The 144,179-nt window shown below is 41.0% G+C and overlaps 1 protein-coding gene across 1 annotated transcript; it reads right to left on the reverse strand.

Annotated features, from left to right (window-relative positions):
* Positions 1 to 2,006: 2,006 nt before the first annotated feature.
* Positions 2,007 to 104,880, reverse strand: DCX (doublecortin). The gene is made up of 6 exons (XM_059910456.1): positions 104,497 to 104,880; positions 95,673 to 96,013; positions 23,657 to 23,759; positions 21,528 to 21,665; positions 3,527 to 3,621; positions 2,007 to 2,072 (listed from the first exon to the last, which is right to left on the reverse strand). Exons 1-6 carry the CDS (start codon positions 104,858 to 104,860, stop codon positions 2,007 to 2,009), a joined length of 1,107 nt encoding a protein of 368 aa, XP_059766439.1. The 5' UTR covers positions 104,861 to 104,880.
* Between the last annotated feature and the right edge of the window lie 39,299 nt (positions 104,881 to 144,179).

Genomic DNA, 144,179 nt, shown 5'->3' on the forward strand with positions numbered 1-144,179 from the left:
ATGTCTCCAAATTTAAAGCCATGAGGGCAATCACTAATCTGGAAAAAAAAAATTTTAAATAAATGAAAAAGCGTCCCTGTGTTTCTAGGCATTTTGAACATCTTTAATATGGTACCTTCTCTGAATTGTTGAATCATACTGGGGTTGTCTTTAACCTCGGCATCTCCTTTTTCTCATCTGTAAAATGGAAATGCTAACCTGCCCTATCTCTTTCACAGGGTTATCACTAGGGTAAATGAGAAAATGGCTATGCAGAAAGATAAAGCAGTATGAAAATGCAAAATGTTGTTCTCATTAACTATACCAGGATTTACTTCGTGTCCATATTGCAGCACTTGAGTATGCGGACTTTGGCTAACCTCATCGCAGCTGCATTAAAAAGGATTCTCCATGAGTTGCTTAAGAGGAGAAGCCAAGAGGCTGATTACAGCTTAGGGCCCTGCCACAACTGTCAAAAGTTACCAAAGGGATGCTGGGACTTCAAGTTTGTTTCCAATTGTGCAGGAGGAAAGTCATGGCCTCAGCCACCTGCTTCCTGTCTCCATCATGACTCACACCTTTCAGGTCCACTTGGATGGAAGTTCAGGTGAGATCTGCTTAGGCCCACTGCCCAAGGACCTCGATGGTGCTAAGGCTCAAGTAACTTTGTGAAAGGAGGAGCAAGAAGCTGAGCCTGAGCCCCAGGGGGACTGAGGCAAGGTCACAACACACTTTTTAGCTTATTCAGAAAACCCAGCTCATCCTCCATCATTGGTGGTATAAGCATGAGGCTACTGCCTCCTGATAGGATGCACTGAGCGAGATGCAACATCACTTCTATGACATTTCTTGTCCCAAATGCACAATCTGTTCACCACAAGGAAACATCAGACAAACCTAAATCGAAGGACGTTTTACCAAATAACTAGCCTGTGCTCTTCATTTCTACAATATACTGTCTTGAAGATTTTTTAGAAGACTCAAGAACTTTTCTAGATCAAAGAAGACTAAAGAGACACGACCACTGAAGGCAATGTGTGATCCTAGATTGGATCCTGGACCAGAAAAAAAGAACGCTCTTGGGGCAATTGATAAAATTTGAATATGGACGGCAGAGTATATAACAGTATTGAATCAGTGCAAACTTCCTGATTTTATAATTGTACTATGGTTATGAAAGAAAATGTCCTTATTCTTAGGAAATACATACTGAAGTATTTAGAGGTAAAAGGGCATGATGTCTTAAACAATTTCAAATGGTTAAAAAATTTAGTGAAGTGTGTGTGTGTGTGTGTGTGTGTGTGGAGACAGAGAGAACACAAAAAATAAAGTAAAAGGGAAAAAAATAAACTGGTGAATCTTTATAAAGAGTATACAGAAGTTCTTTGTATTAATCTTACAACTCTGTAAGTTTGAAATATCAAAGTAAAAAGTAAAAAATTAGTGAAAATTATACCAAAATCCAAATGTTTTTTAAAGTTTGCTCTAGAAAATTATATAATTTATTATTTAATGTTTGTTTGCTTAACTGCCATTAAAAAAGGGTAATTTGAAAAATAAAATGATACACTGAAAACTCAATAATACAAAGAAAATAGGCTCGGACAAGGCTGCCACCTGTAGCTTGTTCTGGTCCTTCAATGGTGAAATTCATTTTTAGAATTGAGTCCAAAACAAAAACAAAACAAAACAAACAACCACACACACACACACACACAAAGCCTGCAAACCCAACCAGATGAAACGGTTCAACAATGCACTCACCTCAATGGGTTTATGGATGGTGGGGCCTCAGCCTAAATGAACTGAACATGTCAATTACAAAGCGGAAGGACTCAAGTGTGCAGACCAAATAAATGCCCAGGCTGCCCTCTGCCCTTCGGAGAAGGTACCGGTGGAAGGTGCTGGGGTAGGCCACACTTCCCAGAAGGAAAGTGTGGGCAGAAATGCATAGAGCAAAGACACAGTAAGAAACAGTGGAGCATCCCCAGGAGGTTCTGTGTGGACAGTAGAACAACTGAAGTAGGCTACTCCTCGTCTTGGAATGTCCACACTGACAAGCTTTGCTGCTCAGAAGAATCACTGAAAGCTGACTGCAAAAGCAATTTTCATCCATCTCACAATCTCTGGGTACCGTTGGTTACACAGACAGTTCAGCAGATCTTCCTTTGGGGAAACCAAATAGCTCAACAGAACAATTCGAAGGTTCTGGTCAGGGTCAGTACCAGAAGCTAAAGAAGTCAATAAAGGAATGGAATGGGCATTAGGAATGATGGAGCAGGTAATGGTCAAGTTAACCAGGAAATTAAAAATCCTGATGTAGAGAAAAGGAAATGAAAATAGGTGTCAGGCAGCGGTGTGCTGTTAAATGTGTAACAACCGACTTCCTGTGGGAGAAAACAACAACCTTGATTTGTAGTGTTTGCTGAATTCTAGGGTGCAAATATTCCCATCATGGCTGAGCTCTAGGTACCAACACGATGTCACCGAACACAGAGTTGGGAAGCGATGTACACAATCAGCTCTCAGGAGCTAGTGCGAACTGGCTGCAGGAAACCACTGGTAGCAACCTGGGTGCCAGTCTTACGTCTGCTGCTACCTAGCTATGTCACCCCAGTAAGTAACTTCGTTCTGGGTCTCAGTTTTCTCATCTGGAAAACATCAATCTCACAAGATTATTGAGAGAATCAAATGAAACGAATTTATCTCCATCTCAGATCTCTTGTAGCTCTTACCCTCTATGGTTCTGTGATGGAGTTGGCCACATTGGTGGCTTTTTGCCTTTCTCCATCTCTCGCCAAGTCTTGTGAGCTGGGAGAAGACAAGAGAATCCTAGAGGAAGCTGCTCTAGGGTGTGGTAATCAGAGCAGAAACCACGTTCACATGGCCTCAGAGATGAGGCTGAAGGCAGTGGCCACTCCAGATTTTTGATACAGAAGAGACTTCTGGGTGGGAATCAGTTTGGAGAGCGGGGGTAGAGAATTGCTACACGTCTATTATTTTAATGGTATATTTATTGGGGATGACTTAGAGGTGTAAAGGGTGCCCAGGGCCAATGCAATGTATATATGCCCTCTCTTCCTACACTGTACCAGAATCTGCCTGGTAATGAAGAATATACAGTGAAACTAGGGCCTGTTCATACTGTGATGTCCTGCGAATCTAAAGGGAGTAACTTAGGGCTAACTTTCTTTATGTCATTTGTTGGAGCCTGGGGCCATAAGTTGCCCTCAATGCCCTCTTTGCTGTGCCCCTGAGCCGTCATTTGGTGACACTATTAGCTCAGAATGGTTATTTGGGCCCTTCATACCTCTTCCTTTTGGTTAAATATAACCAGAATTAAATAAACTGGGGGTCAGAAGAATAAATAAAAGTGACTGGAAGCTTAGCCCCTGCTGGGATACCCAGCGCTTCAAGCTAATGGACCAAACGAAGGGAAATTCTGGCCTGGATGTGCTGCTGAGGCGGATGGAAGAGAAAACCCTCACCAGCCATTCCAAAAAGTCCAAGTGCAAAGGGGTTTAGTAAGGTATAAGAGACATAATACCTTGTGCTTCCGGAGGCTGCCAGGACTGGTGGGCGTAGAGATGGGAGACTGCTTAGACTTGGGGGTAGAGAGCTGGCTGCTGGAGGTTCCGTTTGCTAGCCCAAGGCAAGAGAAAAGGAAGGGATAAAAATCAACAGCATACAAAGGAACACGTTATCCTTCCCCTCCGAAGACACTGAGAACATTCAAACGAGCTATACAGACAACCAAGTGATGTGACGAGTGGAACAAAGGTGAAAAGAAATACATTCCTCAGAAAGGCAAGAACTGAAATGCTCAGTTAATTAGATCCCCATACGGTGCAAGGCGGTAATCCACCCACCCATTCCCCCGTGCGCTTCCAATTACAGGGGTCTGGTTCTTTTCAAACCTTTTTCATATTCATTCCCAAGTCTGACCCTAGCAACATCTCCGGGAGGTAGTCTGGGAACATATTACTTTGTTTCAATTTTATAAGTGAGACAAAATTGAGGCACAAAGAGATTATGCTGCCTTACCTTAAAGGGGAAGAAATATGGGTGATTTGGACCAGGGCACATCCCCTTTGGTGACAGATGATGTGGCAGCTGCAGGACAGCCCCCCGTTGTCTATCTCTCCCCCCTCTCTCTTTTCCTGCTCATCTTTCCTCCCACTCTCTCTTCCTTACCTCATTCTGGGTGCAAAGAACAGAAGGAAAAAAAAAGAGAGAGGGAGCTAATTAGGAAGAAGAATGAAAAAGAAAGTGGAGGAGAAACAGAGTGTGAAACATAAAGAGAGGTGCCTACAGCAAAATGGGCAGAGGAGAGAATCGAGAAAGAGGGAGAGAAGGAGATCAGGAATGGAGAAGACGAGACGGGAGACAAGAGATTCTTGGGGAAGAGAAGAAGGGGGAAGTTTGAAATCGGGAGAAAGGCTTAGAGACAGAAAAAGGATGACGGTAGCCAGAGTCAGGGTGCACCCGCATTTGTCTCTAGTCAGTAAAATGCTGAAAATGAGATGGTTTAGTATTTAACATCTCCATATTCCACTGTGTTTGCAAAATTGTCTTATATTCCCTTGCTGACTAGATTTTTTAAAGATCCAATCATGTAAAGAAATGTGGTGCACTGAAACAGAACAATTAAACAGCTTTCAAAGGGGATTCATGTTCAGACATCTCATCTAAAGTTAATCTCTTTTAAAATCTAAGGACCTACATTGTTCATCAGATATTCTGAAACGTGCTTTAAAAATAAGGGCAAATATCCCAAGGGTGTTGGTGGAGTGGGGGAAGGAGAAGAGAAAGAAGGAGGAAGGGAAGACAGGAGGGGGCGGGGAAGGAAATTGAAAAAGTTAAGCAGGAAGATGGCCTGAGAGTGTTGTTATTAGTCCCACAGGTAAAGCTTAAACTGGTGTATCATGAGTATTTCCTGAGGATATACTTCCTCTGCACCACTTATGGTAATGTCTCCCTAGGTTCTGGAACCTGCATGTCAACTGTAGAGATGAAAGAGACATCAGTGTGGTGGTTGATGAGTTTGTCCAAGTGCAAGTGAGCTGAAAAATGGGCACTTAGGAATCCACCGTCTGGCCTTGCCTGTGTATTCACTCATCTCTAACCCACTCACTGAGACGCCTTTCTCCCTGTCAGGGCTTCCTGGAAGTCATTCATTCAGTTGGCCAGTAGCTACAGAGTACTTTCTCTAAGCGAAGCCAAGTATTAGACATTGAGGTTTCAGAGATGAGTAAGTCACTTCCAGTGGGGTGGCAGGTAAGAATACAGTGGGAATAAGTGCTACGACAGAGCCATACGAGGGGTATTATTGGAGCCCAGTGGAGAGGCTTTGAAATCAGGGGACTAGGAGGCAACACCTGAAAAAAGTCTTGAAAGGTGACTCTGGAATAGACAAATCCATAGAGACAGAAAGTAGATCAATGGTTGCCAGGGGCTGGCCAGCAGGGGGCAAGGAGGAATTAAGCAGGGCAGGATGGAGAGGTCTGCTAATAGGTACAGAGTTTCTTTGAGGGAATAAAGATGCTCTGGCATTAAATAGTGGTGATTGTTGCACAACTCTATGGCTAAACTAAAATCCAGCGAATTGTACATTTTAAATGAGTGAATTGTTTGTTATGTCAATTACATCTCAATAAAGCCATTGAGACGATGAATTGGAGCTAGTTAGGCAGAGAGGGTAGAAAGGGTATTCCAGACTTCAGAATTACACCAGTAGGGGCAAAGACATGGCGGTGTGAAAGAATACAGTATGTTTACAGAAGTGCAAATAGCTCCAAATGGCTCAAGCATAGGATGCCAGCAGTGAATTCTGAGAGATGAGACTGGAGTTGAGGATAAACACCAGACCCCGGGGGCCTTTTGTGAAGTCTGGGTTTGATGTGTGAAAGAAATCTGGGAGTGATACCATCAAATTTGCATTTAAAAACTATGACTCCAGATGCAGTGGGAAGACTGGGGTGAGGTGGGGTGGGTGTGGGATGGTTAAAGGTAGAAGCAAAGAGATTGGTTAGAAGACAATGCATTAGTCCAGGTGAGAGGTGGTGATGGCTTAAATTAAAGCACTCGGGAGGGAGAGAAGGGATCGGGAGAAGATGGAGGCCTAGAGGCCAGGCAAGCTTGGAGCGAGCGTGATGTGCACGTACCATGCAAGCCACTCAAGGAGAAACATGACCTGTGCCAAACAGCACACAGACTGGGGGAGCTAGGCTTTGCCAGGGCACTAGGCTTTCTGGTGAAGAAAAGAGGCACTTTGGAAAAGGCAAGAGTCTGTGAAGCCACAGTGAGGCAAAGGAGTCATTTACTCTGCAGGAAAAGGAAGGAGTTACTGGACCACCTATAGTGCCTGGGGGTCTCCAAACAGGACCTGGCCCCTAGTATTCAAGATGGAGAGCAATCTTGGTGATCAGTGTGAGCTGACATAATGAACGTCTTCCAAAAGACCCCTGACCCCAGCCAGGAAGTCTAACAGATGTAGGCATCCCCAGGTAAGTTCTGGCATCTTGTTCCACATGGTCACTGTATCTTTCGGCAACAACAGATTCTAGTTTCCCAGCATTTGTCAGCCATGCTACAAAAGGATGGCTACTATACTTCCAGTGTGAAAACTGTCTTTTTCACCTACCCTCTTATCTAGCTTCTTATCTGAGAATGAGCCCACTGGTCTTGGCAAAATGTGGAAAATTATTAACCAAAGCTTATCTGTATGGGAGTCAGTCTCCACTTATTGGTCATAGATCTGCACATACAGGTTTCTTTTGCAATTTCTAGTTCTTTTCTCAACATCCTCTGTAACTCTCTCATCTGCAAACTTTACGGGTAATACATAAATACATATTCCATGTATACCTCTCTCTCTATTCTCTGTATGTCTGTATATGTTTATATATGTTCCACTGCCACTCCCCCAATCAATCAATCCCCAGATCAATCTTAAGCTGCTTATAAGTAAAGGATTTAATTTTGTCATCAACATTCAATAAGCATTTGGAAAATCAGTTTTTAACCATTTAACTACAATTAATTTAATTGTTGAAAAAAACGCAGACACTTTCCCAGACTTCCCTGATGGAGTCAAACGCAAAGATGGACATAGAGAAATGAGAAAATATAGACACGTACAGGCAAATGTCAATTCCTTACAAGCTGAAGGAGCAGACTACATAAAAATATATTCTCATACGCATTTCTTCTAGGGGTTCTGTGGGAAAAAAAATCTGGGAGGGTGCCATTTCATTTGAATTCTGAAGCCAATTCGTATAAATGTCACGTAAAAGAAGTAGCAGGGAAAGATGAAAATAGGGTCTGACGAACTGTGCATAGTCTTGGATTGGCAAATCCACATGGAAAGCTGTCACAGTTCATTTTGAGAGTGACTGGAAATAACACCGGTTTGGTAGCCCTCATTTTCCTTTATTCTGCTTTACTAAACATCTTTAGCTCCTGTCTCCGATGTTCCAGTTCTCAGCTGCAATTTGAGAATGTATGGGGGGAGTGTTTGCCCTCTTTTACTTGTCTCTCTCATTTCCCTCCTCAGAACCACAGCACTGCCTCACTGTCGTCACCTTTTATTTATTCAAAGTCCAAATCCTTTTATTTCTTTCTTCTCATCGTGCAGTTCATTTTTTCCCCTCTACAGCAAGGTACATCAGGAACTTTTCAATCTCCTAGGCTGTCTTTTATCAATAAAAACCAGGATAATAATGCTTATTGTGCGTCTGTGATAAGCCAGGCACTCTTTTCTCTCTTTCCATTCTCTCTCTCTCTCTCTCTCTCTCTCTCTCTCTCTCTCTCTCACACACACACACACACACACACACACACACACACACACACACACAGAGCCTCATCTAGTCGTATTCTAATTTCTGTTGGGGAAATAGAGGCTCGCTCCAGTTAGGGGTAGCAAAGTCAGGATTTGAACACAGGTCTCTCTGATTCCAAAGCCTATGTGTGTTTTGGTTTGTTTTCAGTTTTTGCTACATTGCTCTTCCTTTTTTATGTGATTTGCTTCTGGGACTCCTACTTATGACAACTTTCTGATGGCGGGTAGGAAGGAAGGAGAAGAGTTGTGGCAGAGAAAAAAAAGAAAGAAATAGGAGCAGGTAGAAGCAGACACCAGAGCTTATGCTCGTCTTCTAGACTTTTATCCTACTTGATCTAGTTTAGATTAGAAAGTGATTAGCAAGAGCTATCTTCCATTCACCCTACCAACTGGGTTTCATAGAAAATGTCATGAAACAATAGCAGACAGAGCAGCCAGACAGACGTGTAACTACCCTCATGCCACATGCCTCTGGGAAGATGGTACCTGTGCCCTGTCACTCCCCTCAGGTATGCAGCACGATTGCCAAGCTTGGCCTGGCACAGTCTTGGCTAACTAGCTTCTCTGAATGATTATACCTGCCCATTCCCCAGCGCTTGTTTTTAAATCCTTGGCTCCATCAGAATGGAACAGGACAAGCCCAAACAAGAGATGGCGGGTAAGGTAACTAGGCTGAATTAACTAGATTTGCAGGGATTTAAATGTGTAGGGGAATACGGGTTCCTAGGAGTGAGGAACAAGGTGGACGGAGTCAGTTCCCAAAGAACAAGGAGAAAGTTCAGTTCCTTGCATGGGCGGCCAAGGACAGAGTATGGTCACCAGCCTGACAAGTTGATGCTGAGCTCTTAAGACTATGGATTCCCTTGTCTGGAGGCTGGACTGATCCCTGGAAATCAGGATGCAACTGTGTGTAAGGTGGATGTAAGTAGCCCCAGGTACAGTGATTAAAGAATTGTCTGGGCAATGAGTTAGATAAGTCATTATACTTTCTGGGTTCAAGTTTGCATGGCACAGGAAGAAAAGGGCCAGTTTGACATATGTTTTCACCCAACCTTTGACTGGAGAGCAAACTGATTTAATACTCATTCACTTAGCTCTGGTTTTTCCCTCCCATTCTAATCCCAACACTTAAGCTCAACTCAAAATCAAGTCTACTGGTTTTGGTTTGATGTCTATTTTGAAATACTGCTCACTGAAAATAAATAACTCAGTCTACAAAAAAAAAAGCCATGACAATAATTTCAGAGCCACCTTAATAATTGCAGATGTATTTCTACAATTGTTTTCAAAGCATTTTGCAATATATGAATTCACATGATTCTCCTGATAACCCCAAGAGATGGTAGCCAGGAATTAATGGTCTCCTTTTAATCACAAGGATATAGAGGCTCAGCGAGTGTAGGACTTCCTTAAAGGGTATAAACTGCTTCTTCTCAATGGATGGTGGACTTGAGGATTTGCTCACAGATTCATTTCAAAATTCCCTCAAAGTTAGCATATCACATACCACCATGACCTTTTAGTGACTGGTTCCCTGTCTTGTCTTTTCTAATTCCCTAATGCCTTGCAGAGGGAGATCTCAATATACGATTCAGCCACTTCCTCATTTTTTTCTCATATTGAGATGCTCTAAGTGTTCCTTCATTCCAGTCCAAAGACACCCTGGTTTCTCCCTACTTATACAGGGAGGTTTTCTGGAAGGCCATCCAAGTAGAACCAAAGTGGTTTCAACTTACTTCAGAACAAGGCCAAGAGACAGGGCCTGTGGTTTTCACACATTCATTCCAAAGAGCCCTTGGGCGGGGTGTATGGATTGGTTTGGCTAATTGTTTCTGCTCAGTGGAAATCCTTTGTCCCTCTCCCCAGAACCATCCAGTAGGGAAGCAAGAACAAAGGGGCCCAAAAACAATTCTTCACTGATTTGATCATAGGGCCAGTTCTCAGACCAAATTCAATCATAAGTTGTGAGATACCGTAAGTTCAGAAGTTGGAATTTGAACTTTAAATCTATTCCCTTCAGAGTCTTGAACAGCATGCAGTGGTGAATCTTTTAAATAAAGGAGAGAAGAGATTTCCCTGTTGCAAAACAAATATGTGATGCTGGAGAGGGTGTGGAGAAAAGGGAACCCTCCTACACTGTTGGTGGGAATGTAAATTGATACAGCCACTATGGAGAACAGCATGGAGGTTCCTTAAAAAACTAAAAATATCACTGATGAACATAGATGCAAAAATCCTCAACAAAATACTAGCAAACAGAATTCAACAGCACATTAAAAGCATCATACACCATGATCAAGTGAGGTTTATCCCAGAAATGCAAGGATTCTGCAATATATGCAAATCAATCAATGTGATACCCCATATTAACAAACTGAAGGAGAAAAACCAGATGATCATCTCAGTAGATGCAGAAAAGCTTTCGACAAAATTCAACACCCATTTATGATAAAAACCCTCCAGAAAGTGGGCATAGAGGGAACTTACCTCAACATAATAAAAGCCATATATGACAAACCCACAGCCAACATCATCCTCAATGGTGAAAAACTGAAACCATTTCCACTAAGATCAGGAAGAAGACAAGGTTGCCCACTCTTACCACTATTATTCAACATAGTTTTGGAAGTTTTAGCCACAGCAAGTAGAGACGAAAAAGAAATAAAAGGAATCCAAATCAGAAAAGAAGACGTAAAACTGGCACTGTTTGTAGATGACATGATACTATACACAGAGAATCCTAAAGATGCTACCAGAAAACTACTAGAGCTAATCAATGAATTTGGTAAAGTAGCAGAACACAAAATTAATGCACAGAAATCTCTTGCATTCTTATACACTAATGATGAAAAGTCTGAAAGACAAATTAAGGAAACACTCCCATTTGCCATGGCAACAAAAAGAATAAAATACCTAGGAATAAACCTACCTAGGGAGACAAAAGACCTGTATGCAGAAAACTATAAGACACTGATGAAAGAAATTAAAGATGATACAAACAGATTCAGAGATATACCATGTTCTTGGATTAGAAGAATCAACATTGTGAAAATGACTATACTACCCAAAGCAATCTACAGATTCAGTGCAATCCCTATCAAACTACCAATGGCATTTTTCACAGAACTAGAACAAAAAATTTCACAATTTGTATGGAAACACAAGAGACCCCAAAGAGCCAAAGCAATCTTGAGAAAGAAAAACAGAGCTGGAGGAATCAGGCTCCCTGACTTCAGACTACTACAAAGCTACAGTAATCAAGACAGCATGGTACTGGCACAAAAACAGAAATATAGATCAATGGAACAGGACAGAAAGCCCAGAGATAAACCCACGCACATATGGTCACCTTATCTTTGATAAAGGAGGAAAGAATATACAATGGAGAAAAGACAGCCTCTTCAATAAGTGGTGCTGGAAAACTGGGCAGCTACATGTAAAAGAATGAAATTAGAACACTTCCTAACACCATACACAAAAATAAACTCAAAATGGATTAAAGACCTAAATGTAAGGCCAGACACTATAAAACTCTTAGAGGAAAACATAGGCACAACACTCTATGACATAAATCACAGCAAGATCCTTTTTGACCCACCTCCTAGAGAAATGGAAATAAAAACAAAAATAAACACATGGGACCTAATGAAACTTAAAAAGCTTTTGCACAGCAAAGGAAACCATGAACAAGACGAAAAGACAACCTTCAAAATGGGAGAAAATATTTGCAAACAAAGCCACTGACAAAGGTTTAATCTCCAAAATATAAAAGCAGCTCATGCAGCTCAATATCAAGAAAACAAACAACCCAATCCAAAAATGGGCAGAAGACCTAAATAGACATTTCTCCAAAAAAGATATACAGATTGCCAACAAACACGTGAAAGGATGCTCAACATCACTAATTAGAGAAACGCAAATCAAAACTACAATGAGGTATCACCTCATACCAGTCAGAATGGCCATCATCCAAAAATCTACAAACAATAAATGCTGGAGAGGGTGTGGAGAAAAGGGAACCCTCTTGCACTGTTGGTGGGAATGTAAATTGATACAGCCACTATGGAGAACAGTATGGAGGTTCCTTTAAAAACTAGAAATAGAACTACCATACGACCCAGCAATCCCACTACTGGGCCTATACCCTGAGAAAACCATAATTCAATTCACAGTGTTCACTGCAGCTCTATTTACAATAGCCAGGACATGGCAGCAACCTAAGTGTCCATCAACAGATGAATGGATAAAGAAGATGTGGCACATATATACAATGGAATATTACTCAGCCATAAAAAGTAACAAAATTGAGTTATTTGTAGTGAGCTGGATGGACCTAGAGTCTGTCATACAGAGTGAAGTAAGTCAGAAAGAGAAAAACAAATACCGTATGCTAACACATATATATGGAATCTAAAGAAAAAAAAATGGTTCTGAAGAACCTAGGGGCAGGGCTTCCCTGGTGGCGCAGTGGTTGAGAATCCGCCTGCCAATGCAGGGGACACGGGTTCGAGCCCTGGTCCAGGAAGATCCCACATGCCGCAGAGCAACTAATCCCGTGAGCCACAACTACTGAGCCTGCGCTCTGGAGCCATTGAGGCACAACTGCTGAGGCCCGCGTGCCTGGAGCCCATGCTCTGCAGCGGGAGAAGCCACCGCAGTGGGAGGCCCGCGCACCGCGGCGAGGAGTGACCCCTGCTCGCTGCAACTAGAGAGAAGCCCACATGCAGCAACGAAGACCCAACGCAGCCAAAAATAGAAATAAATCAATCAATAAATTTATTTAAAAAAAAAGAACCTAGGGGCAGGACAGGAATACAGATGCAGACGTAGAGAATGGACTTGAGGATATGGGGAGGGGGGAGGGTAAGCTGGGACGAAGTGAGAGCGTGGCATGGACATATATACACTACCAAACGTAAAATAGATAGCTAGTGGGAAGCAGCCGCATGGCACAGGGAGATCAGCTCGGTGCTTTGTGACCACCTAGGGGGGTGGGATAGGGAGGGTGGAGGGAAATGCAAGAGGGAGGGGATATGGGGATATATGTATATGCATAGCTGATTCCCTTTGTTATACAGCAGCAACTAACACACCATTGTAAAGCAATTATACTCCAATAAAGATGTTAAAAAAAACAAAACAAACAAACAAAAGAACAAATATGTGTACTCAGTTGTATAATATTTTGGCACAGGTCAGTTTCCCTCAAGAAGAGGGCGTCTGTAAGACGGCTGCTGGATGTGCCAAGATTATTTTCTCAGGCTTGACAATGCTGACAACGTTTATTTGCAGTCGAAGGGGGTTCTGCTGGGGACATGTTTCTGGTGGAGCACGCCTGTTGCCAACGCTCACTCCCAATTTTATGGGGCAGGAACTAGAAGAAACTACACTGCTCTTATTTGTGGAAAGAACATATGCTTTGGAATCAGTCAGGGTTTTAAACCCTGGCTTAGCCATTTCCTAGATGTGTGACCTTGGGTGTAACCTACCCTCTGTGAGTCTGTTTCCTCAACTGTAACATTTGAATAAAAAGAGTGCATATGTCAATCGTTGTTGCTCTGAGGAGTACATGAGAGACTACATATAAAATACTTAGCCAGGTGCCTTAGCAGATAGGGAGGGCTCAGTAATGACATCTTCTATTGCTATTACTACTGCCATTATTAGAAATGGAAGGAATTGAAGCACCAAGTTAGGAAATCCCCTTCCACAGGGGGTGATTTATCAACCTATGCCAGCTGAACACTAATTCTTTAGCTAGCAGGTCAGGCATTAGAGGACTGAAGTTTTCCCGAGCGAAGCCCATAATTCTGGTTTTTGCATGTTATTGCTGTGCTCCCCAGAACAGTCTTCAGCTGTCGGCTCTTCTCTCTTTTTACTCGCTCAGCCTTACCATGGGGGCGGGGGTGATCAGTGAACTCAATGTGGAAGCACTGAAGGTATTGGAGCAGGAAAGTTACACAATGGCCATGTTTTAGGATGAGAAATGTAGTGGCACCACAGCAGATGTGTAAGTGGACGGAGATTTGAAGCGGAGATACTATGTAGGCGTGTGCTGAGTAATCCAGGCATCAGGTGATGAGGGAAAGGAAGGGACTTCTGTGTGGGAAAGGTGAGGATGTTTCAAAGGTTCAACAGGAACAGAATATGGTGGGCATGAAGGATTAAAGAGTGGGAAGAGTCAAAGATAACGCCAAGGTGTTGGGCCTGGGGAATAGAAGAGAATTGATTCTGCTGTCAGGGAGTTGGGGAGAGGAAATGTTTTTGACTTTTAGACACTTTGCATTTGGCACATATAAGCAGAATTGTCTGGTAAGCATTCATGGCACTGACATGCAGAAGGAAGGTTGGGGCTGGAGATGTAGATTTAATGGTCGCCTCTCTGTACCCCAATATGCTATATTCATCACCACCTCTGCTCTTTTGTCCATGCTTTCTCTGCTGCCAGAAATATCCATTTCCTTATCAATTGAAATCTAATTCTCCTTCAAGCCCCAGTTCTTCCAGGAAGCCTTCCCTTAGCACCCTAGCCCCCAATGAACTCTCTTTCCCACAAACTCCAGTACTTCCAATAGCACTTACTGCCTGTATCTCTCATGCACTTGGCATTTAAACAAACCATTATCATTAAGTCTTATTTAGCATCTCACTGCAATGGTTACATTGTGGACTGTGGAGCCAGATTGCCTGGATTCAAATCCCAGCTCTACCACTTACTAGCTGTGTGATCTTGGACAGGTCACATCGTTCATATGCCCTAGTTTCTTCATTTGCAAATGGGGATAATAGCACCTACCTCGTAAAGTTGTTGTAAGGATTAAACTAGTTAATACACGTAAAGTGATTAGAATGGTTGCTTGGCACATATGAACTATGTAAGTATTTGTAAATAAAAATTTTTGTTAAATTTATATGCATACTGGTTCCCCAAATACATCATAAGCTTCTTAGTGACAGGTAATTCATCTTATCATTTCTTTTCCTCATAGCACCTAGCATTACTAGTTACTCCACCAAAAATTTGCGGAATCAGTTGTATTTAAACACAAGTCCCGGGACTTCCCTGGTGGCGCAGTGGTTGAGAATCCGCCTGCCAATGCAGGGGACATGGGTTCGAGCCCTGGTCTGGGAAGATCCCACATGCCGCGGAGCAACTAAGCCCGTGCGCCACAACTACTGAACCTGCGCTATAGAGCCTGCGAGCCACAACTACTGAGCCCGCGTGCCACAACTACTGAAGCCCGTGTGCCCTAGAGAAGCCACCACAATGAGAAGCCCGCGCTCTACAACGAAGAGTAGCCCCTGCTCGCCACAACTAGAGAAAAGCCCATGCGCAGCAATGAAGACCCAACGCAGCCAAAAAACACACAAGTCCCCGGCTGCAGCAGGTTGCTAGGACTGCTACTGCAGGGAGATGGCTTAGCACGGCCGCATCCCATGCTGTGTGGAGTGCTTGGGGACAGGGACAGGGACGGGGGGTGGCATTTGACTGCTTGCTCCAACCATTTACTAAACGGCTCTCCAATGGCAATGGAAAAGTTGCCTTATATATAGGACAGTTCTTCCACTTAAACTAGACGTAAGCTGTGGTTTTAGAAAGAATCAGAATGGGGGAGGAGGCAAGGGAAGTTTTTCTCTTCCCATAGCTTCGCCAAGGGCACCACTTCCCCTTGGACTGACAGTAGGGGAGCTGATGGAGTGTCTAGGACTGGGCACTGGAAACAAAGGCGCTTAATTACTCATGGCTTGCTCTATGCTGCACAAAGAGAACGACACAGATACCACCCCCCTCTCCCAGACTCTCCACATCCCTTGCCTGGAGGTGGGGGAAGGTGGAAGGAAGCAGAGAAGCAAGGACCATGCAACAGAGATCGTTTCTTCACCACTCTGGAGCTTCTACACCCTGATTTAAGGGCAATGCAAGGACCGCCTACCTGGGAGTCAGGAGAGCTGGGCTCTCGTTCTTGAGTACTAAATAGATATCGGGAAGACTGAAAGATTTACTGAACCTCTTTAGATCTTAGTTCTCCAATCTAAAAAAAACTGGATAATTTTCCTTTCCCAATTTAAGCCATGGTGCTATTATGAGTGACAACTGAGATGATAGGTTTGGAAATATTTTGCAAAGTGTAGAGCATTTACTTCATGTAAAAGATCATTATCTGGAACTTCTCTCAGTTGCAGAAGAAGGGTATTATGCTGTCTACTAGTCACATATGGCTAGTGAGCATTTGAAGCGTGGCTAGTCAGAATTGAGGTGTGCTGTAAGTGTAAAATACAATCCCATTTCAACAAATGTAAAATATCTCAACAATTTCTTACATTGGTTACATGATGAAATGATAAGATTTCAGATATATTCAGTAAAATAAAATACATTATCAAAACTAATTTCACCTGTTTCTTTGAGCTTAACTGTGGCTGCTAGAAGCTTTAAAATTACATACAAGGCTTGCATTTGTGGCTTGCACTCTATTTTTATTAGACCGAGCTGGTACATCCGGACAGTCACATTCAGGAAGGTCAGAATATCCAGGTCCCTCCATCTTAGGCAACCCAAAGCAGCGTCTTTGGTTCAGAAGAGGACTCCCGGATACTATTCTCTCATGGGCACCCTCACCTGGCTGTTTTGTGGCCCTTGACCTCCCCTTTCAAAAGCTGTGTATTTTGGTAGAGAAGACATTCATTCTTGGGAGTTTGGGAACAGGGAAGATTTGACTTTCAGGAATAGGTGCACATAGGTTGGGGGAAGGAGGGTGGAGAACATCGGGTTGCTACAACAATGACATATTATAGCAAACTAATTATCACATTACAATCCTCTCAGGTGGGAACTAGCTTCCTTGGAGGCTCCTTTAAAAAAAAAAAAAGGGCTTCCCTGGTGGCGCAGTGGTTGAGAGTCTGCCTGCCGATGCGGGGGGCACGGGTTCGAGCCCTGGTCTGGGAGGATCCCACATGCCGCGGAGCAACTGGGCCCGTGAGCCACAACTGCTGAGCCTGAGCGTCTGGAGCCTCTGCTCCGCAACAAGAGAGGCCGCGATAGTGACAGGCCCGCGCACCGCGATGAAGAGTGGCCCCCACTCGCCGCAACTGGAGAAAGCCCTCACACAGAAACGAAGACCCAACACAGCCAAAAATAAACATAATAAATAAATAATAAATAAAAATTTAAAAAAAAATAAAATAAAAAAAAATTAAAAAAAAAAGAAAGAAAAGGAAAAGATTCCTTCCCAGCAACTAGCTGACTTTGTCCTTTTAATTCAATTCAATTCAATTGGGGGGGTAGCTGCATAAAGAGAAAAATTAACACATTAATGGCTAAAATGGAAATAGAGAGAGACACAGAAATGTCTTCCTTTAGTTCTGAAGCCAGGCTTACCCTTGCCCATCAAATGGCAAGTCGTAGGTTAATCAAAAGGGAGCACTGCACAAACTTCCTTCAAACATTCCATAGGAGTCTTCTGGGCTCAGGTTTCATCTGTTTACCACACAATCCCTTGCCCTACTTTAAAGACAAACTTGGCTAATGGGACTTGGATTCTCAGAGTCCGTCAGCTCTGCCCAGTGAGAATAAGAGCTCCTTATAGCAATATCGTATAGACAATCAAATCCTTCCTTAACTCAAGTTTAGGGCTTAGCAACAGACATTCCCTTTGGGGGCAAACTCAATACTGGCAGGAGTAGGGACTGAACTTGAAGGGAATAAAGTAGAAGGACTTTGATTTATTCATGGGCAGAATGGGAAAGAGACAACTTAAGGACTAAGGAACAAACAATCAAATTATGACGCAAATTACAGACCAAATAGCATCAATTTCCTAAACCTCAAGTCAAACTGAACCCAGATATTAACTGAACCATGAACTGGACCAAATATATATATTTATATATATACATATATTATATATATATATAATATATATATATTTGAAAAGCTAGCAAACTTGTTCAAACCAGAATCAAACCTATATATTTTCTAATGAACTAGAACATCAAAACATTCCTTTAACTGAACCTGAACTGAGCCAATGTTTCATTTGGTTTGAATCCCGGCTAAAGAGGAACATTTTTGGCTTTCGTTTGCCATCAAAGGAAGGTAGTTAAAATTCCCTGGAAATGGCCTATCTTCCACAACCTTTAGTCATTCAGGTTGAATGAAGAAATGTGGATCCATCCACAAGTCTCAGACCTAAGACAGACTGACACAGAATGGAAACAGGGTGGTACTACCATGTACTACAAAAGAACAGAGAATTTCAGCCCCACACAATGCCATTATTCTTTGGTTAAATGTATATTAATCTGTATATGTCCCTTGCTAACAGCTCAGAAAACCTTGATACTTTATGAAACAATTCTTTCTTTATGTTTGTAAGGAGAAATTTATGCTAATGCAAAACTATGCATTGTCTATAGCTCACCCTTCTTGTTACCTGATTCTGATTCTGTGGAAGCTATTTTACAACCCTGGAAATCACTGATAACAATGGAAAATGACTTTTGTCTAGACATGCAAATTCTGTCTTATCCAAAATGGAAACCAAGTCTTAGACGAGGTAAGAAACTTGTCCCAAGTCACAAAGCTGGGAAGTGGTATACTTGGGTTTTCCTAGAGAGATGTCTCTCCCTCCTCTTCCATATCCTATCCCCCTACACCTCCCAGCTTGAGATGGTCCTGAGTGAGGAGGGGGTGGAAAAGGGAAAATGGGTATGTCAAATCTAAACCTTACCTAAAGTCCTGTTTGCCTGAGATCAGCTTTGCCCTTGTGCAATGTTCACTGAGTGGATGTCCTAGACTTGGCCCTAAACTCCCATGGCATGGGCAAGGTTGTGTTATGTGAATCCTTTTACCCTTTGGGGCAGAAATCATGTGGAGGCTCTAAATACATCATCTAAGATAAGCTCAGATGTTCTGGAAATTGCCATGAAGGTTGGCTAGACTAGAGTTTGACTTCATTTATGTTCATGAACTATCTGAAATGAAGATTTAAATTCTCTCTACTGAGGATACCACTTTAGATTTTTTACTGGTAGGAAACTGGGGCTGCTTGTAAGTCTGATATCTGCCAAGTAAGGTCCCATTTTCCTGCCTCAAATTGGTTACTTTGTTTATCTTGTGTGTGTGAATACATCCTCATTCCTTCTTTTAGCAAGGGAGTTCTGAAGGAATAAGAGTAGATCTTGCCTGCCTAAGCCTAGGTTGGGATCTATTATAACTCCTTTCAATTTGACACATATTCATTGAGTCCTAATGCATTCCTTCTCTGTCTCCAACATCTTAGAATCAGTGAAGTGCATACATTTTAGAAGGGAAATTCTGCATGTAGTATGCTGGAGATCAATTATTTGACACATGTTTAAACTGTGTTTAATTACAGGTGGTTGGGTTCATGTGTGCTGGGTAATCCAATTGGATACAGCCTGCAAAGAGAATCGATTTACTTCAAACTGCTGCCACTCCAGCATTTCTAACTAATGGGTTATGTGATGGTTTAAAAATAGGTCCCCTCCCCTTGAATGTGGGCTGGCCTTAGTGACTGCTTCTAATGAATAGACTAAAACAGAAGTGACAGTGTGTAGCTTTGGAGAGTAGATCATAAAAGGCACCACATCTTCTTCCTTATTCACCCTCTTGAATTGCCGTCTGGGGGGAAGATCCTGCCAATGGCCATCTTGGAAGTGGATCCTACAGTCCCAGTTGAGCCTTCAGATGACTGCAGCCCCTACTAATACCTTGACCTCAACTACATGAGAGATCCTGAGCTGGACACAACCACCTAGCTAAGCCACCCCAGAATTCCTGACCCACAGAAACTGTGAGATAAAAAAGGTTTGTTGTTTTAAGCTACTATGTTTCAGAGTAATTTGTTTTATAGCAAGAGATAAGTAATACAGGTTAGAAATCCCAGAAATAGCCAGTGATACTTCTGAAAAAATGATCAGCTAAGTGGTTATTGCCAGACTTTAGGAACCTTGATCAACTGTTTAAAGTCCATTTTTTTGGCAAGGCCCTGCTTAGAACCTGTACAAACAATTTCATTCTCAATCCAAGTGTTAAAATCTAGGTCTTTGTAGTTCGAGCAATATGAATTTGCTTAGATAGATTCATGTGCTGCTCTGTACGTTTAATCAAAATATCACCAAACACATGCATTTTTTATTCCTTCCGCAAATATTACCTACATGCTTATTAGATCTCTAGTACCATGCTGGGTGAAATAGGTGCTCTTATGCATCTATTCATTCACAAGCATTATCTGAGCATCTACTAGGACCCAGGTACTGTGCTCAGCACTGAGGATACAGAAATGAACATGACACCTTGCCCTTGAGGGAACCAGCATTTAGTTGAGGAAGTAAATACATACAAGTAAATACATACTTTACAACACAGTTGTGGTGAATATTACCCCAGAGATATGAATAACGTGCTATGATGTTGCAGAGAATGGAACAACTATTTCTATTTGAGGTGTTGAAGGATGAATAGGAGTTTTCAAGCAAAGAAGAGTGGCAGGTTTGAGGGATGGCATTCCAGGTGCGGGAGAACAGGGTATGCAAAGACATGGAAGTATGAAAAGCCTGAGCTGCCTCTTCACAGTTGAGTTCCTTCTGCTTGAGAATAAAGAGATGGCCGGTGATAGGCATGGTAGTGTGAGGCCAGCAGGACTGGCTTTTTTTCCAGGCCACGGGCATTTCAAAGCCAATAGGCTGCTCAAGCTGCCTCAAATTGAAGAAGCGATAAAGAGTGCTTTTGCTCTCTGCCCCAAGGCTCTCAGGCTAGAAGAATTCTCATGGTGAACCCTGAGCTTTGGGAGGACAAATGTGTAAATCTTCTGGAGCATATCATTTCTTTACCATGAAGGACTCAAATTGTCTGTGCATGAGTCTACTAAGCTTCTAAACTTGGCCTTCTGTGCCCTTTTGCCTTTTAGATCAGTGCCACTCAAGCTATGGGTGCAAGACCTCGTACCAGAACGTAAACCAGCACACTGCTGCCTTTATCAGTGAAATCATGCTATGAAGTAAATGGTTTGCTCAGTGGCATGACTTACATTTGCCACAAGCTCCTAATCTCATCACACACTGATAAATAGTTCATGGGTCAGCAGTGATCCCTAGACCACATTTTTTAGATTGTTGACTATCCACTAAATAAAATCCTATATGACAAATGTCTTTATTTCCTTTCAGAGCCTGGCCTATATGTCCCTTTTCTCCTGTGAGAATGATGCAGTTTATTTTGTTTCTCTTTTGGTTTTGACTTCTAAAAAATTCAAAGTCAAGTTTGAAGCTCAAGGGCATCCACCATGTTGACACTTTGAGGGAGGCGGCTTATTTTTTTACCTTTTGTTTTTGATTCAGATTTTCTATCTCAAATTTATGTTTGACTTGATTATTTCATTGACTATGCATTGGCTGGATGATGTTGAGAAAGATGGCAATGAACACAACCATGACAAATAGCATGACAGCAGGCACGGCAAGTGGGCCAGATTTCTGGTCTGCATCCATTTGAGTAGAATCGGTGTCGTAGCTGTGTCTCCATGACCCCAAACAAGTTGAACTGGTTAGTCTCTGAATTGATAGAATTGGTCTCATGGAGACACAAATGGTGTTCATGAGGAACTCATTCCTCTGCATGCAGAGGGTACTGGCCTCTGTAAATGAAGTCAGCGTGCACAGTTAGGAGAAGAGCACTCACCGTCTTGGTCGTTACCTGAGTCAGCTGGAGACTTGCTCCGGCGCATGGGGCCAGGGCTCTTGGCTGAACTCTTCTGAGGTGTTGGGGATGCCTTCGGGCCAGCTGTGGCTGATGGGTTTCCCTTCATGACTCGGCATTCTGGTGGAAAAGGACACAGCCAGCTTAGGAGAGCCGGGGAGAACCAAGACTCAGCATCTTACCAACCTCTGGAAACTGCAGTAAGCACCACATACCAAAGCACCTTCGGACTCAGGACTACAAGGTGGTTCTCATTGTTTGAAGGAACGATGGCTCTGGAGAGGGAGGCATGGGAGAAACTTTCAAAAGTCACCTGGGCTAAGCCAGGTGTTTAAATTCCTGAATCATGGAAACAAGGGAAGGAGTAGAAAAGCAGTTCGGGCAGGTCATTCAATAGTCAAGTCAATCATTTTTGGATAACCCAGTCATGTCTCAGAATAGCACCTGTTGACATAATTAATTAATTTCCTTGGAGAAGAGATTGACAGCTCAGAGGTTGCAGCCACGCAGATGAAACATTCATGAGTAAGTTAAAGGGGGGGGGGGAGGGAGCTATTCTTTATTATTCATCGCATGCCATGTATTGTAATAGGCGTATTAAGGATGTCATGCCATCTTATAAAGAAGCACTACTACCACCACCACCATCTTGCATTTATAGAGTTCTTTTCGATTTTCAATGCATGTTATCATAATCTGCTATGCTGGTTTAATGAATAAATGGACCAGCAGTGACTATGCCACTCAGAACTTACAGAAAGCCCCTGGGTGTGTAGGAGAGTCTGCCAAATGTTCCTGCAACTTCCCCAACCCCAATCTGACACGTTCAGAGCACCTTTTCTATGCAGGTCACTCAGCATCCCTACAATGGTAATTTGGGGGCACTGATTGTACTAATATATTAGGAGGATTATTATACTCATTTTGTGGATGAGAATACAAAGAGCTTCAGCCTCTTGCTTAGGGTCACAAAGGAAGAAAACAGCAGAATAAAGATGATCAGTCAGGTCTCCTGAGTCCCAGTCTAGAGTTCTTTCCACGATACTTTCCCCAACCTCATGTGATCATGCTCAAAGTGGAACCAAACAGCTAGGCACAGGGTTGTCTCTTCATTGGACACCTCCTTGTCACCTTCTACTTACAGATACATTGAAAATATCAGTCACTCAGAAAGATTAGATCTTTTCCGGTAAATTAAGTTTTTCAGGAAACTGAGGTAAGCAGAAAGCTCATTTTTGTTTGTTTTACTTCTTGTTTTGATGGATAAACTTTAGTGATCACTGTCCAGAGCTGAAGATGTAGAAGATACAACAAACTGGACACAGCCTGAGATTTGTTTCGCTATTTTATGGTCATTTGCCTCTTCTCAAAGTGAACACAGCAGAAATGCCACCTCTTTCAGGGTCCTTGTCACTTGAGTTGTTTGCAGACTCTATATTAGTACAACTTGATTTGTTTTTTCCCCACACTTTATTCGTCGTTATTGGGAAATATGTTTTGACTGTGTCTTTCCATTGGGATCATACCCTAGTCCTGTGGCTGTGTGAGCTAATTCACCGTGAACTTACACGTGGAGCTTGGACTCAAGCAAAGGGAGATGGGCAGATGCTCACCTCCTTCCTGAACTTAACAATCTTCTGGAATCTTGAGCCACAAATCAGGGGGAATGGGGCAACAAGCCAGAAGGTGGGAAGAGGGAAAATGTTTGACACTAACAACACAATGGAAAATATTTCTAAAATGGAGCCATCAACATGGGCCAAAGAGCTGGAGGATGTTGACCAGAAAAAAAAAAAAACATATGCATACAATATTCAAGTTCTGAATCCAAATGTTCCTTCCCGTGGTCTGATTGAGCCTGTCAGCCCATGTGACATAATATATGGTTCAAGAAATATGGCCACTATTGGGGCAGGTAGTGAGTCTTATTGAGTCTGGAGGCCAAACATCTGAGATATGCAATCAACTTTCACTCAGAGACTCATGTATCCAACTATACAAGAGAAAGGGACCATGCATGGATGTTTTCCAGGCCATATAAGCCCATGGAAATCCTAAGGGATAGAAGGAGCGAGAACAATGGAACAATAAAATTCAGTGGTTGTCCTTACCATTTTCATCCAGAGAAAAGTCATCCTGAGCATAACGAAATTTTTCAGGACCGCAGGCAATAAACACATCGTCATCACCAAAGAAATCATGGAGACAGGTTACCTACAGAGAAAGTGGAAACATTGAATTGATATTTGATGGTCTTGTGACAATGAACTTCATGCCATGTTTGCACGGGAAAAAAGTTTCACATCTGGGCCATCATTTTAGCCCTCAGGGATCTCCTCTTTCTCAAAATACCAGGCTCAGAGTCTGCACCACAGCCCCTCGTGAGTAAAGATATACTGAGTGCCATTTTCTTTCCATGTTGCATGTGTGGTATCTTGTTTCCATTTCACCAAGAGTAACTTCAAGTCCATGTCCAAATGGAATGTTCCCCTCTGAATAAAAGTCAGCAAGTAGATGACCCTACAAATGTCACCTTTCCTCAGATCCTCAAAGACAAGAGTGCTGTTAGCCCAAGTCTGGGGGCAGGGGTGTAGGCCAAGGAAGATGAGAAAGACCTTCTGTAACCTGAGATGGACAGATTCTGGCTGACCGAGATGTGGAAGTCCCTCTCTCTATCTTCATGAGTTTTGAAAGAAGGACACCGGTTTTTAACCGCTTTGGACCCACAAAAATTGGACTTTTTGCTAAAAGTGAACTGAGCACCTGGTAGCAGCCCAGAATACCATTCCTCTCTGAAAAAAAAAGGAGGGGAAAACCGTCCTAACCACTTAAAATTTAATCAAGAGCAATGGGTCCCTGTAGGCTTGAGGGTCTGCTGGAAAAGTCGTGTTCCCAGGACCCTTCCCGCCCTCTAGCGCCCTATGCATTGCGGCTTCTCCACAACAGAGAGACAGTCCTCCCCAACTCCTTTTCTGCACAAAGAAATGAGGGTCCCTGGGAAAGTATGCTGCTCCCTGCAGTCTCCCCACTTCTCAGCTTTCCTAATTACATTTGATAATTAGTCCAGCACACCAGGGAAAGCCCAGGAGAAACCATAGAGTCAAAACATTCTTATCCCAATCCTTAGCTTGAAAGTGTTCAAAGCTTCTAATTGTTCTAAGCTACCCATTCAAGCTGCTAGTAATGACTTTCCAAAGGCACCGTGCTCACAAACTAACAACTGCTTGCTGGGTGCAGAGATCAATATGTTACATTTGAAAAATGTTTGTATTAATAACATCATCACCCACCCAGGGTCTATTCAATCCCTGTTCCCCCAGCCAAGATGATTGCAAGCCTTACACAAAGCAAGAAATGCTTAAACATTATCCACATTGTCTCAGCTTCCCAATCACCCAAAGGATGCCAAGGGAAGAGAGGGAGACTTGGAGGGCTGCTGGGTTCACCCCTATTAAGCCTCTTCCCAGCCCTGGGTCCTGACCTCATCAAATAGGCCACCATCCTTCTTCAGCCCACTCGTCCTCACCCATTCATTCCACAATCATGTAATAACAAAGAGAGCTACCACTAATTGAATGCTTACTCTGAACAGGCACTCTGCTAAGTACTTCCAAATCTGTCATCCCATTTTACTCTCACAACAATTCCTAGAAGTTGGCATTATTATCATCACTATTTTACAGATGAGAAAACTGAGGTCCAGAGACAATAAGTAAATTACTCAGGTGGAAAGCGATGAAGCCAAATAAGCGCAGATCGATGTGACGCCAAAGCCTGTGCTTTTAGCCACTCAGTAGTACAAAGCACTTACATATGGCTCAGGCACTGGGGAGACAAAGATGAGTAAGACTCAGGCCATGACTTCATGGAGCTCATAATCTGATGGAATGAGATACACTGAAACAGAACATTTCAATATCATGTCATGAGTGCTAGGAGTATCTGCAGTTGCCTTGGGAGCTATTTAGTACCACCTCCAAGTGACCCAGTCACTAACTGGCATGTTAGTTCAGTAAGCAGCCTGCATATTGCCCTGGTAGTGGATCCAACGATAGAGGCTACATACATGGCTTTGAACCCTTCTGCAGATGCCCACTGACATCTTGGACCAATACAATTTGGAGCCCCTAACTATGATACGTTGTGTGCCTCTGAGTTGTTTATCCCTTGCCACCTCTTGACCCTGAAGATCTCTGCCATGCTCTGTGTTTGAGGTTGCCCCTGACTCTGACTGGCTTCATTTAGTTTTGGTCATGAGTGAGGGAAGCCCCTCCCTTGGGCATCCCTCCACTAGTGGTCTCTAGCATTTAGCACTGTTTCAAAACCCGCCTGTATTTTCATGAATATTCACCTAGTCCTTCCCATTAAATCACAGCTCTCCTGAATGTAAAGACCAAGTTTATCGCTCCCTATATATCTTCCCGTGGTTCCTGGTAGAGCACTTAATCGCATAGTGAGAATTTAGCCAGGGCTGTTTTTGCCTCAACTGAATGTAAAGAAAATAAGAAGGAGGCTTTGTAAGGCTATACAAAGGCAGAAAAGTAGAAACAAAAAGGAAGAAATCAATAGTGGCAGACAATAGGACCTAGCATTCAAAGGTTTTGAAAGGTAACACAAATATATAAATTTAGGAACAAGAAAGGAGCAATGACTGTGAATTCAGAAGTTATTATTTGCATAACTATGACAATTAGTTTGAAAACAGATGAAATGGATCATTTTTTAAAGGAAAACATACATAAAGAAATTAGCTCAAAAAGAAATAGAAAACCTCAACCAACTACTGGTCATAAAAGGAATTTAGTAAATACTTCAAACAGCAACTCTTCCCCCAGAGGTACCAGACCATTCATTTTGGAGGTATTTGTGGAAATCACTTCCCAAGAAGAAAAACCGAAACCTCAAAAGCAGCCATCGCAGTGACATGCCATGCTATCCTATTGTAGGACAACAAAGCCTTCACAGACTGCTCTGGGGGTTGCTGTTACAGTGACCCACCCTCCTCCAACTCCAAGCCTCTCTGCCCCCGCCCAGGCTTTGGGAAAAGCCTTTGGATAACCCCTTCTCTGGGGAGCTTCTAAGAAAGGCAAAGCCCCTATGCTTCTGACAAATTCACAGTGGTGTGGCTGGCTTCAAACACATTCATTTTGCAATCCAGCTGTTCAGCATCAGGTTTCTTGTGTGATCCCACCCCACATTTTACTGGTTCCCAAATGTAGACAAATTCATATTGTGCATGTGGATACCCAGCTTTCCCAAATGCCTTGGATACTGAGACACAGCAGCCCTCCCCTGCTTTGTTACAGAGCTGGGAAAATAGAAAGCCCTCCATCTTAAATATGAGGAACCCAAAACACAGAATGCCAAAGTGGCTGAAGGATACACAGATGGATCATGGCACAGTTGAGACTAGCACTCAGGTGTCCTGATTCAATTCGGGACAAAACAACTCAATTGCCTGAGAGAACGTGCCTTCCTAATCCCTGATTTCAAAGGCTTGTACACAGCTTAGGCAGGAGAGTCACCTTTTGTCCTCATCAATGCCTGATACGCATTAGAACATTTTATTGGACTCAAAAAAGATAACATCTTTATGGATCACATTTTAAATCTATGGATGAGAAAACTCCTATTCATTACCGTAACTGGTAACTGAGTATGCAGTAGAGAAGGAGGACAAGGAAGAGGGGAAGGAGGAGGAAAGGAAGAAAGAGGAAGAAGGAAAAGAAAGAGACGAATGGAGGGTAAGACATACTTTCCAAATGAAACTCACACTCACATCTGCTTTTTAAAATTCCATTCAGTTAACATGATACAAAATCCACCTTAGGTTACGTTGCAAATATATAATTTTGCAAACCATTTTTTTGTGGTAAAATTTCTGTCATGAGGTGGCAACAAAAGTGATAAAAATAATAATCATTATGATACCACTTACAGCATCCTCAGAGATCAAGGGTCTTGCTGACATCAGCTTTTGTTTGAAACACACTTGGGTATTTAAGTCAGAGGAGAGAACACAAAAGCGTGACACCCGTCTTTGTAATTAATCAACTGCCAGCACAAAATCAATAAAGTCAATCAACTCACGTGAACACTGAACCATTTACTCAATGTTCTTCCTTTAAAAAAAAAAAACAGCATGAGTTGGGGGAAGGGAAGCTAGCTTGGTTATGCATTAGCGCGAACAATAGATTATATGGACCATCCAGTGGCTTAAATGCCGAAGTACAAATGGGGAAACAGAGACAACAGATCACTGTGTGTGGCAGTCCATTAGCTGCAAATGGCAAATTCACTCTGTGATTTGATTTAAGCTTGATTAGATTCTCCATCCACATATTACAGATGCTGGCAGTGAGTTCTCATACGTGTCTGCTGCTGGTAGATTCTACATTTCACTATCTAACTGTTCAGAAAGAAATGTAAGTAAGGTCTTGCTCGTATATCTATGAGACTCACCTCCAACGTGCAAAATATTTTCATTGAAAGTTCAATTCCACTAATATTCACTCATAAAACACTTGCTATGGCAAAGGAACTATGTGAGAGATACAGAAATGTACAGAAAAAGGCCCCTGTCTTCCGAGTTGACAGCATAAGAAGGAGTCAGAACCTCACAAATAATTGGAATACAAGGCATACTGTTTTTAGCACCATTACAGAGGCACAAAAAGCAAGAGGAGCACAGGTGACAAAGAGAAGAATTCTAATCATGAGAAGTGGGGAAGGCTGCACAGTGAAGATGACACAAAGTCTGACTCTTGAAGGGCATGTGGGATATAGGTTGATGGAGACAGGAGTAAAAGGGATTCCAGGTAACTGCATAAATAAAGGAAAAGAAGCAGGAACTTGCTTTTTCTTAATAGCCCTGGAAGAAGAACTGCATCTTATTGACTATAGTCACAGAGATTCTAACTCTCTATAGCACAACTGCCCGGACCCATCTGCCAGCCTTCTGCACAGACAAAACATACAGTTGTCTACTGGTGGAATTCAGGGTGAAGGAAAGGGCAGAGAGTGTCTATGGGGAGAGGAGTGGCCCCAGGGGCGCAGAAGAGGGAACTCTGTGGCAAGGAAGACAAACCACACTGATTTCCCCGTCTTGCCAACAGTGTGCCCTGCCCATAGTGTGGCTGGCAAGCTTTGCAAAATGAGTTAATGAAAGATTCAGTAAACATTACGGATGAGGCTTTTTCTAAAAGTTACTGCCACTCTCATTCTGGAACATTTCCTGCCTGCCTGCCCTGGATGGGCTCCAGTCACAGGCTGGCGCAGGGTTGGCGTGGTGAGCGGAGACAATGTTTATCTCTAGACTCCTATATTCAACTACCTGCTTGGCAGCTCCGTTTGGTTATCTGACAGGCATCCCAGATTTAATATGCCCCAAACCGAATTCTTACCGCTCCCTCTCCAAATCCCACTTCCCTCCAGCTTTCCTCATCTCAGTCACTGGTACCACAATTCCGCCAGCTGCCCAAACCAGAAATCTGGGAGTCATTTTTTCACTAGAAGTCACATTTTATCTTGCCCATTGTCACCAGAGGCAGAATAAAATCCACTTTCTGTCTTGGCTGTATATTACCCAATCTCTTGTGCCACATATGCTACCTAGCTCCAGTCACACTGGCCTTCTTCCTGCTTCTCAAACACATCAAGATCTTTCGTGCTTCACAGCCTCACTCTTGCAGCTCCCTCTACATAGAAAGTACTCTTCCCAGAGTCACAGGCCTAGAGCTGCGTCTTCCCCATCAAATCTTCACCACATACTGGGGGACGTCCCTGGTGGTCCAGTGGTTAGAACTCCGTGCCTCCACTGCTGGGGACCCAGGTTCAATTCCTGGTCAGGAAACTAAGATCCCGTAAGCTGCACGGCGTGGCCAAAAACAAAAACCCCAAAACAACAACAGCAACAAAAATAAAATAAAGTACCACATACCGTATTTAAGTCTGAGCAACCCTCAATTTACATGCCATTGTTGCTTAGAATTTCAGATCTTTTCTTTAACCCCACAAATTAGTCATTATTATTTTAATTATTTTATATAGTTAATATTATTTAAGTTTATCTACACATATATTTACCAGTCTATTTGATCACCATTTCTCGTTACACCATTTCTCTGGGGTCATTTGAAAATTAGGAACATGTTTGACCTTCCCACTCTATCTTCCATATCTCTGTCTCACTTTCATATTTTCCATCTTCTTATCTCTTAGGGCTACATTCTGGAAAATATCTTCAAATCTGCCACTTTGCTCTTTCTTTCTTCAGATGTATTTAATTTGCTGTTTAACCCACTCAAAGAGCTTCGAATTTCAATGATAATAATTTTGACTTTTAGAAATTCTATTTCATTGTTTTACTCAAATTTGCCTGGTCATAGCTGATAGTCTCTTTTTCTTATCCCATTTTGGTTACATGTTTTGTTTATTTAAATAATCCATATTAAGTTATTTTAGGTCCTTATCTGATCGTTGTAATATCTTATGTCCTTGAGAATCCAAATCTGTTGTTCCTGCTAACTCTCCCTCATGGTGACTGGTTTCCTTTTGTGTTTGATAATTTTTAAAATTATGAGCTCATATTTGATTAAATTAAATCTTTGGGAATCCTCAGGGGTCTAGGTTGGGGATGCTTTTCTCTGAAAAAGACATGAATTTGTTTCTGCCAGGTGCCAGGGTTCACTAACAATATGGGGGCAGCACCTTTTTTCAGCTATGGTTTCCCTTGTGACATGAGTAGTATGAATCTGAATTCCAGACCTGTGTCAGAGCAAGCTTTGGGCTGCAAATTCTCAAGAGGATACTTGGCTAGCACCAGCCACAGCAGCAGTAACAGTAGTACTCTTGTTTATTTTGTTTCCTACCTGGAGTCATGACAGAGACAAACAAGTTTACAGGTAGGTTTTTGGTATATCCCCTTTTAAGGGTCCTGGCTTAATGCGGAGGTTGCAGCTTCAGGTCCCTCACTTTTCAAGGACCTTGTGTCAACTGAAAAAAAAAAAAACCCCAAAACCCTGCACAACATAAAAAGCTTGAGTCAAGTTTATTCAGTATCTTACTGAGGACTATAGCCCAGGAGACAGCCTCTCACACAGCTCTGAGAAATTGTTTTCAAGAGGTAAGGGGTGGGGGGGTTAGTATATATGTGATTTTGGTGAAGGAGGTACGTGCAACTAAGCACACATCTCGGTAGAAGGTTGCTGATAGTCACGAGGAACAGATACCTTAGTTAATGGTTTTAGTGCTTTTCTAAGTATAGAAAGATGCAAGAATCCAGTTTCATAAAAAAAAACTTCTCCTGAAAATATCTATCTGAAGGCCTGTTCTGCCAGTTTTCCCAGAGCACTGAGTACCTCATTCTTGATCTCCATCATGAACTCCTTTCAGGGTGGGTTGAAGGTCAGCGACTGAAGTAGCTAATGACTCAATCCTTGTAGAGCCAGATGATGAGTGACATTCTTTAGTTGGCACTTGCATGTCCTGCACTTCTGATAATATCCAAAGCACCGGGCTCCGATTATGGGTTTTGCCCTCAGGGAAGCTCAGGCCTTTACATACTGCCTGCTGCTCTAGTTTCAACTTCTGGTCCCTCTTTCTCCTGCCTTTCTTTTCCGGAAGCTTAGAAAAACATTTTAAAATGTTTGTTGCAGGTTCCTCAAAACACTAAACACAGAATTACGTATAACTGGGTCCCTGGACCCAATTTTAACATGTGAGGGTGTGTGTGTGTGTGAAGTGGTTTCTCCACACCTCTAATAAGCAAAGCTTGGATACCAGCAGGGTGTCCTACAATTCCACTGAATTCTGACACTATCTATCTACCTGGAGATAGCATCAGATTCCATGGGTTATGGGTTCAGTCCTACAAGACTGCCCCCCACCCTTTAGAGATCAGTCACAAGCCTAGGTTGTTGTTACCTGGACTTCTGACCAACTGGCTATAGATCAGAGGTTAAATTTCTTCCAATTGGAGTAAACAGAGCAGACTTGTTTGGGATCCTCTAATGCTGGGGAACCAACAGGAGGCCGCTTTGACCCCATCAATGTCTAACCCCATTTCTTTTTTTTTTTTTTTAATAAATTTATTTATTAATTGATTGATTTTTTTTTTGGGTGTGTTGGGTCTTCGTTTCTGTGCGAGGGCTTTCTCTAGTTGTGGCGAGTGGGGGCCATTCTTCATCGCGGTGCGCGGGCCTCTCACTATCGCGGCCTCTCTTGTTGAGGAGCACGGGCTCCAGACGCGCAGGCTCAGTAGTTGTGGCTCACGGGCCCAGTTGCTCCGCGGCATGTGGGATCTTCCCGGACCAGGGCTCGAACCCGTGTCCCCTGCATCGGCAGGCAGATTCTCAACCACTGCGCCACCAGGGAAGCCCTAACCCCATTTCTTAATAACCATCTAAAGATTTCCACCTTGCTGGGACAACTCTTCCGTCTCCGTTTACTCTTTGTTTCACTCCTATCGATATTTGCTTTATTCACCTTATTTCTCATAACCATTTCAACATTTCCACCTTGTTGGGAAGAGTCCTGTGACTCTCCCCTCAGCCCCTCCTAATTCCCTTGTTAATTAACCTAATGTTTTTATTAGCATCTGTAAGACCCCTGAGGGGAAGCTGAGGCAGCAAATTCCATAACGCTTCCAGAACTGTTTTTTATGTTTTCCAACATTAAGATTATAAGGGGTGCCCATGTGCAAGTGCCCTGGATAACAGGTATATTCAGCCGGGTGAATATTCCGGTCATCACAAAGCCAGTACTACGTGGCTTGCATACAAGCATCAGCTGCTTCATTTGGGGTGTTCTACTTGACATTCATAAGGGGAGACAGACAGCCCCTCTTTTCAGGGTAAACAGACCTTACAGCGGCGTTTATCCAGCCCACCATGCTGGCTGCTCCCTCGGGAATAAGCTGCTTTGTGTCTGGATCACATATAGCCATCTGTGATTGTTTCATAGTGACCTGTGGGGCCTGCATCAACCCAAACATGTTCTTCCACCAAAACCAAAGACAAAGACACAGCTTCTAAAGTAGTCACTCTCACAATCCATTTTGGTAAAGGTTCTCCAGGAAGCTGATGATACTGATTCACAAAATGAAACAACTCCTTCATACCACACTCCCTGGTTTCAGTAGTTTCTTGCTTTTGCCCTCTCCCCATGCTAACTTCTTGGTAACCAGAGGTCTTAGAGGTACTTTGTGTTGTCCCTGCACAATTTTTACCTTGGCAGGGGGTGGGGGGAGGCAGCTGAAGTTCTGAGTCACTGAAATCTGCTTTTGGTCTAGCATCAAAATCGGACACACTATTCTCTTTTAGTTTATCTATTATAGATCACAATACCCAAGGGAGTGAATATTTTGCCTCGCTCTTATCAGTTTACATTTCCTTATGCATCCAGTGAATTAACTCCCCAGGAGTTGGAGCCATCACTAAATTCCACTGGTAACTTTTACCTTTAGGAAGTGATTGCAGCATAGCTGCTGCTTCGTACTGTGGGTGACCACGTGGCCACACAGGAATCAAAGGTTCATCATTCTCCTGTCCATTCATCCTTTCTCTTCCAAACCACAAGTTTCTGTGAGCCAGGGCTGTTCTAGCAAATCCCACTTCATTGACACCAGTCGTCAATTCCAGTGTGTGTGTGTGTGTGTTCATGGGGAGGTTCCCCACACCAACAAACAATTCTTGGACACCAGCTGGATGTCCTACAATTCAAGTCTGACACTATCTACCCAGACATAGTGTCAGATCCCACAGGTTAAGGGCTCAGTCCCACAAGACTGCCCCCAGCTCCTCCATTTCAGATGCCAATCACAAGTCCAGGTTCTCACCTGTACTTCTGACTGTTATAAATCAGAGGCTCCCAAGACCGCTTCCTTAAGTTTGATTAACTTGCTAGAGTGGCTCACAGAACTCAAGAAAACCATTTACTCACTAGATTACTGGTTTATTATAAAAGGATATAACTCAGGAACAGCTAGATGGAAGAGATGCTTAGGGCAAGGTATGGGGAAAGGGCACGGAGTGTCCATGCTTTCTCTGAGTCAATCTCCCTTGCTCTCCACGTGTTCACCAACCTGGAAGCTCTCCAAACGCTCTCCTTTGGGTTTTCATGGAAGTTTGATTATATAGGCATGATTAATTAAATCATTGGCCATTGGCGATCCATTCAATCTCCAGCCCCTCTCCCCTCCCAAGAGGTCTGGGTGTGGGACTGAAAATTCTAACCCTTTAATCACATGGTTGATTCTCCTGGCAACCAGCCCCCATCCTCAGGTGCTTTCCAAAAGTTACTTCATTGACATAATAGAAACACCTTTATAGCTCTCATCACTTAGAAAATTCCAAGGGTTTTTGGAGTTCTTTTGCCAGAAATAGGGACAAAGACCAAATATATATTTCTTATTATAAATCACAATATCACACCTAAAGACCCAGCAATTCTACTTCTAGGTATATATACCAAAAAATTGAAAGTAGTGACTCAAATAGATACCTGTATGCAATGTCCATTACGGCATTATTTGCAATAGCCAAAAGGTAGAAACAATCCAAGTATCCACCAACAGATGAATGTATAAACAAAATGTGGTATATACATACGAGTCACATTGTATTAATGTATTCATACAATTCAACCACAAAAAGAATGCAGTTGATACATGCAAATTGGACCTTGAAAACATTATGCTAAATGAAATCAACTAGACACAAAAGGACAAATATTGTAGGATTCTACTTATGTGAGGTATCTAGAATAGACAACATCATTGAGACACAAAGTAGACTAGAGGTTACCAGAGTCTAGGAGAAAGGGGATTGGGGAGTTACTGCTTAAAGATTACAGAGTCTCTATGTAGGGCGATGAAAAAATTCTTGAACTGGGTAGTAGCGATGGTTGAACAACATTGCGAAGGTAATTAATGCCACTGAATTGCACACATGAAATGGTTAAAATGACAAATTTTTTGTAATGTATATTTTACCATAATTAAAAATATTAATAATGTAATATACCCAAAACCATTGAATTATACTCTAAATGGATGAACTTATATTATGTGGATTATATCAATATATCAATAAAGCTGTTTAAAAAAGGGAAATGTAAAGAAAAATTTTGCTATAATTTATCCAGGATATAGTTGTATTGTAGCGGGAAGACTTTTCAGAAGACTTAGTCTGCCATATTGCAGAAGCAGAAGTCAAATTTCACCTATTCAGTGAGGTCTTCCTTATCTCCCAATCTAAGCTAGAACCACCACCACCACCATATAAGATCCAAGAGAGTAGAACCCTCATTTGTTTTGTTCACCATTGTATCTCCACTAAGTCTAAGTCTAAAAAGTCAAATATTTAAAAAATATTATTATCACCAGTAATAACAAGAGTAGGAAGAGTCTAAGAACCATAATAATTAAAACTGTTTCATAATTAAGGATATTACAGTATAATAAGATTATTCTAGACCACTAGTGATCATTGTCTACTGCACCACATATTAGAGAAAGTCCTAAGAGATAAAGATTGACTTGTTTACTAAATTCTAGATCTATTTGTTTTCTAATTATATGCATTGAAAAACACGTCCACCCCCTCCCCAACTAAAGACCATTTCTTTAAGCACGTAAATTACCCTATGGGTTTTGCCCTTTCTCTCTCTTTCATCCATCAAGGCATGCATTTCTTGAAGGCACTAACCGTGATTTGCCTCATGGTACCTTAGGAAACAGTGTTGACTGGCTGATTGTGCAGGGAGGGACTGATATTCTCTTCCCACTATCTTGCGCCACCCTCTGGAAATTCTCTGCCCCTCTGCAAGCTAGTTTATTCCTATGGCAAGTCATGTTGAGGCTGATTCCCTCTGATCTCCAGCACTAGATCTGATTGGATCTCTCTTCTTCTTTTTCTGGTGAAGAGTGACTAGTCCTTAGAAGCTCTTCTCATAGGTTTCTAGGAAATAAAGTATCATGTGAAACTGCAGGAATAAATCACATTTCTGTCAACTGATTCCTTCCACTGGTCTTAGACTCAAAGCCAGTGGTGACTTTTCTTCCCACTTCATTCTAGAATTTCCCCCAGAAAACCCAGTTAGACTGAAATCTAGGCAGCCAGATCTCAGCTGAGCCATTGTCCCTCAAGGTTATTCTTTTCAACTTTTAAAATAATTTTTCTTTGAGTGGTGAAAGGACATAATAACCCCACATAGCTTTTGTTGTGTTGCCTTTGTCAAGTGATCTCACCTCCATTACGTCATTTGGTTCATTAGCCCCATGTTTTATTAATGAAGCATGAAAGCTCATCAAGATTAAGTGACTTGTACAAGATCACATTGCTAGTTAGTTACAGAGCTGATACTGGAATTCCAGACTGCTTTTATTCTGCCACACTGGGTACCTAAGCTATACAGCAAAGGTACTCATTTCCTACATGGGGAGACCGAGGTAAGGAAATACAGTAGGGGACTCTGGGTAGTATGAAAATACCTGTGACCTGGGAAAGAGGGCCATAGAAGGGAAGATGGGAAGGAATAAGACTTTTTACCCTATTTTACCAGGAGCTAGTGTGATTTAATAACCTGAGCAAGGCTGTGCCAGCTCCCCTGGAAGCCTGGCAACCCCTCAGTGCTCCAGGGTGTTTTTTCCTTAGCTTTTCTTTGCCATTTTCCAAGAGTCTCTGTGTTAGCTCCCACTGGGGGCCTCACAGGGATGAGAACAGCTGCAGAGGCGCTGGAGTTGGGCTGCTGAGTCCATGCCCGGGACCGACACCTGCCCCTCCACAGGGCCCTGGGGACACGTTGGCTCAGAGAAACAGGGACGAGACAGAACTCCATTCATCAGAGAGAACTGGGGTGGAAAAACCCTGCCTGCTCCCTTGGCACCACTAAGCTCTATGGTTGGCCCTGAGCCCCACGCAGCTCCAGATTCTGTTTGGTAGGGTCAGTTAAAAGAAGCAAGTGTGCTTCTAGGGCCCAATGCCGTTATCAATTGCATTTAACAGTTATCTGGTATCTACTGTGCACAAAGTATAGTGGGAGTATGGCTTTGGAATTCAGTAGAGGAAGGAGAGGTTTGTTTTAAAAAACGGGGGGAGTTCACCTCTACCTTGGTTCTAGGTTAAACCCTGCCATTGACTTACTGTGAAATCTTGGATAAGTAAGTTGCTTTCTCTCTGGGCCTCAGTTTCCTCTGCTGTAAGGTGTGGATGCTGTTCTAGAGCCATCTGAGGTCTAGGTCTCTTTTCTGTTACAAGCCCTTTTGAGAATTTGATGAAAGCTATGGATTTTCTTCCCAGAAAAAAAAACGCATATGTGCACACAGATAGTTAATTTTGCATATAATATAGGGAGTTTAAGGATTTCCCTAAAGCCCATCGATAGATCTTAAGTTTAGAACCTCTGAACTAGTTGATTTCTGAGGTATCTTCTAGTTCTGACAGTCTACAAAACATTCCAGGTTGGACACGGTTAATAAGCAGAGACACCAGGGCCAGAATGCTGGCAGCTGTCATGGAATCCCAGAGGCTTAACTGTACCCCCCTTCCCAGGCTTCCTGAGACTCCAGTCCAAGGGAAGCAAAAGGATGTAAGCTCATTCTCTGCAAACTCAGTCCAAAGGAAGCAAAGGGGTGCAAACTGATTTACAGCAAACCAGAGACTGGAGTGTGCATCAGACAGTTGCCTCCCAGGTTGCTGGAATTTAGCAAGGATACGAACTTCGTGAGAGACAGTAGGCACGAGAGTCACGGCCTCTAAATGTCCCTCAATGGTTGGTTGCAGATAGGACAAAGAGAATGGACTGTCCAATTGATAAGAAACATACAGCTTGATTATAGATGTTCAGAGGTGGTGACTCAGGAGCTAATTCTCAACATGATTGGACAGAATACTAATGGCCATAAACCTACTGCATTTCCTTACATAATGTCCCCTCCTTTACAAGTATATATTTTACTACAATAGAAACATCAAGGGAGAAGAAAAGGAAGAGACTTGGCGGGTATATCAGTCAGGGTGCTAGTAAAAAACACATGACATACTCAGAGTAGATAAATTGAGTAAAGTTTAACAAAGGCAACTGATTACAAAAGTATGGGCAGTATATAAAGAAACCATAGGAAATGCTGAAGTATCCCAGGACTAGTAATAATGGGGTCCATTACCACCCTTACGCCTGAAAGAGAGAGGAGAGGTAGCAGATACCAGAAACCAGAGGGAGGAGAGAACATGAAAATTATACGAAGAGAGCTTCCTGATAGGAGCTGTGACCTTCAGTGAAGGGAAGTCCAGCATCCTTGCAGGCAGGGTACCAGGGAATAAATAGCCTAACCTCACTCCTCTCCTCCCTGCCAGTGCTTCCCTTTCCAAACACAACTGGAATCCTGAAGACAAGGTAGCCTGTTGATATGGGTCAGCCTCCAAGGGCACAGAGCAGGGTGGAATAGGGTAGAAAGTAGATAGTAGATCTGGAGAGGAAGGCCTAGAGAGTAGGTCTGTCACTGCAGGCAAGAGAAAGGAACTGTTGTTACAGCCTTGACTATGACATCTATCCAGTGGATATTGTGACACTTGGGTAAGAATAATTGAAGAGGCGTGACTACAATTAAGCAATAATATTAATATCATTTTGCATTTGTAAAAGCTTTTACATGTTTCATGCTGCTTTCACCCCACTGTATCTTTTGAACCATATAGTTACCATGGAGACAAACAGGTAGTTCTATTTTACACATGAGGAAACTGAGGTCCAGCCAAGGTAAGGTGATTTGCAAGATCAAATGTCTATAAAGAGGGAAAGAGACTAGAACTTGGGTTTGGACTCCTGGTCCAAGGCCATTTCCACTATATCCTGTTGCTTTTTCTATATCATGTTTCAGTCCACAAAACTGTTCTGACAGGCCTTCAGAGGACTCCTACTTCTGACAGACATGAAAAGCCACCACAAGAGCAACAATGAGGAAAAAGAGTGCACAGACTTCTTCCTCATGTTTTTAAGGAAGGTGGTAAGAAAAGAGGCTGAGGTGGAAGACAGATAAGCAGGTACAATATCCTTTGCAAGTATTTCCCAGAGCGGAGGTTCTTAGGCCCAGTTCCTGGCATCTGGGTACCCCACCTCATCAGCTATACACTTGCATTGTGAAGGATATGGTTGAATGAAAGTAGGAAAGGAATGGAAATGAAGAAATTAAAGTTCAAGATAAAAAGAAAACAGAAACTTAACATGTCTTTTAGAACTCAATTGCAAAAAGTAAAAAGTATTTTCACATTTGTCCCAAGAATGAAAACCATGAGGAGATCTACCTTTCCGTTTGCAATTAAGTAGGATTTCCAGAAAATTCCAAGGGTTCACTCTTCTTAGGAACCGCAATAGTGCCGAATGGGAGAGGTGAGCCAGGCACTAGATGTGAAAGAACATTTGGGAAGGATGGGATTACCTTCCCAACAGATGCTTATACCTGCTACCCTAGATCTCCTGCTCCGAAAATAATTCAGAAGTCTGTGGACCCTAGAAGGCTTGAGACCAATAAGCTTTCACAATCCATAGCTTCTAGAGCAGTGGTTCTCAACCCCGGGGCCATCTTACCTCTCCCTAACTCCCCAAGGGACACTGAACGTTATCTGGAAGCATTTTTGGTTGTGACAACTTGGATGGATGCTACTGACATCTAGTGGGTAGAGGCCAGAGATGCTGCTGAATGTCCTACAATGCGCAGAACAGCGCCACACGACAAAGAGCTAACTCTGGACCAAAATGTCAATAGTACCAGGGTTGAGGAACCGTGCTCTAGGACATTTCTCGACTGTCAAGAGAGCACCTTTGCTGTGACCACCACTCTCCGCTCCCGACCCGTAAAGATGGCTTTCTTACTCCCACCTATGGATCTCAGGCTGGCCACTCCCTAGAATCAGCTCCATTTTAGCAGGCTTCTGGGCGAAAGCAGACTTTGATCTCATTTCCTAAGGCAGTATTGTTTTTACTATTGTTTTACTATTGTTTTTACTATTGTTTTACTATTGTCCATTGCTATTTCGTTTTTGACCCTTGGCCTTGCTTTCACCCCAGTAAGAAGCTTATTTCCTAATTCCTAACTGCTTTTTTAGTTAATGACTCACAGCCTGCCTAGACCTCTGGTTTTTGCAAAGTCCTTGGCTCTTCCAGTCCTGGCATCCATCCCAGGCTCTGAGGTCCAGCTTCATCCATGGTTTCAGTACAACACTGCCTTACTCATTCCATTCTGGGACACCAAATAGGGTTTGGACTGGTAATTAACACTAGATCTGCTGCCTCTTGAATCTGTGTGAGAAGGTTGCCAGCCCCAGGAAGGAAAGGACTCAATAAACTATCAGCCAATACAAGAGGTCCTCCTGCTGTGATTGTCAAAGAAAGCTGTAAGAGGAAGAGAAGATGCATTCTGGGGCAATACATTTCAGAAGACCTCTGTGTCAGCTGGCTTAAGCAGAGACAGAAAGATGTCCTGCCCAATGTTGTTATAAATCTAGTTAAGTGCGCACTTCACATTTGAAGGGAAAAAAGCTGAGGATAAATTGATACTCCACAGTTGAGATAATGTCTGATTTGGCCATTTCTCAAGTGTCAGCCTCATAGGCCTAGAATGGAGTATAAAGAAGGAATTGGAAACAATATAAAAAGTATGAGGATTATAACCATGAAGGCAGTAGGACTATCTGCTGTTTTCCTAACAAACGTCCATTCCTGAGTTTTGAGACTTGGGATTGACTTCTAGTTCTGGTTCAGTCACACATTGCTATATGATCATGAGCAAGTCACTCAAATACTCTGTACCTCAGGTTCCTCATCTGAAAAATGGAACTAATACTACTCTGACTGCTTCACAGTAGGGGTTTTTTCCAATTTAGAACAAAAAGAGATAGTGCGTATGAAAATGCGTTGAAAAGTACTAGTGCTGTATGAATGCAAATTATTATAATTACTTTGCAAAAGCTGTATGACCTAAGGGGAAATGAGGTGGGCCAAGAAAAGCTGGTAAAGTTTATTTAATTTTTTTTCCCTTTTTCTTTTTTTAACATCTTTATTGGAGTATAATTGCTTTACAATGGTGTGTTAGTTTCTGCTTTATAACAAAGTGAATCAGTTATACATATACATATGTCCCCATATCTCTTCCCTCTTGCATCTCCCTCCCTCCCACCCTCCCTATCCCACCCCTCTAGGTGGTCACAAAGCACTGAGCTGATCTCCCTGTGCTATGCGGCTGCTTCCCACTAGCTATCTATTTTACGTTTGGTAGTGTATGTATGTCCATGCCACTCTCTCACTTTGTCCCAGCTTACCCTTCCCCCTCCCCATGTCCTCAAGCCCATTCTCTAGTAGGTCTGCGTCTTTTCAAATATACTTCAATTAAAAAAAAAAAGAAAAGCTGGTAAAGTAAATCAGGTTTTGGCAAAGAAAGAGAGACAGACACACACAGACACACACACAGAGGGAGAGGGGGAGAGAGAGAGAGAGAGAGAGAACCCAATACAAACTCTCTTCACCATTTCATAGCACCCAAGGCCTAGAAGGAAAATCCACCGTCTTTCTCTGCCGCTACAGAACACTTTACTTCCACATCCTGGGCATAGTAGTACCTATCTTCTTTCATAAAATCCCTACAATAAAGGACTCCCCAATATTATTTGGTAATGCACTCCAGAATCGATCTTTCAGTCAAGAAATTGTTCTGAATTTGTTTACTAATTGAATACCATTCACTGAATGCTCATGGGAATTCAGCCACCATGGTAACTGTCAGGGATACAGAAAGAATAAGACACAGCTCCCATCCTCAAGGAGCTGCTAGTCTGGTGGACATTTCTTGGTTGAGTCCCTTCTGTAACAATTTAATTCTCTTCTTGCATCTGACCTACATTTAATGGCCTGAAAAATTGACTTTTGGACCTTGTTTATACAATCATCTAAACTGCTTAGCCATTCCAAGTTTTGACTCATACCAATTGCTTTTTGAGCCTGTTAAGATTGCGAACTTACACAATTAAATTAGTTTCCCTTAAGAACGGGGGAAATCATCCAAGTCAAATGTACTGGCAAGGAAGGCCAACTGGTTGCTGGGAAACGATCAGTTGACTGCAAATTTCTGATAAGCTAAATCATGCTAGAGTGTTCATAGCTTAATCTGCATCCCGCCCAGGGTTGGAGGTATTGCCATAACTGAACCCTAAGGAATAAAGCTCTAATAGCGGACGTCTCACGTTCCTTAAGATCTGGTGAAAGATATTTGAGGGCTTTTGATGGCCCCTTCGAATCACTCTCTTCATGTAAACCGTCTTTAAAGTTCTGTTTCCACCTTCTTCTTGCCATTCATCTTCCCATTACGCCAATCATCATTTTTTAATGAGCCAAATTGGTTCAAACTCAGCTAAAAGTCAAATACACAAAGAAGTAAGGCTGATGTCTGTACTAAATGAGAGCTTCTATGACAACCCTCAAGGAGGCCAGGAGACAAAATGCTTCTCTGAAGACATCCAGGAGGAAGAGCTAGTGAAAGTCCTGTATTCTCCCCCTCCTCACAAAAAGCCTTTCTTTCCTCCTCTTCAAATCCATTCCGCCACACAGAGAGCCAGGACTAGTGGCAAGTTTAAGCAGGAATGCAAATTGAGGGATGTGTACAGGAAGACAGAAATAGACTGTATAAAATGGCAGCCAGTGTGATCGCCTGGAAGGAGCTCAAATCAAACCTTTCCACTGAGAGCAAAGCATCTCCTGTTTACATTTGTCCCTTGCGTGAGCTGCTGGGACCAGCAGTCAGGCTTTTGATGGTTTATAGCAACAGGACACAACCCCTTGGAGGGCTGAAGGCCCACTTCTCACTGTACCTCTTACCAAATAAGTGGTAAGATCCACACTGAAGGCACAAGAACCTGAGCTAGACTGAACCTGCATGATGAGATTTCCCAGTCCCAATAAAAACCAGGCTTGCTGCAGCTTCTACAAAGCAACCCACAGCACTGGGTGGGGAGACAAGCTGCAGTCATAGCAATGTCATTTTCTTGGCATGTACAGTAGATCAAGGGTCATTTAATTAACACATAGTTGGAACAGAGAGTTTAGATGAATTGCATTTTTCGGTTATTGAAGGTTAGCCTTTTAAAAAATTCACTCATATTTTGGTTCCAATCTTGTTAAAGAAAAGGCTTTAAAAAAAATAATAAGACCGAACACCAGATTTTGGGTATATGTCATTCTCTTATTAAGGTAGAAGATTTTAAAAAATTATTGCAACATCTTTAGGATCATGTCTTTCCATCCTCCCAGTGTCTAGCACAGGACTGGGCACATGGTAGATTCACAGAAAATTCGGTTGCTTTTAGTATTCTAATGAATCATCATTTTACTGTATTTTTTGTGTGTCTACGCAGCTGATATCCTCTCTTTGTCACATATGTACAGCTGAAGTGTATCTATTATTAATCTAATATCTGCAATTTCTTGAAATTGTTTTGTTTATTATCTCTGTCACTAACAGTCACTGACATAGGTCCTCATCCGGAACTCAAGGGCAGATGTGCATTCTTCTGGTCATTTTTGTGCTGAGGTTACACTTTAGCCATCCAAATTCAGCTCAGAGGAGACAAACTAGAGCAAGAGAAGAACATGGAGCCAAGAGAAGGGGAAGGGAAGAGAGACAGGAAGAGCCATCTAAAATGCTTGCTGGGCCATGGTTCAGAGAAAACTGCCTCCCTAGACTTGGCTGTCTTTCTAGGCCAGGCCTCTGTCAATAACACATTTATTGGCCATCCTGACTTCAGCCTCTGATTTGCCCAATTCAAATAGACTTTTTCCAAGAAACAGCTCTCCTAGTCATGGCCCCTGACCATTACAAACAATGCTGTTGAAAGGTCCGAGTGAAAGGGGCCATTTTCTCCAAATGAGTCACCACCACCTGGAAAGTTCTTGGAAAATGGAAGAGGCGCCAAAAGGCTAAAGACAAGGAAATGTTGTCCTACTTTTCTGAAAAGGGGAAGAAGTATATCTCAGAAAATATAAACCAATAATTAACTCGATGCTGATACCCAGGAAAAAATATCTAAAAAGGGTTATTAGAATATTGTTTGTGAACACTCAAGAGAAATTATGATCGGTAGACACAAACAAGGGTTGACACAAGCCATGCCCAGCTTATTTTTCTTTTGATAAAGTTACTAGACATCTCAGGGTACGGGTGCAAAAATACATTTAAAAACGTATTTTGAGTACTGACTATGCCCTGGGCCAGGGTTGGCAAAATACTTGTCTCCTGAGCTCATGGCAGAAATCATTAACTCCTCACAATGCTCTTGCCACTGAGTTCCTACCCAACCTCACAGTCTTCCTCAGTAGGTAGTCACCATGGTCCACCTGCCATCCTAGGCTCAGGTCCTGGGGACGCAAAGAACACATAAGACCCTAAAGGAATTCATAAAATAACAGAGGAAGTATGTTAGTTATTACAATCCTATTATATAGAAATGGGACCTGTCAACACTGCTTCAAGGATGACGAATGTGGACCCAGTAACACATCACAGAGGAGGTGACAATTGAAATGGGTCTCAATAGATGAGTAGGAATTCTCCAGGTAAGGGAGGAGAAGAGCCATAAAAAAAATGTAAGTCTGAAGTTTTTGAAATTAGGTCTTGGTTATACATTTGTTGGCAAATTAAAGAACTAGGGGTTGAATGTCAGTACGAGTTAGAGTCTTACTTGAGTGGCCCTGCCAAAAGAAACTGATTGATGTTGGATGACAGAATCAAGATTTAGAAAGTTTTTTAAAGGCAGGACTAATGGGCCAAAACAAAAGATTTCTAATGCTCCTTTGAGTTCTAGGAGAGAGTATATTTAATACATTTAATAAATACAGATTTCCAAAATTCAACTGTGTAAGATGGAACAAAATGGATATTAACAGTGGCCCTAGGATTTTAGTTGATCCTAAGATGAATATGAGTCATTAAGGTGGGGTGGGGTAATAGTAAGGAATAGTATGACATAGTGAAAAGATCTCTGGAATGGAAATTGAGACCCAAGTTTAGTTCTGTCAGTTTTGCTAAGTAACTGTGTGATCTCAGTAAGTCATTTCTCATCTCTGGGCCACATCGTATTTAAAGGAGTTGGACTCAATGCATGGTTTTCAAACTATGTTCTTCAGATCCTCAGGATTCTCCTTGGGCTGGCTACCTTGGGGGACAAAAAGGAAGTTGAAATGATAAAGGTTCTATAACCTCTGACCCTCCTTTCATTTCAACAAGAGAAACTTCACTCTTAACTGTTTTAAGGATTAGGGTTCTAAGAGTTCATTAATAAAAGGATTCCACTGCAAACAAAATATTTTAAAACCATTTAGCTCTAACATTGTAATCTATAGTTGCTGTATGTTCTGCAATGGTCAGACAACATCTGAACTCTCTTCCACTCTGGACATCACGTTTTGAGAGGGACATTTACAAAATGGAGTGCATTTAAAAAAAGATGACTCTGGGTGGGAAAGGTATATATATTGAAGATGACAGAGTTGCTTATCTTGGAAACCTGAAGATGTGGGGCGCATGATAAACATATTCAAATATTTGAAGGGTTATCCTGTAGAAGAAGGGTTTATCTTACTCTGTTTAGCTCTTAAAAACTGAACTGAAACTACTGGGCAAAAAAACTCAGAAGAGATTTTGACTTATAAGAAGCAACTTTTAAACATGTAGGCTTACAAAGTAATGAGAATACAATAAGAGTAGAAAGTGAGGTATAAATTTTGCAAAATAAAAGAAAAAAATACCACTATTTTCATACTGTATGATTGTCTACTCAGAAAATTCCAGAAAATTAACTAAAAAAACATTTGCTCCAGAAAGATAGTTCAGCAGGGTGGCCACATACAAGATCAACATACAAAAATAACAGTTTTCCTGTACTCCAGAAATAGTCAATTACAAAAAAAGTTATAGTAAAAGCATTCCATTTACAAAAGCAAGCAAAATTATAAGATATCTAGGAATAAATCTGTAAGAAATGCATTGGACCTACTTGGTGAAAACTATACAAGTCTTTATTGAAGAAAATAAAGATATATTCATTTAAAAAATACTTTAAAAATGTCAAATCTCACTAAACATAGATATAAAATTCAAAGCAATCCCAATAAAAGTCTCAGTTGAACATTTATGAAAACTGACAATCTGATTCTAATGTACAAGAATAGCGAATGATATTTGGAAGGAAAAATCCTGAGAAGTGGGGACTTAGAACATCAGACATCAAAATAGACTATAGTATTTTAAACAGGGTAATATTAGGCCAGGAACCGAGAGAAATAAGTCCATATAACAGAGATTATAGATGAATTGATAGTTAAGATGAAATTTCTTATCAATAAAGAAAGAAGCAATTATTTCATAAATTTGACTGAGACCTTGCCTATCTATTTGGAAAAAAGGTAGACCCCTCCCCCCAGCTCACACCAAAAACACACAAAAAAGAGATGAACATAGAAGAAAAAAACAACAATAATGTTTGAAGAAAATATAGAAAAAAATTTTTTTATCATCTTTGGGTAAGGAAGGCCTTCTTCAGCAAGACCCAAAGCACAGCAGTCATAAGATAAAAGAACAATAAATTTGATTATGCCAAAATTAAAATATTTTAATTTTCTACAAAAAAGACAGTAAATAAATCTAAAATACAAGCTATAAGACAGAAAATATTGGCAACGTAGTCAGCAAAGGATTACCTTCCAAAATACATCATATAAAATTTTTAAAAAGAACAAACAATCCAATAGAAAAATAGGCAAAGTAAATAAACAGGTAATTATTCCGTTAACTAATTAATTTTAAATGACCAAAAGTCATGTTCACTCAATCTTGATAGTACCAGAGCAATGCAAATTACAGCAGTAATTACATATAATTTTTTACCCATAAGACTGGTAAAAATCTAAAAGATTAATAAAAGTGTTGCTGACGGTATGAGAAAACAGCATTCTTAAACACTGTGGATAGGAATATACATTTATAAAGCCTTTTGGGAGAGAAATTTGTCAGAATTATCAAAACAGAAAATACACATAATCTTTGATTAGGTAATTCTCCTTCTAAAACTCTACCTAATAGATGATATATGTACAAAGATGCTTATTGCAGTATTGTATGTAATTGCAAAAATTGGAACCAACCTAAATATCCACCAACAGGGGACTGTTTAATAAACTACAATATATCTGTACTAGAGAATACTATGCAACTGTTAAAAGGAATGTGGTGGAAATATATGTACTCACATGGAAGAGTTCGAAATGGCGCAAAAGCAGAACACAGAAAAATGGAGATTGTGATCCTATTTCTTTATGATGAAAAGTTATATTTATAATCTCCACCTCCATCTTTATGTATATATCAGGGTTTCTCAACCTTGACACTATTGACATTTGGGGCCAGATCATTCTTGTTTTGTGAGGAGTTGTCCTGCGCATTGTGGGATGTTAAGCGGCATCCCTGGCTTCAATCAACTAGGTGCCAGAAGCATCTTACCTCCAGCTACGACAACCAAAAATGTCCCCAGACACTGCCAAATGTCCCCTGGGGGGCAACGTCGCCCTGACTGAGAACCACGGATATAAATGTATAAAAAAGGGGCTAGAAGGAACAGTTAACAATGGTCACCTCTGAAGGGAGAAGGGAGGAGTGGAAGAGGGGAGAACAGGACTTTCACATAGTCTCTGTATGCTTTTGGATTGCTTGAATCACCTAAAAATGATAATGGACTAACATATTATGTGTGTTTTTTCTTAAAGACAATAAAAAGCAATGAGTTTCTTGATCCAGAGGTGTTCAGAGTTTCAAAGATCACTGGTAAGAGAGTTCTTACCTTGCATGGTAGATGAGACTGGGTGACTCCATAAGTTTTACTCTTTGGCCCTAAAAAGTTTCATGCTTCTAAAAGGGGAAATTGTCAGTATCTTTAAAATAGCTAGGCTTCAAACTCTTGCTTTCATTTTTATACATTTTGAAGTTTGGTTTTATTAATTTCACCTAAGTTCCTAAACTGTCATTATAAATCCAATCTTCAGGCCTATTGGGAGCTATCTCCTTATAAAATGTGAAAAATAAACCAATCCCAAATACCCAACTAAGGAAATAAACAAGTTATTTTCCAGCAAAGGTTCACTCGTAGCTTCTTGTTTCCTCTATAACTGACTTCAAATCATCTGTACATTTCATTTACAGTAAAATTTACAGCTACAATACACAATGCTAATCCAGGGTTTACCCATATCATAGCTGACTTGTTTTTGTCCCTCAATGAATGACGGCAAACATAAGCATGAAAATGAAATTAGTGATACCCAAGCCAACTGCTTTATCTACGTCTTGAGTTTATAGGATTAGCAATGGTCTCCCTGGAAATCTCTGGGTTTTATAAATAAGAGTTATTCCAGTTAGTAGCAACTGTGGAGCTGATGTGGTAAAAGCATTCATGATTTCAGCTTGCTTCTCATTTCTGCATCAGGATCCTGAGTCATATGGGAGAGGCTGGGGATTCACTTAGAATCTTATTTTTGCTGTCGATGGGCAGAAATATAAGGAAGGCCTTGCAAGAATTCAGGGTAATAGATAAGAGGTCAAGAGAAGGATTGCGGGAAAAGAGCAGGGTTTGAAGAGATAAAATGGGATAGTTGAGAAGAGGTGGAGAAAGCATCACTACTTCAGTTCATAATAATTCTCTAGAATCAAAGTTTGAGTCAAAGTTTGTTCAAAATGCCAACTTTGTTCCATTTCCAGCATCTTTGCATCACCCTTCATCCTTTTCTCCTTCCATGTCAATTCTCTTTGAGAGGCATTGAGTGATATATTGGCAGATTCCAGGAGCAGTTATGATACAAGAAATGTACTGGTACGTCCTTGTTGCAATTTTAATGGAAATACAGTCTCCAAGCTACTCAGTTCCCCCGCCATCTCAGCTCCACAACTTACTGGCACAATTTTACCCCAAGGTCCCAAGGAGCAAGATGGGCTTGTGTCTGCTAATGAGCATCTGTTCTGGAGAGAACAGTGGCTTTGAGATCACAGGAAAATAGTAAACTATCAAAGGTAGGATTCATTCTCCATCCTAGGTGAAAGCACTCTTGGCAGGTTCAGGGGATAGCTGTGGCTAGGGACAGCCTTATACCAAGGTGGGCTCACATGGTGAGATGTCTCCCTGTGGTAAGAGTAGAGAGATGGTGAGATGCCCTACCCCTCACAAATGCCTCTTCCCGTACTCCTGCCTGAATACCTGGCTTTTCCTCATTTTAAGAACATCAGAGCCACAACTGTCTGGTTTTTCAGTCAACAAATTCTATTTAGCACCTATGTGGCATGCTAAGTGCTGGAGATATACTGGTAAACAAAAACAGACACGGTTTGGGCGCCCATGTTGCTTACAGGCTGGTAGGGCAGACTGGTATTGATCAAATAGTCACCCAAACAAATGGAAAATTACAACTGTGGTAAGGGTACCAAGGTGAGATACATGATGCATACACAAAGGAACATAATTTAGACTACTTGTCTACCTATCTACCTCCCTACCTCACCCCCCCACCCCCACTGACTTAGAAAAGAAGACCATCACCATAGTAGTTGATGGTCAGGAAGAACTTAACCTGCCTAAACTCAGATAAAGATGCAGAAGGCCTTGCCCTTCTCCTAATACCTCTTTGGAACTGGTGAGAACGGTCTGCTCCATCACAGATACAAGCCAACTGGGAGAGTGATAAGGCAGAAGATGTCCTGCATGTGTGAGGCAGAAGGATGGCAGTCAAGCAACATGTTGGTAGCAGTGATTTGAAATGTTTTATATTCACAGTCCTCTGGCAAAGATCAGGGCCCCAGGGGACACAGTAGGAGGGTGTATGGGATGGGGCAACCAAAAGAGCTGGAGGGGACCAGAAAGGCCCAGGGCCAGTTTTGGTTGAGTCTCTGGAACCCCCCTGTGATCCTGAAATTCACTAGGACTAATCAATCATCTTCTTCACCACAAAGGGCCATAGCTTACAAGCACTCCGGTTTCAAATAATGCCCAAGAGTCTTGAAGAAGCCTTACATCTACTTTGGGGGGGGGGGCAAGAAACTAGTTGATACAACTACTTATTTGGAGTGGTCACAATCACCCAAACCCATCTTTGGTTTTCGCATGCGGGCTAGACAACAGATGTTCTTAATGAAGATTAACTGAAATTTAATGGTCCTAATTGCCATTTGCACGGGCAGCAGATAACATTCAGTTCACACGCTGCCTTTCATGGTCCTTTATGCTTCATCACATATCAGATTTGTATTTGACTGGAGCGAATCTGACTGGCAGTACCTGCTGGCTATTCAGTGTCAAGATGCTGGCACAGCAGACTCACAGCCCAGGGAAATACAGAACAGTGGTGAGAATGGGCCTGGCTAATTTGTTTCCTAATATAGCTGCTTTCTTGGGTTCTCAGTGATGGCAAGAAAGGGTCATTTTGGTCTGGGTGGGACTCAGGATCTGTCTTAGGTAGGATGGGCAGACAAGACACTGGGTAGACTGACTTCTGTGTTTTTATACAACCTGATTCTGCTCTCTTCTGTTTTAAAAAACTATTGGAAAGGTCTTATGATACAAAAGTGAGCAAGGGATGTGAACACCACTGAGGAGAAGATATGACAGGTTCAACAAATACATGAAGAGGTGCTCAATTTCAGCAGTAACAAGGGAAATGCAAATTAAAACAAAAGATACTATTTATCAACCATCTGATTGGCAAATGTGAAAAACAAAGTAAATATCAAGTGTTGGTGAGGTTTTCAGGAAATTCAATTTGTGGACTCTTTGGAAGGCAATTGGTAGTAGCTGATAAAATTTTAAATGTGTGTTTTTCATAACCCAGCAATTTTCATAGCCTTACCCACTTCTGGAAACGCTGGCAAGCATGTTCAAGGAGACATGTACAATGCAGCATCTGTCATAATGGCACCAGACTGGAAGCAAACTAAATGTTCATCAGTAGGGAAACAGATAAACTACAGAATACTATACTGTGAAACTGTAAAAAACAATGATATAGTAGATACATTTCCATAGTTGCACATAATATGTATAAATGTGTAGTAAAACTCTGAAAAGTCATATCCACAAATCTTGTTACCTCTAGGAAGGGGACTGAGGTGGAAGAAGCTAGGTTGGCCAAGGATGTCTTCAGTCTTATCTGTAATACTGTAATATTTTACGAGCAGAATGTGTTCACATATTATTTATGTAATTCAAAATTAATTTAAAAATTTAAAGGCAACATAGTTGTATTAGAAAATTTATAAACCAGAGAAAAGAAAAAAAGATGCATTATTCTGCCACCCAGACACTCCCCGGTTAAAACTATGATGTGTACCCTTCCAGTCTTTTTTTAATATTTCATACAGTTGTGATCTATAATTTGTATCTTGTGTCTTTAACACAGACATTTGAATTGGATAATTCTTTGTTATGGGGGGCTGTCCTGTGTATTGTAGGATGTTTAGCAGTATCCTCGACCACTATTCACTAAATGGCAGTAGCAACAATCAAAAAAGTATGTCCAGACATTATGAAATGGCCCCTGGCAAAACCACCCCTGGTTGAGAACCACCGATTGAATACATCATTAGCATAACGTTATGATATGAATCTTCATAACCTATCCCATGTTTCCAAACTTAATGCCTGTGTGTTGTCTCTATTCCACTCTCAGATCCTGGCCTGTGGATCTCAAGCCTGGCCTTGACAACCTGACCTTGCTTTCTGACTGCTCCTTTTCTAGGTAAATTGACTTGGGATTCCTTAACCCGGAACTGTACTCTGACTTATCACCACTAAAGCAATTAGACAGTAAAAGCCAAGCCTCTTCTCCTGACATCTGTGGACTAATGTTCAGATCATGGGTCATGGAACAGGGATAGTAATCAGGAAACCCAATAAGACTGTAGAAAGTAATCAGTCCAGAGACACAGCTGTGGGTCAAAACCACCGGGCTAAGGGCCAAGGCTGAGAAGAGGAAGCCAACTTGATCTCACCCCAGAATCAGCTCTCAGAACAATCAGAAGCACGGTTGCTTGGCTAACAATGCTTCCCTCTTCCTGTCTGTTTTATGTAGACGTTTTCCAGGCTCCCAGGGCATAATCAATTCAGAGGCCATGGAGGGGATGGCATCTGCCTGATGAGGTCAAGAGACAGAGTCCCCTATGCTTATATGCCAAGTCGATACGGAGAGGTTAATGCCAGTGGCCAGGCTTACTCTTTAAAGACACGTTTTCTGAGCACCACATATCAAACACTGCCGGGTGTTGAGGATGCCAAAATGACTCTGGGATGATTTAGTCTAAAATCTATTTGCCACATAATCGCCAGAGAAAAACATCCCTCAGGAATCAGAATGTAAAGAGAGTGAGAGCTCCTTTCAGTTTGAGCCCTTCATTAGCCCATGTAGCACTAGCCATGCTTCTGCCCTCAGTATCTCACTTTGCCTTCTACAGGGTATTGGGAGTGAAAATTGCATCGTGAGGCTCTGTGGCTCCGAGACCCCGATTCAAAGAGAGGACTGAGTTCATTTCCAGAGCATAGGGAGGGTGGTATCAGATTTCATCCCGTTAGCTTGCAACATGGAAATTGGAATTTCCTGCTCCCTACACTCCAAAAACGCTCTTGCGGCCCAGGTTTCTGCAGCTCTGAGCTAAGTTGGAGGTACCTCCTCCTGCGTCACTGTCTGTCAGGCCCCTCACTCCAGTGCCCTGAGGGAGTGGAGCTCGGCTGAGCACTTTATTTCCTCAGGGGCTGGGTCACTTCCCTGCCTGCCCATCTGGCCTTTTCCTGACAAGATGTTCCCTGACAATTTGAGATCTGCAGACACAAAGAAAACAGAGCCAAGTGAGACTGACCCTGGTGTGAAATCTGGAGAGATGATAAAATCTCTTCTTAGCAGGAAAGGGAACATGGCAGGATATCATTGTGCCTTGTAAATAACCCACTGTCCTCTAAAGAGCAAGATGAGTTCAATCAGAGGAGTTTTCACAATGCTTTCTTGAAATACCCAGGGTCAGTCACAGGCCAACTGGCGTCCAATAGAGATAATTCTTTGCTGTGAAATACATATTTAAAACCTCTACCGAATGCCTATTTTCTTTGTCTTCTAGTAGTCTTTCCTTTGTCCTGGGTTTCTCTGGCACTAATGGGGCCTAAGGGAGTGACAAATAAAAAACAATGTGCTGTGTAGTAAGTCACTCAGTGGCCCCTGGAGGCAGATTCACAATACTGGGTCCCGGTAATAGCCCCTTCTTAATTTATATTTCCAAGTCCAAGAATTACTGGTCACAGTCACAGATAGGGGAAGCCTAGAGCAAAACTGAGAAAAAGACCAGTTTGTTTTGTTAGCCCCCAAACTCCTAATTGTCATTCCCTTCCCCCAGTGCTGGGCCGTTCTTTTCCTGAGATGGACAAAGGATCATGCCCTACTCCCAAGATCCTTTATTCATAGCAAGATGTAAACACTGATAATAGCTAAATACGCTATTTTTCCTTTCAAGGCATTTCAAGCCACAAGTTGGAGGATGGGAGAGAGCTCTTTACTACGTTTAAAACCGTACTACTTGTGTGTTCTACTAGCATGAGCTCAGCCCTAGGAATAGGGGTTCTAGGTCCCAGGCCCTGCCATTTCTATTTTCTTAAACAGATTTATTGAAGTGGCCCTGTTATTTATGCTTCAATCGTGACATGCCAAACTATTAAAATTACAGTGGGTTCATGGAAAGCCCCTGTGGAGAGACAGGGGTTCTCTCTCTGTGGTTTTGGAGCCTCTGGCCACAAGGCTATATGAGATAATTGTGGTTTTAACATCGCCTCTTCCAAAACCGTAGTCTCCATTTCAATGTAAAAAAAAATTCATTTTTCTCAGGCCTCAGGTCCTGCAGCTCTCTGTAGGAAGCAACAATGGTCCAAGTGGCTTGATCTAATTTACAGAGCTTCCAGAACCACGGGGACACTGCCAAACCCTATGCTTTATTAATTATGCCATGATTATTTTATCTTAGGGGACGTGGCTCTCTTTGTTCACCACATTCAAATATTTCCTGGCTGCTATGAATCTCGTATTGGACAACTTGATAACAACTGGGGTAACTGGCAGTTGGATTCAAGAGAGTAGAAATAGGTTTATGGAGAGTTGAAAACTGAAGAATCCCAATTCCTACCCTGTAGCTCTTGTTCCAATGTCTCCTTCCCTGTCGATGGAACCATCCCTTCTCCCCTACCATGCGGTTCTCCAGGGTTCCCCCAGTTATCTCTTAATCTGTATCTCCTAATTTAATCCATGTATTTGTATATCTTTATAACAGCTTTACTGAGATATAATTCACATGCTATACAATTACCCATTTAAAGTATACAATTCAATGGGTTTAACATATTCACAGACTTGTGCAACCATGACCACAATCAATTTTAGGACACTTTCATCACTCCAAAAAGAAACCTTGTAACTATTAGCAGTCACTCCCCATTCCCTCCAATCTCCCCAGCCCTAGGCAACCAACCAATCTACTATATCTATATATAGTTCCATATATTTTAACAAGAACTTTTAGAAAACCTGCATTATCCAAGGGGATGGTCCCCAAAGGGGTGCTTTTCAAGTATGTGACAGGTGCATGAAAGGGAACATGTGGCGCAGTAGTGGCCCTATGGCTGGTACACCTCAAATCACATAATCTATTAGCACACATTTCCAAGAGTCAAAGGTAATGCGAAGAGGTACACTGACAGATTAAGCCAGCACAGCTGGATAATTCCCGTCTTTGGCCCAGTTCCTTCTCCTAGGTCCTGGGTCTTCAGTCCTTACTGCAAAGCTTCCTTTCTGACAAAGGAACAGGTAAAGTACCCTCCCACCACATACCACACTCACCGTGTGCTATATAGATTTCTAACTTACCACAAAGGAGACTGAGAACAAGAAACTTTCTAAATGATCCTGCTGCCATCCAGGGGATAAGAAGTATATCCTAGGAGGATGCATCCAATTTAATGCTACCCATTCAAACGCAAAGATGCTGAAGGGCATTCTTTTCTGGCCTTGAAGAGGTTCACAACAGTGGTCCACCCCGGTAGATACCTTCCTTTGCTGCTCTAACACCCATCTACAGAGCTATGGATAACTTGTCAATTGGTTCAACAAACACATTTTGGGCATCTATTAATACTTTGAGCTTGGCACTGTGCTGAGTTCCAGGCATATGAAAATGAATAAAACAGCTTCTACAAACCCAGCCCTGGTGCACCTGGCTTCTACTGAAAATTCTGTCTATTCTCCAAAAAAGTACCCCAGAGCAAAATGCATCTCTCTTTTTAGCTATGCTTAGTTCCTGAAATTATCACCCCAATTAATCTTTGGTTTAAGATTTGATGGCCCTGCTAATTGCAAGAAACACATTAATCTATTTTCAGCCATTACTCTTTAGTAGTTTCTCAGAATAACCAAACCCTGAGTAGACGCTTGAGAGAATGGAACTCTAAATAGGCAGCATGTGGTAGAGGGATAAAGAGGGAAGTTACAGGTCCTTGTTACTCAATGTGTGGTCCATGGAACAGCAGTACGGGCATCACCTAAGGGCTTGTCAGAAGTAGGAATCTTAGACCTCACCTCAGACTTCCTGAATCAGAAGCTGCACTTTAACAAGATTCCTATGTGACTCATATGCACTTCTGAGAAGACTGGTCTGCAGCAGTTTCTCAACCTTAGCACTACTGACATTTGGGACCAGATGATTCTTTCTTAGCAGGGGTGGGGGAACTGCCCTGTGTACTTTAGTAAGCTTATTACTATCCCTAGTCTATACCTACTGGATGCCAGTAGCACCCCTCCCCCCAAGTTGTGACAACCAAAACCATCTCCAGACATTGCCAAATATCCCATTGCTGGGGGTGAGGGTGGTCACCTCGGATTGAAAACCACTGGTCTATAGCAGGCTTTACTAATCTTCAGTCATTTGAGTACCACCCTTTATAATTTTTGCCATCTCCACATATACTTTTTTTAAAAATGACTATTTTTTTGTCTATAGAAATTAGCCTCATCCCTAGCGGTAATACTGATGAAGTACTAGGACTGGTGTGCCATTTTTTCTAATACATCTAAAACCAAGTATAACTATTAGAATTTGAAATGCTTATCTAGGAAAGCCATAAAAATACCATGCACCACAGGTGGAATGTCTACCATCTTTTAGAAAACCCTGGCCCAGAGTATATTTCTGCAGTAGGGCAGGCCCAAGGCATTGGGAGAATCTAGGTTGCCAGAAATGCTAACAGGATACGTGGTGCTTGGAAGTAGAAAGGAGCCATTAAAAGCAAATTTATTTTTTCTACTCAACTTTGTTTCTGGCCAGGCCAAGTTAGTAGGTTTAGATATTAGAACACTACACCTACCTACATTTTGGAGACTCCAGGAGCAGCTATTTTGACTTGATCTAACATATGGCTCTAATTTCATTTCCCTCTGAACTACTGGTGACTACACTGGTTCCCAAAATGATTCCACTGTAGTCTGACACAAATTTCACATAACCCTTATTTGGCCATATGTCAGCCTAATTAAAGAGTCTCTGCTTCTCCTGGCAGAAATGCCTTCCATATGCAGGGGAGAAACAATTCCATCCATGAGTTACATCAATGATAAAAAGACCCGGTTCACTGCTTCTCAGCTGAATCAGCAGCCTGTGACCCCTGGCACACTGACTGCAGAAGGAACTATTTTTATGGCACTTTAACTTATGGGTCATTTACAACATGAGTTTCTTCCCACGTATATGCCATTATAGATCCATGAAACTTGAACAGGGGGGAAGAGAGGGAGACAGAGAGGGAGAGGGAGGGATGGGGGAGAGACAGGGAGGAGAGAGGGCGCAGGGGGAGAGAGAGGGGGAGAAAGAAATCCTGAGTAGGGTTGGCAGAAAATATATGCTAAGTGCACTTAGGAGAGCCCACAGGCTGAAACTCTGGGATCCTGGGGCTTCCGGTCCTCTAGAAGAAACCTAAATAATGCTTGTTGATAACAATCCCAGACAGCTCCTTACAAACAAGAGGCAACAAGACAAAAGCTTAAATCCAGGCAACATTGAGCTCTCCTTTCCATGATCCCACACCCTGCGCTCAGCCCTGTCTGGTCTACCACTCAGCCAAAAGATGACTGTCTGCCTCTCCAGCAGCTGTTAAGTGGAGGCCTAGATGGGGCAGAACCTGGGGCAATGATCTAGTGGATGGGAGTGGGTGGGAGAGGGAGGTGGCTTCCACCTATAATTTAGCTGACACTGTTCATTACAATTCTTCTCAGTGCTGCTTTCAGTTAGAGGAAATGTCTGAAGCTAGGGGTAGAGGGTAGGGAGTGGAGATATACAAGTGAGAAGGAGGGTTGGGCTATCACTGACTGACGTGTCATCAAGACACTTTTCAGTTTCGGACCCAGGGACACATTGTGAATTGGCTTTGAGAGTCCCGAGTACACTGTGTTTGTTTTAAAGGCCCTTTAGATTCACCTTAGGAGTTTTAAAAAAAACCCACACCTGGGCCCCCTACTCCAGACTAATTTACTTCTGAAGCTCCGAGGGGATCCTATAGCATCCTATGCATCAGTATTTTTTAAAAAGCTCCCCAAGTGATTCTAATTTATTTTTCCAACAGTTTATCATGAACATATTCAAACACACAATACAGTCTGTATTACCTAGCGTCTACAATTAGCATTTGCTATATTGCTTTATCATATACCTGTCCCTCTATCAACCCATCTTCTTTTTTGATGCATTTCAATAGGTTGTAGACATCAGTACATGTCACCCGTAAACACTTCTGCAAGCATATAATTAATTAGAGTTCAATATTTGTTTCAGGTTCCTTTTCATTAGATAACATTTACATACAGTGACATGTATAAATTGTAAATGTACCATTTGATGAATTTTGACAAATGCAGACACTTGTATAGTACAAACCCTTATCAAGATATAGAAAAATCCCCTCATGCATCTTCCCAGTAAACACTCACCCCCACCCCTGAGGGGAAATCAGTGTTCTGTTCTGATTTTTTCCAGACAATTTCAATTTGTAGGTGAGGAGGAGAACCCCTTAAGGAGAGACACACAAACTCCAGCTCCCCAGCCCTTTGTAATTGAGGCAGCAGAGGTTGTTGGTTGACAGCTCCGGAGTCAGCTAGCTTGAGGCCAAGTCCAGCTCAACCAATTGCTATTTGTGAGATGTTAGGCAAGTTAACCTCTATGAACCCCTGTTTCCTCACCTATAAAATAGGGATCATAATAGTAGCTATCACACCAGGTTGATTGGAAGACCTAAATGAGATAATATAAATAAATTAGTAATAAAGTTAACGTTTATTAAGTTACCATGCTTACAATTGGCTAGACACTAAGCTAATTGCATGGATTATCTCATCGAATCCTCCCCTACAGTTAGGATCCCCATGACAGATAGGAAAAGAGGCTTAGAAAGGGTAAGTACCTCGCCTAGAATCACACAGCCAATAATTGGGAGAGCCAGAATATAATCCCAAAGTGCTTTGATTTTAAAGACCACACTCCCACCCTGTTAACCACCACGCTTCCTTCTCTATGCCTGACACACATAGTAAGAGCTCAAAAATGCTATATATTTATTACATGCACATTGTATTATATATTATATATATTTACCTATTATTTATAATTTGTTCAGCTACAGAGTCCAAATCAAGACATGGGACCTCTGACCCAAAGACACAAAAAGCTTAAATATCTCAGCAGCCCAACATTGCTGGTCCACACCTTGGCGTGAGCATCTGTATCTGTTGTGTTCCTAATAACGCCCTTTCCATGGTGACTTTGAGAAACACCAGCAATAAGACCAGCCACTGTCCTGAACAACACACAAAGCTCCCAGTGACAACATCCCTCTGGAAGAAAGAACGAGGGGAAGCGCTTTTTTTCCCATTAACACATTCAGCTCCCTGGTGCTCTGTTCTGCAGCTGTCTGAGTGCTGCAGTCACTCAGACAAAGGGCTTGCTGGAAAATCAGTTACATCATCCGCTTCAGCTCTGACAGACTTGCCAGGAGCTGCATGATTAACATCTCCACAGAAGCAGAGAACGGGCAGGGCTCACTCAAGCTACAATGTGCTACTCTTCCTTCTAATGAAAATCCCATTAAATTGGACAATTATCGATACCCTATTCAAGGTGGCTTTTTATGCTCATCAGAGCCCATTTTCTTCCTAAGTAAGGCAGCATCACACAGAGCCATCTTACCCTTCAGTCTCTCTTATTGGGCCACTCATTTCTAGCAGGCTAGATAATACTAGTTTGTTGGCAAGGGGAAGAGAGTGGCATGCTTTGGGCAGGGCAGCAGATCGGTGTCTAGTAGTAAACTCTGTAGCTGAGGCTTAAGAGGAAGCACGGTGACAGCTGAAAACAGAACAGTACTTCTTTTGTCACCATCAGAAAACCTATGAATGGCTGGTAAATCAATTTCAAAGCTTTGGAAGCTCTGTTCAGCAGGCAGGCAGCAAAGAGAGTGGGAAGAAGACGAGGAGGGGTGCTAAGACTTCAAGCTCAGTGGCTCCTTTGGAATCTCAGATTGCCAGGCTTCTTTTAACCATGTGAAGGCTATTAGGGACCCTTCCGCCAGGGAAGGGAAAGAGCTGGCAATTTATTGCTAACTAAACAAGTGCCTGGGGTTATGATGAAGTCAGCAATCAAGAGATTCTTTCCAGTACGAAAGCTGATAACACAACAAAATGAGGTTCTCTGTTAGGAAGGTCAATGTTCCATTATCACAACACCCATGGAGCTAACGTCCCCAGAGTAATCATTACTATAATTTGATACTATCAGCTACTGGATTTGTGGCCAAAACACAGCAAGGCTGGCTCTTCTAGCCATTATCCTTCTATTATCCTTCTACTCCCAAAGCAGCTGAGCATTCCATTTGGGTATAAAGCTGTAGGAACACAGGAACCAAGTTCAAGCCACCAGAAATACCTTCCCTGGTTTTCCTGATTCCACAGAAGAGAGAAAAAATATTTGTTTGAATTTTGACCAACAATAACTGACTCAGTCCTTTAGCAGATTTTGCCTGTGTGGATACTTTGACTCTCAACCTAAGGAGTCATATATCTTAGGAATTGCTCTGGTCCTCATTCAGGGTTATTAGTACACAAAAATGGTGTTTGCTGAGCCAAGAAATGGGAAGAATTGGTTGTATTTACTCTTGTTTCTAGGAAAAATTGTGGTTCCTGGGACACATTTGTTGGACCTGCTAAGAGCTAATATTAGGCAGCATTAACTCCTGGCCAAAAAAAGTCCGATCCATCATGCATGGCCCAACTGAATCCAGGTCCCCTCAGAAGTAAAGTAAATTTTAAAAATCAATAATAATATTAATAGATGCAATTTTTGAGTGCCCACTATGCACCAGGCACTCTATAACAGCTATATCTAATTATCACAAGAGCCTTGGGATAGTGTCTGGCATACTGTAACTACTCAGTAAATACTACCTAGTAAGTATCATTGTACCCATTTTACAGATGATAAAACTGAGGCTCAAAGATGCTTAGTAACGTACTTAGGGTGACAATCTATAATTGAATGTGACACTTTAAAGAGCTTTGGCATTGGATACATCCTGCCTTGTTCTCTCCTAGACAAACCCAGGCTCCTTAGATTAACAGCCATGGGCTCCCTGCATCTGTCCTTTTCTTACTTTGATCCCCTGATTGTAGAGTCCATAAAATTACACGGAAATTTGAAAGTAGGTGCCTATGCGGGATACACCACCACTATGGACACAAAGGAGTTTGCTCCCAAAGTTATTAAAGTAGAGCCCATGCCATAATGAGAACCCCAAAGGAGGTGAAGAAAACCAAGGCCCATTGGGCAGGGCTAGAAGGAGTGTTAGGGTTAGCTAATCTCCTCTATTTATCTGGATCCCACCGTCCACCCACTCAAGCATAGCCCAGAGTAGATTTAAGAAGCTTTCTGTGAATAGCCTATGCAGCACTAAGGCAGCAGTCTTGAGTTTCCTTACCCTTCAGGTTGATTGATGGTTAAGATGACTTGTGAGTCCTATTCTTGATTGCTAACTTCATATTTTAGGGTTCTCCCCACTCATTTATATTTACAGTGCAGCACTTGGAGAATGATCTGTTGCTCTTAAGTAAATACACACTTTACATTAGTTAGAGTCCCCTCTGTCAGAATAAAATATAGTTACCCAGGCTGGAAGCACCTTTCTCTTCTACTCCACTAGAAAAGCACAAGGGAAAGGCACTGGCCCATAGAACAATATGATTGCCTTGGTCATCTTGACTAAGTGGCATGATGTGATTACCAAATTCATTAGGTTGTCTCCAGTGGGAAGTGAAACAAACAAAGGATAGACTACTACAACAATCCAACTTCCCCTTCTTTGCCTGCACTTCCCACAAAGATTTCCAAAGTTAGGATTGACAACAACATTCAGCACCATGGACAACACCACTGGGTGAGAACCAGGCTATGGGGCGCATCTAAGCTCCCTGAGTTTCTCTTCTTGATGCTGCTTGCCTCCCTTAGTAACCAGGTATTTATGAAGACAGTGGAGTGGTGTTCTATACTGTTCTATAGGAAGAACCAGGAATGAAGCAGGGGAGGGGCTTTAGGAAACAGGGTTTTAAGGAAAAATCACAATTGAAGGCAGCCGTGCTTCAAAACAACTTAAGTGGATTGAGATGTGTCCTTAGCCAGTTATTCCTGCATACCAACACTCCCACAGACAGAGCCTTTAGCCTAGTGATGAGGTGGAGCATGCAAGCAGCAGTAAAGCCTTGCTGACCCTTCCAGAAACCTTCACCTTGACACCGGCCTCTTGGCAAAACGGTCCTTAGAAGTCCTTGTCAAAGCTGTCTAAGGGGCTTCCCTGGTGGCGCAGTGGTTGAGAATCTGCCTGCCAATGCAGGGGACACGGGTTCGAGCCCTGGTCTGGGAAGATCCCACATGCCGCGGAGCAACTAAGCCCCGTGAGCCACAACTACTGAGCCTGCGCGTCTGGAGCCTGTGCTCCGCAACAAGAGAGGCCGCGATAGTGAGAGGCCCGCGCACCGTGATTAAGAGTGGCCCCCACTTGCCGCAACTAGAGAAAGCCCTCGCACAGAAACGAAGACCCAACACAGCCATAAATAAATAAATTAATTTTTTAAAAAAAAGCCTACTTAAAAAAAAAGCTGCCTAAGGAGGAGAGAGAATGTATGAAAATAAGAGAGGCTACAAGGACAAATAAAGGTGAACATATAACAGAGACTTCTGTACTATGAAACAGAGCCGAAACAAACTAATTTGGAATAAATCCCTAAGGAGGGTGGGAATGAGGAGAATGTGCCATTTCAAATAACCAGTTGGCCACTGGGTCTTGCCAAACAGTAAACAGAACCAACGAAAGCGAGAGCTGAAAGGGTCCTTACAAATCCTCTAGCTCAGTGGTTCTCAAATGTGAGCTTGCATCAGAATCAACTGGAGGACTTGTTAAACCAGATTGAGGGCTCCACCCCTAGAGTTTCTGATTCAGAAGGTGTCGTGTAATCTGGTAATCTGCACTTCTACAAATTCCCAAGTGATGCTGAAGCTGCTGATGGAGGAGGGGGCACACTTTGAAAACCATGCTCTAGTCCAACCCCTTTTAGGGCAAAGGAAAGGCAACTGAGGCCCTAAAAGAGCAGTGACTTGTCCAAGATCACACAGCTGGTTAACAGTCCATCCACCGAGTCCTACAACCCGGGCCTCCTGATTTCCAATCATGTGTTTTTATTTCAGAGCACCACAATCAGATTTAGCCACTATAATAGCATCTGATGGAAAACTATAAGGGAAGGTAACAGCAATAGAAATGGATTCAGCCTTTTCTTTGCTTCAGCTTCTAGCACACTTGTCAAAGCACTGCCAAGCCAGGTCTGAGGCTTGATTCTCCATAACAGTACCAGAATGGGTCTGTCTCTACTTCTATTACTCTTTTGGTATCAATCCCACACAAAATTCACACCAAATTGATTGCATACTAGGTAGGGTTGCCAGGTTTAGCAAATAAAAATCCAGTTACATTTGAATTTCTCATTGTTTATCTGCAACTCAAATTGTAACTGGGTGTCCTGTATTTAATCTGGCAACCCTAATCCTAGGAAACTGCTGGTCAATTTGAAAAAAGGGAGTTACCTTCTCAGCTCATGGTTCAACTATGCCCTCCCCAACCCAGACGCTAAGAGGCTAAGAAACAAGTGACCCCTCCACCTCCCGCCTCCACCTGCCGCCTGCCAAGCTTGTTGGGGCTCTATTGAGCCAGAGTAGAAAGGCTGTGATTTGAAGAGCAGCAAAAAAAAAAAAAAAGCAGCAGCAGCTGAACTGGTATCCTCCAGCATTTTTCATTTTTATGAAAAGTTTGATTCTGGTTTCATGCCCTGTGATTAACCAAAACAAGAGGAAGACAAATAAAAATTCTGTACAGCTGTTTCACACTGACAGACCTGACCTTCCCAGCTGAGGGTTCTTTGTGCTGGGAAATTGTTACCTAGCAACCAGGCCTTGCAGCTGCCAGACTCTAAACACTGAAAGCATGACTTACAGAAAAGAAGCCAGGAGAAGCAGGGTGGGGTGGGGATTGCTTCAATCTGAGCTTTATCCTAGAGTCTAATACTATATTCCAGTGAGAGAAGACAAGCAGGAATCGAAGCCCCTTCCTGTTGTGATTCATTTGCCAATCAGGCTGCTTGAGCCAGCTTCCTGTCACCTCTACCTGCTCTAGCAGTTAACCCTGGGAGGGTTGAGGGAGGAGTGGGACTGAAGATGCTTCCCAGAGATGTCAAATATTCTGTGTGGTACACATGGCTCTTATTCTTTGGCAATGGAGCACATCTTCAATAATTGGGCATTTCTTTCTTCTTCTCCTCCTCCTCCTTTCTTCTTCTTCTCCTTCCTCTTCCTCCTCCTCTTCCTCCTCCTTCTTCTTTTCTCTCTCTTTCTCTCCCCCTCTCTCCCTCCCCCCCTCTTTCTCTCTCTTTTTAAATTACAAATAGAGGGGCCCTCTATCTGTATTTTGTAACAGCAGAAGGTGAAGGATTAGCTCAGTAGATTTCAAATATTAGCACCTAGATGAGTCACCTGGCCAGCATCTTAAAATGCAGAGTTCTGAGTCCCACCCACTAAGCAAATCTGATTTAGTAGGTTTGGGGTGGGGTCCAGGAAATCTGCGTTTTTAACAAGCTCCCCACATGGATAGAGATTTTGCACAACAGAATACTGGTTTATGGTGTCTTTTGACATAAAAGTTTTTCTTTTTAATTTTATGTGTTCAAATAATATTCTTCACACCACCCAACAATCTCCCTTAGATAACCATCTTCCAGCTTCATATGTCCAATTAGGTAGTGGCCCAGTTTCTGTCTCCGGGCATGGAGAGCCTCTTTAGGGGGCGTTACTAGCTTGCCCTGCTAGTATACCCACAGCTGTCTGTGTCTAAGCATCCATTTTGTCTCTGTTGACTGCACTGCGCATTCAAAGACTTCATGTCGGTTACATTGTTATTGCGTTATTCAGCTCGCAGTCCTTTAGCAACAGCAAATGCATAATTTCGGATGCAAAACATAGACCCCACATGCTAACTCCATCTTGGCTGCTCCATCCCATTCTCATAGATGCTTGTGTAGTAGTTTTCTAATGCTGAATAACAAATTTAGCAGCTTTAAACAACACCTATTCATTATCTCACATTTTCCAGGGATCGGGAGTCCTTGCACAGCTTAACTGGGACCTCTGCTCAAGAGTTTCTCAAGGCTGCAATCAAGGTATCAGCTGTATTGCAATTCTCACCTGGGCTCTGGGTTCTCTTCCAAGCTCATCCAGGTTGTCATCAGAATTCAGTTGCTTGTGGTTATAAGACTGAGGTCCTCATTTTCTTGTTGACAGTCAGCCAGGGGCCACTCTCAGCTCCTAAAAGCCACCCGCTCAACAGGCACTGTCCCATGATGATAATTTACTTCTTCTTCACAAGCAAAAGAAAAGCTTGTCTGACTTCTATCTCTGACCTCCAGGCCCTCCAATAATTTTACTTTAACTCTGTCGTTCTGTGTGACCACTAGGAGATTTTGTGTTTAAAATTTAAAACACTGAAGCATTGCAAACTGTGATGTATAATATTTTTAGTCGATAAGTATACATTGTAATTCATACATGAACTATATTACTGAACTTGAATATTTTAAAAATAGAAACTACCACAACATCAAATTTAGAATATTCTTGTTACCCCCAAAAGAAACTCCATACCTATTAGCAGTCACTCCCCATTTCTCCCCAAAACTCCAACCCTAGGCAACCACTAATCTAGTTTCTGTCACTCTGAATTTGCCTATTCTGGACACTTTATATAAATAAAATCATACGGTTTTGTGCCTAGCTTCCTGAACTTACCATAATATTTCCACAGTTCATTCATTGTTGTAGTATGTATTGGTACTTCATTTCTTTTTTTGACTGAATAATGTTCCATTTTATGAATGTAGCACGTTTCGTTTATCCATTCGTCCATTGATGGGCATTTGGGTTGTTTCCACCTTTTGGCTATTATGAATAATGCTGCTATGAACATTTGTGTGCAAGTTTTTCTGTAGACATATACTTTCATTTCTCTGGGGTATTCACTTAAGAGTAGAATTGCTGGGTCATATGGTAACTCTATGTTTCTATGTTTCCAGACTGTTTCCAAAGTGGATGCATCATTTTACATTTCCACAAGCAGTTTGTGAGGGTTCTAATTTCTCCGTATCCTTGCCAACACTTTCTATTATCTGTCATTTTAATTATTGCCATCCTAATGGGTATGAAGTGGTATCTAATTGTGGTTTTAATTTGCATTTCCCTGATGGCTAATGATGCTGAGCATCTTTTCATAGGCTTATTGGTCATTTGTATATCTTTTTTGGAGAAATGTCTAGTCAAACCCTTAGCACATTTTCAATCAGAGTAATTATCATTTTTTACCATTGATTTGTAAGATTTCTTTATATATATTCTAGATGCAAGTCCCTAATCAAACATGATTTCCAAATATTTTTTTCCCATTTTATGAGTTATCTTTCCACTTTCTTGATGGTATTGTTTATCGCACAAGTCCCCCCCCCCCCCCGCCTCAGGTTTTTTGGTTTTTTTTTTTTTTTTTTTTTGGCCGTGCCACGTGGCTTGTGGTATCTTTCCCTGACCAGGGATTGAACCCGGCCATGGCAGTGAAAACCCAGAATCCTAACCACTAGGCCACCAGGGAACTCCCTAGCACAAGTTTTTAATTGTGATGAAGTCCAATTTTTCTTTGGTTGCTTGTACTCTTGGTGTCATATATAAGAAACCATTGCCTAATCTAAATTCAAAATTTATATATATATGTATGTTTTCTTCTAAAAGTTTTATATATATATATATATATATATATATATATATATATATATATATATATATTTGCCCTTACATTTAGACCTTTGATTCATTTTGAGTTAATTTTTTGGATATTGTTTTAGATAGGGGTCTAACTTTTTATATTTTTAATTTTTGCATATGGATATCCAGTTGTCCAAGCATCATTTGTTGAAAAGAGTATTGTTTCCTCATTGAATTGTCTTGGTGCTCTTTTTGAAAGCAATTGACTATAAGTGTGAGGGTTTACTTCTGGACTCTCAATTCTATTCCATTGATCTGTATGTGTGTCTTTATGCCAATACCACACTGTTTTGATTAATGTAGCATTGTGGTAAATTTTGAAATTAGGAAGTGTGAGTCCTTCCATTTTGTTCTTCTTTTTCAAGATTGTTTGGCTACTCTGGATCCCTTGAGTTTCCAAATGAATTTTAGTATTAGCTTACTAATTTCTGCAAAGAAGCCAGCTAGGATTTTTATAGGGATTTTATTGAATCTGTAGATCAATTTAAGGATTATTGTCATCTTAACAATATTATGTATTCTCTTTCTCTTTTGAACTGGTTTATAATATCTGGTTCCCTCACTGATTGTGAGTTAAATAAATATTTAACACATGTTCATTTCTTTATCTGTGCAAGAGTCCAGACTTTACCCTTTTTTGAAAAATATCTTTCAGTATAGTAGTTTAGTTAGAGTAAGCATATTTCCCCCCTTTCATAGATGCGGAAACTGACATCCTAAGAGGTTAAGCGTCTGGCTTATGGCTTGAATTGCAACCTAATGATAGAGCTGCTACTGAAACCCTGGTTTTCTGACTCCCAGTCAAAGATGTTTTCATCAGACCACATGTTCTTCCTTTGTTTCTTAATTTAAAAAAAAAATTTAAATGGCATAAATGATGTTGTTGAAGTAATTCTGTTAGGTTTCTGCTTGGAACACAATTCCTTTTTCCCCTCTTTCCCCTTCTCCAAACTCTTTATTAACAATAAGAAATTTTTACTGTGCCAATTTGATGTCCTTATGTTTTCAGCTATATATTTATTATAGATGAATTTATCAGGTTTGAAATATTTGTGTAGCATTTGTTTCCTGGATCAAAAGATATTTGGAGAATCCAAAATCTGGTGCAAAGTATTGGACAGAAGACAGTGTTGAATGAAAGTACCAGTGAAGCATAGTCCATGACACAGGGAACCCCAAAGGAATATACCAAATGGGGGAACTTTAAACAGAATTTGGGTGATAGAAAATTATCTGTGTGTAGTGTTACGGTGTGAGGTGCTTGTGGTAGGGAGTGGGGAAGCTGGCACGGAAAAATGCAGAACTGCCCTCAAGACTCAAGCAGGCAGCCATTTGTTCTGCCTATTACATGAAGAAGACAGCCCTTTCCAGAACCTATGTCAAAATCATCTTCTTTAGAAAACAAGCTTATCTTATCCTTCAGTTTTGTCTGTTCAAGCAAAATATTTCATTCTCTAGCATTTACTTGCAAATAGGAATGTCTGTGTTGAGATGTAAGTCCCAGGAACTGTGGTTGTCCAAAGTTGAAACTCCTCAATACCCGCCTACTCTGAAAATTAGGCTATGTGTCAAAAAAACAAAATTCAACAGAAAAGAAGAGGCCTCCAGTTGCAGTTTGTATTAAAAGATATAAAGTTCTTATTTATAATCCATTCCACAGGGCTTTCGATGATGCAAGAATATTATTCTGTTTTCCTCATGTAGCTATCTTATGCAAGCCTTTGATTCTTGAAATGTACATGTAATCCAACTGCCTGCCAGCAGTTGATAAGGCTTCTGATATATAGAAATTCAAAACAGAGGAGTTTAGCTATGTCTCTCTGACAGTTGCTGTATGCTTTAATTCAAGCAGATGAATAAAAGCTGGACAGGTTTAAGATTTTTAAAGAAGGCTTCAGCTTGTTTCACATCTGTGCTTGTAGTAACCTAATTAGCATGTAGTGAATATCTGAAATGACTTTTACTTGATCAGTCAGCATGGTATGGGGCAAAGAACACTGACCTAGGAGTCAAGAGATCTGGATTCTAGTTATGGCTCCGCCATTAATCAGTTCTGTGACCTTAGGTGAGTCCCTTCACTTCACTGAATGTCAGATCCTGCGTCTATCAAATGGGGATAATCATATCCACGGAGGCTATCTCACAGAGTTGTTGTGACGATTAAAACAGATGACGGAAGTGAAAGCACTTCTAAAAGCATGAAGCACAAGACACGTGTAATTCACATCTTTCATCTTTTACCAGGGGAATGTCTGCTAAAGCTTAAGGACTTTAGAGAACTACTCCAAAATGCAAAATGTAAGAAAAAGGGGCAGGATTTGCTCAGAACCATAAATTTGCAACATACTTTACAGTTCGCAGAGCACTTTCACATTCACTATCTCATTTAAAAGATCCACAATAACCTTATTCATTAGGCAAGGCAACAGTGAATTCTTCAAGGGCAGAGAATTACTCATCTTAATATATTCCCATCACCTAATGGAATGCCTGGCAAAATAAGTGTTTGTTGAATTAATGTGTATTATTTCTATCCCCATTTTATAGATGAGAAAACTAAGTTCCAGGGAGAGTAGGGACAGAGCTGAGATTTGAACTCAAGTTTTTCAAATCCACTGCACCACACCAGTGTACCTTACTACTAGTGTTATTTACAGTAGCGGTTCTCAGACTTTGGTGAGGATCAAAAGCACCCATTAGGATTGTCGGAACCCAGATTGCTGGGCCTCACCCCAGAGTTTTGGATTCAGTAGATCCAGAGTGGGAACTGACAATTTGTTTTCTAGTAAGTTCCCAGATGACTCTCATGTGGCTGGTCCAGGGACCGCACGCTGAGAACCACTACACCTTACAGTCTTGTTTGGTCTTCTGACCAGCAGAATCAGCACCACCTGGGAACTTGTCAGAAATGCAAAAGCTTGCATATAAAGTAAAGTTTGAGAAGCACGAGGGAACCACGAGGTCAGTTCTGGCTGCACATCAGAATCATTTGGGGGAGCTTTGACATATATAGATTCTCAGGCCCCTCCCTAGAGACTCTGGATCCCAAGTGATTCTGATGCCCAGCCACTTTGGGGAAACATTGCTCTAGACTAGTGATATACCAATATATTTTTATCACAGCTCCCCTACTTTCCCCTTCCCCACATCTTATCCTCCCAGCAGTTTCCCTGGGTGGTAAATGAGCCCAGCAGAGATGCATTTTACTGAGGTCCTGGAAGGCCTTTAGCAGCTGGTAGTTGCCCATATAAACGGCCTAAGCTTTGATTTTTGTAAAAACAATATTCTAAATACTGGGGTATGCTGAGGGATAAAGCGAGTGCAAGACAGGATCTGCTGGGGAGACAGACCTATCACACATTAGAATATTTACAAAACAATGAATGATAAACTCCCTGGCATTCTCAGTATGATTTATATGGAAACAAGATATGTGAATTAGGGCTTCCCTGGTGGCTCAGTGGTTGAGAATCTGCCTGCCAATGCAGGGGACACGGGTTCGAGCCCTGGCCTGGGAGGATCCCACATGCCGCGGAGCAACTAGGCCCTTGAGCCACAACTACTGAGCCTGCACGTCTGGAGCCTGTGCTCCGCAACAAGAGAGGCCGCGATAGTGAGAGGCCCGCGCACCATGATGAAGAGTGGCCCCCGCTCGCCGCAACTAGAGAAAGCCCTTGCACAGAAATGAAGACCCGACACAGCCAAAAATAAATAAATAAATAAATAAACTTGAAAAAAGGCCACAAGCAAAAATTATAAAAAAAAAAAAAAAGATGTGAATTGGAATAGTCAAGAAAGCTTCACAAAAGATGTGGACAATGGAACTGCATAAAAATTTATCTTACATTTTAATTGCTTTTTTCCCCTAGGAAATCATTCAACAAATAGCCTCTCAGACAAAGAATAAATATAACTCAACAACAGGAGCTAAACAGGGGAAATAGAAAATGCACTTAACACCCGACCTCACACTCTTGTATAGAAGGATGAATTACAAAGAGTGGATCTGATTAAATAAGGAAAGGGTAGGAATGGGGAAATGTATTTTGAAAGGAAATTACCCTGACTTTTCATCCCCTGCAAAGTGAAGCGTCTTCAAGCTCAATGCAAGCCGAAGTCTCTCAAGCCAGGAGCAAGCGAAGGCCCTTCTAAGAAAAAGGGCCTGATACCATGCTAAAACCTCATTCCAAACTTCATTCCTCTACCTCCAGGCATGACCATGCCCCAAACAGATGCTATCGGCTGGAAATATGCTAGAACTAGGCTCAACAGTTCCCCCTGGTATGGATCCGTGAACTCCTACATTTACACTATGCTTATGTTTCTTCTTGAAAAACTGTGAATTTTCAGGGCAATGTATGCCATCTTTATTTACCAATAATTCAATCTAATAATCCATATTCTAGTTTTTGGAATGGAACATTTACTCATTTGCTAACTCAGGGAGACCTGGAAAATCAAAATAATGTGTTATGTTATTAGGAGCACTTTCACAGCTATTTTGATATCTAAGGTCCTTTTTACCTCTGAAGTTTCATGATCTAATATTATCCTTCAAATGGCCCTGTGAGGTAGGATGAACAAGGTTCCTTAACCTGCTCTGGGCCTCAGTTTATTTATCTATAAAATGAGAGGGTTGGACTAGAGCAATGGTTTTCAATCTTGGCTGAACATTGCCTTGCCCAGGGATATTTTAAAAATACTGATACTGATACCTGAGCCCACTTCCAAAGATTCTGATATCATTGGTGTGGTGCCAGGCCTGAGCACGGGGCCTTCTAAAATTTCTCCAAGTGTTTCTAATGGGCAGCCAGGACTGAAACCCCCTGGACCAGATGAGGTCTAAGGTTTCTCCCATCTCTGACATTCTGAGTCTGGATGTCATTTGCATTATATGGATGAGGGTATTGAGGCACAGAGAAGTTAAATGACTGCCAACAGTTAAAAATTAAGGCAATTCTAAGGTGGGAGATAGAGCCTATGTCTTTCTACTTCAAATCTTAGACCTCTGTTTCAGGCTGCCTTTAGTTTACCTAATGTCCAAACATGTATGGTACTTAAATTAACACTGTGTATCTTTATGTATAGAAATCCAGCATTTCAGAAATATTACCCTTGGGCTATTGGCTTCCTCTTTTGAGTTCACTATACCCTCTCCTCCATTAGAAGGCCTTCCCAAATTTGCTTCCACCAGGCCCTCATCTAAGAGTGCACGCTTTCCTTCAGTACTTGCTACTCACTAAGTCATCCTCCACTCTTTCGTTCATTCAACATATATACTGAGCATATACCACTTTTCTAGGTCCTGAGAATATGTCTGTGAACAAGTCAATGCCCATGGCCCCAACAGTTTTTTTTTTTTAACATCTTTATTGGAGTATAGTTGCTTTACAATGGCGTGTTATTTTCTGCTGTATCACAAATTGAATCAGCTATACGTATACATATATCCCCATATCCCCTCCCTCTTGCGTCTCTGTCCCCCCAACAGTTGTTTGTGTTTTATTCTACAAGATTTAAGACTTTATTCTGGGTATGGAGCATGTCTACCTAACTAGATTATAAGCACCTCAAGACTAGATACTCTGTTTTCTAGTGCTTGCATAGAGTACCCCAAAGTGCCTTGTACACTACAAATAATAGATGTGTCTCTTATTTAATGATTATAGAGGACTGTCACAGTCAGTTATCCTTAACAGAATCTACTATTAAGAAAACCACCAATAAAATTGGAAAGATTGGGCATTTTGTTTATTCTGTATGTTATAGGTAATTAAAATTTACTGATATCTGAGATTCTTGCCAGTGTGGAATACTTTCTAGACATCAACAGGAAGCAGCTTAAGCTTGCCTATCTGGGATCTTCCAGATTTGAGTTATGTAATCATAGAATTTTAAGTATAGAAAAGACTAAAGTGCATAGAATGTTTGCTTTGTGGAGGGAACTTTTGGGGCAATCTATTCTACAAAATAGAAACTGAGATCCAGTGAGGAGCAGTGGTTTATTCTAGATTACCCAGCTTTTTAATTGCAGAGCAAAAGTCTCGGGGTCCCTTGCCCAAGGCTCTTTTCCATTATTCCTTCCTCTATTTCATGGGTTAGCAAACAGTTTCTGTAAAAGGCCATACCTTCAGATTCCAGATTGAAACATCAACTCTTCACTGGGTGTCCTGCCTGCTAGCCTGCCCTGCACATTTCAGATTTTCCAGGTCCCACAATCACCTGGGCCAATTCCTTAAAACAAATCTCTTTATATATACATGCATATATATATATATATATATATATATATATATATATCTCACATTGGTTCTGTTTCTCTGAAGAACCCTGGCTAACATAGGCCATATAATAAATATACTGGGCTTTATGATCCCAACCAGTCTCTGTTGCATATTTTTCTTCCTTTTTACTTTTAAACCTATAGTTTGCAGACCCTTGAGCTATTGTATCGTGAGTAATGGAAAATCAAGTTCTCTTTTGTATTCCAAAGGAAAGTTTCCTAGAGACTGCAAACTCTGATCAACCTTAATTCTTTCTAATTATATTTCACTCTGATTACTCTTGCTTTGTATCCTCACTAGCTCTGCCTTTTGTGTGAAGATTTCCAGGGTCTGTATCTCTGCATTCATGCTGTATGTGTTACATACACAAACCCAGCTACCCCACACCATTCTGTTCTACCTCAGTCCAGGACCTGACAAGGGCAAGGGCAGTATGGAACAGATGCTGTCATCCTTGAAAGCCACATTCAGCCAGGGGGATGGAAACATATTGATTTAAACAGAATTTCTGCTTTACAAGAAGGGAGGGGGAGAGATCGCTCAATCTGAACTCAAGGTCTCAGCAAGGTCCCTGTGGAGTAGCCAAACTCCATACCACTCAGTGAACTGAACCAGAGCCAGGACTGTTAAGCTAAGTGGGGGGCTAGGAGGTTTTTAGCCCGCTCAGTAACAGCTGTTTCCTCTAGAGTCTGAGTCCTAGCCCTAGTCCCACTTGGAGGAAAATCTGAAAGCAAGGGTGGCTATGTAAAGTAAACCCTATGGAGGGGGGACCCTTCTAAGCTCTCATCTTCTACATAAGTTCTACCCAATTCCAGCCACCATCAATTTCCAGATGGGGCTTACTGGTAAACCTTTAGCCAACAAATTCTTCAGCACCCAACGTAACGGCAGTGGTAGCATGCAGAACCTCATTCCAGGGTGGGGTGGCTGTTGCTAAGGAAGATTCTGGTTGGGGTTGAGATAGAGGTGTCTATATTGACTACCACTAAAAATAGACATGGGGGGGCTTCCCTGGTGGTGCAGTGGTTGAGAGTCTGCCTGCCAATGCAGGAGACACGGGTTCGAGCCCTGGTCTGGGAGGATCCCACATGCCGCGGAGCAACTGGGCCCGTGAGCCACAACTACTGAGCCTGCGCGTCTGGAGCCTGTGCTCCGCAACAAGAGAGGCCGCGACAGTGAGAGGCCCGCGCACCGCGATGAAGAGTGGCCCCCACTTGCCACAACTAGAGAAAGCCCTCGCACAGAAATGAAGACCCAACACAGCCATAAATAAATAAATTTAAAAATTAAAAAAAAAATTTAAAAAAAATAGACATGGGGGACCCCTGGCGGTCCAGTGGTTAAGACTCCGTGCTTCCACTGCCAGGGGCGTGGGGTCCATCCCTGGTCGGGGAACTAAGATCCCACATCCCATGGGCCGGCCAAAAAATAAAAATTAAAAAAAAAAATTACCATGGATTAAAGCCAGCCCCAACCCTGTTTTCTCTGGATGAGCTGCAGTAATCTATCTCACTGTTAATCAATTTCCACACCCCCTTTCACTCAGCTGCCTTCTGCAGTGCTGCAGGCTAAATGACAGAAGCAGTTCCAGCCTGGAAATGAATGATGCCATTCATCAGTCCCAGAAGTCTCTCCTTGAAGATGCTGAGGAGGCAGATTCTTATTCCCAACAATCAGTTTACCAAGCCTGAGAAAATGCTAACTACGGACAGCATTTTATCATGCTTTGTACAGTGGGTAAAATATGTTAGAACCGAACTAGGAGAAGGGTCCTACTTGGTACCTCTCAATTATTAGTCGGGAGGTCTAAGAAGCTACTGCTCTCTTGGACTGAATCCTCAGTCATAGCATTCTCATTCACTGCTTAGCTCAGCTGAGCTCACAATGCCAGCCCAGGAAAGAGCCCATTATATCTAGGGCTGATTATCCATTAGGTACAGAAGGCACAGTGCCTAGGGCCCATCATATTTTTATGGATCCCTGAATATTATTTAATTTCTTTTAAAACCAGAAAAAAAAGAACTTTTAGATTATAGAAAATGTTTAAATGTGTAATATTAATATATTCATACCAATACGTGGCAATTATTTTTTAAGTGGGGGAAGGGGTCCACAGAGGCAAAAGTTGCCTAGGGCCCACAAAAGTCATAATGCTTCTGTAAGTATATCAACTATCACCGAAGATCTGAAATCTAAAGGGTAGGATAGCCTACTGGAGAACCCACGCTTCTTTTAATCAGAGGAGTCCCTGGAAAAGCACAGCATCAATTCCCAGCAGGCGACAAGCCAAACACTTGAAACTCCAAGGAAGGCAAGGCCCCATCCTCTTTGCAAACAGCGAGAGGAAGTTCACCTATCAACTGCCATATTAAATAAACTGTGGAGGCAAAGACTGCCAGAGGGAAGCTTTTTATCAAGGCTGTAATGTCTCTGGTGAGTAAGACCAGAAATGTCCTGACATATAAATATTTATATACGACTTCATCAGATGAGACAGCCAGTACTTAAAAGAAACAGGGGCACAGACATGCATATGCAGACATAAAGAGACTTCAGGAGGTACTGGTCTCTGGCCCAAAACCTCTTTTAAAGGATATTATCGTGCTGGGTGAGCCATTCAAACCCCTAGGGTCCGCCAAATTGTTGCCAGCTGGAGAAGCACGGACTTGGTGCAATAGAAAGTGCCTACATAAATGGCAAGCACTACTTACCGCAGTTAAGTCTAATTAGTAAACCTGTCTCTGATTCCTCCAGTGAGACTCTGCAGCATGGAGTAGTGGAAGGAGTGCTGGTTTATATAGGACTAAATCTACTGTGAAGGTTCTAAACCTGGCAATGGAATTGATGTTGCTGCCTCTTTGTCACTATGGTTAGAGAAGCCGAACTTGAATGCCTGTGACCAAAAGGATTTTCCTAATCTCTTACAACTTTGGGGGACTCTTGAAACATCTAGACAAATCTCCCCTTTTGGTCAATTTCTTCTTTTCCCTCTAGAATCTATATCAGAGATAAGTGCTCTCAAGCCCTACCCTGAACATGGGTAAAAAGGTGTTACCTTTGTGGTGACTGTGGATACTCTATCTACAAAGGCCCTCATGCCCCAGTTTATCACCCCTGTCAAAATGTAATGGTGCCTGTTTTCTTTCCATTTAGTTATTCCTTTGGGCCTTGAAGGCTTTTTTCTTTTCAAGCTTCTCTAATTAAAATGCAAATAAATAACCGAGGCAGAGGCCAATGATTCCCAAAGTGCTTTCTACCATATGGTCATGGTTTGGTTTTTTTTTAAAAAAATAGGTTTGGTGTTCAAACAAGTTTGGGGAACACTGGACTAAACAAAATCAAGCAGGTTTCTCTACAGAGGGCTTATAGGAGTCTTTTTCTAAGAAGGGAATATACTATGCAATGTTACTAAACTTATTTGATCAGACTAGTATTACATATAATACAATTTGGGAAATGTGCTCTAAACTGATAGGAGCTAACATTATAGAGAAGATTGATTTGTTAGAGCCTTACCAACTGAATCCGTGATCTAAGATGAAGGCTCTGAAAAAATCAGATCAAAAAGGGTCTGACTTATCTGGGGATAAGGCTTTAAGTTATAAGGTAGGACAGAGCACATTGGACAAAGGGCTAGCTCTGTATATTAAAATGCATACATGACATAAGTTATATCAGAAGGGCATTTTGGTAACCACGTATAACACAGGAGCTGGCAGAGAGTAAAGCCTTAGGAAAATGAAACACTGCACAGGCAAGTTATGATAGATCTGGAGCATGGGGAACTGCCAGAAAACATCAAATCCCATAGCCTGACCCACTCATGACTCCATCTGCCTAGGTATCTCTGAGGGCCTTCCTGAGTCAGCCCCTGCCCTCTGATTGATTGGAAAATTTTGCCTCCTGTTTCCAGCAATAGTGATTGTTCAAATTACCTGGATTGGACTGGTTTAATAACCTAAATCATCATTTGAAACAGATATTTTCTGTCACATTTGACGCAGCTGCACACTCCTGTCTCAAAACTATTCTCTTAGCCTCTCTGGACACATCATCTAGTTATCCACAGTTCTCTTTAACAATTCCTGGGCTCCTCCTCCTACCCATGCCCTTAATGCAAATATCCCCCATGGTCTTTTCCTGGAACAGCTTCTCACATGAACCCTTGGTGAGCTCATCTACTTGCCTGAATTTAACCACAACTGTTTGCAGATTATTCCAAAATCTGTATCTCCAACCTAGAACTCTCTCCTGATTCCAGACCCATATATACCACTACATCTTGGAGACTCCACTTAGATGTAGCAAGGCATCCCAAGTTCAATATATCTAAGCTCTGCTTCTTGCCCTGGATTTCCCTACTCTACTGAATGGTTCTACCATCCACCCGTACATCTCAGCCATAAACCTCAGAGTCACCTGAATCCTCCTCCTCCCTCACCTATGGTAGGCAAAATTCTAAGAATGATCCTTGCCCTTGTAATCTCCTCCCCTTGAGTACAGTAGGAACCTGTGAATATGATATGTTATTTCTATGATTACATTATGTTACAAGGCAAAAGGGGACTTTTCAGATGTAATTAGGGTTAAAAATCAGTTGACTTCAGGTTAGTCAAGGGGGAGATTATCCAGGTAGGAGCAATCTGATCACATGAGCCCTTTAAAAGCAGAGAGTTTGCTCTGACTGGTGGCAGAAGGGGAAATTAGAGAGATTCTGAGCGTGAGAAGGATTTGATGTACCTTTGATGGTTTGAAGATAGAGAGAGCCAAGAATGTTGGTAGCCTATAGAAACTGAAAATGGCTCCCAGCTAACAATCAGCAAGAAAGTGGGGACCTCAGACCTACAGGTCAAGGAACTGAATTCTGCCGAAAAACCTGGATGAGCTTGGACCTAGATCCATCCTCAGAGCCTCCCAGTAAAAGCTTAGCCCATCTGACACTGTGACGTTAGCCTTGTGAGACCCTAAACAGAGAACCCAGTCAAGTCTGCTTTAACTCTGACCTACAGAACTGTGAGATAATAAATGGCTGGTTCTCTAAACGACTACATTTGTAGTAATTTATTACACAGCAGTAGAAAAATAACACACCCTCAAATTCTATGTCTACTACCACTGCCTGGGTTTAGATCCTTCTATTTTCTTTCCTATACTACCACACAACCTCCTACCTGGTCTGCCTACAGGTTTTGTCTTCCTCAAATCCAGAACAACAGAGTGACTAACCCAAACTGCAAATCTGATCATGTTATTCCTCTGCTTAAAATTCTTCAGTGGTTTCTATCCCTAGAGGATAACATCCAAGCTCCTTAACATAGTTTACAAGGTTATTCCTGAATCTTGCCCTTGACTTCCTCTCAGATTCATCTTCTGCCATGTCTGCCTTGCACTTTATCCTGTAACACAGTTTCTCAACCATAGCCCTACTGACATTTTGGGTCAGATAACTCTTTGTTGTAGGGAACTGTTCTGTGCATTGTAGGATGTTTAGTAGCATTCCCGGCCTCTACCAACCAGACGTCAGTAGCACCCCACCCTCATTTACGACAACCAACAATGTCTCTAGATATTGCCAAATGCCTCCTGGGGGGTGCACAACTGCCCTGGATAAAGACCACTGAGCTAATAATACAGAACTACAGTGTCTCCCTATACCCAAGCTGGTTTTTTTTCCCCCCCCTCAGGAGCTAATATCACAAGACCTGGAAAGGGTAGAGTCTGTGGTATCAAGAATAAAAATATTGTAAATCTAGAAAAAACAGATGCTCTCTAATAGATGGACTGGGGTTCTGGTTTTAAAGTTAAGAAGCTTTGGGGAGATAGCTTCAAGATGGCAGAGGAGTAAGACGTAGAGGTCACTTTCCTCCCCACAAATACATCAGAAATACATCTACATGTGGAACAACTTCTATAGAACACCTACTGAACGCTGGCAGAAGACCTCAGACTTCCCAAAAGGCAGGAAACTCCCCACGTACCTGGGTAGGGCAAAAGAAAGAAGAAAAACCAGAGACAAAAGAATAGGGACGGGACCTGCACCTCGGGGAGGGAGCTGTGAAGGAGGAAAAGTTTCCACACACTAGGAAGCCCCTTCACTGGCGGAGACTGCAGGTGGCAGAGGGGAGAGCTTTGGAGCCACGGAGGAGAGTGCAGCAACAGGGGTGCGGAGGGCAAAGCAGAGAGATTCCCGCACAGAGGATCGGTGCCGACCAGCACTCACCAGCCTGAGAGGCTTGTCTGCTCACCCGCCAGGGCGGGCAGGGGCTGAGAGCTGAGGCTTGGGCTTCAGAGGTCAGATCCCAGGGAGAGGACTGGGGTTGGCTGCGTGAACACAGCCTGAAGGGGGCTAGTGCGCCACAATTGGCCGGGAGGCAGTCTGGGAAAAAATCTGGAGCTGCCGAAGAGGCAAGAGACCATTGTTTCCGGGTGCGCGAGGAGAGGGGATTCAGAGCACCGCCTAAACGAGCTCCAGAGATGGGCGCGAGCCGCGGCTATCAGCACGGACCCCAGAGACGGGCATGAGATGCTAAGGCTGCTGCTGCAGCCACCAAGAAGCCTGTGTGCAAGCACAGGTCACTCTCCACTCCTCCCCTCCCGGGAGCCTGTGCAGCCCGCCACTGCCAGGGTCCCGTGATCCAGGGACAACTTCCCCGGGAGAACACACGGTGCACTTCAGGCTGCTGCAACGTCACGCCAGCCTCTGCTGCCACAGGCTCGTCCCCCATTCGCAGCCCTCCCTCCCCCCGGCCTGAGTGAGCCAGAGCCCCCGAATCAGCTGCTACTTTAACCCCGTCCTGTCTGGGCAGGAAACAGATGCCCTCAGGCGACCTACACGCAGGGGCGGGGACCAAATCCAAACCTGAACCCCAGGTGCTGTGAGAACAAAGAAGAGAAAGGGAAATCTCTCCCAGCAACCTCAGGAGCAGTGGATTAAATCTCCACAATCAACTTGATGTACTGTGCATCTGTGGAATACCTGAATAGACAACGAACCATCCCAAAATTGAGGCGTTGGATTTTGGGAGCAAATGTAGACTTGGGGTTTGCTTTCTACATCTAATTTGTTTCTGGTTTTATGTTTATCTTAGTTTAGTATTTAGAATTTATTATCATTGGTAAATATGTTTATTGATTTGATTGCTCACTTCCTTTTTTTTCTTTTTATATATATATATTTTTTCCTTTTTCTCCTTTTGTGAGTGTGTATGTGTATGCTTCTTTGTGTGGTTTTGTCAGTATAGCTTTGCTTTTACCATTTGTCCTAGGGTTCTGTATGTCTGTTATTTTTTGTTTGTTTGTTTGTTTTTTGAAGTATAGTTTTTAGCACTTGTTATCACTTGTGGATTTGTTTTTTGGTTTGGTTGCTCTCTTCTTTCTTTCTTTGTTTCTTTTAATTATTTTTTAATTTTTTTATTTTTAATAATATATTTTTTATTTTAATAACTTTCTTTCTTTCTCCCTTCCTTCCTTCCTTTCTCTCTCTCTCCCTCTCTCTCTCTCTCTTTATTTCTTTTTCTCCCTTTTCTTCTGAGCTGTGTGGCTGACAGGGTCTTGGTGCTCCAGCCAGGTGTCAGGCCTGAGCCTCTGAGGTGGGAGAGCAGAGTTCAGGACATTGGACCACCAGAGATCTCCCAGCCCCTCGTAATATCAAATGGTGAAAGCTATCTCAGAGATCTCAGTCTCAACACTAAGACCCAGCTCCACTCAACGACCAGCAAGCTACAGTGCTGGACACCCTATGCCAAACAACTAGCAAGACAGGAACACAGCCCCATCCATTAGCAGAGAGGCTGCCTAAAATCCTAATAAGGTCACAGACAGCCCAAAACACACCACCAGATGCGGTCCTGCCCACCAGAAAGACAAGATCCAGCCTCATCCACCAGAACATGGGCACCAGTCCCCTCCACCAGGAAGCCTACACAACCCACTGAACCAACCTCACCCACTTGGGGCAGACACCAAAAAAAATGGGAAGTACGAACCTGCAGCCTGCAGAAAGGAGACCCCAAACACAGTAAGTTAAGCAAAATGAGAAGACAGAGAAATACACAGCAGATGACGGAGCAAGGTAAAAACCCACCACACCAAACAAATGAAGAGGAAATAGGTGGTCTACCTGAAAAAGAATTCAGAGTAATGATAGTAAAGATGATCCAAAATCTTGGAAACAGAATGGAGAAAATACAGTAAACGTTTAACAAGCACCTAGAAGAACTAAAGAGCAAACAAACAATGATGAACAACACAATAAATGAAATTAAAAATTCTCTAGAAGGAATCAATAACAGAATAACTCAGGCAGAAGAATGGATAAGTGACCTGGAAGATAAAATAGCGGAAATAACTACCGCAGGGCAGAATAAAGAAAAAAAAAGGGAAAAGAATTGAGGACAGTCTCCGAGACCTCTGGGACAACAATAAACGCACCAACATTCGAATTATAGGGGTCCCAGAAGAAGAGCAAAAAAAAGGGAATGAGAAAATATTTGAAGAGATTATAGTTGAAAACTTCCCTAACATGGGAAAGGAAATAGTCAATCAAGTCCAGGAAGCACAGAGAGTCCCATACAGGATAAATCCAAGGAGAAACACGCCAAGACACATATTAATCAAACTATCAAAAATTAAATACAAAGAAAAAATATTAAAAGAAGCAAGGGAAAAGTAACAAATAACATACAACGGAACACCCATAAGGTTAACAGCTGATCTTTCAGCAGAAACTCTGCAAGCCAGAAGGGAGTGGCAGGACACATTTAAAGTGATGAAAGAGAAAAACCTACAACCAAGATTACTCTACCCAGCAAGGATCTCATTCAGATTCGACGGAGAAATTAAAACCTTTACAGACAAGCAAAAGCTAAGAGAATTCAGCACTACCAAACCAGCTTTACAACAAATGCTAAAGGAACTTCTCTAGGCAGGAAACACAAGAGAAGGAAAACACCTACAATAACAAACCAAAAACAATTAAGAAAATGGTAATAGGAACACGCATATCGACAACTACCTTAAATGTAAATGGATTAAATGCCCCAACCAAAAGACTCAGACTGGCTGAATGGATACAAAAACAAGACCTGTATATATGCTGTCTACAAGAGACCCACTTCAGACCTAGGGACACATACAGACTGAAAATGAGGGCATGGAAAAAGATATTCCATGCAAATGGAAATCAAAAGAAAGCTGGCTTAGCAATTCTCATATCAGAAAAAATAGACTTTAAAATAAAGACTATTACAAGAGACAGAGAAGGACACTACATAATGATGAAGGGATCAATCCAAGAAGAAGATATAACAATTCTAAATATATATGCACCCAACATAGGAGCACCTCAACACATAAGGGAACTGCTAACAGCTATAAAAGGGGAAATCGACAGTAACACAGTAATAGTGGGGGACTTTAACACCTCACTTACACCAAAGGACAGATCATCCAAAATGAAAATAAATAAGGAAACGGAAGCTTTAAATGACACAATAGACCAGATAGATTGAATTGATATTTATAGGACATTCCATCCAAAAACAGCAGATTACACTTTCTTCTCAAGTGCGCATGGAACGTTCTCCAGGATAGATCACATCTTGTGTCACGAATCAAGCCTCGGTAAATTTAAGAAAATTGAAATCATATCAAGCATCTTTTCTGACCTTAATGCTATGAGATTAGAAATCAATTACAGGGGAAAAAAGGTAAAAACCACAAACACATGGAGGCTAAACAATACGTTACTAAATAACCAAGAGATCACTGAAGAAATCAAAGAGGAAAGCAAAAAATACCTAGAAACAAATGACAATGAAAACATGACAACCCAAAACCTATGGGATGCAGCAAAAGCAGTTCTAAAAGGGAAGTTTATGGCAATACAATCCTATCTCAAGAAACAAGAAACATCTCAAATAAACAACCTAACCTTACACCTCAAGCAATTAGAAAAAGAAGAACAAAAAACCCACAAATTTAGCAGAAGGAAAGAAATCATAAAGCTCAGATCAGAAATAAATGAAAAAGAAATTAAGGAAACAATAGCTAAGATCAATAAAACTAAAAGCTGGTTCTTTGAGAAGATAAACAAAATTGATAAACCACTAGCCAGACTCATCAAGAAAAAAAGAGAGAAGACTCAAATCAATAGAATTAGAAATGAAAAAGAAGTAACAACTGACAATGCAGAAATACAAAGGATCATGAGAGATTACTATAAGGAACTATATACCAATAAAATGGACAACCTGGAAGAAATGGACAAATTCTTAGAAAAGCACAACCTCCTGAGACTGAATCAGGAAGAAATAGAAAATATAAACAGACCAATCATAAGCACTGAAATTGAAACTGTGATTAAAAATCTTCCAACAAACAAAAGCCCAGGACCAGATGGTTTCACAGGCGAATTCTATCAAACATTTAGAGAAGAGCTAACACCTATCCTTCTCAAACTTCCAAAATATAGCAGAGGGAGGAACACTCGCAAACACATTCTACGAGGCCACCATCACCCTAATACCAAACCAGACAACGATGTCACACAAAAAGAAAACTACAGACCAATATCACTGATGAACATAGATGCAAATATCCTCAACAAAATACTAGCAAACAGAATCCAACAGCACATTAAAAGGATCATACACCATAATCAAGTGGGGTTTATCCCAGAAATGCAAGGATTCTGCAATATACACAAATCAATCAATGTGATACACCATATTAACAAACTGAAGGAGAAAAACCATATGATCATCTCAGTAGATGCAAAAAAAGCTTTTGACAAAATTCAACACCCATTTATGATAAAAACACCCCAGAAAGTACGCATAGAAGGAACTTACCTCAACATAATAAAGGCCATATATGACAATCCCACAGCCAACATCGTTCTCAATGGTGAAAAACTGAAACCCTTTCCACTAAGATCAGGAACAACACAAGGCTGCCCACTCTCACCACTATTATTCAACATGGTTTTGGAAGTTTTAGCCACAGTAATCAGAGAAGAAAAAGAAATAAAAGGAATCCAAATCAGAAAAGAAGAAGTAAAGTTGTCACTGTTTGCAGATGACATGATACTATACATAGAGAATCCTAAAGATGCTACCAGAAAACTACTAGAGCTAATCAATGAATTTGGTAAAGTAGCAGGATACAAACTTAATGCACAGAAATCCCTTGTATTCCTATACACTAATGATGAAAAATCTGAAAGAGAAATTAAGTAAACACTCCCATTTACTATTGCAACAAAAAGAATAAAATACCTAGGAATAAACCTACCTAAGGAGACAAAAGACTTGTATGCAGAAAACTATAAGACACTGATGAAAGAAATTAAAGATGATACAAACAGATGGACAGATATACCATGTTCTTGGATTGGAAGAATCAACATTGTGAAAATGACTATACCACCCAAAGCAATCTACAGGTTCAATGCAATCCCTATCAAACTACCACTGGCATTTTTCACAGAACTAGAACAAAAAAATTCACAATTTGTATGGAAACACAAAAGACCCCGAATAGCCAAAGCAGTCTTGAGAAAGAAAAACGGAGCTGGAGGAATCAGGCTCCCTGACTTCAGACTATACTACAAGCCTACAGTAATCAAGACAGTATGGTACTGGCACAAAAACAGAAATATAGATCAATGGAACAGGACAGAAAGCCCAGAGATAAACCCAAACACATACGGTCACCTTATCTTTGATAAAGGAGGCAAGACTATACAATGGAGAAAAGACAACCTCTTCAATAAGTGGTGCGGGGAAAACTGGACAGTTACATGTAAAAGAAAGAAAGTAGAACACTCCCTAACACCATACACAAAAATAAACTCAAAATGGATTAAAGACCTAAATGTAAGGCCAGACACTATAAAACTCTCAGAGGAAAACATAGGCAGAACACTATGACATAAATCACAGCAAGATCCTTTTTGATCCACCTCCTAGAGAAATGGAAATAAAAACAAAAATAAACTAATGGGACCTAATGAAACTTAAAAGCTTTTGCACAGCAAAAGAAACCATAAACAAGACGAAAAGACAACCCTCAGAATGGGAGAAAATATCTGCAAATAAAGCAACTGACAAAGGATTAATCTCCAAAATATACAAGCAGCTCATGCTGCTCAGTATCAAAAAAACAAACAACCCAATCCAAAAATGGGCAGACGACCTAAATAGACATTTCTCCAAAGAAGATATACAGACTGCCAACAAACACATGAAAGGATGCTCAACATCACTAATCATTAGAGAAATGCAAATCAAAAGTACAATGAGGGGGGCTTCCCTCGTGGCGCAGTGGTTGAGAATCTGCCTGCCAATGCAGGGGACACGGGTTGGAGCCCTGGTCTGGGAAGATCCCACATGCCGCGGAGCAACTAGGCCCGTGAGCCACAACTACTGAGCCTGCGCGCCTGGAGCCTGTGCCCCGCAACAAGAGAGGCCGCGATAGTGAGAGGCCCGCGCACCGCGATTAAGAGTGGCCCCTGCTTGCCACAACTAGAGAAAGCCCTCGCACAGAAACGAAGACCCAACACAGCCAAAAATAAATAAATAAATTTAAAAAAAAAGTAACAAATGTTCAAGTACAACTGGTGTCTTTAAAAAAAAACTACAATGAGGTATCACCTCACACCAGTCAGAATGGCCATCATCAAAAAATCTACAAACAATAAATGCTGGAGAGGGTGTGCAGAAAAGGGAATCTTCTTGCACTGTTGGTGGGAATGTAAATTGATACAGCCACCATGGAGAACAGTATGGAGGCTCCTTAAAAAACTAAAAATAGAACTACCTTATGACCCAGCAATCCCAATACTGGACATATACCCTGAGAAAACCATAATTCAAAAAGAGTCATGTACCCCAGTGTTCACTGCAGCTCTATTTACAATAGCCAAGACATGGAAGCAACCTAAGTGTCCATCGACAGATGAATGGATAAAGAAGATGTGGCACATATATACAATGGAATATTACTCAGCCATAAAAAGAAATGAAATTGAGTTAATTGTCATGACGTGGATGGACCTAGAGACTGTCATACAGAGTGAAGTAAGTCAGAAAGAGAAAAACAAATACCGTATGTTAACACATATATATGGAATCTAAAAGAAAAAAAAAAAAACTCGTTCTGAAGAACCTAGGGGCAGGACAGGAAGAAAGATGTAGATGTAGAGAATGGACATGAGGACAGGGGAAGGGGAAGGGTAAGCTGGGATGAAGTGAGAGAGTGGCATGGACATATATGCACTACCAAATGTAAAATAGCTAGCTAGTGGGAAGCAGCCGCATAGCACAGGGAGACCAGCTCGGTGCTTTGTGACCACCTAGAGGGGCGGGATAGGGAGGATGGGAGGGAGATGCAAGAGGGAGGAGATATGGGGATGTATGTTTATGTATAGCTGATTCACTTTGTTATACAGCAGAAACTAACACACCACTGTAAAGCAATTATACTCCAATAAAGATGTTAAAAAAAAATAGAAGTTTGGTAGTTTGGGAGGAGCCTGTGACTCTTTGTATTAGAAGTTCCTTCTGTTTAGAAAGAATGTTTGACTCTGGAGAGTTAGAAAGGCCAGGTGGGACTAAGATAAAAAGAAGAGGGAAATGGCTTTTTTGTATTTGCTCTAGCTTTAAGAAAAAGTGTTAAAGGGACCTTCATGTTTCCTTCCAGTATATTGTTTAGGCAAGAACTCTGAGCCAAATCTCTACACATATAAAAGAGTGTGAATTTGTTTGTTTGGAGCATCCTTTTGGGTACGTGCTTTCGAAACATGAATTTGGTGGTTAGGCAACAGGAGAAACCCCAGCACCCAAGAATTCTATTACTAGGTATATACTCAAGAGAATAAAAATATATGTCCAGATATGGGGATATATGTGTATGTATAGCTGATTCACTTTGTTATAAAGCAGAAACTAACACACCATTGTAAAGCAATTATACTACAACAAAGATGTTAAAATATGTCCACACAAGAACTTACACATATGTTCTTAGCAGCATTAGTAATAGTAGTCAAAAGATGGAAACAACTCAAATGTCCATCAGCCAATGAATGGATAAATAAAACGTGGTATATCCATATAATGGAATGTTATTCATCCATAAAAAGGAACGAAATCCAAATACATGCCACAACATGGATGAGCCTTGAAACATTATGCTAAGTGAAAGAAACCAGTCACAAAGGACTATATATTGTGAGATTCATCTGCATAAAATGCCCAGAAAAGGCAAATCTATTGATACAGAAAGTAGGTTAGTGGTTGCTTAGGGCTAGGGCAAATAGGGGGTAGGAGATTGGTAGCTAAAAGGTATAGGATTTCTTTTTGAGATGATGAATGTTTAAAAATTGACTATGGCAATGGCTGCACATATCTATGAATACACTAAAAAATCATTGAATTGTACACTTTGAATGGGTGAAGTATATGGTATGTGAATTATATCTCAATTAAGCTTTTACCAAAAAAAAGTAATCCAAGCAATTCTTGGCATCTCCTTACTCCTCTGCCCCAATCCTGCTTAACACTACCCTGAAGGGATAGGACATGGAAACAAGCAGGTTTGGATGGGTCTGGGGTGAGAACATCAGGAGTCTAGAGCAAGGGGGCACCGCCAAGGAACTTTTAACTTCTCTTGAGCCCTCTAGTTTTTCTCTACTTAGTGAGGCTTAGCCAACCTCACTCTTGTAGCTTTGGATTGAGTCACTGTTCCAGAGCACCTATATAGGAGAAACTTCTGTGCCATTAGTTCACATCCACAGTTCTTGGAAGTTCTAGAAAACTTAAGAGAATTTGGCTGCTAACTTTTGATTTCAAGGTACTCGCTGGATATATGGGCCACTGCTATTTCTAACTCTCAGATTAAATTCAAATATACACTACCAAACGTAAAATAGATAGCTAGTGGGAAGCAGCCGCATAGCACAGGGAGATCAGCTCGGTGGTCTGTGACCACCTAGAGGGGTGGGATAGGGAGGGTGGGAGGGAGGGAGATGCAAGAGGGAAGAGATATGGGAACATATATATGTGTATAACTGATGCCCTTTGTTATAAAGCAGAAACTAACACACCATTGTAAAGCAATTATACTCCAATAAAGATGTTTAAAAAAAAAAATTCAAGGGCTTCCCAGGTGGCGCAGTGGTTAAGAATCCGCCTGCCAATGCGGGGGACACAAGTTTGAGCCCTGGTCCAGGAAGATCCTACGTGCCAGGGAGCAACTAAGCCCGTGTGCTACAACTGAGCCTGTGCTCTAGAGCCCAAGAGCCACAACTACTAAAGCCCCCAAGCCTAGAGCCCATGCTCCACAACAAGAGAAGCCACTGCAATGAGAAGCCCGCGCAACCCAATGAAGACCCAATGCAGCCAAAAGTAAATAGATAAATTAATTTAAAAAAAAATTCAAAATTTTAAAAACCTATCTTATCTTTTCAACAAATGGTGCTGGAAAAATCAGATATACATTTGCAAAAAAAGGAAGGAAGGAAAGAGGGAGGGAGGGAGGGAGGAAGGGAGGGGGGAGAAAGGGAAGGAAGGAAGGAAGAAAGAAAGAGAAAGGAAGGAAGGAAGAAAAGCAAAACCTTGACCCTTACCTCATACCATACACAAAAATTAATAAATTGGATTTCACCAAAATGTAAAAAATTTGCTCTTGAAAAATTAAGACAGCCATTAAAAAGATGGAAACACATACTACAGACTGGGAGAAAATATTTGCAAATTACATATATGTGATAAAAGACTTGTATCCAGAATATATAAAGAACTCTTGTAACTCAATAATAAGAAGACAATTCAATTTTTTAAACAGCAAGGATCAAAATAGACAGTTTAACAAAGAAGATACACAAATATCCAATAAGCATGTGAAAATACATTTGATATCATTAGTTATTAGGGACATGCAAATAAAAAAAAACACAATGAGATACCATTTTATACCCACCAGAATGACTCTGATAAAAAAGATAGACAATAACAAGTGTTGGCAAGATGTGAAGAAACTGGAATCCTCATACATTGCTAGTAGGGATGTAAAATGGTGCAGCCATTTTAGAAAATAGTCTGGCAGTTTCTTAAAATTTTAAACATATACATACTATGTAACCCAGCAATACTATTCTTAGGTATTTACCCAAGATAAATGAAGACATATGTCCACATAAAAATCTGAACATGAATGTTCATAGCAGCTTTATTCATAATAGCCAAAAGGTTGAAACAACCCAAATGTCCATCAAATGATGAATAAATAAATAAAATATTTATTTTTATATTTGTTTTTAAATACATTTAATATATTTTATATAAATATATATATTTTTTATTTTTATATTTATATAAATCTATATTTATTTATGTATGGTATATCCATACAATGTAATATTATTCAGCCATAAAGAGGAATGAAGTAGTGCTATGCTACAACATGATGAACCTTGAAAACATGCTAAGTAAAGAAGTCAGCCACAATAGATCACGTATGGCATGATTTCATTCATTAAAATTCCAGAATGAGCAAATCTGTAGAGACAGAAAGTAGATAAGTGATTGCCTAGCAATGGGGGGACTGGGGGATTGGAGCATGATGTCTAAAGGGTGTAGAGTTTCTTTTCGTGGTGATGAAAATTTTCTAAAATTGATCCTGGTGATGGATGCACAACTCTGTGAACATACTAAAAGCCATTGGATTGTACACAAAATGGGTGAATTGTATGGTATGGAGGTTATATCTCAATGAAGCTATTTTTAAAACCGTATTTGGAGAAAACGCATTTTCTTCCACTTTGAGGGAATGGCAATAATGAGAAAGATGAAAGTAAAGAACAAGAGGCCAGTTACTTCAATGGCTGCTAATGGAACAGCCTGCATCCCTGGATCAGTCCCCAGTTAATGATCCTCCTCAGTTTACTCAAGAAATAGCTCTGATGCTAACCTCTCCCACTGTCAATAATTCTTTACAGCACTGAAAATAGCACCACTATGTTGAAGACACCTTAATAATGGCACTGTCAAATGCTTGACAGTTAGCAGGCTGGCTTTCATCTTGCTTTGTTTTGTGATTTCTCCACCCTCTGCTTCTCATATCATCCACACTGGAAAGAAAAGGAGGTCAAATCAAAATTACAAGTTTGAAAATATTCTTTGGTCATGTCATCACAGGTGTCAGGAAAGATCTGAACATAAGAACTGTGCAAATACCTTTAGGGACCATCCTAGAAAACAACATATCCACCATGGTGATTACTATATCAGGCTGGAGATCCTAGGAGCATAGAGAGGTGGAGGGCATTGAGAAGAGTAGCAGCTTAGTGAAAAATATCTAAACAGAAGCAACACTGTAAGATGAATACTCTGTTAACATGGAGCCAGAAGTACTCTTATAGGTCATGTACTTATCTCAAAAACTGAGGTCCAGAGAAGAGATGTGATTGGCCCCCATAACACATAGCTAGTGGAGAACACAGTGAAGACGAGAACTCAGGTCTTTGAATCCCAGTTTAGGGCTCTTTCCATATGCTAATGTTGGATATTGATAGACTAGTCAGTGTGGGAGACTGGAATACTGTGCCAAAGCTTTCGATTGAAAGGACCAAGCCCCAGCTCAATCACTGCTCAGAGCCAAGAGCAGCTCATCAAGAATAAAACTCTAAGATGATAAATTACTGAAGAAATAAACAATCACCAGACTACACTTGGTCCTTTCTTTCCAGAAGAACAACAGCATATTCGATGTTTGGCCACTTCCATCTTTTTTTTTTTTTGGCCATGCTGCGTGGCTTGCAGGATCTTAGTTCCCCGACCAGGGATCAAACCCAGGCCACCGCAGTGAAAGTGTTGAGTCCTAACCGCTGGACCACCAGCAAATTCCCTTAAGCCTTCTTTTAAAGCATAAAATCTACCTCAGTGTGAGACATCTTGAAGTCTATATTACATATAGCAAGGTAGTTTGCAAACTACCTCCTTTCAAAGAGCCCAACCTGGCTTCCCTTCTTTGCTATTTTCTACTTCACGTTCAAGCCAATCCTCTCAAATCCTGTCTCCAGGAATCAAATCTGTGGAAGGTTGAGGAGGGGGAACTTTTGGTAATGCAAACATTACCTTTCCAGCCTTGGTCTTCTCAAGCGAAGGTCAATGATAAATGACCTCCCTTTTGGGGCATAATTTATGTCCACGTGGCCTTTTCTATTGAACCCAAGGTTGACTAACAGGACACAGCACTAGGAGGAGAGAGAGGTTGGTTCTGGGAGACCTGGAGGCCAGGGAGTATAAGTAAGACCAGATGTGGCTGAAGGGGGCAGAGGTGGGGGGCATGGAGAAAAACCGGCTACACAAGCAAAATAAAGTCACATCCACCTTGGGAAATGCACTCAACATTTCCAAGGCTAAATCCAACTTGTCTTCCTGTGTTTCCTGCAATTACCTTTGTGCTTCCAGCACCCAGTTATTTAGTATAGCAAGATGGAAGGGGCAAGTCTTTCCCGGAATACTTAGCAGCAGTTCAAACATCCTTCATGCTCTCATTTTCCTATTCTACCATCCTATGGTTCAAAACATTTCTTAAAACTCCTGTTCTAGCTTCCAAGGCTATGGGTAATCTTGGAATCAGCTTAAACCTCTTTTCTGTTATTCTGAGACCTAAAATTCCTGGTTCAAGTAGTTAGTACTAGAAAGATATAGACAGAAACGCAAAATAAATTCATCCAATTTAAAACTGGCCCAACAAAGCTAACACAAATCCTAAAGGCCATACTTATCCCTTAGGCAGGGATCTTGAGGCAACAGTGAATCTTTGCACAGAACCTGAATATGGACAAAACTGAGAATAGAGATGCCAATAAGTATAGAATAAAAATGGATGGTGTGAGGACCAGCTGTAGCCCTGTGTAAGATGCCAAAAAGCTAAATGTCTGTTATTAAAGCTCTGCATCTCTAACAAACAGAAGCACCATGCCCTGTGCTTTACAGAAATGAATTTAAGGCTAGACCATGTATCTACTGAGCCACTACTACCAAGTGAACCAGAAATTTGGGTTCCAGTTTTTATGCATCCATGACGTTTAAGCATAAAGGTCCATATGTGACTTGATTATAGAAATTAATAGTTGGATAATTTTGTCAACACACTTCAATCACTCCAGCTGCCAAGGAATCAAAAGAACAACTTCACCTGAGAGTGAACTAATATACATCGTCATCTAACTCTTCATCGTGTCTTCCCTGACCTCCTAGAAATCCATTGCAGCCCGTGGGAGTAGCCAGAGCCCTACTAACTACTCCTTATTCCATTAGCAATTTCTTATCGAGGTGAGGAATAAACTGGGACCTCGTCCTACTAGCGATGGCTAGCTTCCCTGCCTACACAGACCACAAATATCTCTGAGGAAACTGGTCTTCTATACCGGCAAAACATAAGCCCTGAAAAGATCAAAGGCTCCAAAAGCACATCCACACAAAATAAAAACAGAAAGAGATGAGAGCCATGTCCGCAGATTTCTTATCAATCAGCATAAGCCAATCAGTCAAATGGCACACATGAGAACAGAAGCAACAATAAAGCTGGTATAATCAACTGGGCTGTTTTAACTGATCATTATTTAAACAATGGGGGAGAAAACTACTTGATTTGGTCTGTTTGGGATCCAGTTAGAGCAAGACTGAAACCAAGTGATGGCCTTGACTTCATGATAAAAACGTTCCATAACAAATAGCCTTGGCCATACTTTGTCCTTTCTGCCTGGTGCCACATTTAGCCAAAGACAGGCATGGAATCTCATCCAAGCAAGTCCGAGCCATTGCAACACATGTGCCTTCAGCCTGCACAGAGGAAGATCATATTCCCAAGTAGTAAGAATACCCACCAGTAATCAAAGTGACTGACAGGTGTTAACATTAGGGCTGTCATCACTAGAACTGGGAGATGGGCTGGGCTCCAAAATTTTGAATTTGGCACCAAATTTCAGTATACTCAGCACCTATTTTGTAATTAGTAGGTTTTGTCCTTGCACCCCCAAATTTTGTTATTTAATGTCCTTGCTGTAACCGCACAGCAATGTTTGATTTGTGGGTTACCCCATGCATACCAGTGAGGTTAGAGGAGTTAGCTCCTAATCATTCAGCATATTCTGTAAACAGCATTTCCTAGTATGCTCCTAGAGAGCATGTGTATGTGTGCGTGTGTGCGTGTATCTGTGTATTCCCTATGTTTGCGGTTAAATAAGATTGGGAAGTCCCGGGTCTAAATTAAATGGGTTTCCTTTCTGCAGGACTTCTCAGAACAGAATTTAATGTGCCAATGAGCAATGTGAATCTCTAAGAAAGGCATATAATTTGCAGCATTTCACAACTTTATTTGACCACAAAACCCTTTTATGAAGAGCTCCTGGGGGTGGGGAGATGGGGGCAGTTCTCAGAATACACTTTGGGAAAAACTGCTTTAAAAGTCTGCTCTCGGGCTTCCCTGGTGGCGCAGTGGTTGGGAGTCTGCCTGCCAATGCAGGGGACACGGGTTCGCGCCCTGGTCTGGGAAGATCCCACATGCCGCGAAGCGGCTGGGCCCGTGAGCCACAATTACTGAGCCTGCGTGTCTGGAGCCTGTGCTCCGCAACGAGAGGCCGCGATAGTGAGAGGCCCGCACACAGCGATGAAGAGTGGCCCCCGCTTGCCGCAACTGGAGAAAGCCCTCGCACAGAAACGAAGACCCAACACAGCCAAAAATAAATAAATAAAAATTAAAAAAAAAAAAAAAGTCTGCTCTCAGTGACTTCCAAGTGAGTAATAGATCGGAGCTGCCCAGGTGGAATATGCACTCCTTTGGAAGCCCCCCTGTGTCTTCTGATAGACCTAAGGATAGCGTCTGGGACATTGAAAACAGAGGGCTTCTCAGAACAGCTACCTGGGCCATGTGAGAATCTCCTTATGTCAACAAACATTTATAGAGCATCCACCATGAACCAGGAGCTAAGCATTTAAAAAAAAAAAAAGGTTAAGATTACTTTAACTTTGCATGGTGGAGACAGAGAAGTTTTCAGAAATAACATGATATTTGAAGTAGGGCTTAAAAGATGACCCCCAGGGGTCAGGGTAGGCAGAGGGAGACATTGTAAAGAGAAGGAACTGTACATGCAGAGGCACCGATGCCTGCTCCCTTGCACACCCCTCCCTGACGTGTCTGTACACACACCATATCATACTCTGGCATTGCCTAACGTGCTCCTCAAAGAAATGAGAACCAATGCTTGAAAGGAGTTGGAAAGCTTGCTGTAGGATGAAAATCCACCCATCACTGGACTGCAGCTTGTTTACCTAAGAGGTGGAGGTGTCCCTTTATTTATTATTAGGAACAATCACAGAATGCTGAGGTATGGTACATCCCACAGAACGCTGGAAATTTGTGGTAAGAATGATGAAGGTAAAGTAGGGGGAAGAGTGCTAACATTTATTAATATATATGTAAATTGTCTGGCAGTTTACATATTTTATCTCAATGATGAACTGTATGCATACATATTTACATTGCGTGTTGTGATTTACAGAGTGCTTTCATATCCATGATTTCATTTGATCTTCATGAGAATCCTGTGCGCATGGGTAGGGCAGGTGTGATTAGCCCCTTTGTACAGAGGAGAAGTGTGAGCCTCAGGACAGTTACGTGGTTAGCCCAACGTCACAGAGTAAGTGGCAATATCCAGATTAGAAACTAAGTCTTCTAAATCCCAGTCTTACATCCTTGATTTGTATTTGTCCTGTACTTCTTCAAGAGGCTGAAGGTACAGGGAAGCAGAATTATGCCTAATGTTAGAAAAATCTTTCTAAAAATCACAGCTGTTCAACAGTGAAATGGGCTGTTTTATGAAATTGAAATGACTGTAGAGTACATCCTTGCCATAGGAGGGAGATTAAATGTCATGGCTTCTAGAGTTAAGGTCACCCTCAACTCTAAGATCCACTGATCATAAAATTCCTAGACCCTACTTCTCCGAGGTGAGGTTTATGATGATTAATCCTGTTCCTGGACAGCTCCTGTTCATCATACACTTGGTCCTCAAAAAAGAGATATTCTTAGATGCTTAAGAGTTAGAACTTTTCCCATCGCAGATAAACCCATTGCTGTGGTACAACAAACACAGATCACATACAACCAATACCTCCAGGTTTCTCTCAGATAGAAGCCACACATTTATCCAAATTACCATGCATATGAGTTCGTGTTTTTCCCAGAAACTTAAAATCTTGCAGCACACAGTATATATCAGAAATTATGGGAGGAGGCACAGTTCTGCATTTGAACACTCATCATCCTCATATGGTGAATCTATTTTTTTTTTAAGAATCTATATAGTTGCTCAAACACCAAAGGTATTTTAAGAGGTAGAAAGTATGGACTGATAATAATCCACACTTGTCTTGTCTGATGAGGGACCAGGATTCTCTTTAGAGCCAAAGAAACCAGCCACTGTTCCAATTCCCTTGGAACATTTTTTGTCATATATTTACAGCTCCCTGTGCTCAAGAGAATGGTGCATCTGTCTGATGGAGACGCCTGGCTGCATTCTTTCCCAGATATTAATATAGGTGGCACTTTAGTAGCATAACCAATGACATGAAGAACCTGATTTGGAGAGAAACAGATGGCACCATCTTTCTTGGGCTAATTTTAGGATCCTGAAATAGTCCCTTTCCACACAAACCATCAGTGGAACCAGATTAAGACAGCTATGTCACATGGAAAAGGGAGAGAGAAAAAATGTGGTCTAGTGTGAGGCAAAGACAACGAACCAGAAACCTCAGTGCTTCCCTTCATATTCTCCTTTCATAGAATATGAGGGTCACTTCCACCTCTTTTCATCAGAATGGATGCTGAGTACCAATGTAAGAGTATCTAAGAAGAAATGAGTGGGCAAATCTCATTTCTAGTCACATACATTGAACCATCCAGGTTGCATCATGCACTAGCTAAATTCATATTCCAAGGAGTTCGTAGGACCTAGGCTCCAACACATCTTTTCTTAGCAGATAAGGAAGCTAATAAGTGACCATTCTACCTGGTGAGTCAGAAACAGATTGAATTTCAAAGCCTCACATTCCTGGTCCATTGCTTTGTCTGCTGAAAAGACCTTTCTCCCAAATGAGACATAATATATCAGGTAGGGCTGATGAGAGGTGGAGGAAGGGTCTCCCAACCAGAAATGATGTCCGAGGTATGAGACGGTCAGCCAAGGATTTAGAACAAATGAGAAGAGGTGTAATCGGGGGATAAAGCACCTACCTGTTTTCCATCCAGAGTGTAGAGTTTTTTGACAACCCCGGTCTCTAGTTTGATGGCTTCAGTGATATCAGTGAGGACTTGCTCAAAGGAGTGGGCTGTCTTCTTGTTCAGAAGCACACGCACAGCCTTCCGAGGCTTCACCCCACTGCGGATGATGGTCACCAGCTTGGGGCGCACAAAGTCCTTGTTCTCTCTGGCCTGGGCACTGTTGCTGCTAGCCAGGGACTGAGGGGCTTTCATATTAGCAGATGTCTTCACATTGACAGACCAGTTGGGATTGACATTCTTGGTGTACTCCACCTTTTTAAAGAAGTTGTCTGAGGAGCACACATAGCTTTCCCCTAAGGGAAGAAATAAGTGGTGATTAGTTTAACAGCAGGTATACGGACTATTCTAACCAAACTAATACACACTGACCTTGGAGTAGGACTTCTGGAAAAATGGTGATAATAACAAACTTCATGTGCAATTCCTAATTAGGCCCTCTAACAACTTGGCTCATTCAAATTCAAGAGCAAGTAATCAGCAAACTATTCTTCATCATAATGAAAAAATCCTGTAAAGCTAAGGGTCCCAGGGATAATGAACATACCTAAGTATAATCCAACAAGTGGGGTTCTCAAGCTTGATATGATTTCATTTGAATTGAAATGTTTACATTAACTCCTAGGATGTGTGTTAATGTCTAGGGGCATTACTAGAGCGTTTTTAACACGTCTCTTTCTTAATGTTCCTGTCCTATTTCTGGACTCACAGCCCTATTTGTTATATTATGAACTGAAGAGAACTTTCAAAATCAATACATTTTTATTCCAAGTCAAAGTGACCAAAGTAACCTTGTGTATTGGGCATACAGGGCAAACTCGCCAAGAAGCCCGATTGTACTTTGTACAGAGTATATGGCTAAGCAGTAGAATACTAAAATGTGAAATGTGTGTGTGTGGTGAATGTATGTATGTGTGTATAATTGTGTCTTTTACCCCCATACCCAGGTGGAGAAACTATCTAAATAACAACCTGTAGACACACACACACACACACACACTATTCCTTGTGTTTGCAAGTCTAGCTCTTGCTTGAGAAATGCTCTCCCCTGTTTCCACCACCCACCCCTCATCTTTCCATCTTCCTGAATGCCACACACTAGCTCGGTGTATTCAGGGCCGTCTTCACCACTGCTCACCCTTGGCTGCCACAAGTAATGAGGTGGAGATGTGAGAATACACCGTACAGCCTGATTTATGGATTGGAGGGATCTAGTGTAATTTTCACATTTACCATGGGCTAGAGGAAATGACTAGTACAGCGGAAGCAATGCAGGGGCCAGAGGCAAGAGGAGGGGATTAGACACCTGGGACTAGAAGCTGGAGAAAAGAGGAAGAGAGGTAGGCTCAGCCTGGGGGAGAGACTATCGGAAAAGATTGAATTTTTTGAGTAAAACACATTACCCTCAAGGTATACAAAAGTTCATCCAGAGGTTGAGATGCAGAAAACCAGTGGGATTTAATCAGGCTTAACTCATCAGTAATAACGCTAAATCGATCAATCAATCAATCAACCCGAGCCCTTGCAAAGGAAGCATTAAACACAATTATAATCTGATGGCTCTTCTTCCTTTGGTCTCAGCAGGAGAACCGAGCAGAGACATTCACAAACCCTGGGCTGATGATTCAGTCCCTGTGCAAATATTGATTGCTTTGCTGTAGCACCAAAGCCTTTTAAGTCGTGTTAATTGATAAATTTCTCGGTTAGTGCTCAGAGAAGATTCGGTGAGAGTCTGGAGGGCACCTTTGAGGACATTTATATGCGTGTGTGGAGCGGGAAGGTAAGTGGCTTGTAACGTATGCAAAGTGGCTTCCAACACTGCTCTGAGTCCCAGATGCTGCTGGTGTTCTGTCTTGACAAGGGGACCAAGGCATGGTTTGTAGATGAGCACGGGCCCTCACTCCTGCACCTGGTGCAGGCATGCACAGCCAGGATGGGGCGGTCAAAGACCGCAGCCAAAAGAAACCCTAATTTCTCTGGCTGCCACTGGCTAATCCAATCCTACGCAAGTGATTAGAGGATGTGGCCTTTAATTTTTGACTTAAAGGATGAAGGGACCCTCTCAATTCCCCCATATATTCACAGCCAGTATTCCCCATACCCTAGAAATGGCACTCTACCAGATGCACGGGCACCTTCCAAGAGGTCACTGCCTTTGAGTCAGATGTTTTCCGTAATTTGTCATGTACTTTAAAACTCTGTCAGACAACTGGTGGTGTGCAAATGTATGAGGCTATATATTTATGATTTCACTCATCCACAGTCTCCTCTGGAGAGTCAGCTGTGCAGCCCTATTAGGACTCTGGACTTTTTTTGCTCCCATCTCTTAAACCTCTTAAGCCTCTGAACTATGAGTATGATTAACCACTCCACATGAAAATGAACATGATGGCAGACAGCTATAGTATCATATGGCGCCCAAGAACTTTTCAGAGGGCCCAGCTCTCAGCCAAATCTATGTTGAACACTTTCCAACAGTGCATTTTAGTCTCTCCACTCTCTTTCCTTTCGGCCCCAATATGAAGTAATGGAAAAAGGGCAGCTGATGTGATGCCAGTCACAATGGGGTTCCCCAATATTTCCTAGTTGTGTGCCCTTGGGCAAACTAACCTCCCTTGGCTTCAGTTATTTGTCTGCAAAGTGGGGATGATGGTAACAAGACCTACCTCTTAAGGTTGTTCTGAGGCTCAGAGCAGGTGATGCATGATCTGCAGGGCTGAGCCCAGAGTCTGCCACATAGTAAGCACTTGATAAATGCCAGCTATCGTTATTATTAAGGCCCTAACCTGAAGGAATAGAGAGAGAACAAGAAAAACGGGCCAAGATGGAAAGGAGGAAGAAAGGGTGGAGAGAAAGGAGATGAAAAGAGGAAGAGTAGAAGCTGAAGGAAAGAAAAGCAGCAGCAGCAAGGGCAACCATCTTGGAACTGAGCTAGAATCATTATATAACATGAGCACTGCCCGGGACCCAGGCTTCAAAGATCATATTTCCTGCTGGTTGAAAGGAGGCCTCCAGTTGCGTCAAAGGCCAAATGTGGTAGCTTCATGGATAACACCTAGCAAAGCCACTTGCTGCCTCTGCTGGTGCACACTGAGGGCAGAATATCTTTTAAGACTATCTTTTTTTTAGAGCAGCTCTAAGGTTCACAGCAAAATTAAGGGGAAGGTACAGAGATTTTCCATACGCCCCCTGCTCCCACACATGCCTCCCCCGTTATCTGCATCCCCTAGCAGAGGGCAGGATGTCTGTGGTGGTTGAGGGGGAGTCAGATAGACCTGGATTTAAATCCCAGCCAGGCATTTACAAGCTGTATGACATCAGGCAAATCATTTAATCTCTGAGTCTCAGCTTTTCTGTCTACAAATTGAAGCTATTGTGCTAGGTGACATCTAAGTCCCTTCCAGCTCTTAAGGTCTATAAGAAGGAATTTTCTTCTCTTTTCCATCTCAAACAGGCTCTAGGAGATAAAGTTGTTATGGTAATTACATGTTAAAGAAAAGAAGTAGGTGCCCACCACTGAGGACTCTCCCCTTGTACTACTGGAAAGACATCAAATGTGCTGCTTCTCTCGACCAAAGCTTCCTGGTTCTGATTTTGCAATTGTCTGCAACGTGTGCTGCCAGAGCTCGGTGCTTTCCTGCACGTCCAGCTGCCTGGCACTTGGAGCTGGGTGAGGTGTGTTGCACCTTTACACAGCTGGGTTCCCATCCTGCCACAGCTTCCAGGGGCCATTTCCCACTCATTAGAAGCCTAGAAGGAAAGCTGGCTTCAGAGCCAAGCAAGGTGACAATTTGCTGGAATCGACAATCTGCTTCAGGGCGAGGGGGTAAGGAAATGAAGTCATGGAAGCACAGCTGAAAGGGCAGGAAGGGAACAAGCTATGGGCTCAAGATGACCTAATGTCTACCTCCCTTCACTTTCAGGAGAGCTCCATTTTCAAAAACATTAAACATGTTTATAGCTGCTCAGTGCAAAAGCACTTCTGCCTGGGCTTTCTCTTCTTTTCCTGGGCTTTCTCCCTCAAGAAGGAAAATATTCAATGGCAGTTTATTGTATTATCAGATCTATTAGTGATGTATCACTCTCCCAGGTATCTTAAAATCCTCGTCTTTGGCAGTGTGCTTGCTTTAGTAGTTAGAGGATAAATTGAGAAAGTGGTTTCATCTCATTGGAACAAATGAGCTATGGCAAAGAAAGTGGATCATAGCTGGTGTCACCATACAGATCTTCCAACAAGACTGTCACAATTGTAAATATTCTGTCCCATGGTCTGCATAATAATGCTCAAAAGGACACCCCTAAGATTGATCTGGGTACTTACATACAAGGAAGTGGGGAAGGAATCAGACAGTACATGAAGAAAGAATAATTCTCCAGTGAAAGACTAAACAAGACCAAACGAAAAGTCACTGGTGGATTTCATTCACTGACCCACTGGGAATATAGCTAATACATATATGGCCACATTCTGTCTGGCTTCACGAAGACTGTTTGTGTACCCAAGGAGCTGTGGGAAAGCTGACATCGATAACCTGACTTTGGTCCAAAATGGTCCCCCCCTTAATACTTTCAGTATCTAGCAGCAGACAGTAGACTAGAGGCATTTAGACAAAGGAGTGCCACAAGGCCAGAGTGATTATTAACCAATTGCTTTCTATTTCATTTTATTTTAGGCTAAATGCTTAATAATGTGGCCATTTGGAAACATAGTATGTTCTATGCTCCATTATTCCTTTAAGATCTACAAATCAAAAAACAAAAACAAAGATTTATGTATTCCTAGGAATTCCCACCATTGTACGTAGCTGAAGAGGACCGTCAAGATCACTTCATCTAGTACTTCCCAACTTTAAGTGCTCATAAGACTCACCTGGGGAAATCTGTGAAAACAGACTCTGGAGCACTAGCCCTGAAAATTCTGAGTCAACAAATCCAGGGTGTGGCCCAGGAATTGATATTTTTCTAAAGCTCTGAAAGATTCTGAAAGGCAGCCAGGTTTGGGAGCCACTGGCTATTCCAACTCTTCACTAGCATCATCATATTGTTTTATTAGAGTATAATTGCTATACAATGTTGTTAGTTTCTGCTGTACAATGAAGTGAATCAGCTATATGTATACCTATATCCCCTCCCTCTTGGACCTCCCTTCCCACCCACCCCCCATCCCACCCATCTAGGTCATCACAGAGCACCAAGCTGAGCTTCCTGTGCTTTATAGCATGTTCCCACTAGCTATCTATTTTACGCATGGTAGTGTATATGTCATTCCTAATCTCCCAATTCGTCCCCCCCTCCCCTTCCCCACCCCCCGTGTCCACATGTCCGTTCTCTACGTCTATGTCTCTATTCCTGCCCTGCAAATAGGTTCATCTGTACCATTTTTCTTATTACTATTATTTTTTTTACATCATGAACAATAATAGTCCCTTGTAGCTGTAGTTTTACCTTGTCAATGTGTTTCCATATTTATCATCTAATTTTATCCTCACAATCACTCTAATAGATAAAGAAGGCAGGTATTACTAGTCTCATTTTACAGATAAGAATATTACAATAGATATACAAAATGTGGTCTCTACATACAATGAAATATTATTCCTCAGAAACAAAAGGAATGAAGTGTTGATACATGGTATAGCACGGACAAACCTTGGAAACATTTTCTAAGCGAAAGAAGCCAGTCACAAAAAACCACATAGTATATGATTCAATTTACATAAAATGTCCAGAATAGGCAAATCTGTAGAGACATAAGGTAGATAAGTTGTCACCTAGAGCTGGAGAGAATACGGGAAATGGGCAGTGACAGCTCATTGGTACAGGGTTTCTTTTTGGGGTGATGGAAATGGTATAAAATTAGATTATGGTGATGGTCTCACCACTTGTAAATTTTCTAAAAGTCATTGAACTGTACACTTAAGTTGGTGAATTTTACAGTATGCAAGTTATACCTTAATAAAGTTGGTTTTTTTACGTTGTTTTAAAAAGAGAGAACATTAGTCACAGTGATGATAAGGACAAACTTAGAGTCATGTAGCTTAACCAGCTATAAACTAGGATGACTCAAATAGTACCAGCCACCCTTTATTGAATGCTATCATGGGCCAGGCAGAACACTAAACACTTCGTATCCATTGTTTTATTTAATCCTCAAAGCAGTTATTCCCACTTTACAGATGAACAACTGAGGCTCATGGAGTCTAAATGGTTTCCCCTGAGTTCACACAAGCTAGCAGGTGGCAGAACTGGAATTTGAACCAAATCGGATTCCAAAGATTTCTTTTCCTATTATAATCTTCTGCCTCTAAGATGAGAACCCAATGCCTCTGACTCTTCACCCAGGGACCTTTCCAAACCTTTTCAATTTGAAGTCTCTTGGGAAGCAACATGTATGAATTACTATTTTAAAATCTTTCTTTTAACCTCTTCCAAAGGTGAAGAAAGTAAAGGACTTCTGTCCTCCATTCCTACAGTTGCAAAGGACAAAAAATAGGAGAGAAAAAGACCCTTTTTCTTTACCCTCTTCATATCTGTACCTTTTCCCATCTGGCTCTGTGGTAGTGGGATATTGGTCACATTTCTCAATGCTGTCCCAGAGATACCCCAGAATTTCCTTGACTGAATGGGCCATACTCAGTACTGAAAGGGCACTGAGGGCCACTGCAGTTTGTGGTTGTACGTGACTTGTGGATAAATGCAACTGAGCCTTATTTACATTCTGCATAGTCCAGAAATTCACCAGGAAGTACTACTACTGCACCCGGGAGTGGTAGATGAGAAGAGGAGTCCAATCTAGCAGGACTCAAAAGATCAAGAGAAAAGAAAGCTGCAGTCTTCAAAATTGTATTTATTACCTATATTGAGCTAAGATTATCACAACACACACTCCAATACACACACACACACACACACACACACACACAGAAATCCAGGGAGGAAAATCAATATCAAGGGCTAGTCCTTGAGCAAGACATGTTAAAAAATGGATTTGGGGGAGTGGGCAATCTGTGTATGATACCACTCTTATATCAGACACAAGAACATTCTAATCCTTGCTCCAAATACAATGTCACTTGATTCAGAATTCTGCCCGAGCATATATTGTGGTCTTTAAAAGATCGCAGCTAGTGGAAATGAGGACATACTGGGTGATTCAGGGTGCTTTGTTTATGAAAATTATTACAGAGAAACCCCTCCAGTTTGACTGAGATGTGGATTTTACAGTGACAAAAGACACACACCCTATCGATTACGCTGTTGGACAGCTCCCTCAGCCTAGCTTCAAGTCCTTCAAGTTTGCCCTGACTCTCCTTTATTTTAAGATATTTGCTAGGATGGCCAATCCTTCAGTGTTCAGAAGAAGCCTAAGATTAACCTCTACCTGGCCATCCAGCACCTGATAATCTAAGCCTCCTGAGCATTGTTTCTCAAGGTCAGCTTGGAGAAAAACCACAGACTTGAACCCCGAGACCCAGATCCAGTAGCCATATGGACACTGTCTTATAAGTAACTAGCCCCAAATCACTCAACCTGACTTGAGAAACAGCAGCTACTTGCGAGAATGTGGTCTTGCACACGGGAAGCCCTCATGCTCCTTTGTCTAGGAACACAAGAAACCTAGAAGCAGTGAAGCAGAGGCGGGGCACTCCCATCCATACCAAGTCCTTGAATGTGCTGTTTCTCCTTCCTTGCCGGTTGTTTCAGAGAGATCTGCCTGTTCTAAACCCATCTTTGCTTGGGGGAATGGAAAGAATGAGGAGGGAGGGCTGGACAGTGGGAAGAGGTTTTGGGGGGAACATTTTCATTATCACCACTCCTGAGTGCTGTCCTTTAAAGTATTGTCAGGTTAAACTGATCACATATATTACACCCATTAAAAGGTGGGGTAGGGAGGCATCCTCAAAATACTTGATTTGATAAAGTAAAATATTAAGACCATGTCCCAGGATCTATTTTTCTAAATGATCACAAAAAAGACTTCATGGCTGGGCAAGTTTTGGTAAGAGCTGGGATTTTCCCTATTTTTGAGTTGGGTACACAGGTTGTCAGGATTCTCAGCAATCTTGTCATAAAATTCGATTGCAAAACCAAAATCTGAAAAGGATTTAAACAGATTTAGGTACAGTGAGTCAGTTCCTATTCTAATAGGAATAGTCTTTATTAAAATACCAGGCATACCTACAGCTTTTTTTGGTATTTCTCTCAATGACCTCAGCCTTAGGGACACACCCTGAAGTGGGCTTTTTAGAAGCAACAGCTGAGCAGTGACCACTTACCTAAAAGTATAATCCTTTGTGAATAGGTCCAGGAAGTCCAGCTTTTAGGGTGCGTATTTCCATGAGTTGCAATTCACAAAGAGTCTCTCAGCAGTTCAAAGGATATTAGCATGTAATATTTTCTCTCTGTTAACCCAACCAATCTTCCTTCCTCATTTTATACCCCTAATGGTTTTATGGTCTGCCTCAATAGTGCTATTTAGAGTTAACTATGAACACATTCTAGAGAAAATGACACAATTCAGATTTTTCTTTGTATACCCTGGGAGATAAACACAATGCATTATCATCACCAGCCCCACTTCGACGCCAGCCGAAACTGAAGACCATGAAGGGTAATGGCTAATGATTCTGTCAATGCCTATAGAATTAGAAGTCTAAGCAGCAACCTTGTGTTTTTACAAACACATTTCCCAATTCCTTTTAATAAAAAATCCAAGAAACGTACCCGTAACTAACGATGCCACCTCCCACTAAGGGCCACCACCCACTCCTTGAATTACCTTCTTCCAGTTCATCCATGCTTCCGATTTTCCTGGATCCATCAATGGTGTAAATGTAACGCACTCCCTGAGGCAGGTTGATGTTGTCAGACAGAGATCGTGTCAGGTCAGCCAGCAAGGCGTCGAAGCTGCGAAAACGGTCAGAGGACACAGCGTACACAATCCCCTTGAAGTAGCGGTCCCCATTGCGGTAGAAACGTACCTTCTTGGCTTTCTTCTCGTTGCTCAGTGCCTGCAAGGTTCGGGTTCGGTAGAAGCTACAATGGGCGCTGTGAGTGGGGCTAGGCAGCCCATTCATCCGTGAGCCTCTCATGTTCCTGGATGTCTTATCTCTTTCATCAAAATGTCCAAAATCAAGTTCCATATTTTGGTGGAACCTCAGAGACCTGAGTGTTGGAGAAAAGGGTGGGGATGAAAAGAAGCAAAGAAAAAGGGGTGAGGAGGGAAAAAAAAAAAAGAAAGGAATTCAAATATTAGCCAGATCCAGATCTGCAATCTGCTGCTTGTGAAAAGAACTGGTTGAAAAAAGCCCGTGACCCATCTGCTGCTTGCCCCTGACCTGCAGGAATATTGATTTTAATAGAAAAGAAGGAGGGGCTGGAGGGGTGCTGCTGGCTGTGGGCATTGGGGTGAGAGATGGGGAGGGAGGCACTTCTGGCACTGTTCCAAACACAGGAGAGGGAGGGATTTTGAAATAGCTTAAAATCCTGGGACTTCCTGACACTGGCTCCTATCAAATTGTAACTTCGGGCTAAATACATTAAAACTGGCATCTGTTTCCTCACACATGCCCACATGACTAACGCTTGTAAATGAATCCACAGCCTGACAAAATCCCCCTTGAAGGGAACAGAAGGACCTAGCCAAGGTTAGCATCTCCAGCTCAGGAAGCAATCTTTGCATCTTAGTAAAATGACTATGAAGGGGAGTGTTTTAATTTTATCCCAAACCCTCTTTCCTACTCTAATGTGTGCATCCCCTCCCCCCAGAATAAACTGGGATTCTCCTTTAAAGGGACGGCCTCTAGGGAATAGCCAGAGTCTTTGTGCTATTCATCAAACCCCTTCCCCACCAAGCTGGTGCAGCTATCCGAGATTCACAAGAAATAAGCTGCAAAAAAAAAAAGGATTAGAAAAATCAGTTATTTAATGAGTTATTACTTCTACTTTACTCCTGGTATCCGCCCCCCCCTTCTCTATGTGCTCTACCCACCCCCAACAATGATGCAGCCCCACCTCTTAATGGAATCATTTAATTGTTGAAAGATTCCCAAATGAATCCTTTAACAGCATATGGGACCTTTAGAAGCAAGCACACCTTTCATTGTTCTGGGCTTCTACCCTGAATGAAGGGGCATTTTGCCCTCACAGCAGGCAATTCACCCCAAATTTGTCTATTGCCCATGTGTGTTAGCTGAGGCAAAAGATGGTCATCTGTCAGATTTGCTTTCCCCCTTTCTGCTGAGAGAAAGAAAGAAAGGAAGGAAGGAAGGAAGGAAGGAAGAAAATCACAATATGAAACCAAATACAACAGAAGCCCCAAACGCTAGCAAAGGTAGTGACAGCCTAGGAACCAAACTATTAACATGCATCGCACAGATGGGGATAAAAAGACTCACAAAGCAAGCAGGGCTCAGCTGCTACACACTGCCACATTGAGATATTTGCAAGGGACCAGGAAGACAGGAGATAAAGGAAGACTGGTGCCTAGCAGGTTTGCCAGGCTCGCTCCCTCTATTCTCCCAATGTCACCATGACCTGTGCTGAGCTCAGCATTGTCTCTGTCAGACAGCCTGCAGTGTAAGAGACCCCACCTCCTCAAGACAAGTAGCAAGCATTTCCCCAGGCGTGCCAGCAACGCTTGGCTTTGCTTTAGAATCTGGGGTGCTATTATTCTAAAATCAACATCACAGTGAAAACAAAGGAACATCAAACTCACTTTTCTAAAGGAAAATCCTAGGTAGAGGCTTAGGAAAAAATCTGATAGAATAAGGCCAAAAAAAAAAAAAAAGAGGGGGGAGATAAGAGGGAAAGAGAGAGAGAGGACACACCGAGAGAGGGAGAGAGAGAGAGAGCTTTGCCTTGTGCTTTTCCCGTTTGACATCTGTTACATTCTCCCTGAAAATCACTGGAAAGCCCCACTCACCGGTTTTCTGCTGGTTGGGTGGAGATGCTGAGAGAAAGAAAACCAATCTCTCTATGCCTTTGTTGTCTGAGCTCCAAGCAAGAAATTCCTGCCAGGGTGGATAGATGCCTTCTAGGTCCTAGTGCCTTGTCCAGCTTCTCCCCTATAACTCAGGCTTAGTGAATCTCCCCCAACCTCCTTTGATTAATTACATGCTTTGTTTTTTTCAACTCACCGGCTGCATTAACAGCTAGAAAGGTTTCATTTATAACCAACAGGAAATTGCAGGGTAGCAAAAAGATTGCACAGGCAAGCTCAGAATGCTCTAATGAGCAATGTGCTAGTCTTTTCTTTTAGGGAACTGGCAATTTCACTTGGCCAAAACCTTGGCCTAATCTGCCTGGGGGCCAGACTCACAGTCAAACCAGGCTTCTTAGAAATTGTAGCTCTCTTCATTTAACCTTGAGAGAAAACAATCAAATATGCAAATTCTTTATGGCATGTTAGTTCATGCATCCAACAACTGGTTGTTTGGAAAGGAGGTTAGTGGAGTAGACTAAGAAGCAGTAGGAAAGGGACAAGACAAGGGCAAGTCATTCCAGAATTTCATGGAGGATGGAGTTGAAGACGGATCCCAAAGAACTTTTAGCTTGGTGTAATAATTTTGTTAATGGGATCTGCAGCGTTCACCTTTGAGAACTTGAGACTTCAAATCTAACCCAGAGACTTTTCTGTGTGAAGTGAGTCTGATGGCTACAAGATAAATATTAAATAGCTCTTTCCTCAAACTGCCTATTTGTTACTAACTGGCTTCTTTATATCAAATATGTTATAAAGGGCAAGGAAGCATGCATATTGAATTCAAGAAATCAGGCCAAATTATAAGACAAAAGAAGAGTAAGGTGAGGGTGGGCTACCATATTCACAACGGAGGCTCCATGCATTAATATGTAGCAGTATTGAACTATCATGGTTCCATTTTTGCTTGGCTTCCAGGAAGCTCAGAGCTAATAGCATGCTGAGGAATTATCTTATGTCTGATTCCTAATATAATTAACCCTACTTTTTAGAGATAATGCTAGATGATTTATAGTTAAGCTCTTGCTATGCACGTATTTTACTGTAAGCTGCCTTAAAATGGGATTAAATATATGATTTTTCTTCTCTGGAAGGTGATAGCTCAGCAAAGCCTGAGCTATCTATGTTAGTGGGGTGTTCAGCGTCAAGTGTGCAACCTGCCCAGTCAAGTCCTCCCAACACTTTTCTGCTGCTCTCCTCTTTTCTAAATAAGTACCTCAGGGGACAGCACGTGTCTGCCCTGTTTTCTTCCATTTGTTTCTGCCTTACACTGTGGCCACCTCTTGAAAACTCAGGGTTATTCAAGTCAAGGGCAGAAAAATATCAAGGAATAGAGGCAGAGAAATATGGAAATTCCAACCAATGTCTACAACTTCCTTGTCCAGCAAAGCCAATGTCTTAATTTTTTTTTCTTTCACATAGTAAGCATTCTGTAAATACACAGCAATTGATTTTGCATCAGAACTCAAAATCATTTTATTTCTGGTGAAGATATAAGAATGGATGGGACGATAAAACTTAAACATGAAGGATTTGGAATAGATCTTAGAGAAAATGTCCTCATGATCTAGGCTTTTTAACACTACTGTGGAAGCAAAATGTCTTTAGAAGACAGTCTAGGATAGATGGCTTTGTTTGCTTTCTATATACCAGAGTGCAGAGGGTGAACAAGATCAATGTTTCCCAGTGTGAGGTATGTGGATGTTAATAGGTATTCTTTAAAAAGAGAAAAAAAGTTCTATGGTCAAATATGTTTGAAAAGTGATGGGCTAAACAAAATTTGTTTTCTTTATCATAAACTTCTCAGGGCCTTTAATATACTTAAAACATGGTACAAGTCTCCGAGAAGGCAATTTAGTATAAAGGGCTTCCTGCTTTTTTTTTTTTTTTAACTCAGGATCTTTTTTTTCCCCAGAGCATCTCATAGACATGTTCTGTGGGAAAACCTTTTTCAAAAACTGGACTAGGTTAGCTCACCAACGTAATTCTTCTCAAAGAATTGTCAGCTACTAACCAAAACTTCTTCACTCACTTCCTCAGAGGAGAAAGATCCCTGGCAGAAGTGAAGGGCTCAGGCACAAGTCCAGGGGAAATTACATCTTTCTGTATGGAAGTCAACTTTGAAGATCAAGGGAGAGTCACGATTGAGGGTTCAATGGCGTGAAGAGATTGAAGGAAAAGGGCAGCGACCCCATTGTGGGAAATGTACCAGTAAGATCTTTTGAGTAATTACAATGTGCTCAGTACCACAGGAAAGATGCAGAGTAGATAACATCAGTCACTGCCCCTGAGGGACTTGAAGAGTCACTAAGGAGACAGGACAAGAATATGTATCTTGCAAAAATCATGAAGGAGAAGGGCTGTGGTCTGGGTTAATCAAACTCAGCTTTAGGATCAGGGTCAGGAAACAAGACCATCATCCATCATACACACACACACACACACACACACACACACACACACACACACAAACACACACAATCATTAGTTTACCTATCAGAAACACAGTAAGTAGAATCTAGAGTGGAGTGGGATAAGCAAACAGGAAGTGAGGTTGGAAATATATACAAACGGTTTATGGGGACCAGAAAACTATAAAGTACATAGTAATAAAGCCAACAAATATATGTAAGACCTTTATTGAGAAAAGCATAAAACTATTAAAGAACATAACAGAAGCGGTGAATAAATGTAGAGCTAGACCATGTTCATGAATGGCAAGATGCAACGTTGTAAGGGTATCAGTCCGCCCCAAAGTAATCTATATAGATATGAAAAAACTCCAGTTAAAAACTCCAACAGGAGTTTTTGTGAAATTCACAAATATCAGGTAAGTATTACCTTTTATTATGCCCCAAATAGTCACATGCCACCTCCCTCACTTCTTTCGTCTTTGCCCACGTATCAGCTTCTCAACAAGACCAAGCCAGACTATTCTATTTAAAGTCACAACCTTCCTCCCAACCCAGCCCTCCAATTTCCTTTACCCTGCTCTATTTTTTCTGTAACACTTATCATCTTCCAGCATATTATATAATATGCCTATTTATTATGTTTATTATAAACCTACCCAAAGTAGAATATAAACTCCACAAGGGCAGGAAAATTCTAACAGCTTTAATGAAATATAATTCATAATGCCAATGGTAATATTTCATTTGCTTTTAATACTATACGCAAAGTGTTTAGAACAATGTCTAGCACAAAGTAGGTTTGGGTATTTGTTTAATTGGATAAAGTAAAGAAAACATGGACTCTTCAGTAGATGATATTGGGACAATTAACTTTCGTATGGAAAAAATTAAATTAGATCCCCAGTTCACACCATACATAAAAATAAACTCCAGATGTTTTAAAGACCTGCATATAAAGAACAGGACTTGAAAATTATTAGAATAAATGGTAGGAGATTCTCTTTAATTCCTTGTGACAAAAAGACTTTCTTAACCAATATGCAAAAAGCAAAAATCTTATAGGAAAATATTGGTAAACTTGATTACATGAAAATTTAAAGCTTCTGAAGGCAAAAGATAGCATTAAAACATGAAAAGATAAGTAACAGACTGAGAAAAAGATATTTGAATCTTATATAACGGACATAGGATTAATTAATTAATATTAATTATATATACATAACCTATACATATAATATCAATAAGAAAAAGGCAAAACTCCAATAGAAAAAAAATGAACAAAGGATATGCCCAGGTTGTTCATAAAAGAGGAAACCCTAATGGCCAATAAACAGGTAAAAATATGCTCAACCTCACACATAACTAGGAAAATCCAAGTTAAAACAGAAATTGCATATTTTACAAGCGTTAGATTGGTGGAAATTTTTAAAGTATGGCATACCAAGTATAGGCAAAGACAAAAAGCACCTGGAACTTTCATACACTGTTGGAGGAAACATAAATTAGTACAATTTTGGAGAGCAGTTTTTGGTAGTAGCTAGTATAGTTGAAAATGTATATCAACCTATGATCCAGAAATTCCATTTCTAGATATACATCCCACGGAAATTCTCACACATGTGTTCAAGGAGACAGCTACAAGGATATTCATAAAAGCATTACTGAAATGCTGAAAAGTGAAAACAACCCAAATGCCTATCATCAGCATACTAATTTGATTAGTGGTTATTCATACAAGGGATGTTATATACAGTGAAATAGAATAGCTGAGTGCTAAGTGTAAGTGGTGGTGCACAGGTTCCTCTGCAGCCATAAGTTTTCATTTCTCTGAAAACTAAATGTCTGGAAGTGTAATTGCTGAGTCATGTGATAATTGTGTGTTTCATTTTAAAAGAAACTGCCAAACTGTTTTCTAGAGTGGCTTAATATTTTATATACCCACCAGCAATGTATGAGAGATCCAGTTTCACTGCATTCTCATCAGCATTTGGTATTTTTATTTTAACCATTCTAATAGATGTGTAATGATATCCCTTTGTGGTTTAAATTTGCATTTCCCTAATGTGTAATGGTGTTGAACATCTTTTCATGTTCTCATTTACTATAACTGTAGAGCTTCTTCAGTGATAAGACTCTTTGTGCCTTTTGCCCATTTTCTAATTGGATTGTTTGCTTTTTTAATGTTGAGTTTTGAGAGGTCATTATATATTCTAGATCTGAGTCTTTTGTCAGATATGTGGGCTTGCAAATACGTTCTCTCAGTCTATTCATTCCCTTAACATGGTCTTTTCATTCCCTTAACATGGTCTTTCATAGAGCAAAAGTTTTTAATATATTCATTTTTTTATGGTTTGTGCTTTTGGTGTCATGTCTCTTCATGAAGCCTAGATCCTGAAGTTCTCTCCTATGTTATATTCTAAAAGTTTTACAGATGTATATTTTATATTTAAATCTATGATGCACATTGAGTTAATTTTTGTATCAGGTGTGCGATATAGATTATAGTTCATATTTTTTGTCTATGGATATATAATTGCTCCAGCACCATTTGTTGAGAAGATCCTCCTTTGAATTGCCTTTTCACCTTTGTCAAAAGTCAATTGACTATATCTTTGTAAATCTATTTCTGTTCTATATTGAATAGCAGTGGTGAGAATGGACATTCTTGACTTGTTCCGGTTCTTAGCTGGAAAGCATTTAGCCTTTCATCGTTAAGTGTGACATTAACTATGAGGGTTTTTTGTTTGTTTTCTGGTATATGTACTGTATCAAGTTGAGCAAGTTCCTGTATTCCTAGAGTTTTCCGAGGTTTTTTTTTTTAAATCATGAATGGGTGTTGAATTTTATCAAATCATTTTTCTACGCCAGTGATTTGATTGTGTGATTTTCTTCTGTAGTCTGTTAATACAATTGATTACATAGATTGATTTTCAGAATGTGTACAATTTTGCATGTGTTGGCATATTTCTTAATGATTTTAAAAATTTGGAATCAAACATGAACTAAGGTAATTTTCCATATTTCTTCAAAATAATTTCTAAAATTACTCAGACAAGTAACTTAAGCAGAGTGTTAGCAATCAGTAATCAGGAAAATATTTGGCAGAGGAGCATATAGCATATATAGGCAAAAAGGGAACAAGTTAGAAAGTGCAGTAGTACTCAACTCTGGCTTTATAATTGAATCAAATGGGAAGCTTTTAAAAAATACTCTTGACTATGATTTAATTGATCTGGTATGGTTTCGAAGCATTAGTATTTTTTAAAGCTACCCTGGTGATTCTAATGTACAGCCAAGGTTGAGAACCACTGGCATAGTGGAAAGAACCTAATAAGGTAGACTTTGGAGTCAGATCTGATTTCAAATCCCAGTTCCACAGCTTATTAGTTACATGACACTGAGCAAGTTAGTGGAGTCTATTTATAAAATGGGGATAGAGAAATAAGCTCATATCCTCCTTGAGCCACTGCTATTTACAGTTTCTTCACTTGCTGTATTCTACCTGACACAACAGGAAAATGATTCAATACATAGTCATGCTTGAAATCACTCTTGGTGGGCCAAAAACTGAGAGGACTCCTTAGAAGATGAGAAGTAGATCTGTTTTGATTAAAGAAGGAAACCACAGCTCAGGACATGCATGGGAGAGCATTGGAGAGTATTCTTATAGGTAATAAAAGTACCCCAGGAGTTCTCCATGCCAAAAGGTAAAAACTATGACAAAGGAGTGGTCTTAAAGGCAACTACTCAGTCTAACAGGAAGAAAAGCCAGAAAAGTCAACTCCTCTCTATCCTTTTTCCCACTGCATGGACCAGCAAGCAGTAACAGAGGGATTTGTCTTCAAGTGAAAGCAATGAATAATGGAGCTTAAGACAGTGAGACAGTCTAGTAACATGGGTGATGGGCAATGGCAAAATAAATGGGAGTATTAATGAGAAATAGAGAGGTACACAGATTCATCAAGGTACCCTTATTATGGCATGTTCTCCACCTTACCCACTCTGATTGAAAACAGCAGATACATATTTTCCCTCTATTCTCTGAAACAAGTTGCATAAACAGAAGGAGCAGACAGTCTAAAAAAATCTCAACTACAGAGAGAAGCATATAATAAGAGAATCACCAAACACTTAAACAAAGCAATGCCATGAAATAGAGACAATACATTCAACAAATGAAAGGACTTTCATTAGATAAGTAGAGTCCTCAGAACATGAATATAAAATAATAACCTCAGAATGATAAGGAAGGATATTACACCTATGAAAGAACAAGTAATTATAGAACAATAATAGGTAAATATTTATTTTTAAAAATCTCTTATTTTTCATAACATAGGTGAAGTTAATAAATGGACTGAACTAAGATTTGTGATGGATAGAAACAGAGATGAAATCATAGAGCTGGAAAATTGGGCTGAGGCGTTCACCCAGAGTATAAAGGATAAGGGGATGGAAAGTAGTAAAGAAAATGTGAGAGGCATGAAATATAAACAAATCAAGAAATTTCCACATTTGTCTAAAGGGAGTTCCATTGAATAAAAATGGAGAGAATGGAAGGAATCAATATTTGAGGAATAAATGGCAAAACAAACAAACAAAGAAAAAAACTCCCTAGAATTGAAGTCATGAATCCCCAGATTGAAAGGGCCTTATAAATGCCAAGGAGGATAACCTATTTTAAAAAAAGAATAGTAATTAAAAAAAAAAACCTCTAAACCTGGACACACCACAGTGAAATTTTAGAGCATCAAGGATAACGTGAAAATACTAAAATCTTTCAAAGAGAAAATAAAGACCACCTACAATGAACAAGAATAAGTTTGACTTTTCATTAGCAAAATCAGACGCAGGACAGCAATGGAGCAATATCTTCAAACTGTTGAGTGAAAATAATGTTGAACCTTGGATTTAATACAAAGCCAAACTATTATATGAGAGAGAGGGAGAAATAAAGGTGTTTTGGACATATAAGAACCCAGAAAACTTACCACCCCCAAAAACTCTCAGAAAGAATTAGTAGAGAACATACGTCGGCACAAAGAAAAATAATTTGTATAAAGCAATGATGTTAAGGAAATAAAGCTTAATCATTTATGTATTATTTATATAATTAAAATTAATTTAAAACTATAAGATGTAACCTATCTCCATCTGGGAGAAAGTTTGGTAAGTGTAAGGTCAGTGAAAGGTGTTACCTATAAATTTTGCTTGAACTGAGCAAAACATTGTGTTCTCACTACATCAACAAAGGGAATGTGAATCCTTCATGTAGTTTTTCCACAAGTTTAGAAGAGCATGAGTGGTGCCTGTGGTCACTGGCCTAATTTAAGTCTCAGGAAACAACTTCTAGAAAGTACTTTCTCATCTATAGCCAGTCCCAGGGATCATTCCTGGATTAAAATATTCTTGTATGGAGCAAACTGAAAGAAGAAAAAAAAAACTGACCTACCGCAGTATACTCAAGAGATTTCATTCCACAGAATATTTCCTGAGTTTCTTCCATGCACCAGGCTCTGTGCTAGGCGCTGAGGGCTGCAAGGATAAAAAGACAAAGAGGGGGCTTCCCTGGTGGCGCAGTGGTTGGGAATCTGCCTGCTAATGCAGGGGACACGGGTTCGAGCCCTGGTCTGGGAGGATCCCACATGCCGCGGAGCAGCTGGGCCCGTGGGCCACAACTGCTGAGCCTGCGCGTCTGGAGCCTGTGCCCCGCAGCGGGAGGGGCCGCGATAGTGAAAGGCCCGCGCACCGCGATGAAGAGCGGTCCCCGCACCGCGATGAAGAGTGGCCCCCGCTTGCCGCAACTAGAGAAAGCCCTCGCACGAACTGAAGACCCAACACAGCCAAAAATAAATAAATAAATAAAGTAGCTATAAAATTAAAAAAAAAAAAAAAAAAGACAAAGAGGAAGTGGAAGGTCCTGCTCTTTTTATTCTCAATTAAAATCTTTCTTAGAAGCCCCTCAGCAGAATTTCCTTCAGGTCATATTGGCCAGGATTAGTCCCATTTCCATGCAGAAACTTATTACTGACAAGGGGAATGAGACTACTGATTGGCTTCAATTAATCATGATTCACTTCCTCTGCATAAGAAAGAGTTCAGACCCCCTCCCCATTATGGCTACACAGAGGAAGGTGAAAAAATTGGAGTTCTATTAGTGAGGAAGAAGTGGAAGGTACCAACAAGGTTTGCTACAGTATTTAACATTTCTGAACCTCATAGTGGGGTCCTCACCATGTATTTTTCCTCAAAGAACTATTGTGACTGTTAAATGAGATAACTCTTGTTGTGTTCAATAAATGTCAGCTATTAATATTGTGGTTGATGTTGTTATTTGGCTTTTAATTTATCTCATCAATAGCTGGTTCTTTCCATTTTTCCCTTATGTCCCCCACAGTTTGACATCAATGCCTCATTTCATGGCCAGAAGATGGCTACAGAAATTCTAGGCATCACATGCAGATAATGTTTCTGATCTTCAGTTTCTCTATCTGTAAAACAGATATATTCATATTTACCTCAATGATTCATTGTGAGGATTAAATGAGATCATTCATATAAGAACTCAACAAAGTTAGCTACTATTGTTGTTGTTACTGACATCAATACCCTCTTGACAGTGCATGGCATAATGTCAAGCTCAAGGCACGCGCTCAACAAATGGTAGCTCTTGTAAATAAACATGTGCATATCTGTGCAAGAAAAGGCTGGGAAATCTCCCTGACCTTGGGTTAAGTCAAACCTTCTTACATACAACATCAAAAGCAGAAATGACCAAAAAAAAAAATAGATACCTTGGATTTCATCAAAATTAAAAACATTTGTGCTTCAAATGATACCATCAAGAAAGTGAAAAGACAACCCACAGAATAGGAGAAAATATCTGGCAAATCATATAGCTGACAAGGAATTTGCATGTAGGATATATAAAGAACTCTTGCAACTCAAAAATAAATAATCCAATAAAAAATTAGCAAAGGATATGAGAGATATAGCTTCAAATAAGATACACAAAAGGCCAATAATCACATGAAAAGATGCTTAACATCATTAGTTATAGGGAAATGAAAATCAAAACCAAAGGAGCCACTAGGATGGAAGAATCATAAAGGCAGATAATGAAAAATATTGCACACCTGAAACTAACACATTGTAAATCAACTGTACTTCACTAAAAATTTAAAGAAAAGAATGTTGAGAAATTGGAACCATTATGCACTGCTGATAGGAATGTAAAATGGTGTAGCCAATGTGGAAAAGTCTGGCAGTTCCTCAAGTGACTAAACGTAGAGTTACCATATGATCCAGAAATTCAACTCTTAGGTATACACCCAAGAGAAATTAAAACATACGTACACAGAAAAACTTGTACACAAATGTTCACAGCAGCATTATTCATAATAGCTAAAATGTGGAAATAACATAAATGCCCATCAACAGATGAATGGCTAAACAAAATGTGTTACATCCATGTAATGTAATATTATGCAGCCATAAAAAGAAGACAAATACTGATACATGTAACAACTTGGATGAACTATGAAAATATTATAAGTGAAGAAAGGCAGACACAAAAGGCCATATATTGTATGTGTCCATTTATATGAAATATCCAGAATAGGTAAATCCATAGAGACAGAAAACAGATTAATGGTTGCCAGGGGTGGGAGTAGGGGGAAATAGGACTTACTGCTAATGGGTATGGGGTTTCTTTATGGGGTGATGAAAATGTTCCAAAATGGATTATGATGATGATTGCACAACTCTGTGAATATACTAAAAAACACTGAATTTTACAATTAAATGGGTGAATTTTATGGTATGTGAATATCTCAATAAAACTATTTTTTTAAAAAAGAAAATGGACCCAGCCGTGTTAGAAATACAAAGATGAATAAAACAGTTCTTGCCTTATGGCCCTCACATTGATAAGGAGAGCTAAAAAGTGCACAAAAATAGCATTCCTGACTCCATCTTATGTTCCCATCCTCATTTTCCTTTCATTCCACTTTTAATTTACAATATCTATTTGTATTCGATTTATTCTTACAAATCACTTCAAATCCTTTCCGGAACAAGGTGGGGTATTAAGTAAACAAATGACCTCAAACAGCAATGATACAGGGAAGAATGTGTTCAGTGTCATAAAAGAGTGCTATGGGGGGAAGTAAAGAGCATTTTCCTCTTTAAAGCAAAGGGGGGAAACAAGAGTGCCTTCCCTCCCAAAGCATCTTGGTGCCCCTGCTCTTCTTATCAGCCATGGGAGAAAGAAGTCAGACGTCATAAAAATGGATCCCAGAGGGACATGAGCAGAGCCTGTCAGTAGATGTATGTGCAAATGTGATAAACTTCGAGAACATGGATTGTGTTAAAGATTCCATTCTCTGGCGGTTTGGGCTCTGCTGGACTGTATCGTGAGCTGCAGCTAACCTACGGTAACGTGAGGAAAGTGATGCAAGCCTCTGGAGCTGGAATGTGCCTGCAACCTGCACCTGACCGGCAATGAGCATGTGGAAACGTGAAATTCTTGGACCATTAAGCAGTTCTACTGAAGAACAGCCAGATACTGAGAGGTGAGTTTTCAGCACAGCAGCTTCAGGCTGAGCTCAGCTGTTGGTGCAGCAGGCACTGGGCTCTGTGCTCAGACACTGTCAGAAGCATTATAATTAAACTTCCCTGCCTCCCCCTGACCAAGGCTGACAGCTGTGAGAGCAGAGCTGCTAGGAGAGGCACTTATATTCTTGAATCAATTCTGATCCAGGAAGGGGGTGGGAATCATTCCACCTCCACAATTTCCACAACAAAGGGCACTTCTATTCCTGGGAAACCCATGAGCCAGAGATGCCTAAGGCATCTTGGACGAAGGAAGTATTTCTTCACATTTGAAAAAAGATATGGCAGTTTCTTATAAATTTCTATATACATATCTTATGATCCAGCGGTTCAACTATTAGCTATTTATTCAAGATAAATAAAAACGTATATCCAGAGCAAAAAAATTTCATATGATTGTTCACAGAAGCTTTTATTCATAATAGCCCAAAGTGGAAACAAACCAGGTGTTCATCAAGATAAGAATGGATTAGCTAACTGTGATCTATTGGCAAAATGAAATACTACTTAGCAACAAAAAGGAAAGAACTACTGATACATGCAAGATGGATGAATTTCAAAAATACGTTAAATTAAAAAGCCTTACACAAAAGAGTAAGATTCCATTTATATCAGGCAAAAATCTGTGGTGGAAAAAAATCAGAACACTGATTACTTTGAGGGGAATTGGGGACAGGGAATAATTGGAAGGGACACGAGGGAACTTTTTAAGGTGATGACTATGATGTATCACTTCATAGGGATTTAGTTTCCAGAGGTGCGTGCATTTTTCAAAACCCAGTGAATGCACATCAGAAAGAAAAACTGAATGGAAAATAAAATGAGAGATAAGTGCCATGTTGAAGGGAAGGGGAGATGTGGGGTATTATCAGATTTAATTTTTTTAAATGTCAGTCTGAAACAACCGATTAAAAATGGCAAAAATCTTGAACAGACATTTACTAAAGGATATGCAAATAAGCACATGAAAAAATGTTCTGCATCATTTCCCATTAGAAAAATGCAAATTAAAGCCACAATGGGATATCACTGCACTCTTATTAGAAAGGCTAAAATTAAAAATGATGACAACCCCAAGTGCTGGTGAAGATTGCAAGCAACTGGAACTCTTGTATATTACTAGTGGGAATGCAAAACTGTACAGCCACTCTAGAAAATAGTTTGGTAGGACTTCCCTGGTGGCGCAGTGGTTAAGAATCCACCTGCCAATGCAGGGGACAAGGGTTCGAGCCCTGGTCCGGGAAGATCCCACATGCCATGGAGCAACTAAGCCCGTGCGTCACAACTACTGAGCCTGTGCTCTAGAGCCCGCAAGCCACAACTACTGAGCCCACGTGCCACAACTACTGAAGCCCGCACGCCTAGAGCCTGTGCTCCGCAACAAGAGAAGCCACTGCAATGAGAAGCCTGAGCACGGCAACAAAGAGTAGCCCCCGCTCGCCACAACTAGAGAAAGCCCGTGCGCAGCAACGAAGACCCAACGCAGCCAAAAATAAATAAATAAATTAATTAATTAAATAAAAAAAAAATAGTTTGGTAGTTTCTTATAAACTTAAACGTTCACTTACCATAGGACTGAGTAATCCCACTCTTAGGTATTTATCCTAGAGATATGAGAACTTCTGTTCACACAAAAATCTGTGTATGCACCAAGAGTGGTTTGTTTCTGCTTTATGATGTCTGGGACCTCAGTTGGAAAGTCTTGAATGGCTAGCGATGACTCAGAGGGCTGAGGACTGGGAGCATCTAGGGGCTTCTTCACCCACATGCCTAGCATGTGAACTGGGATAACTCAAAGACTGCTTAGTGGAGATTATAGTTAACTATAGCACCTACAAATGGCCTCTCCATGGGAGGGTCCAGAGAGTGAGTGTTCCAAGAGATCCAGGTGGAAGTTGTGTGGCCTTCTCTGACCTAGCCTCAGAAGTCATACAGTGTTACCTCATCCACATTCTATTGATTACTACAAGTCACTAAGGCTAATCCCAGATTCAAGGGGAGAAATATTTGACTCTACCTATTAATGGGGGAGTGGCAAGGCCACACTGCAAAAGAGCATGTAGGATAGGAGATACTGTTGTCTCTACCTTTGAAGAGTATAATCTGCCATAGTGAACAAAGAAATTAATCTACGTACAAGTCTAAATAGCCATTGATTATAAAATCCAACAACAATAATAACAAATAATTGGGGATGTTGGAAATAAAATGGAAATAAAATATTAAATAACAATACATGAAAAAACCTATGCATGAATGTTTATAGCAGCTCTATTCATAATCTCCAAAAACTGGAAACAACACAAATGTCCTTCAATAAGTGATGGGAAATGAACTGGGGTACATCTATACAGTGGAATATTGCTCAGCAATAGAAAGGAATGAACTATTGATACATGCAACAACTTTGATGAATCTCAAAGGTATGTTAAATGTTCTGGAATTACTGATGATTGCTACATTTTATAAATATACTAAAATATACCCAAAACCCACGTATTGTATACTTTAAAAGGATGAATTTTATGGTATATAAATTATATTTCAACTAAAAAATGGGAGAAACATAATTTTCAGAAAAAGGTAAAATCATGGCTCTCAAACAAATATAAAAATAAATATGTTTTACAGATTTATTTTACTTGTATGAGGAACATAGGCAGATGTTATAACCAGTTCAAAGGAAAAGTGAAAAAAGCACAAATTCATATGAAGGAATTGAATTGAAAATAAAGGCAAAACTGGTTTTTCCACAGGCAAGAGGGAAGCCAATCAAAACTCTCCTGGATAAGACAGAGTTTGAATATCTATCAGCTACCTACAATTTACAAAATAATTTCCCTCTTTGCAAAATTGCTCTAAGACAATGAACAGGCCTGAATCAGAGAGCCTGGAAGAGTGTGCTATAGATAATGCATAGTTTTCCATTAAAGGACAAACTTTTTTCTACAGTGTGTTATAGCTCATAGAACTGTATACTTCCCAAGTCAATTTTACTTCATGCTAATTGAAAAATTGTTTTAATTAGAATTATTACACAGTGACTTTGTGATAGTAGATGACCAGAACAGAAATGGAACACCCAATAGGAGCCTGTCACAGTTGTCTACATCAAACACAGTGGAAGCCAGTGTTAGGGTGGAGCCTGTGGACAATGAGAAAAACTGATTTGAGTTTGTGAGGGTTAAATCACACATTGAAAATAAGTTTCAATACAGTCAGGCCTGCTCAAACAGAGGAATTTATGAGTAGAAAGGAAGTGCATCCCAGGGACATGGATATCCTTTTTTCTGGGTTGAGGGGATGCTAGGGCCCAACGCCATCTCAGCAGACTGACCACTAAGCTAAGGTCCAGTTCACCAGGCCACCGTGTGAGAGACCATCACTTTCCCCACACCCATTCCTGCAACTGAAATATCCTAGGGTACTTCCTCAAATGAGAAACATTTATTAACACACAAAAAAGCAATGATAGCAGCTTTATACATAATAACAAAAAACTAGAAATAGGGCAGGTGTCCATCAATAGAAGAATGGATACACTGTGTTTTACTCAATGAAATACTACTCAGCAATAAAAAGGAATTAACTACTGATACATAACAAGAATGACTCTCAAATGCATTATACCGAGTGAAAGAAGCCTTCTATAAAGAGGACATACTTTGTGATTCCATTATATGACATTCTAGGAGAGGCAGATCTAAGTGATGGCACAAAAATATCAGAACAGAGAGCCTCCGATCAAGCCTCTTAGATAGCCTCAACCACCAGAGGGCAGACAGAAGAAAAACTATAATCCTGCAGCCTGTGGAACAAAAACCACATTCACAGAAAGACAGACAAGATGAAAAGGCAGAGGGCTACATACCAGATGAAGGAACAAGATAAAACCCCAGAAAAACAACTAAATGAAGTGGAGATAGGCAACCTTCCAGAAAAAGAATTCAGAATAATGATAGTGAAGATGATCCAGGACCTCGGAATAAGAATGGAGGCAAAGATCGAGAAGATGCCAGAAATGTTTAACAAAGACCTAGAAGAATTAAAGAACAAACAAACAGAGATGAACAATACAATAACTGAAATGAAAACTATACTAGAAGGAATCAATAGCAGAATAACTGAGGCAGAAGAACGGATAAGTGACCTGGAACACAGAATGGTGGAATTCACTGCTGCGGAACAGACTAAAGAAAAAAGAATGAAAAGAAATGAAGACAGCCTAAGAGACCTCTGGGACAACATTAAACGCAACAACATTTGCATTATAGGGGTCCCAGAAGGAGAAGAGAGAGAGAAAGGACCAGAGAAAATATTTGAAGAGATTATAATCGAAAACTTCCCTAACATGGGAAAGGAAATAGCCACCCAAGTCCAGGAAGCGCAGCGAGTCCCATACAGGATAAACCCAAGGAGAAACACACCAAGACACATAGTAATCAAATTGGCAAAAATTAAAGACAAAGAAAAATTATTGAAAGCAGCAAGGGAAAAACGAAAAATAACATACAAGGGAACTCCCATAAGGTCCCATAAGCTGATTTCTCAGCAGAAACTCTACAAGCCAGAAGGGAGTAGCATGATATACTTAAAGTGATGAAAGGAAAGAACCTACAACCAAGATTACTCTACCCGGCAAGGATCTCATTCAGATTCGATGGAGAAATCAAAAGCTTTACAGACAAGCAAAAGCTAAGAGAATTCAGCTCCACCAAACCAGCTCTACAACAAATGCTAAAGGAACTTCTCTAAGTGGGAAACACAGAGAAGAAAAGACCTACAAAAACAAACCCAAAACAATTAAGAAAATGGTCATAGGAACATACATATCGATAATTACCTTAAACGTGAATGGATTAAATGCTCCAACCAAAAGACACAGGCTTGCTGAATGGATACAAAAACAAGACCCATATATATGCTGTCTACAAGAGACCCACTTCAGACCTAGGGACACATACAGACTGAAAATGAGGGCATGGAAAAAGATATTCCATGCAAATGGAAATCAAAAGAAAGCTGGAGTAGCTATACTCATATCAGATAAAATTGACTTTAAAATAAAGAATGTTACAAGAGACAAGGAAGGACACTACATAATGATCAAGGGATCAATCCAAGAAGAAGATATAACACTTATAAATATATATGCACCCAACATAGGAGCACCTCAATACATAAGGCAACTGCTAATAGCTATAAAAGAGGAAATCAACAGTAACACAATAATAGTGGGGGACTTTAACACCTCACTTACACCAATGGACAGATCATCCAAAATGGAAAATAAATAAGGAAACAGAAGCTTTAAATGACACAATAGACCAGATAGATTTAATTGATATTTATAGGACATTCCATCCAAAAACAGCAGGTTACACTTTCTTCTCAAGTGTGCATGGAACATTCTCCAGGATAGATCACATCTTGGGTCATAAATCAAGCCTCAGTAAATTTAAGAAAATCGAAATCATATCAAGCATCTTTTCTGACCACAACGCTATGAGATTAGAAATCAATTACAGGGAAAAAAACGTAAAAAACACAAACACATGGAGGCTAAACAATACGTTACTAAATAACCAAGAGATCACTGAAGAAATCAAAGAGGAAATCAAAAAATACCTAGAGACAAATGACAATAAAAACACGACGATCCAAAACCTATGGGATGCAGCAAAAGCAGTTCTAAGAGGGAAGTTTATAGCTATACAAGCATACCTCAAGAAACAAGAAACATCTCAAGTAAACAATCTAACCTTACACCTAAAGGAACTAGAGAAAGAAGAACAAACAAAACCCAAAGTTAGCAGAAGGAAAGAAATCATAAAGATCAGAGTGGAAATAAATGAAATAGAAACAAAGAAAACAATAGCAAAGATCAATAAAACTAAAAGCTGGTTCTTTGAGAAGATAAACAAAATTGATAAGCCATTAGCCAGACTCATCAAGAAAAAGAGGGAGAGGACTCAAATCAATAAAATTAGAAATGAAAAAGGAGAAGTTACAACAGACACTGCAGAAATACAAAGCATCCTAAGAGACTACTACAAGCAACTCTATGCCAATAAAATGGACAACCTGGAAGAAATGGACAAATTCTGAGAAAGGTATAACCTTCCAAGACTGAACCAGGAAGAAACAGAAAATGTGAACAGAGCAATCACAAGTAATGAAATTGAAACTGTGATTAAAAATCTTCCAACAAACAAAACTCCAGGACCAGATGGCTTCACAGGTGAATTCTATCAAACATTTAGAGAAGAGCTAACACCCATCCTTCTCAAACTCTTCCAAAAAATTGCAGAGGAAGGAACACTCCCAAACTCATTCTATGAGGCCACCATTACCCTGATACCAAAACCAGACAAAGATACTACAAAAAAGAAAATTACAGACCAATATCACTGATGAATATAGATGCAAAAATCCTCAACAAAATACTGGCAAACAGAATCCAACAACACATTAAAAGCATCATACACCACGATCAAGTGGGATTTATCCCAGGAATGCAAGGATTCTGCAATATATGCAAATCAATCAATGTGATACACCATATTAACAAACTGAAGGAGAAAAACCATATGATCATCTCAGTAGATGCAGAAAAAGTTTTTGACAAAATTCAACACCCATTTATGATAAAAACTCTCCAGAAAGTGGGCATAGAAGGAACTTTCCTCAACATAATAAAGGCCATATTTGACAAACCCACAGCAAACATCATTCTCAATGGTGAAAAACTGGAAGCATTTCCTCTAAGATCAGGAACGAGACAAGGATGTCCACTCTCACCACTATTATTCAACATAGTTTTGGTAGTCCTAGCCATGGCAATCAGAGAAGAAAAAGAAATAAAAGGAATACAAATTGGAAAAGAAGAAGTAAAACTGTCACTGTTTGCGGATGACATGATACTATACATAGAGGATCCTAAAAATGCCACCAGAAAACTACTAGAGCTAATCAATGAATTTGGTAAAGTTGCAGGATACAAAATTAATGCACAGAAATCTCTTGCATTCCTATACACCAATGATGAAAAATCTGAAAGAGAAATTATGGAAACACTCCCATTTACCATTGCAACAAAAAGAATAAAATATCTAGGAATAAACCTACCTAGGGAGACAAAAGACCTGTATGCAGAAAACTATAAGACACTGATGAAAGAAATTAAAGATGATAGCAACAGGTGGAGAGATATACCATGTTCTTGGAATGGAAGAATCAATATTGTGAACATGACTATACTAGCCAAAGCAATCTACAGATTCAATGCAATCCCTATCAAATTACCAATGGCATTTTTTACGGAACTAGAACAAATCATCTTAAAATTTGTATGGAGACACAAAAGACCCCGAATAGCCAAAGCAGTCTTGAGGGAAAAAAACGGAGCTGGAGGAATCAGACTCCCTGACTTCAGACTATACTACAAAGCTACAGTCATCAAGACAATATGGTACTGGCGCAAAAACACAAACATAGATCAGTGGAACAGGATAGAAAGCCCAGAGATAAACCCACGCACCTATGGTCAACTAATCTATGACAAAGGAGGCAAAGATATACAATGGAGAAAAGACAGTCTCTTCAATAAGTGGTGCTGGGAAAACTGGACAGCTACATGTAAAAGAATGAAATTAGAATATTCCCTAACACCATACACAAAAATAAACTCAAAATGGATTCGAGACCTAAATGTAAGACCAGACACTATAAAACTCTTAGTGGAAAATATAGGAAGAACACTCTTTGACATTAATCACAGCAAGATCTTTTTTGATCCACCTCCTAGAGTAATGGAAATAAAAACAAAAATAAATAAATGGGACCTAATGAAACTTCAAAGCTTTTGCACAGCAAAGGAAACCATAAATAAGACGAAAAGTCAACCCTCAGAATGGGAGAAAATATTTGCAAACGAATCAACGGACAAAGGATTAATCTCCAAAATATATAAACAGCTCATTCAGCTCAATATTAAAGAAACAAACAACCCAATCCAAAAATGGGCAGAAGACCTAAATAGACATTTCTCCAAAGAAGACATACAGATGGTCAAGAAGCACATGAAAAGCTGCTCAACATCACTAATTATTAGAGAAATGCAAATCAAAACTACAATGAGGTATCACCTCACACTAGTTAGAATGGGCATCATCAGAAAATCTACAAACAAGAAATGCTGGAGAGGGTTTGGAGAAAAGGGAACCCTCTTGCACTGTTGGTGGGAATGTAAGTTGATACAGCCACTATGGAGAACAGTATGGAGGTTCCTTAAAAAACTAAAAATAGATTTACCATATGATCCAGCAATCCCACTACTGGGCATATACCCAGAGAAAACCATAATTCAAAAAGACACATGCACCCCAATGTTCATTGCAGCACTATTTACAATAGCCAGGTCATGGAAGCAACCTAAATGCCCATCAACAGACGAATGGATAAAGAAGTGGTGGTACATATATACAATGGAATATTACTCAGCCATAAAAAGGAACGAAATTGAGTCATTTGCTGAGACGTGGATAGATCTAGAGACTGTCATACAGAGTGAAGTAAGTCAGAAAGAGAAAAACAAATATCGTATATTAATGCATGTATGTGGAACCTAGAAAAATGGTACAGATGAGCCGGTTTGCAGGGCAGAAGTTGAGACACAGATGTAGAGAACAGACATATGGACACAAAGGGCGGAAAACTGCAGTGGGGTGGGGATGGTGGTGTGCTGAATTGGGCGATTGGGATTGACATGTATACACTGATGTGTATAAAATTGATGACTAACAAGAACCTGCAGTATAAGAAAAATCAAACAAACAAAACAACTAATACTAAACTTTCATTGGGTTATTTGTATGGAAATATGTTAATATAAATGTTTCAGACATTACATGAAATTTCTAAAAATCTTATATGTTCTGGTATAATGTTATAAGTCATAATTCTAGTTATTACTTTAAAATGTATATCTCAGAAATAAAAAAAAAGATTAACTATGAGTTGAACCTGGATGATGGATACAGAAGAGTTCATTATACTGCTATTTTTGTTTATATTTGTTTTTATTGTTTTCTATAATAAAATGTTTTAAAAAATTAAAAAAAATATATCAGAACACTGGTTACTTCTGAAGGGCATTGAGGGCAGGGAATGACTGGGAAGGGGCATAAGGGAGATTTCTGATGATCCTATTCTGTATCTGGACAGAAGTTTGGATTACACACTTGTATGTATATGTCAAAACTCAGCCAATGTACCACAAGATTCATACTTTCTGTTGTATGTAAATTTTACATTAAAAGAAAAAAAGAACCTTAGAAAATTATTGAACTCTAGCTAATGACATGCATACTGAAGTGTTTAGGGAAAGTGTACCAAAGTCTTCAACTTACTTTGGCTTCAAAACGATAAATGCAACAGATCAATGAATGTATAAATAGGGTGGCTAGATGGGAAAGTATGTTATAAAGCAAGTTCGACAAAATGTAAGTTGTAGAATCTATATGATGAGTATACAAGTGTTCACTGAAAAATTCTTTCAGCTTTTCTGCGTCTTGGAAAGTTTCATAATAAAATGCTGGAAAAAATTTAACTGGTATCTTCCCCTCCCCCCTCCAAAAAAACAAAAGCAACAAGAAAGAATCCAAGAATCCAACCCAGCAGCGCTCATTTAAAACTGAAACACACCACATGCTTTTCGCCTTAAGTAACAAAAAGGTGAAATAAGAAATTAACCAAGGGCAAAACTTGGTGTCTTTCAAATGAATTTCAGGGCTTTGATTTATTGTTTACAAAGGCGGTAGGCACTAGTTCCTCAGAAGACATGAATCAGCATTTGTAGAAGATAAAAGGGAGCCAGGTGCCTATTTCTGTATTCATTTGTAAAGCTGTGTGGGCGAGTGTTAAAAAGAAAAAAGAACAGAGAATAACAAGCGCAACCATACCCCGGGGGCCTTTCTCTCATTCCCTAGGTTATGTACTGTGTATTTTATCAGGGATGTAGCAAAGGGCCTCATGCTCCCTCTCTGAATCTTCCAAATTCTATCCCTGTCCTTTTCTCTAGATTGAAACCTGAAATCTATTCACAGATCCTAGCCTTAAGATAAGGCTTTGATCCCACCCAGGTGCTGGAAAGACTAGCGTAAACGCAAGATCTTAAAGGCAGATACAGGGATGTGCTGTGGTGGGGTGAACGAGAGTCTAGTAGCGAGGCTGCTTAACTAACCCGGGAGTCTTGCGGGAAGGGCTAGAAGAAGAGGGAGGAAGGAAAAACCACTTTGATGATCCCCACACATCTGCACAAATAACCCAAATAAATACACAAATAATGCAGGTCATATTAGACAAATTCAAAAGTTGTTTAAAGCCCAAAGGAAAAATAAATCCAGCAATAATACAATCACCCAGAGCTAGTATATTTCCATCCAGAATTTTTTTTATGCATTCTGAGTTTTTAAAATTTATTTTTTATTTTGAGATAATTGTAGATTCATATGCAGTAGTAAGAAAAAATACTAAGAGGTCGCATGTAACAATTACCCACTTTTTCCCCAAAGCTAACATCTTGCAAAACTATAGTACAATATCAGCACCAGGATATTAGCATTGATACAGTCAGGATACAGAACAGTTCCATCACTGCAAAAATCCCTCATGGTGCTCATTTATAACCTCATTCACTTCCCTCATATATCCACCTACTCAACCTCTGTCAATCATTAATCTGTTCTCTATTTCTACAATTTTGTTATTTCAGGAATGTTATATAAATAAAGCATATAGTATGTAACCTTTGGGATTGGCTTTTTTTTTTTTTGCTTAGCATAATTATCTGGAGATTCATCCAGGTTGTGTGTTTCAATAGTCTTTGTATCTAAAGTGAGTCTCTTGTAGAAGTATATAGTTGGATCATGGTTTTTTTTAATCCATTCTGACAATTTAATCTTTTAATTGTAGAGTTTAATCCCTTCACGTTTGAAGTATTTGCTGATAAGGAAAGGCTTCTGCCATTTTGCTTTGTCTTCTATATACCATACCTTTTGTTCCTCATTGCTTCCTTTACTGCCTTTTTGTGATTCATTTTTTTTTTCTAGTGTACTGTTTTGATTCCTTTCTTGTTTGTTTTAATGTATATTTTAAAGTTGTTTCTTTAGCGGTTACCTTGGGGATTATAATCACCATCTTAACTTTATAACAATCAGGTTTGAATTAATAACAACTTAGTTTCAATAGTATAAAAAACTACTCCTTTACAGTTCCATGCTTTCTTTATGTTGTTATTGTTACATCTTATATCTTTACTCTTTGTATGCCCAGTAATATAGATTTATAATTATTGTATTAGATACTTACCTTTTAAATCATACAGAGGAAAAAATAGGAGTTTCAAATGAAAAAATAGGACTTTCAAAGAAAAACAATGCAATACTATTGGCTTTTATATTTACCTATGTAGCTACCTTTATCCTTGAATAAATTCCATAGTTTATGGTGTATAATTTCTTTTATATTGATATATTGCTGAGTTCTATTTCTTAACATTTCAAGGATTTTTCCATCTATGTTCATGAGGAATATTGGTCTGTAGCTTTCTTTCTTCCTTTCCTTTCCTTCCTTCCTTCCTCCCTCCCTCCCTTCCTTCCCTCTTTATTTACTGCTATAACTTTCCCTCTCAGCACTGCTTTAGCTATTTTCTGCAAATTTTGATATGTTGTCTTTTCATTTTTACTCATTTCTATATTTTTTTTCTTTCTTTTTGTCCCATGGATTGTTTAGAATTATGTTGTTTACTTTCCAAGTATTTGTTGCTTTTCCTATTATCTTTATGTTATTAATTTCTAGTTTGATTCCTTTGTGGTCAGAGAACACACTTTGTATGATTTCTTCTCTTTTTCTCTGGCTGTTTTCAAGGATTTTTCTTTCTCTAGTTTTCATTAGTTTAATTATGATGTATCTTGGCATAGATTACTTTGGGTTTGTCCTGTTTGGAGTTCACTTCTTGAATCAGTAAGTTTATGTTCCTTGCTAAATTTAGGAAGGTTTGAGCCATTATTTTTTAAAGTAATTTTCCAGCCTTGATCTCCTTCTCCTCTGCTTCTGGGACTCTGAAGCAAATGTAAGACCTTTTGTTATAGTCCCACATGCCCCTGAGGCTCTTTTTTTCAGTCTTTTTTCTCTTTGTTGTTCAGATGGTAATTTTTATTGTGCTATTTCCTAGTTCACTGAATCATTCCTCTATCCACTACATTCTGCTGTTGAGCCAATCCAATGGAGCTTTTTATTTCAGTTACTGTATTTTTCGATTCCAAAATATCCATTTGGTTCTTCTTTATATCTTCTATTTATCTGCTGAGATTTTCTGTTTCTTGGCTGAGGCTTTCCTTTTTAAAATTATTTGATTCAACAAAACTACAATGAGGTATCACCTCACACTGGTCAGAATGGCCATCATCAAAAAATCTACAAACAATAAATGCTGGAGAGGGTGTGCGGAAAAGGGAACCCTCATACACTGTTGGTGGAAATGTAAATTGATACAGCCACTATGGAAAACAGTACGGAGTTTCCTTAAAAAACTAAAAATAGAGCTACCATATGACCCAACAATCCCACTACTGGGCATATACCCAGAGAAAACCATAATTCAAAAAGACACATGCACCCCAATGTTCATAGCAGCACTATTTACAATAGCCAGGTCATGGAAGCAACCTAAATGCCCATCAACAGAGGAATGGATGAAGAAGATGTGGTACGTATATATGATGAAATATTACTCAGCCATAAAAAGGAATGAAATTGGGTCATTTGTAGAGACGTGGATGGACCTAGAGAGTGTCATACAGAGTGAAGTAAGTCAGAAAGAGAAAAGCAAATATCGTATAATAACGCATATATGTGGAATCTAGATAAATGGTATAGACGATCTTATTTGCAAAGCAGAAATAGAGACGGAGACTGGGATTGACACATATACATTATTGATACCATGTATAAAATAGACAACTGATGGGAACATACTGTATAGCACAGGAAACTCTACCTAATGCACTGTGGCAACCTAAATGAGAGGGAAGTCCAAAAGGGAGGGGATATCTGTATGTGTATGGCTGATTCATTTTGTTGTGCAGTGGAGGCTAACACAACATTGTAAAGCAATTATACTCCAATAAAAATTAATAAAATAAAATTGTTTGATTTGAGAGTGTTCATAATTATGTTTTGGAGTGATTCTATAACAGCTGCTTTAAAATCTTTGTCAAAGAATCCTAACATCTCTATCTTCTCAGTGTTGGCATCTATTGATTGTCTTTTTTCACTCAGTTTGACATATTCCTGGTTCTTGTCATGATGAGCGATTTTCAACTGAAACCTGGACATTTTCCTATTATGTTCTGAGTCTCTGGATCTTATTTAAACCTTCTGTTTAAGTTGACTTTATTTGACACCATTCCAGTGGGGGAAGGAGAGAATGCCACCTCATCAGTGGATATAGAAATCCAAGTTTCCCACTTGGCCTCTGTTGACATAATGTTAGGCATGGTTTCATTACTCTCCACTAGGCCTCCTCTGACACCACCCCAGTAGAGAATGTGAGGGATACCTTGCTACTGCTTGTGGGCACGGAAGTCCAGGTCCTCCAGATGGTCTCTCTGATACCACAGTGGAAGGAGGGCTCATTACTGCCTGGTGGGAATGAAAGTCTGAGCTCTCTACTTTGACCTATTCTGTAGGGGATGTTCATTACAGCTTTGCAAGGTGAAAGTCTGTACTCCCTACTTGGCCTTTGCTAGTGGGAATGGGGACGAAGTCATGGTTTTTTCAGTGGTGTTTGACTGGAGTAGAACAATTATTTTATGAATGTTTTCTATCTTGTTAAGCTGTTCCTTTCCTATTCCTTTGTCTAGAGAGAGCAAGCTTTTGTTGGGCTTTTTTTTTTTTTTCTATATGCATTGGTGTTTCTGGGTTGCTGGCTTCTTCAGCTTCAAGTCTGAGAAATATGAGATAAAAAGAAAACTCAGGGAATTCACCAGTGTATCGCTCTTCAGGTCCTGAGGTGCCTAACCAGTCTGCATTCTTTTTTCAGACTTTTAGAATATTGCATGCTTGTTTTATATACAATGCCCAGGGTATTTAACAGTACTTAGTGGGATTAATGGGAAAAAGATATGTCTACTCCATCCTTCTGGACCTGATTTGTGTTTACATTGCCCTAGACTCTTTCAGTCCTCCAGTGTGACAGCCACTGTTATTTCACACAAGGACCACGGGACTGAAGAAGTACTAGATCATAATCAAGAATATCCTTGATTGTAAACCAAGGAAGGAACGAAACACAGCTTGATCTATCTGCATCTGTGTGTCTTTATACACAGAACCAATCCAAGAGTAGTCACTCTCATCATCACTGCCCTCAAATTGATCAAGCTCTGTGGGGATGGGACACAGAATGAATTTTTTTAGAAGGAACAGGGAAGAATCAAGATGGATACAAAGACAGGAAAAGAGCAGTGACATTTAGGTGGTAATGCCAAAGGTAGCCCCCTTCAATAAGGAGAATTTACTTTTTCTCAATCTTTTTACAGAGTACAGCACAGACAAGTCCCCTGATAGGCGCTGTCCCTTCCACTCAGATTGCTGCTCCTAAGACTAATTATAAGCTATTCTGGAACTTACACTGGTCCAGGGCGTAGTCCAGAGCAAGCAGATACAGAAAGATTGTGAGCATAGGCCTATGGTAAATCCAGCACTAATCCAAGGAGGTTTCATTGGTCCAGGAGCTGTCTGAGTTGTCAGGGATGGGCATACCATAGAAGATTACACTTAAGCTAAATCTTTAAAGATGAATGGGAGTTTTCTGGATAAAAGGGTGAAAGGAGGCAGGTCCTAACTGGCTGCATGAGAATCCTCTGAGAACCTTGCTTTCTTAGTCTGCTTGGGTTGCCATAACAAAATACCGCAGACTGGGTGGTTTAAATAACAGAACTTTGTTTTTTCACAATTCTGGAGGCTGGTAGCCCAAGATCAACATGATAGGTTTCTGATGAGAACTGTCTTCCTGGCTTGTAAATGGGTGCCTTCTTGCTGTGGGCTCACATGACCTTTCCTTAGTGCATGCATGCCGAAAGAGATATCTCTTTCTTCCTCTTCTTATAAAGCCACCAATCCTATTGGATTAGAATCACTCTCTTATGATTTTATGACTTCTATTAACCTCAATTTCCTTCTAAAAGCTCTATCTCCAAATACAGTCACATTAGGGGTTAGGGTATTATTGTATGAATGTTGAGGGGACACAACTTAGTCCATAGCACTTGCTAAAAATGAGAATTGTGAAGCCAGCTGGACCCCCCTCCCCCAGAGATTCTGCTTTGATAGTCTATGTTTAGACCCCATAAATCTGTGTTTTGAACAAAAACACCATGTTATTTTAATGGAAAGCTAGGATTAGGAAGAGAGTGGAAGATGTCAACAAAATAAAGGAATAGAGGATACTACAGAGGGATGGCATGAACTTTAGAGATATTGAAAATTAATAGGGTGTTTTGGTCACTGATTCCAAAGTGTGTGTGGGGGGAAGGGTTCTCCCACACCACCAAGCAATTCTTGGACACCAGCAGGATGCCCTACAATTCAACTCAATTCTGACCTATCTACCCAGAGACAGCATCAGATCCCATAGGTTAAGGGTTCAGTCTTGCAAGACTGTCCCCATCCCCCTCTTCAGATGCCAACAGCAAGTCCAGGTTGTCACCTGTGCTTTTTTTTTTTAAACTTTTAATTTTATATTGGAGTCTAGTTGATTAACAATGTTGTGATAATTTCAGGTGTACAGCAACATGATTCAGTTATACATATACATGTATCTATTCTTTTTCAAATTCTTCTCCCATTTAGGTTGTTACATAATATTGAGCAGAGTTCCCTGTGCTATACAGTAGGTCCTTGTTGGTTATCCATTGTAAATATAGCAGCGTGTACATGTCAGTCCCAAACTCCCTAACTATCCCTTCACCCCAGTCACCTGTACTTTTGACCAACCAGCTCTAGATCAGAGGTCTCAACGACCTCCTCCTTAGGTTCAATGAATTTGCTAAAGCAGCTCACAGAACTCAGAGAAACATTTTACTTACTGGATCACCAGTTTATTATAAAAGGATATAGCTCAGGAATATCCAGATAAAAGAGATGCATAGTGCAAGGTATGGGGAAAGAGCACAGAGTTTCTGTGCTCTTTCCAAGTGCACCACTTCCTCAAATCTCTACATGCTCACCAACCCAGAAGCTCTCCGAACTGCATCATTTTGGACTTTTATGGAGGCTTTATTATATAGTCATGATTGATTTAACCATTGGCCACTGATGACTGATTTAATCTCCAGCCCCTCTCCCCTCCCTAGAGGTCAGGGGAGTGGGGCTGAAAGTCCCAACCCTCTAATCCCTTTCTCCTGGCAACCAGCCCCATCCTTAGGTGGGGTCTAAAAGTCACCCCATTAACATAATAAAAGACACCTTTATCATTTTCCTCACTTAGGAGCTCTGTGCCAGAAGCAGGGATGAAGACCAAATATATATTTCTTATTATCAACCAAAAGTAGCACTATATAGTTGAGAAGTCAAAACTGATATGTGAGATAATGGGTGTCTGTTACAAGAATTCCATTAAGTGTTAGCTTGGCTGATACAAGCACTGGTGGTGGCAGGAGGAAGGGAGGATTCAGTGAATCAACACAAGGAGGTGATAATGAGTGTAATATTATTCCTGGGGACCGGGGCCTGTTTGCCTGAACAGAAGATCTTTACATAGGAGCAGGGAGAGACAGTCAGTGGATTCGGGTGGAGCCAGATATAGAGTAGACTAGGAAAATCAGAGAGAAGTATTTGTACTTGAGGTGGTAAGTTGATGGGTCACCACTTGTTGAAGGGACCACATGAAAGAAAAGCCAAGATGCAGCCATGTTGGGTTTTTGCCCTCACTCCTCTAATAAGCTGGTTGGCAGCTGCGACTCTCCAGGCATGGTGGGTGAACTATGGTGAAGTAGAGAGACATCTCTATGTGAGGGTCCATACCTAGAGAAGTAGTGGGGATAGGAGTCTGAAACAAGACTGATGACAACCTAAGAGCTCCAGGATTAAGGACTCAGATTTAGAAAAATAATCTTTCTAGAGGAAAAGGGTAGTGATGCAAAGATACAAGAAATAGTAAGATGAGGTCTATTTTATATATAATGATCCACCCAAAACCAGAAACTTTGGGGAAGCTATTGATGTCTGATTTCATATCTCATGTTCCCCAAAATGCTTAGCACACAGCCTCATGCACTGATGATGTTCGACAAATTTGAGCATAAATAAAAAGATTTGTTTTTATTTAGCTTGCTGGTTTGTACAGTCTTAAAGCTCCTAGAGTAGGATGACTGAATAAAATAAGTCCATCATGAAAATGGTTATTGAGCATCTACTATGTGCAAAACACTGCTATTGAGCTAGTCAGAAACAAATCTTTGTTCAGGGGTGATGCAAGACCTTAACCAAAATAGCTGTTAGATGTCTAATACTGTGTACCTCTAGGATAGGCTACATAACTTCATCTTCCTAGAAAGATTAATAACACCTATGATTTCAACTTTCTTGGACAAATACAATCAAGAGCGGCAGTATTGCATAATGGTTAAGAGCACAGACTCTTGGGTCAGGCTGCCTGTGTTTAAACCTTTGCTATGTCAATTACTTATAGTTTGACTTTGGTCAAGTTACTTACCTTCTCTATGCCTACTTTTACTCAATTATAAAATATGATAATACATAGTATCTACCACCCAGGATGTTGTAATTCACAAATTAAATGTTTCACTAGTTCCAGGCACACTGTATGCTTCTGTTAAAAAGTTACCATTATTATTGTTACTTAGCCCTTCTGAAACAATTGGTTATTTATTGATATTGCTTATTTATACGTTAGTTGCACTTAGTCCCTGAGCAACAGTCTTATTGACTATAAATATATTGTTCTTATAGCTTTATGATAACTGCTACTGTCCCTGTTGCTCAGTTAAGAGAAACACTGAGAGATTGCTATTGCAGGCTTTGGGGTCGGATTGCCTTGGTTCCAATCTAAGTTCTGCTTTATACTAGCAGTGCGAGCCGAAACGAGGTATTTCAGCTCAACTGAGCCTTCGGTTTTCTCACCTATGACTCAAGGATAATATTATACACCTCATAGGGCTGTTGTGAGGCCTAAACTGGATGAGTGCGAAGTGGCCAGTGGCTGGCACAGAGTAAGTGATCAACAACAGCTAAGTGGCATACACTGTAACTCTTGGGAGGGAGAGAAGTCAGGGACTGAAGCTCCCTCCTCCCACCCAGAGTAAGAGCTCTGGTGTGGATCAAGAGTAACATGGAGTTCTGGAGTCCACAGAGCCACACAATTAGACCACCCTGCTAGGGTGGAGTATAGAAAATATAAATAGAACTGGCTTAAGGCAAACAAACCCTTGCTTTCTTTTGGCTCTCTTGGAGCCCTTCTATTCTGCATAGCTTGCTCTTTTTATTCTTTCTGATCCCAGAGGGCTGGTGCAGTAAGGCACCATTCCCTAGCTCTTGGAACTTTGAGCAGGACCAGGGTGCGGAGACAGAGAGTAGGTGGCTTAGCCTATCTAGGTCTTATAAAAAAGAGAGGGGTGGGCTTCCCTGGTGGCACAGTGGTTGAGAATCTGCCTGCCAATGCAGGGGACACGGGTTCGAGCCCTGGTCCGGGAAGATCCCACAGGCCGTGGAGCAACTAGGCCCGTGAGCCACAACTACTGAGCCTGCGCGTCTGGAGCCTGTGCTCCGCAACAAGAGAGGCCGCGATAGTGAGAGGCCCGCGCACCGCGATGAAGAGTGGCCCCCACTTGCCGCAACTAGAGAAAGCCCTCGCACAGAAACGAAGACCCAACACAGCCATAGATAAAAAATAAATAAATTAATTTTAAAAAAAAAGAGAGGGGTGATGAGAGAGAGAGGGAATGGCAGAACCCTTTTCTCTATGGCCTCATTTACTTCCTCCTTTTAGGCCAGGTTCTAAGATCCAGTGATGGAAGATATGGTGTGGGCCATGGAGAGAAGGACCAAAGAACATCTTCAGCGTGCTGCTTAGCCTGCCCTCTTGTATGAGCCCCATGCAGGATGGGAAAAGGAAGTCCTTGGCAGCATACATGGTCCAATTCAGGACTGAATAAAGAGTGTTCCCTCGGTGATATCTATCTCCTGAGTACTGTAGAGGTTTTCTAAAATGGCCACAAATTCATTGAAACTCCTCCCATCCCTCTCCTTGAGTCAAGGTGGCCCTGTAACTGCTTCAACCAATACAATACAGCAGAAGTGACACTATATTACTTCTGACGTTAGGTCATTAAAAAGCCATGCAGCTTTTACCTGGTTCTTTTAGGATAATCTCTCTGAGGGAAGTCAATTGCCCCTTAAGAAGTTAAATAACCTTGAGATTGCCGTGCTGGAGAAGCCACATGTAGGCACCACAGGCAACAATCTCTGTTTATCCAGTCTTCCAGCCATTCCCACCAACGCACCAGACATGGAAGTAAAGCCATCCCATCCATCACCTAAGTACCTTGAGTGCCCTCAGCTGACACCACAAGGAGCAAGGCTCCCAGCGAAGCTCTGCCCCAATTCCCGAACCACAGAATCCGTGAGCATAATAAAATTGTTGCTGTGCCACTAAGCTTAGAATGGTTTATTATGCAGCAACTGTTACTGAAACAAGTACTTAGTTAGGGTCAGCAGATGGTTAGTTGAGGTTTGAGGGACCCAAGACACCCCACCCAAATCTCTCTCTTCCTATAGAATATGACCCTGGCTTTGTGGTGATGCTTCTCTTCTACCTCATTTTAGCTCATTTTAAAAAATAAGGCCGTGGCCAAACACTAAGTGGTGATAGAAGCAACTTGACCTGGTCCAAGAGATGGGCAAGCAGAAAAAGAAAAATAAATACTGGGGGTAAAATTAGTATTTCCTAGGTAATTTTGTGAGAAGGAAGTGCCAGGTCGACCGGGATCAACTTCTGAATCTGTCCCTAGCTCTCTTTATCCTGAGAATTTACCTCTGCCTGCTCTGGCTCTAGGGGGACAGCCACAAATGTTGGTTCCTCCCACCATCAGCACAGCTGCCCTCTCCTGCTGCTTCATGTGGACTCATTCTGAAAAACTAGGAATGGTGATAATCATGACCATCCCATTTCAGAATCCTTGGAAGGGCCAGTGAGGTTGGTGCAAACCAAAAGGAGGAGTTGGAAATGGCCAAGGTAGCCAATGTCTTACCACTTGGGTTTTTGATTGTAAACTTTGCTGATCTGAAGGAAGTCGAGGTGTTTTCAAAGAAGCATCCAACATCAGGTGTCCACTGTTAATTAGAATCCTAGAATTTAGAGGCATAAAGACCCTCAAAGGTCTTCTAGTTCAATTCCCTCATTGTACCCATGAGAAAACTGAAGCTCTGAAAGGGGAAGTGATTTGGATAAATGTTTTAAACCACTAAGTGGCAGAAGCAGAAAGAAAAATCTGGTTTTCCAAGTCCTAATCCAGAGTTATTCTCACCATACTCTACATCAGTGCCTCACAAACTTTCATGTGCACACAAATCACTTGGGGATCTTGTTTAACTTGAGATATGCCATGGGGGTATGAGATTCTTCATTTGTAACAAGCTCTCAGTTGATGCCAATGCTGCTGGTCCTTGGACCACACCTTGAATAGCAAGTCTATTGGGCATAATTAGTGGGAGAAGCCAAGAAATCCTTTTTCTTGAAGTGTAAGCATCACAATCAATGTTCTGTCATTTGTGTCTTTTACTCCATGACTATTTTTCATTTGCCATCTCCTTATATTTCCCACTCCTTTTGAACATTTTGCCACTTGCCTTGGTATTAGCACCAGGAGATGATGAAATAAACATGTACAAGAGAAAAGATAAGAAGAAATGTGATGGCATGGCTAAGTTCATTTTGCTTCTCCTTAGTGGCTTTCTGCAAAAGGTTTATTGAAGGTAGAGGTAGAAATTGGCTCCAAAACAAGTTTGGGGGTTATTTCTGGATTTCCTGTCCCCTGTATTCATGGAAAATCCAGAGCATGCAGTATGAATATATAATAGTGTGCCCAGTTTTCTTGTGTGGTTTGTGGAAACTGGTCACATTGCTTTACAGCTGTACCACATATATTTAAAGGCTATAGCTATGCAATGGGGTTTCTGTCCAAATGATTCAGAAAATTGCTTCAATCCTTTACTTTGTCAGTAGAGTTTTGGCTGGTACTTACAGAAGAAGTAGACAAAGAACAGAAACTTATGCCTTCTATTTATGCTAGCGACGACCTTCATCTTAAGCAAGATTATTTCCCTTCCCAAATTTAGAAAATACATGCTCCCATTGAAGGTGGTTCTAAGTCTTTTCAGCTCTGTGACCCCTGTGATCTTAAACAGTTCACCTACCTCTCTGGAACTCAGTTCCCTCATTTTACAAATGAGGGATGGGACTAATTCTAAAGTTCTAACATTCCAATTACTGTCTTCAGGTGTGGATAGTGGTCACTGACGAGCAAGACAATGATTAAGGCCATGAAAACATCGGCTTCAATCTTGTCCTCCAGGTTCTCTTACTTCCTAACTTCCTAGAAAAGAGACACACACATTAGAAAGATTTTCAGCCACAAGAATTGAAACAATGCCTTTTCTGTTTATACCTTAGTTACCCAGAAAAATAAATAAGCCAGAACACGTCTCTCAGACATCCAAAAAAACAAAAGAGGAGTTCTGGTAACCTGAGGCTTCCCGGCTTCTCTCTGATGAGCTTTTCTGCTTGTGTCCTTTAAGCTTGTTGGTGACAATAGGCAGGACTAAGGGTGGGAGTGGGAGCCGCTGGAGTCTGGACTCAGTGGGCCGCAGGGCGGGCTGACAATCATGTTTTCTTAAGAGGTGTCAGGAATGATCTTGGTCATACATGAAATGCCGGGAAATGTTTAGCAGTTCTTTCAAAGGAGATTCATATTCAAATGCCTTTGCCACCAGTTTAGAAAGAGAGCGGAGAAGGAAATGGCAAGCTACTCCCTTACCTTGTAACTTAGACCTTGCGGAGTCCCCTTGGTGAAGCAGTTCTGTGACTGCTTAGCGCACACAAGCGCTCAATGTTTCAAGAACTGACTTGAATGCTTCCGGCCTCAGAAGAAATTAAAAAGCAATATTATATTATAAAATACGGATTAGCCCAAATGGAACTGCATCATATCTCTATAGGTCCTCACTTCCCTATAGGTCCTCACCCTGGAGTTAGACACTACCTGATTTACTTGTGTTTCTCTGGTGGTTTTTTGTCTTTGTTTTTTGTATCTGGCTTCTGTAATAAATCAGAAAGACATTCTAAGGTGCCACCTTATTTCACTGGGATCTAATTTTACAGAGAGCAGGGTTTCTCAGCCTCGGCATCATTGACATTTGGCGCTTGGTCATTCTTTGCTGTGGGGACTGTCCTGTGCATTGCAGGATGTTTAGCGGCATCCCTGGCCTCCACCCACTAGATGCCAGTAGCACCTTCCTCCCAGTGTGACAACCAAAAATGTCTCCAGACACGGCCAAGTGTTCCCTGGGGGACAAATCCACCCCTCCTCGTTTCAGTCCATCTGGCCCCTGTACAAGAAGCCCACCTTTCAATGAGAGGTTATCAAAGAAGACTTCTGTGCATAACTTGGCATCTGCTAATGGTCTTCCTTCTCTGCTTGTTGATGTCTTCATCCATCAAGGAGCCTCTCCGAAGAACCAGGTTAGATGGACAGAAATCTTTCACCTTAGCTTGACACTTTCATCTGCCACATGGGCTCTCCCCTGCAAGTCCTTTGCAACAATGACAAATAAACCTCGACACAGAGCTGAGGTCTGGTCTGTTCAAGAAAACCATTGCATCTGATTTTGAGTTTTTGGTTCTGAGAGGCATTGGTGGCTCCTGTGTTTCAAACAGAGGTAAGAGACAGGAAGGAAGGAAGGAAGGGAGGGAGGGAAGAAGGGAGGGAGGGAAAATAAAGAACCAAAGAGAGAGAGAAAAAACAAAACCAAACAGAGAGGGTGTCTGGTCTATCCTTCACATCTAAGGAAGAAGAAACCTAAGCCAGCTCAGGCAGACTTGGCCATATGTTTTAAAATATTCACATAAGGAAATTTCACACTGCAGCCTGTCAATACTGCCGATTCTAGTCATGAATTTTCCATTCCATTTGAGACTTCTGTTTACTGGAGTTATAAAAGGAGAGGCACTTCTAGATAAACATCTTATTCCAGAGCATGGTAGGAAGGAACCAGAGCTGAAACTATGCATTTTCAGTGTGGCAAAGCAAGCTGATAGCTCAGAAACCTGGGTTTTCAGCCTAGGTCTTTTTCTAATCAGCAGGGTGATCTTGGACAAATCATCTTTCTATGGCCTTGTTTCTTTCATCTGGAAAATTACAGAAAGTTGGACTGTAAAATCTCTAAGTTCTCTTCTTCTAAGACAATACACCAAAAATTTGGTGCTTAAAATTTGCTGAAGAGCACCTTGGAATTTGATTTCCAAGCAACTAATGCCGCCATCTTGTGGCCAAAAGAAAGGTTTCTTTTTGTTATAAAGATAACTTTCTCTTTCAGATAGGGCACAAATGATGATTTGCCTTCACTCAGTACATTTTCTATCTATCATCTGTCTATCTATCTATCTATCTATCATCTATCTATCTGCCTACCTATCTACCCATCCATCCATTCTATTTTTTATTTTCTTTGAAAGTATAACATTCACAAGGCTGAATAAATAAATTTTGACAAACTGAGATCATGAAAGAGAACACTGCCAGATCCCAGAAGCTCCCTTGTGTCCCTTTTCATTCACTACCCCCCACCCTACACACACATACACATAGACATAATGAATTTCACAAATGTAATGTCGAGCAGAAGAAACCAGATGCATAAATTACTACCTGCTCTCCTTCCAAGGGTTACCACTATCCTGATTACTAATAGCATACATTAGTTTTGCTTGATTTTGTACTTTATATAAATTGAATTATGCTCTATGTACTCTTTTGCATCTGGCTCCCTTTGCTTAACATTATGCTCATGAAATTCATCCATATTGTTGCGTGTAGCTGTAGATCGTTCTCATTGCTGTATAGTAGTCCTCAAGAGCCTTTTTTTTTTTTTTTAATTTTTATTTATTTTGGCTGTGTTGGTACTTCGTTTCTATGCGAGGGCTTTCTCTAGTTGTGGCAAGCGGGGGCCACTCTTCATCGCCGTGCGCGGGCCTCTCACTATCGCGGCCTCTCTTGTTGCGGAGCACAGGCTCCAGACTCGCAGGCTCAGTAGTTGTGGCCCACGGGCCCAGTTGCTCTGCGGCATGTGGGATCTTCCCAGACCAGGGCTCGAACCCGTGTCCCCTGCATTGGCAGGCAGACTCTCAACCACTGCGCCACGAGGGAAGCCCAAGAGCCTTTTAAAAAATTATTCTGTAATCAAATTAAATTTTTTTTTTAGTAAAAAAGTAATTATGGGCATGGTAGAAAATTTTTTTTAAGTTACTCGTAACTCTCCACCTAAAGGCAACCATCATTAATATTTTGGTGTATTTCATTCCAGTATTGTTTCTATACATATTTTTCAACATATTTAATATAATTGTATATAGGATCATATTTTTTTTATTACATTAATACTATAATGTAAACACTTCACTATGCTGTTAAAAGTCTTCATGGATATCATTTTTAATAAATAACATTGTCTTACTGTTAGACATTTGGGATGTTTTACTTGTTTATTTTGTTTTACTTTGTTTTTTGTTTGTTTTGTTTTTTACTATTAACAAACACATTGAACATCCTTGACCACAAAATGTTTTCTGTTCTTCAGGGGAGTTGCCTTGTAATGAAATATCAGAAGTAGGATTATTTGGTCAAAGCTTTTAGCAACAGGAGACCGGTCCAGGTTGTGCCTAGAATGCAGTGATAAGAGACTGGGGAAGGAACTGGCTCATACTGAGCACCGAGTAGTACCTAACCCAGATAATGTGCTAGTGCTTTGCTGACGTTCTCTCATTTAGTTCTCCCAAGAACTCTAAGAGGTACCTATAGTCTGTATTTTGGAGAGAGAAAAATCAAGGCTCAAAGAGGTAAAGTAACTTGTTCAAAGGCACACAATGAGTAAAGCGGCAGAAGCAAGATTTGGACTCATGTCTGTCTCCTACAAAGCTTGTGATCTTCAAACTCTACCACACTGCCTCCCAGAGTGCAATTTCAATAATGCAATTGAAATGCATCCTCTTTTTCCAGTTATCTTCTCCACAGACCTGTCACAATTCCTAATAACCTGCACATGTTCTCTGACCAGGGGAAAATTACACACATCTCAGCCTTCACACTGAACCAAGGTATCAGAGTGGCTATGGTCTTCTAGCCGGCCTAAGAGGTAGAGGTTAGGCACCAAGAGAGCGTGAGCAATGTTTCTCACCTATGTTCATACTTCTTAAATTTCCTCTAGAAGGAAATGGGAGTTTCCTTGTTTGTTTCCTCTCTATTAAAGTATCTGAGTGTTCTCACTTCTTTGCCCCGCCCCTGTGACTTTTCTCCGACTTGAATATTGTCTTGTCATAGCCAGCTGTTGCACTACTGAAGTTCTTCTGTCCCTCCGCTCTGCAAATGCTAAGGCCTCACTGCTGGATTTCTGGATGCCCTTCTTGCTCATTCCTAGCTACTTTCTAGTTTCCCTATTCCTCCCTCCTCTTCACCTCCTGCCAAGTCCATCTTCTTTATTTCTCCCCATCTCTTCTTATTCTCTGCTGCTGCTGCTACTACTACTACCACCACCAATAGAATCTTAGTTGATCTCCCAGGTTACTTGCAGCCACTTTGGGAAACAGAGAGGAGAGTCCTGAGAGAATGAGGAGGGAAAGAACACAAAGATTTGTGCTTGGGGCCACGAGCAGCCAAAGCTTCAACCCAACCCATGGGTTGCATGTTAGATAAGTGTCAGGCAGCTGGAGAGCTTTATGAGCATTCGAAATGCCTGCCATGAAGACAAGTGTCGGCCTTCTTCACTCTCATTTAGGGCCGAGGTCTGAGGGAGATGTCAATATATCCTGCCTTGTTCTGAATTGCCCAAAAAGCAAGGCCTTCTCAGAATGCTGTACTTCCTGCTCCTTCAACCTGACACCAAAATAAAACTCCCTGCAATGCCCTCATCCTAATGCTAAAGTCTACACGAAGTTTGGGGGACTGACGGACACAAGGCTGATGGATGTCAAAATCTTATTGGTTTCAAATCTGGTGCAGGAGCAATTGGATATCCATATGCAGAAGTAAATGAACTTCAACCCTTATCTCACACCATAAACGAACATTAACTCAAAATGGATCATAGACCTAAATGTAG

The sequence above is a fragment of the Balaenoptera ricei genome, chromosome X (genome assembly GCF_028023285.1).
Source record: "Balaenoptera ricei isolate mBalRic1 chromosome X, mBalRic1.hap2, whole genome shotgun sequence".
Lineage (NCBI taxonomy): Eukaryota > Metazoa > Chordata > Mammalia > Artiodactyla > Balaenopteridae > Balaenoptera > Balaenoptera ricei.

Coding starts and splice junctions, on each gene's coding strand:
- DCX (XM_059910456.1), bottom strand. CDS start 104,860: ATGGAACTTGATTTTGGACATTTTGATGAAAGAGATAAGACATCCAGG. Junction 96,014..104,496: donor CATGGATGAACTGGAAGAAG/GTAATTCAAGGA, acceptor TTCTTCCCTTAG/GGGAAAGCTATGTGTGCTCC. Junction 23,760..95,672: donor ACACTCTGGATGGAAAACAG/GTAGGTGCTTTA, acceptor CTTTCTCTGTAG/GTAACCTGTCTCCATGATTT.